General features: G+C 39.8%; 1 protein-coding gene across 2 annotated transcripts; it reads right to left on the bottom strand.

Moving 5' to 3' along the window:
* Positions 1-49,987: 49,987 nt before the first annotated feature.
* GRPR (gastrin releasing peptide receptor) lies at positions 49,988-79,228 on the bottom strand. Of its 2 annotated transcripts, none has more exons than XM_085550396.1 (3): positions 78,030-79,083; positions 61,126-61,477; positions 49,988-50,338 (listed from the first exon to the last, which is right to left on the bottom strand). In XM_085550396.1, exons 1-3 carry the CDS (start codon positions 78,446-78,448, stop codon positions 50,318-50,320), a joined length of 792 nt encoding a protein of 263 aa, XP_085406522.1. In that variant the 5' UTR covers positions 78,449-79,083; the 3' UTR covers positions 49,988-50,317. The 2 variants fall into 2 exon arrangements, with proteins under 2 accessions (XP_085406522.1, XP_015741931.1); XM_015886445.3 differs by lacking the exon at positions 49,988-50,338 and adding an exon at positions 56,900-57,955 and having other exon boundaries at positions 78,030-79,228.
* Between the last annotated feature and the right edge of the window lie 64,951 nt (positions 79,229-144,179).

The raw sequence follows: 144,179 nt of genomic DNA on the forward strand, positions 1-144,179 counted from the left end.
TAATTGATCTTTTTTCCACTTGTTCCATAATTTCCCAAATCATACTGGGATTGTGGTCTGGTATATAGTGAGAGAAACATGTCAATGTTAGAATCAGGCCTGATTTTTACCTATTTTCCGCAATATGATAGTTCTCTAAAGCTGCTACCAAGGCAGTGCCTCATCAGTAAATCCATGAAGGGATGAATTTGGAGATTGTAACTACAGAAGGAAGCCAGCATATTTGTTCTCTGAAGTGTTTCAAGGCATTCTCTGTCCATCTGATAAGCGACCAGGGTCCCTTGCTCATAAAAGTAAGATCGCTACCCTTCTCTCTACTCCTGTCTCTCCAGCTCTCTCAGTGGGATTTCTGGTGAACACTTTTGAAGTGATCCTGTAAACATCCCAGGGAGGAAGAGACAATCTGTCAATGCCATGTTTTTCATGGTATTATTGAAGAACCACTCTAAGTTCCTTCCTTTCCCATTTTCTGCTTGTGGTAGCAGATGATTGCTTTCAAAGTCAGGTGAATTTTGAGTCCCACCTCTCCCCTGAAAAGGGATCTTCCCAGGCTCCCTGGCTTGTTCCACATTTTCTTAGAGATGTAGCAGTCTTCCTCCAAATTTATTGGAAGCTGTGTTGTACTTTTAACAAAAAACTAAGAATTCTTACAAGACTTGATAGAGCTTTTATGGGAGGAAGAAAATCTTGCCAAGTGGAAAGTGGCTGTTTCACACGTTATTTTGCCAGATAGTTTTTTTTTTCCTCAAGGCTCTTCTCCAGCAGCTGAACTGTTTTCAGTCACTCAAAATAATTGCAAAATGAGCAGAAAAAAAAGCAAAGCTCCCACTTAGCAGTGATCTGTGATAAACTAAAAAGGAATATGTTGGAAAAAATGAAAATTGCTAGTTAGAGGTCATGGCTCAAATACTTCTTAGTGGGGAGCAGCTGGCATCCTTGTTTAGCTCAGCTGCATGTAAATGCTAATGCAGGCCTTTTTGTCTTCGCACACCCTGCAGTGTAGTCAATAATCCAAATCATTCCTCCACATGATTTGTTTTCACATCAGCCTTATACTCAAAAGCAGTATGTACCCCAGTCACAAAAGCTTCCCTGAGAAATAAAATCACTGGATTCAGGTACTTTAGACTCTGACAACCAAACTTACCATAGACTGCTACAGCCTTCTTTAAGCACTGGATGTCTATGCTAGGCTACTTGAGCTTTTGCGTTGGGGTACAAATATGCTGTGAGGTAATTATTGATGTTTGGTCCCACTAGTGAAAGTTTTTAGCTTCCTAGAGAAAGCATCTCTTGTGATTCAAACATTTGACTGACAGACAATAAAATATAAAATCTTTTGTTACTGGAAACACCAAATGAGCAGATTTAAAATTTTACTATTTCTTGAAAAAGGAGTAAAGAAGTTTATCTTCTGGACCAGAGCAGTTGTGTCAAAATGAAATGGATGAAGAATTAATCTTAGAAAAATATTATAAAGAGAATGGTGGTAAACAAAGAGGACTAAATGGTGCTCTTCATGGTATGCTTAAAGAATTCAGATGTGAAAGTCCAAAACTATTGTGTATTGTAATACACTATTGTGTATTCCCCTTTTAAACCAATCTTTTTACAACAAATTAGAAGGATTCAAATGAAATGTAATATCATTTAAAAAAAAAAAAAAAGAACAAATGAAAGCAATTGTTGAGGATCACAGCTTAGGATGTCTTCTTTACCAAGAAAACTGGAAGAAACCATAATACAAAAGAAAATTACTATGCTTCTAGTTAAGTATAATGGTTAAGTAAAATGAAATTGAGGAGAGTCAGTATTTTCCTAATTTCCATTGTTTTTCAGAGTGAAATTGTAAAGTTCTTCTTAGAAGCTTGGCTGGAGTCAGTCCGGAGGTGGTGTTACACTGGTTTCTGAGGAAGTTTTAATGTGTTCCCTCACTTTTCTGCACCAGAGACTATTGATTGTAAGAGAAAAGTTTATTTCCAGGATAGAAAGCCTGAAAAAGGCAAGAAGTGAAGTTGAAGAGTGCAAAGTCATTCTTTGAAAGGGAGAGATGACTGATAGAGTATGGAGAGATTAGTGTTGATAAATGATATGAAAAGAAGGGTGACAGGAAGGTGCCAGTGTTTATAGAAATTTAGAAAACAACAAAAAAGTAAGCCTCTTCTAAGAGAGTTGTAGATTATCTTCTGTTATAGAGAAAGTGGCAAATGAAACTCAGTATTGATAGTTTCAAAGTAGGATGTGCAAGGGAAAACTATCTGTATTTACACATTTATGAGCTCAAAATTAGCTATTATCATTCTGAACAGAGATTATTCCTGTTCATTCTCCGTAAAGAATTGTTCAGCCTTGGCAGTAGTGAAAAAAACACACAAAAATACCCCACATCAAATTGGATGTTAAGGGTGATTAGGAAGGGACTAGAGAACAGACCAGAAAACCTTATTATGCTGTGTATAAATCCATGTTGTGTACACATTTTGAATATTGCCTACAATTTTGGTTGTAATTCTCGTTACCTAGTGGAAAGAAAAGAAGATGCAGGGAATAGAAATGAGGATGATCAAAATCTCAATTCAGTTTTCATATGAAAAAATAAAACAGTACCGGACAGAAGAGATATATCTGAGACAGTAAACCATGAAATAATAGATACTACACAGAAGCAATGAAAGAGCAGTCTTTTATTATTTCTCATATGTGAGCTCTAAAAGGTACCCAATTAAATTATCAGGCCACCACTGTAACACAAACTAAAAAGAATATTTTTTTTTCACCAAATGTATAACTATGCAGTGTAAATAATGCCTGTTAGCCTATTTTTATAGCCTCATCAACACATTATCAGTAGTGTGCCCTGAGGTAGCTACAGATACTGCCAGCACTTTTTCACATATGTAACCTTGTGGATATACGTATTCTGACAGATATTGACAAATGATTGCTCCACTGATGCTGACTATTCTGTGTCTGGCTATCAGGACCTTGGCAGAGAATTTCTTGGTAAGTTCTCCCTGTAATACAGTAAAGAATTGGCCACTCAAGTCATTCATAGAGGAAAGGTGATTTTCACAGGAGAAGTTAGACAAAAATAATGTTGCAAAAAATGAATAGAAATAAGAACCCATATTCAAGTCCAGTGAAGTTGAGATAGAGCAATAAATCTAAACTGGCACTCGCTTTGCTTTTGTGAATTACTAGTTTTAATACAATAAAAGTTGCTCTGCTGCAAATTTTCCTGGTGTCTCCCCATTCACGTTTAACAGTCAGACAATATTGATTAGGTTCAGGGTCAAGTCTCAATAAGGATTTTAACAGTCTCTTACTTTCGAAACATTTCAGAAGGACTGGAGTGGTAAGTTGGGAAAGGCAGAAGTTTGAGATGGACAAATGTTTTGTGCTGTGGTTTCCTGAGCACAGGCTAAGGGACATGGAGGCTAGCCCTGGTAGTGGAAAGCAAACACATGGAACTTAAATCAGAACAGACTAACCACAGAAGAAATATGGCAGCCAAAGAAGATTTAATTATAATAAATAACACATTTGAGGTATGCCTGAGTGGAATATATTAAAAACAGCAGTGGCATTATTGTGTAGGTATTACTTTTGATGCTCAACATGTAAACATTAGTTGTGCTGGATGTCATTTAATTCTAATTAATTCTGCATCTTACATTCTATGGTACATCTGTTGCTAAGTATTCCCTGATGAGGATTTATGGGTACGTGTGCCATTCTGAGGTCTTTACTAGCAGTAAGACATTTCAGGCAATCAGAATACCTGATGCATGGGGCAATAGCTGCTGATAGATACTAATAGATAATTTATGTATGAAGTGAATGATTTTTCTACCAGTCCATAGTAGCCTCAAAACTACTCAAAAGTGCCTCAAAGTACCAGATAAGATTTTAGTCTGAAAGATGGTTATAATGTGTAGTAGCTAGAGAAATGGAGGTGCAGATCCTTCTGCTGATGGATCTGGAATGTGACAATAAACAAATAACTTCCATTATCTGTGCCCTTACCTCATAAGGACAAGAACCCTTGGAGTAGGATTTACCTCAGTTTTCTATATAACTCAGCGTGTTACAGCTAAGATCCCTTGTAGCAATAGAACAAAAAAAGCTCTACTGGGATTTGAGTCATCTGATCTATTCCTGGTGTTCATGATGGAATGGGATGACTCTAACATTAAAAGTGTTTGTTTGAGTCCAGTGATCATATGAACTCTTGAGGGTGGCTAATTCAGTGTCTGCACTGTAGATATTTCAGGCTGAGCAGATGAACCCCATTTCTACTCTTTGTACAGTGATATCCAATGACAGCAATTCTAGGTGTTTCTAACACAAATAATGGGGTGTCTTGAGAATTGAGGGTTTTTTTTGATTTTTTTTTTTTCCTCTCTGTTACTAAACATTAGTTTCTCATCTAAGAAATGTTTGGAAGAAATGTGCCAGATGTAAAAGGTTTCCTTGGGAATATTCCTTGTGTCCAAGATGACATTCCAGCTTAAAATAAAAGAGATTAATAAACACATAATCAGCTGACCAGTAGCCCAGGGGTCAACACACTTATCTGGGAGCTATATGTTTTTTACATTCAGGTCTCTGCTCTGCTTAACATTCTACAACATTCAGAGTATTTTGGCCATCACTCTACTGGATAAACTGCCATGTGTATGTATGCGAGTGCAGAAGTGTGTGCTTGTGTGTTTCATAGCATTCCAGTATGAAATGGGCATTTTGGAGTGAAAGCTTAGATGGACAGAAGGGAATTTCCAATTAATCTCTGTCTGTACTTCAGAAGGAGTGAGGCTTCAATGATCACGCAATCCAAAGTTAAGTACTAATTTCAGGATTTGACCTTACATACATGTGATTATTTCCTATACTTTTTCTACAGTAAGATAAAAAGTAATTAGATGTAGGCTGGTTTATGGGAATCAATAACTGACTTGAAAGGGTGAATACTCCAGAGAACAGTTTATACCTATTAACTCGAGTCTGCCTGAACCATCCTGTTCTTTCATCATTCCTGCTTAAATAAATGAAGATGAAGATCAAAGTAACAGCCTTTCCAGGTACATTTGCTAAAATGCAGCACTTGTGAAACATGCCATTAGACTATCTGGTCTTAGAAAAATGCTATTTAGAGGCAGTATGCAATAGTGCTTGTAAAATGCCACTTAATTGCATACAAGCAATTTTAATTACCATCATTCTGGGTTGAAAATTTGTGATATATATTTGGAAAGAATCCATTTTGCTGCTTGAAGTAGTAGCACATTCAGTTTTCTTCCCTGCCGTTCTCTCCACTTTTCATGCATCAGTACAGTCTTACCTGACATGTTTTACATAGGACAGTTGGGATGAGAGATTTACCTTACCACTCCTCCCCGCCCTCCCCCCCCCTTACTCCCCCCTCCCAGAGTGATTAGTGGAGAATAGGAAGAATACTACTTGATTGATTTCCTAAGGGAGTAGAATTTCTGATATTGCATTGTCTTTTGCCTATGTGTCCTGTCCCTTTTCCCCAGCAATCATGAAACTTGTCAAATCTAAAACAAAACCAAAACAATTTTGTTTTAAAATCCATATTTCAACCTTCTAATACCATTCTTCTATTGGAATTCAATACTTGACATCAGTTCTCCTACTCATTTTTTTCTCTTCCATTCTGTCTGAGATGTTAGGCCTTCTAGGCAATGTAACCTCTTGGAAAATAGCAAGTGGTTTCGAAGAGACAGAAAATGCTGAAGATAATTTATCTGCAAAGACATCACCAAGTAAAGCAAAGTATGGTGCCAACATCCTTGTATGCCAGAACTGTAGGCTGATGATTTGTTTTTGAAGCTCACCTGCTTTGCACAAATGATTCACTCATAGCCAGATGGCTGTAGATATAAATGATCACGGACTGTGTGCTGCTGCTTTTGCTTCTATTATATTCCACTCATCTTGTCTTCACTTGGCTAACCTGGCTGTGGGGTGAGCCATGAATGGGTCCCTCTCTATTCTCTTCTGATAGGATTTCTCTTATCTATCTATAATATAGAAAAACCATGTTTAAATTGACTTCTTGAACTACCTGATTTCCTAAGGAGAACTTGTTTAGCAAAGACGTGACGCTGCCCTTGAGCCTCCATTCCTCCAGACTGAACAATCCCAGTTCCCTCAGCCACTCCCCATAAGACTTGTGCTCCAGATACACTTTGCACCTGTCAGGTTTGAAGAGGCAGAGAAACCAATGAAGAAATATTTTTGTACTGGTCTCTGTCACTCAGACTTACCTTAGCAAACTTGGACATTGGAGCTTGTTTGTGTGAAATACAACTACTTTTCCATATCTGGGGGGAATCTTCTGACCATCCCCAGTGCTATGTCTAGTATCAAAGACTGTGATAATCTCCAGTTTAGAAGATCGATTTTCAGTAGTGAATCCCTTCAATGTTCTGAACAAATCTGGAGCAAAAATGATGTTTCCTACTTGCTACTGGCTTTCACTGGGCTTGTCAAGTCTCTAGACTTTTTCAAACATTTTTGTGTCATATTCATTTAAATATACACGTTGAATGAATTTTAAGTGCTTTCCTGAGATTTAACAACAAGAAAAGCTCAATTGGAAGCACAAGTAATTTGTGACATTGAGTGTTTGCATCAGTCATGGAACTCAGCCAGTGTTTGAAAATTTACAAAAATAATACAGGTAGGAATGCATTCACTGGACACTTTGTAATCATGCCACAGGCTGACATTTTGTTTCAGAAAACATTCATTAAATTATCTGGCATAGCAACAAAATGAGTAAAAATCGAATTATTTGTGGATTTAAACTAAAAATAAAATTCTCTGTTCCTGTTAAACATGTGATTTACTGCTAGTGACTCACTAACATCTAATTCAAAGAAGAATTTCTGTGAGACAGTGATAGAAATTGGTTGATATGACAGGAGTTAAATTAGCAGGAACTAAAATTAGAGGCATACATAGAGATTTAAGTTCAGATATACTGAAAACTTTGCAATCAGGACAGTGTATTTTTCAAACCAAATTATTATTTTATATTAATGTCAGTCTAAGCATTCCTCTTTGAAACTCAGCTCTTTATATGAATTGCTGCTTGGAAACCTGTTACCCTTCAGCATATGACAGGTTCTGGAACCAAATCCCCCTAGGCTAGCTGCACCTCAGTGTCAGATAAATGAATTTTATTTAAGTTAGCACTGTGGAAACCTTCTCTGACCCCTGCCTTTATCTACATGGAGTATATTGGATATTGTGTTGAGTGACATGGTTTAGTGGGAGCTATTGGTAATAGGTGAACGGTTGGACTGGATGATCTTTTAGGTCTTTTCCAAACTTGGTGATTCTATGATTCTGTACGTGTTCAAAGGAGGGCAACAAAGCTGGTGAGGGGTCTTGAGCACAGGCCATATGAGGAGAGGCTGAAGGAGCTGGGAATGTTCAGCCTGGAAAAGAGGAGGCTCGGGGGAGACCTTAGTGCTCTCTATGACTACCTGAAGGGAGGTTGTAGTGAGCTGGGGGTCGGCCTCTTCTCTCGTGTCATTAGTGATAGGACCAGAGGGAATGGTTTCAAGCTGCGGCAGGGGAGATTCAGGCTGGACATTAGGAAACATTACTTCTAGGAAAGGGTGGTGAGGCACTGGAACGGACTACCCAGGGAGGTGGTGGAGTCACTGACCCTGGGGGTGTTCAAGGAGCGACTGGATGTTGTGTTGAGGGATATGGTTTAGTGGGAGCTCTTTCATGTGAGTTTTTTGGGTAGTAAAATTCAGTTAATGTGTTTCTTTGTATGTTCATCAGTTAGGTGAGATAGGGCAATTAGGTCTACCCTGACTAAGCAGACAGAAATCATGAAGATTTCTTTGGTTCTTATGTGCTATGTTTATCAAGGAAATAAGAACATGATCTAATACACTCTTCATACTGGCTATCTTTTCGGTACCATATCTCTTTCTCATTAATGTTTTTCTGATTAAGTTAGCTCAGCGTACTTGCAGATCTTTCTGAAGCTGACAGACCAAACTTTCTAAAAAGAAATACCAGTAACTGTTTTCCAGGATTAATTATATTCATTTCTGTGTACATTCAAATCCAGGGGAGCTACTAAATAGCTTGGGCAAAACATCTGAGTGCTGTGATTGCACAATCATTAGATGCCTTCAGAACTTCACTCTGATGGAAGAAAACATTACTTTTACATCCAACTTACTGTTTTTGTCCAGATTTAGATAGGGGAAGCAATAGCACAAAGATTGTATATTAATGAATATAAGATCAGTTTGCAGCAGTAGGCTACCTTAGGTAAGTACCATTACTGCTTAATGGCTATGAAGCACATTAAGGATTTTCTTGTTGTTCATTTAAGTCAGTGCAAATGTTTCAGCTCAATAGCCTGTATGCAGTTGTCAGAGTAAACAGTTCCTCATTAAACATAAGCTCTGGTAGTCACACCAGAAGTTAATGGTGCTTCAAATATGAAATTAAAGATAACAGTAGGTTTCTCTCTATGATTTTAACATAATTATTCCTTTACTAGGGGAAATTTTTTACCAGTATAGCTATTTATCTCATATGGATTGTTTATAATTTAGGCCTGTATTTGAGACTGGGCAAAAAATGAAAACTTTTGTCTTACTAAATGAGCAAAAACTACAAAAGCTTCACTCTGTACTCTAACACTGGATGTGAAAGGGATGAAATAATCAAAAACTTCGTAGCAGATATGGTCTTTCTTATCAGCATGGTTAATATCCTCTGCAGATGAAAGGATAATCACAATCAGTTAATCTTAATATTGCATATATTAGGAATTATGTGAGCATGTGCAGTTAGGTGGAAATTTATAGGATACCTGCAGGCAGAGGTTTTTCCTTTCCTTCAGCAGTTTGTTGCTTTCTAGGAGAAACCTGAGGGGGTATAATAGACAGCCCTACAGTTAAACATAAAAATCAACCCAACAGGGTGGAACAAGTCCTATCCAGATGGATATTGTGCCTCCAGTGCTACAAAACAGTTGATGTAATTTAGAGAAAGTACACAAGCTTTGGCATTTTCAGGTGTCCATCACTGTGATACTTCCCTAGCATCCAAAAGTCTTGTACTGAGGATTTTAAAGTTGAAATGTGCTATGATGTTCACTGTGTTCAATTTACTTTCCCCCATGAAAATCTTATGGACTTCAAACAAATGCTCTTATCAGTCTCCCCCTCCTCAAGCAAAGAACTCCAGCATTTTAAACTCCTCTGTGTAAGACAGCTGTTTCACAGTCTTGATTTTTACAGTTGACCTCCACTCTTTTTCTAACTCCACTCCATTCTTCCTGAGTTATGAAGACCAGGACTATCCACACTTCTCAAGACATACTCTTGATTTTATACAGCATCCAAGTGAAGACCTTCATCTTATTCTCAGTTCTCCTAATGTTATTCAATATTTTTTGACCGTTGTGGCTGTCATTTTTTCACTCAGTGATGTTATGAGCTGTAAGGGATGATTCTAAGATATCCTTCCCGTTAAACTGAAGTTCATCATTGTGGAGATATGCTTGAGACTACTTTTGCATAGTGTAATTTCAAATCTGCCTTGAACCTAACTACCAACTCTTTGCTCTCAAGGTATTTCTGGAGTTGATTACCATTCCCTTGGGGACTTCAGTATGGATTCCCTTCTTCAGGTCATTAACAAAGATGTTTAATAAAGCTGGCCTCAGCGCTTGTCCCTAGTTTAGCCATTGCATAGATAAAAATTCTTGATACTTTTTTTTTTTTCCTAGAGATACTGTACTGTAAAAATATAAGAGTTATGCATAAAAGATACATTATGTAGCTTTTAAAAATAAATTTTAGTAGAAGTCTTCTTATTAGGCACCTGAGAAAGGGAAAAAATATGGCTTCATATTTTCTCCTCATTATTCTGTCTTGTGCTCTTTGTCTTGAGAGAGAGAGTACTTGGCCTTCTCTTCCATATCCCCTAGGACTGGTTCATTGGTTTCTTGTTTACTCAGTTCACTGAACTGAAGAACACTGAAGCCCAGGGCAGTGATTATGAAATACTGCAAAGTTAACACAAGAATTCTCCATTTAATTATAGCACTACTGAGGAAAATAATATATAAGTTCTTAGATCACCTCTAAGCACCGACTACTAGCTTTTTTATGTCTTAATGAATATGTTGCTTTTAGCACTGTCTGCCTTGTGGAACACACAAAAAAGCGAAAGTTGGTAGGCTGAAATAGTCAGGAAAGTCATCAACAAAATGCAAATATAGTAGTCAAAGATGTCCTCAACCTGAACAAAAATGATTTTAAATCTCAACATGAATGGAGATAAGGCAGAGCTGTAAATATAGACTTCTTAGCATACTGATGTGTTTAGCACTGGATTAATACAAAGATGGGGAAGCTGCAGTGTGCTGATAATTAGCAGACCTCTCTATTTTGATCTCCTCAGTAGACTTGCATGGATAACAGACTCCACCTAAAGGTTTTTATTGAAAGAATTTAGCTCATGTATTATTCATGTTATCAGGTGCCATGACTAATAAGGATCAACCATTTATTCTTTGGGGATCATTACAAGTCAAGGTTTTGTTATATTTCTTTTGTGACACAGGTTTTTCTGAGACTCCTGTCTTTTTATTTTATTTTTTTTTTAGCTCCTTGCCAGAAGGGTATAAAATAATACATAGAATGGGTGCTTCTTCCCTTTTATCCTCTACTTGATGATATCTGCCTCGAAATGGACACTTGCAGCTTAGCAGAATGCTCTGAGATTGAAAATAAATAAATAATCTTATTTTGATTTGCAAATATCAGAGGTTTTGCAGAAATACTGTTTTATTCACATCTATCATTTCAGATGAAAGCTGTGTATTTACGTCTTAGTCATTTTTCCCTCAGGAGTCTGCTAACATTCAAATCTGAAAATTCAAGATGATACTTAGAAATTCTCCTCAAATGCCCCAATGATGTAATTGACATATGGAACTGAGGATTTAACTCTAATATTCTCCCTTTACTTTTGACCTTATCTGCAAAGAAACAGAGCAGCCCATTTCTTTACGATACTCTCATCTTTTCTTCCTCCATCCTCTCTCTGCCACTGTCCTTCTGCTGTGTCCTTCCAGTCAATAAATGCACAAATGCATTAGTACAGAATTCTCTGACCAAGTGCTGTGGGGACAAGTATCCTTTTTCTTCACCTCTGTGGTTTGATTTTTTTCCATTCATATAATTTTCTTTTTTGGTGTATCTCTATTTTCTAAAAAATAGTGACATTGTCCAGTCTTGCTTTCCTTCAAGTTACACTTTTGTAGTGCTTTCTCTGCTTTGTTAATCACGCTTGCAATGATCACTGTATGGCTATCTATCATAGCACAGCGTTTTGCTGTCTTTTGACCTTTCAGGCACCACATGTAATACATAGTTGGCATTTATATTTCTCCTGATCTCCCCAAGCTTCACTCTGTCTCCTTCGGATAGCTTTTGGAGCTCCTGTTGTCCCCCATCTTGCTATATATTTGTGAAGTGCACAGTGCTGGCATTTCAGTTTTGTTAGTAGAAAAGGTCACTGGTTTTAATACTTAGATGTCTTCCTGATGAAGACAAATGAAGAGAAGAAAAAGAATATGCATTCACTTTTAAATTTCAATTAGAGAATCTTCAGAACTCAGAGTGTGGCACAGACAGTCAGGGAGTAGATGGGAAGGTTTGATGAGAAAAAGCTGGTGAAGAGTGTGTACCTATTTCTTATTCAGTAAAACTGAACCAAATCCAATATTGCTTTGTTAATCAGCCAGGAGACAAAACACTGAGAGTTCCACAGCTCAGTTCACCTAAGCTTATCTTTCTGTCTCAGAAGTAGAAGTGATTTTGTTTTACATCACCTTGTAAGTTTCAAGAATTCAGCATTCAGAGTGACAAATGTTGTTCAACTACACAAAAAGACATGGTTAATTACTGTTTTCATAGGGTTGTAGCTATGACTACCATGCTATTTTCATTAAAGAGTAACACTCAGACAGTACTAAAAGGAAAATTGCATTGCCTTGCTCACCAGCAGGAAAATCAGGTTTAGTCAGTGTGGGTAGGAGAGGACTGTCATCTTTACTATCAGTGGATGCCACATTGCTTGTGTGCTAGGGAAGTGATTTCTATATCAAGGGAAGTAACATGAAAATAGAGAACCCATGAGAAAGAAGGCTATAAACAAAATATTTCTACTTTAGGACCAAGCTACAATAGGTAAGTGGATCTTCTGAAGTGGTTTTCAGTCTTCCTTGATTTTCCTGCCCTTAAACTTTTAAATTTTATTTTAGATTGCTTCTACAACAACATCTGAGGAGGTAGACACATACTGCAGAAAATCTGCTGAAGTGTTAAGATGTTCTTCTCTAATGCATGGAGACATGGGGCAGAGAAACAAGAGTGGGTCCTTCATATCTCTCTGGACTTTTCTTACCAGCCCAGGATCTTAGAATCACAGAATGTCCTGGGTTGAAAAGGATCATAATGATCAAGTAATTTCAACCCCTGCCATATGCAGGGCCTCCAACCACTAGACCAGGCTGCCCAGAGCCACATCCAGCCTGGTCTTGAATTCCTCCAGGGACGGGGCAACCACAACCTCCCTGGGCAACTTGTTCCAGTGAATTGAGCATATAATGGCTTGGGTTGGAATGGTCCTCAAGGATCAAGTTCCATGCTCCAGCCACAGACAGCATTGCCAGCTGTTAGATGTTAGAAGTAGTAGACCAGGCTGCCCAGGGCCCCATCCAGCCTTGGACACCTCCAGGGATGGGACATCCACAACAGCCTGTTTCAGCACCTCACCAGCCTCTGGGTAAACAATTTCCCCAACATCTAATCAAAATCTTCTTCTCATGCAATTATAAACATAACAAATATCATTTTTAAATGAAGAAACTACTGTGTTTTTGTTGTTGATTTGTTTGTTCGTTGTTTTCCTTTTCTTGCTGTAACTACCTTGAAAACAATGGCATTTTTAGGGAGACTACATAATATCCAGAATGATGATTTGCAATTAGGTCCATTTTCTTTTACTTATCGACTAGATGTAAAGAGTTACTAGAAAATATAAAAAAAAAATTTAAGTTGTAACTGAACACACAATTTAAAGAAATGAAAGGCAATGGATGAGTCTGGTGGAAAAACCAGCACAGTCTGAATTCCCCTTTAGGGAACCTCAGACTCTTATTCTGTGTAGCTGGATTGAGAATATGATGCACTTTGCTACATGTCATGCTGGGGACTGCAACTAATAGTAGTTCCTTAGAGGGACGATCTGTAATTGAATCATATTTCTCACTAACGCACATCACTCTCAGGTTTTTACTTGTTTTGTTTGCTGTGCTAAGTATCTGCTAAGAAGCTGAAGATCTTCACTGCTGAGAATCAAAACAAATTTTTTAGGATATGAATGACAGCATTGTGCACAAGCACAGCAACTTCCCTTTCCATGTTGTCACTCGGTGCTTTGCATACATCTTGTCCCTTCCCCAGCATGTTATACGATGCATACTTTTTCATCTCCAAAGTATTTTCAATTCCCAGCTCACTCTTATCATCTTCCATTCTACTATGCTTCACTTTTATTCTATAAAATGGTGTTCAGTGGCACAGGCTGCCCACAGAGGTGGTGGAGTCACCATCCATGAAGGTGTTCAAGAAGCATTTAGATGTACTGAGGGACATGGTTTAGTGGGAAATATTGGTGGTAGGTAGACAGTTGGACTAGATGATCTTGGAGGTCTTTTCCAACTTTGGTGATCCTACAGTTCTCTGGTTCTATGGTATTGCTCTTTTCTTCCAATTTATCTTCGTTTGTAGACTTCCTTTCCATCTTCCCTGTTCTCCTTCTTCCTATTCTCATTTGTTTGAGCTGAATTCCTCTTTTCTCTTTGCCAGTTCCTCACTATCAGATATTTCCTCAAAGTGTCCTTCATGAGCAGCTTGATCCTTGGCCAGGTTTTAGACTTCTATTATCAAAGAAAGACCAATTTGCTTTTCTGATGAAAAGTAAACATAATATCACTATGCTCTTGAAAATCGTATTGAGGAACAGCAAATATTACATATCTCTGTCCATGTAAGTTTGGCATCTCAGACACATAGTGAAGACAATAGGAAAGAAACGAAAGATCAAACTTAAAATGTGTATGAAGATGAAAAAATGTTGATGTTCTACTTTGTGAAATCTAGCCATGAAATACTTAACCACTTTTCCTTGACCTGGTTTCATCCTCACTGCAACTGAGACTCTCATCTGTGTGCAGAGGAAGGGCAAGATGAGAAATACATTGGTATGGGATAAAAAGGTGCATCTCTAAATCTTTTGTGGGACCGTTGATAGTTCTCTGCTTTCTCCATAAGATTTCTGGACTCTTTATTCCTGAATTAGACACCTGGAGGGCAGGTGGATCATCATGCACAGGCTCTGGAGATAATCCCCTGCCCCTTTGTCTCTGATTCTTGCTGGTTTGCCCAGTGTTCTACCTTGTCTAGAGCAGTATGAGTAGTCTTCAGATGCAGGATGGGCTGGAGGAAGAAATGCAGATACATACTCCCCTAAATTCATCTCTTCTGATTTTATTTATTTGTTTATTTATTTTTTAAAGAATAGTGTGGGTGGAAGTATTGAGACTTGAGGTGCTCATTACAAATACCACAGAACTGCCTTGTATCTCATGGCCTTGGAGAAACTATGTCTTTATGTAGCCTTCAGATCCAAAGCAAAGAAGTAGCTTATTGCAGAGAAAGATGCCTATGGACTAAGCAAGAGCGTTCATTAAATCCTACCGCATATTTGATCTGATCACCATCAGTGTCACAGCAGCTCACCACTCTACTAATCAGTGTTTCCTACAGCAGCAGCAGCCTCCTCCTCCCTGCCCCCTCTGCCCACTTCCCACAGCCAACCCAGTTGTGACATGTATCAAACAGCATCATGCAGTCTCTCCCTGCGTAGGTGAGAACCAGGCTGCCAGCACTGCTTGGAGGACCTGGGGGCATTTCCTGTCCTGAGGAGTGGTGTTAGGTGAGAGATGGTACAGAAACAAATGCCAGGGAGAGTCAGAAGTGTTCAGGAAATTGTTCCAATTGCTCTTTGTCACAGATGATAAGAGGATCTGGGCTCTCAGCTTCAGAGGGGGAAGCAGAGAGAGCTAAAATGTTTCTAAAAGATGTTTTAAAAATCAGAGCTGTAGGATTTGATTGCATGTGGAACTGTATGGGGTAACTGGAGTGAAGAGTAGATTTAGTCATGACTGGCTCAGGTATCCCTTGTCACAAGGAGGATGAGTAAGAGAGAGAAAACCAGGACAGGGTTTTGTCCTTTTCATATTCTCTCTGTTAGGGAAGGGAAATGGAGGAGTGTTGTTAGCAGAATATTGATGAGTAGTTTGATTTTGTCTCCTGACGTGGGTAGTCATGCCAGATGCTTGTTTTAAACAGCAGCAGAGGATCTGAGGGTAACTGTCTGCCCAAAGCATCTCTGCCAGAAAGCACAGCCCTCCTCAGGAGTCACCTAAATCTCAGTGGGTGTTTAGGGAAGTGGGAAAGCTGATATGATGCAGGAAAGCAAAATTCAATCCATTTCTTACCTCCTAAACCATGTGCCTGCCAGGCTACAGCTGCTGTCTTTAGCTATATTCCCCCCAGCAATTCAGAGAGTCACTGCTCACTTCTGGAACGTGCACAGACTGCTGCCTCTCAGGAGAGATGTGCATCATCACCTCTTCTCCCAGGTAACTGTAGTAGGATGAGAGGTAACGGCCCCAAGTTGTGTCAGGGGAGGTTCAGTGTTGAGTATTAGGAAACATTACTTCTCCAAAAGAGTGGTAATACTGCCCAGAGAGGTGGTGAAATCACTGTCCCTGGAGGGTCACCAGCCATCACTTCTCCAACCCCCATTCAACCTCCATCAATGAGGACTGGCACTCCAATCACCTACCAGCCCCCCACCGCTACATAACGTTGCACAGACTGTCCCTGCTGGGGCACCTTGCTCTTCCTGAGGTTCCTGTACTTAAGGGAAATGCTCTCCCTTCTGGGAAATTCAGCCTTTAACCATTAGCTGGACCTCCACGGTAAAAGCCAGCCAGTGAGGACACCCAAGGGGGGGTTCAGGGGACCCAGTGGGGTAAAATGAGCCCAAAGGGGTGGCCCTGTTCAACCCATTATCGTTATCCTAGGGCATCCCTTACTCCCTGGGAAAGGGAAAAGGGAACCAGGCAAGAACCTCACTACTTTGAGCAAGATGGAAATAGTACAACAAAGCCATTAATGTCAGGTGAGAACCTCCCCATATGAACTTGGAGGATCAACTTTTTCTAGGAAGATTCAGGTATTTGAGGAATTTGGTAGGAGATGAGATGGACGTGGCATTTATTGCTTTGCCTTGAAAGTGTTTGGATGTCACTCGCATCTGATACATGGTGCATCCTTGGAACCCCCATCACTATTTCTTGTGCTGCTGTGAGCTTATGGGCCTTTTAATGCAAACTAAGGCTAAGTGCTTGTGTGGGTTTTAGTGCACCGGCTTGCCACATGAGTGAGGTCAGGTCTTCAAACAAAATTATTCAGAGTTAGCCATCATTAGATGTTGAATGATGACTTTGTTCAACAGTTTGCTTGAAGGTGAAATGGGCGCTTGATTATTACAGTGCTATACTCTGTTTTAACACTCGAAAACAAATACTGAGATCAGTATTACATTCCATTTAAGTTGCAGTTTTCTCTTTATTGATGGATTTATTTATATATATATATATATATATATATATTTTTTTTTTTGTATATGTCTGGGGAGCATTTGCTACAGCTTATTTTTAAGCTTGGTTCCCAAAGGAAATAACGTTTCCTTGGCCTCTGTGTGTTTATACATGTCTATGTGTCTATTTTACTCTGCTAACTTTTGTCTGGCTGGCAACTTCCAATTTACACCAGAAAACTGAGTTTCCTGAAAGCAAGCAGCTGGGTAAATGTGATGAACTGTAGCAGTGCCTTTATGGAGGATAGGCTATTGTTGACAGCCCCAAATCCAACCACGAGTATCAGATGGCAAAGGGGAATGGACTTCATCATTTCCATCGCTCACATTATTATTTGTTTTCCATACTAAAAGCTACAGAACAGGAAAGAGGTCTTTCTTATTAGCACCTCCACTATCCATCCCAATGGAGGATATTTCCAGGTAGCTGATAAGTCAATCAGTCAACCTGCGCTGGAGCAGTATCACAGAGAGCTGCTGTGAGCCACCATCTGACATTTTAGCTCAGTCCTTGGGCAGCACTTGGTCTTTTTGATATTGTCAGGTGGCATTTCAGACAGAAATACGGAGTAACATTTCTTCTGAAAGCAGTTATATAAAAATGACAGAATTTCACAATTTATGATATTGATGTGAGATCACTCCTGGTAAATTTTTTTTGCTTATGTGTAGGTGTCTGGAAACAAATGGCATGATAAGTTTAGTCCAGGTCCTGCCTGGGTTTTACTTCTGTTAAAAAATGACAAAGCACACTGCTCTACACAACATGATGTAAACACTTCTGAAACTGATTTCCTTCATCACTGACACAGCCATGGCTTCTTTCAGTTTAGGAAACCAGTGCCCACATGCAGGAGCCATCAGAGCTGGAATGAAAAGGGGAAGAACAGTGTAACTCCATGACAGGATGGCTTGGCACTGACTGGCTTTTGATGACTCCTTTCTCTCGTATATTTTTACTCTCTGTGTCTTCCCTCCAATTAGAAACCACATGTCTATCTCTACTGCCATCCTTTCACCAGCCCATTTTGGTTCTCATCTCAAGGTCCCCCTGTTTCATCTTCATTCTTCTCCCTTCTCTAATATGAGAAGGGTGTGAATGGTTAGACCTTTTCTTCAGAATCCTCTGCTCTTGCTACCTGAATACTTTGGAAAGCTGTTGCACTACAAGGGAAAACGCAGCTCTCATACCACATCTGTGCTCTTGGCTGCATGTCAGAGATACAGCTCCTCCTTTCTCAGAATGCCTGTATCTGATCAGGCATCTGCCTGGTCACTAGTAGAAAAGAGAAGGCCCTCTGTGGGAAAGGATGTTCCTTAGTACAGAGAAAATTCCTTCTCAGACTGTGGTTGTTGCTTTCTCCATGCTGATCCAGTATTCTACCATGCACATACGAAGTTACTTGTATTTCAGAGAAGTAGCTGAGCTATTGCTGTGGATTTCTGAGAACCTGATTAGAACACAATTTATATTAAAAGGCTTTTGCTCTCCTTTTGTTCTTTTACAAGTATGTGATCTTTCAGTTCATGTCTAACTGTATATTTTATGGCCTTATACAAATATGATTTATAAGTAAATGTCCTGATACCATTTGTTCCTATTCACATTATCTACATTTACTCTCTGTGACCTCAAGTACCTTCTCTTTCAAGTAGGAGGTTGGTTAGCTTCCTCCTCACTCCAACAGAAAAAATGCTTCAGGCAGTTACAGAGCTGTGTGGCCATAGTGGCAACTCAAAGACATACAGGAAGCTTTTCAATACATGTTTGAAGTTATGTGTTTTGTGCCTTCTATGGAAACCTTCTTGGAAAGGTTCAACTTATACTCTAAAACAAAATAGAACTTTGGATGTACACAGACACCCTCAAGCTGTATGCTAGCTGAGTCCAGGGGCTGCTGGCTATTGATGTGGCAGTGAGCCATCGAATTTGAGGCATTTTCCAGAACAGCTGAATCATATTCCTCCTGGGTTTGGCATCGCACACATGGCTTCCATGTTCCCCTGAATGAAGTTTAACCAACTTGTCTAAAGCTGACCTGCAATACTCTATACAAGCATCACTCGTAAGTTCTTCTGAGCAACTTAAAAATGGATGTACAAAGTGCAGATCAGTGCCTAACTTCCAGCTACACTTGTATGTGCTGACACCTCCAAAACTTTGCTCCAGGCTTAAGCTGTAAAAGGGACTGAAGATACAGTGAGCAGTACAAAAGAGTACTGTGAATAGTAAGAATGGGGATTTCATTTTTGGCCATTTCTTTTCCTTGGAATCTCTTGGATTATTAAGGAGGCTCTTCAGTTAAGATGAGTCCTCAGCTACTGCTGGTAATCATGATAGTAGTTAAGTTTCCTCCTACGCTGCAGATATTTCTTGATCTCAGAATATCCCCTTTGGAAACCATTTGCTTGACGTATATTTTCCTTCCCTTCCAGGATACTGTTGGCCTTCTGGGCTGCAAGAGCACACTGCTGGCTCATGACCAGCTTTTTGATCATTAGGAACCCCAAGACCATCTTGACAGGGCTGCTTTTGAGGAGTTCCTCTCCCAGTCTGTACTTATATCTAGGATTGCTCTCACCCAAGCACAACATGTTACACTTGACCTTACTGAGCCTCATTAGGTTCTCCTGGGCCCACTTTTCAAGCCTGTCAGGCTGATAAAACACTGATGTTCATAGGTGCTGCTAAGCAGTGTTGCACAGAGTTAAGGCCATTTGAAGCAAAAGGCCCAAGGAGCTGGGAGGGAACAGAATTAGGACAGCTGATTTAAACTTGCCAAAGGGACATTCCATATCATAGGGCATCATATGAATGGAGTTTTGAAGGGGATGGGAGCTCATCTTGCTCTCTTCCACTGCTCAGGGGTGCTAGCTGGGCATCAGTTGGGGGGCTGTGAGCAATTGCTTGTACATCACTTGCTATATACACTCATATATGTATACAGTGATAACCATTTTCCTTTTCCTTTCCTCTGTCTTAGTAAACAGTTTTATCTCAGCTTGTGGGTTCTACATTCTTTTTCTCAGTTCTCTCCCCCATCCCACTGGGAAGCAGTGGGGAGTGAATGAATGACTGTGGTGCTCAGCAACCTGCCAGGTTAAATCACAGCAATCATCCAATTCTTTCTGTATGGTCTCCCAAGCTTTTTATGAATGAATGATGGTCCCTGACATCTGTTACTGATGAACTTCATTGAAAAATATGCCATTGATGCATCAGATCAGTTGTGAAAATTCAAGGTAAGAGAAATCTCAGATTTTCCCAATACTAGACATAATTCTCTGTCACATAAGGATAATAACAAAAAAGTAAACAGGAACAAAGAGAAAAAAAAGGTCAATCTATGTGACTGATTAACTTAGAGTACTCGTATTTGTTTTCTCCTCTCCAACTTCAACAATAAATAGTGATGTGGGACAGCTTGTCACTATTACATGGAAGTACAGATGGACAAGATCCATCACATCATATAGAAGTCTTTTTTTTTTTTTTTTAAATCTCATTCATACTGAAAAGAGATATTGTGTGACACATGCCACCTTTGATAGCTAATGTTACATTTATCTGGTTTTCCTTTTGCTTCTTTGGCTTTAACTGTTTTCTAGAAGTCAAGATTTGCCCTGAAGCTGTGCAGGCTATCAAACCTGCAGTATTTGCTTTTGTTGCCCAAGTGATTAATCTGCTTTCCTATGTTTCTCTCTTTCTATTAAAATTTTGTATTCTCTCCACTGGTCTTTACCATATTACTTCTCAATTTGTAATTTTAGTAGAAAATAGATGATCTACTATTTTTGTTTGCCTCTCCTGTTTGAGTATTTTTGAGAGGAAATACTCAAGTTTACTCTGTTTCAGTTCATGAACTGTTTTTGTTGTTGTTGTTATTATTATTATTATTATTATTTTCCAGAACAGTTTTGGTAGCTTTCATTACCTTATTCCCTTTAGCTGTGTGATCATTTGGGTGCATTAATTTAAAAAATAAATAAATAAATAAAATCATTTGGAATTTAGAATCCTTAATTCCAGCATTTACTTTTGTTTATCCTTCAATGCAATTTAACTTGAATTATCTGAGTTCCTGGAATCCCAGAGTATCTTCTACAGTCACCAATAATTAAAATCAGCTGAAATAACACTGCCTGTGCCTGATGGCAGGACAGCCACAGGAGCTCTGCATTGAATGTGGTAGGCAAGCACAGAGGAGTTCTGCGAATCTGCTTGCAGATGTTGATGTGAAATGAAGGGTGAGATACTTAAAGAGACCATAAGAGGGGAGAAGAAGAATAAGCTAAGGACAGACCCTCATGAATAAAAGGAACCTGAAAGAGAAAGACTTACAGAGAAATCCCTGGTGAGTTCACAGTATGTTACTGTTGTAGAAGCAAGTGACAAGAAAAGTGAATTAACGAGAATAAATTGAGCAATCCTGAATGACTGATGATTCTCATTGGTTGGACTGAAAACTGGGAAAGAAACAGAGGCTACATACATTCTCTAGATTAAAAATAAAATACAATTCTGATACAACTCGGGCTTGTGAATATGATTATAGATTACAAGTCATATACTTCTTGTTCTCGAATTGAATCCCAAGGCACAGCATACCTGTTAGTGCATTACACATCCACAACTTCAAAACTGAGAAGTATGAATTATTGCTCAAATCTTGTACTGTTGCTGAACTGTTTCTTAAAAGAAAAAGTAATGTCCTGAGATTGTCTTAATGAACAGGTAAACATTCAGCGGCTGTTCTCTAAGCCTGGCTTTACTCAGTGTATGGACTTCTGCACCTGGTGATCAGGTACTAGAAATGCAGCACTTGATCAGTTGCTCAAGGCTAAGTTATTAGTATTATACTCTCTTGATACCTCCAACAAAATGACCGTGGATATTGAGCTGCCCTGGTCAGAAATCAGGTGGCAGAGAAACCCAAAGAGACTGTAACCATTCTGGCAGAAAGTCATTTATTTTAGATTGGTGACAAAACTACTACTTCTCTTTGTGCTTGATTATGGCAACATGGGCAGGTGTTCCTGCTCCATTGTAAGTTAGCTTGTATGCTGGGGAGCCTAAAGAAACACTTTGTTGTTGTTTGGTTGGTTTTCATACTGAAAAATGTGTCAAGAATCTAAGACTTGAATTTGTAATTCTGAATTTAGAGATATGTCCCTTTAGGCGGTTAGGTCCCTCGCTTTCATTTTTCTAATGACTTGCCTTAGCTCTGTACATTCATGTGGGTGTAGTGGCAAGTGCAGGGAAAAGAACTGCAGTATTGTTTACCAGGCTGGGGCACTGCCAGAGAGCTGTCCTTCCTTATGCAAGTACAACACAGCACAACTTGTCCAAGTGTTGACAGTTAAACTGTGTTTTCTGGAAGGGAGTATAAAGGCATCTACTCGGTAGTGCAATTTGCATCCTTAAGCTGATGGTTCATTTGGGGATATAAAACATTGTTAGGCAAAACAGTGTGTAATACATGCTAAGCATTATGACTCACTTGCAGAAGTTCCTTTTACTAGAGCACGACAGTTCTAAATCATGCCACTACTTATTGCCTTTATTTCATGAGATGTTTCTGAGATTTCCACTTCTGATACCTGTGCAGGACAAAGGCAAAAGACCCAAAAGAAAAGAACTGTTTCCTCAAGGCTGGCTTGACTTCCTCAAGTTAGTGAGCATTCTTTTGAAATATAAATAATGTCCTTTGTTGTTTTATCTAGAATTCAGCTGGTGGGGAGATTCTGATGTGAATACTTTGACATTTCTTTCCCTATGTAAATGATCTCAAAAAGTCATTGAATTTTTTAATGTTTTCCCTCTTCAATGTAGTCAAATCACAATCGAAACACACCTGATTTTCAACATGGCATTTGCTTGCCAGTAATCAGAGCTCAGATCTTTTCACAGAGAAAGGAGACATGGTTAAAAGTGTTGCTAATCTGAAAACAAAGAGGATAAGCACTGAAGTACCAGATCAGAACAGGCCCTCTCTTTTGCATGTCAAGCCCTGTATCCTTGCACAGCCCATACCCATGTTGGAAATAGCATGAAGAAGCAGTGGCAAAGTATTTCCTCTTCCCTTGGAAAGGAATTACTGAGGAAAAAAAAAACAAAACAAACTCGGCATGCAGTTCATCTCAAAGCAGCTGCAGAAAGCAAAGCATAATACAGCTGTTGTCAATAATTAATCTAGAAAGTTGATGCTCAGTGTAGCTGAGATGAGGGATGGCAAAGCTGTTCCGTAGACTGCCTCCCATTTTGCCTTGTCCTTTGGCCAGGCTGCTGTGTGCTCAGGCATGCTTCCTGTAGAGCAACAGGGAGTGGAAGCTGTGTATTTCTTGCAGCTTCCTCTGTTATCTATTAGGGTAGTTTTCCAGCTCCTTTGTTGTATAGGATCCAGAATAAAAACCTCAGGGCTCCACCTTTCACTTTTCCCACATGAATAAAAAGCAGTAGCTGATAAAGAAAAATTAAGTTACAGTTAGCTTTTCTTTTTCATGTTGTGATTTATCATTAAGTGTGGGCAACTTAGTGCTTTCACAAAAGTATTCCTAGATAACTCATATTTTAAGCCTTCTTAACATCTACTAAATGATTTAATAAACACATTTTTATCTCCTCTACAGAACAAGAACAAGTTGTCAACATTTTTCCCTAATGTCTTGGTTTAATAATTTTGTAATTTTGCTATCAGTATTCCACATCATAACATCATATAAAGCATGAATAATTTTACTGAATCTGCAACTTACAGAAGAAGACTACATCTCCCAGAGAACAACACAATAGGTCACGGGACCTGGACACTATATTAACTCGGTCGCAGTCTAGACTGACGGTCTTTCGAGTTCTGGTGTTCAGGGGAGCGTGTGGGAGCCTTCACCATTTCGCCTAGATTCACTGTGGACCTCTCAGTTACGGGACTCATTCTCTCTCCTATTTTGCTTGATTCATTAGCTCAATTTTCAATTATATTGTTTTATATTGTGTTATCCTGTATTTTGATATAGTATTTAGTAAATAAGTGTGCCTCCTTAGATCGTTGCCGCTGTTTTCTTTTCCTAATTAACTCTTTTTCCTTTCGGCCTAGGGCCCCTGTCACGGACGCAGGTGGATTTTCATTCAAACCATGACACCTTTCCAATGCCATTACAATGTTATCTACAATCCTCCAAGGACAGCTGCCTATAGGTAGTACTCCTTATTGACATAGTCTGTCTGCAGCAGGCACTTGTTAGTTCAACTAACAAGTTTCAATCCAGAGTCTTCTGTGAAGATTTGCTATGAAATCAAGTGTTGCAAGAAAGCATATCTTTTCGTAACTTTTTACATACTGTTTTCTTGTATTGTCCAAACAAGTAAACAAGCAAAACAACAAACAAAAAACAATAAACAACAACACAAAAAAACGAACAAACAAACAAAAAAACCCAACCTAACAAAAATTCTGTAATTCTTATACTTTGTATAACTTTGGCAGATTAAATCTGTAAATGGCTAATTGTTATTTCTTTCCTTGGCTTTTGCCTCCTGCATGGATCTATAGCAAGCTAACAAGATGAAGAGTGATATCTTCATCTCACGGTGATATCTCACACGGTGATAGAAGCAAGAAGCAAGACCATGAGCTGAAAAGCTGGAGTCTTCCCAGGAGCCCAGCATGAAATGGACTTCTCCAAGACTTTTTGGTTGACATTTATACTCCTTAAAAAGATCTTAAAACAGCAAAGACTTTAGATACCTCTGTTCAGGGGATTCTGTAAAATTCAGAAGGTCAAACGTCTTGAACTTAAGGGAAAGTAAAACTTTTTTAAGGAATACTTTACATTTGGGATAGACTAATGCACATGGAAAAGCTATACTGGCTGTTGTGACTTGTTCATCATGACCTTTAAGGTCTTTTCCAACCTGAGAAATTAAGGTCTTTTCCAACCTGAGAAATTCTATGATTCCATGATTCTATGATCCTCCTCCCTAGAACAACAGAGTCACTTTTATTTAGCCTTTGTTTTATTGCTTCTTTCTATTCTTTTCTGATGCAGTCAATTACCCTTTGACATTATGGTGCTTTAAAAGATGGATCCTGACATCATTTTGTAGTTTTAATTTTCTGTTTGCCATTTCTCTCTCTCTCTCTCTTTTTATTTTTTCCCCAACAGTGCTAAAACTTCATTAAATCAATAATAATTATCTCAACAGTTGTTACTTACTAGATGTATACTTCTTTTGCTTTATCAGATGACTTCTTCTATTATCAATTTTAAGTTCAGATTCAAAGTTATGTTCAGTGCATTGGCTTAGAACCATATGAAGTTTGCCAGGGGTGGAGAAAGATGGAAAGGAGGAAAGCTTTTGGCACAAATGATTCTTCAAAATTTCCCCTTGTGCTAATTAGAGAACATGATGGAGATGGAATGCCATGACTGAATGGTTTTGTTTAGCTCTAAAAACTCAATTAAAATAAATTTTAATTTCAAAAGGAGGGGTTCTGAATAAGTGGTAAATTTTTCACATAAGGATTGCTCAGTTGGGAATAAGCTAATAGAATAACTAGCTAACTAATAACAGCTATACTTCCAAGTTAAGTTAAATAAGATGCTAGAATACAGGATATAGGAATTTGAGCTATAAGGTACAACCTTCTGTGGAGCTCTATTCCCTGATATCAAAAGGTGATAGACTCAAAATAAGACATACATATACATAATCTGAAGGATCATGGATGCGGTTTTCCAGAAGCAAATTAAGAGAGATTTACTCTTGTTCAGCCTAATACTACAAAGTCTGAGCTAAGATTGTTGCCTATAAAAACTTTGTAGGAGGAAATATTAGGACAGGAAAAATAGTTTTGGGGCTAAATAATTAAGAAGGCAACAATGCCCCAAATGAGGTATTTGTACATTTTGGCTGGAATTAAGAATTTTACAAACTGTCATGGTGGCCTGACTGGATAGGTGCCCAGAAGGAGGTGTCTGAGAAAATGCATGTAAATAATTGGAAATAAGATTTAATGTTCACAAAGCAAAACAATTTCTAGAGCAGATACTGCAATCAGCCTCCCTGCTGCTTCTGTGTCAGGGTGCTTAAGACAGAGGAAGGGGTTTTGGAGGAGGGCAGAGGGGACAGTTGCCTGGCAGATTCCTGTGCCCAGAAGAAAGAATCGAACCCAGAGCTATGCTGTGTTTCAAGAAATGTTCAGATGTTTTACTAAGGGACGTGGCTTAGTGGGGAAATAAGTGGGGAGGTGGATGGTTGAACTGGATGAACTTGGAGGTCTTTTCCAACCTTGCTAATTCTGTGTCTCTATGACGCTATAACAGCTGAGGTGTTGCCTGAGTGGGCATGTCCTCTTATGGTAGCTCCTACACGCAGTGAAACAGCTAACATGGCCAAAAATAGTGGGGAGTTCTGGGATGACCTGAGCTATATTTCTTGCTATATTCAATACATATAAAAAACACATCAGTTTTTCCGGTCTTCAATCAGGTGTCATTTTCATAAAGTGAAATAATTCTTCAATACTGCACATGCTTTAAAGTGAAGTGAAAACTTAGTGTAAGTGATCCTTAATTTGATCTATCTCAAAATAAATAGCATTATAAATTGTTTATTTACCAGGTGTGGGATCTTGGTTCTTTCATTTTTAAGACACTCCACTTACTTGAAAAGCATTTCCTAAACACAGTTAGTTAATGAAAATGTGAGAATTAAATTTTAATGAAAAGCTTTGGTTAGAGTTGTGGTTTGGTCTGAGCAAGCAAATTAAGATATGCATTTCATATAAGTGGTAATTAATATCATTCATTTGGTCAATTTAATTACTTATATTGCTCAAAGAAGCTCAGCCCCTGCCCAAATCCCTCAGATACACTTGGGCAGGGGCTGACATAGAGCTAACGGTATCTTTAATACCTGGATGTGGTTTGATGTTATAGCTTGTAGGCTTCTGGTTTCTTTAGGCTCCATCTCCTTTTCAGTGCATTTGTTCACCCTTGTGACATCTGCCTGTCATAGCCTGTGACCAAAGGGACCCATACTTGCAGGAGCAGAACAAAGATCCAGTGGAGCTGCACTACTGTCAGGTTTCACCTTCAGCAGGGAACTGCACTGTTAGTGCAGTGGAACTGGTCAAAAGCCCTTCTTTTCCCTACTCCTGACAAACACACACTTGTGCTTTGTGTCTGCATCTCTACATCCTAGCTTTCTGTGTAGACAGGCAGTGCTTAGGTGGAAAGACGGATGGAGATGAAAAACTTCCTACAGGTAGAAAATCAATTTGTCTTGTTAGCTTTGTTGAGCTTGAAAACTGATGCCCTTTCCTCATCCTTGCCTCAGCACTTCTCCACATTTTGGCCATTAAGACTGTAGGTTTTGGGGGGCAGGGATCATTTCTTCTTGGCAGACGTGTCAAGACATCTCAGCAGAGAGGCACCAAATGGACAAATGAGATAGTTTGTTAGCAGAAAATAGGAAAGAACTTCTAGTTCCATAAAGGTTATAAGGCCAAAATACAGCCTAAATTGCAGTATGCTCCTTTATTCTTCAGGTTAGACATTGCATCACCCAGCCTATTATGAAATTTGTTCTGGAACAAAAGACCAGGCTTGCACATATTGTTAACCTAAAATCCAAGCTCTAGCTAGTTTTTGCTTATTCTAAACAGAATGTACCCAGTCTTACAGCTTCTCTGAAATCTTGTCTCATGCAAAAAAGCAAATTAGAGAGCTGTGCGATTGAGTGTGGGTGTAGTGAAGAAGATAGGGAAGAAAATGGATTTCTGTTTACTTCATATCCCCAAATGCTCCATTAATTGCTTTCATTCTGCCCTCCCTCTTTGCCCATGATGACAGCAAAATCAGCTCTTGTCGGTTGCTATAAATTGTTTCCCTGCCAAATGAACACACGGTTATAGATCCAGATCGTTTTAATGACAGAAACTCAGGGGCGCCTTGGGAAAATTTTCTTCTAAAATACAGAAGGAAGAATTGATAGGTGTCCTGCTTTTGGTATCAGAATGGTTATTCAGCTTTTCACTGGTCACATAAAGCCTGCCGGACATGCTAAGGCAGGGAAGGGAGGAGGAAGCATTTATGCACCTTGACATCCCTCCTCTCACAGAGGTGCCACTCCTCTGCTAATGCCTCTCATTAAATTATTGAGAAGCAAAACAAAACAAATTCTCTCATCCCTGAATTACATTAAAGGCAGAGGTCAGGCACAAACATAAATTGGCCAGCTATACGCTGTTTAATGTAACACTGCCTCAGCGTTTCTAAGTTTCTGATCAGTGAGATGGCACAATTATTCTCATTTACAGATGGAAACTGGAGGAAAGTGGTTTTTTAACAAAGCCTTTGATAGCACTGGTGGTAATTGAACATTCGGCTCTTCCCCAGAAATCCATTCAGTTCATCTGCAGCCCCACATACAACCTGACACTCCCTGCCTGCATGCTGACAGCCACACTCCTCCTGGGTGCTCCCTTCATCTACAGGTATGTTTTTCCCCCCCTTCTGCTGTAAGAGAAGTGCCTGCACTCAAGCACACTTTGCTCAGGGTTGTGCATGTTGCCTGCAGCAGGACAGCTTTCCAGCACTTGCTGTCTGCTAATAAGGAAAAAAAATTCCCTATTTCTTTGTGCTGGCGCAAAGAAGAAACTCTGTCAGTTCCTCAGTAGAGTTACTCAGAAGTGCATGTGGAAAAGCTGCAGCTTCCGTGAGTGATAAGGTATCTGTAATACGTAATATATTTATGATTTGACAGACACTGTACTGACAACTTCTAGTTCTATACAAGGGAGAAAGTTCTCTTTGCAGAAAACCTTATTTTTCCTGAATCCTATCCCAGTAGTTTCTTTAATGAAGCCCAGCATTTCTGTGTACTTATTGCCACTTGCTGATTGCAAACATCTTAGAATTACACAGGATGCATTTCCGTTTCTTTTGCCCTCATTCTCCCTCCATGAATGTCAATGTTCCTCACAAAAAGAATTTGTTTTGCTGTTAATTTGGAGTTTGTTCGATAGTTATTGAAGTAGAGGATTAATGGATCTGTCTAGAGGCAGGCAAACACAGCCAGCAAGCTTTCCCCTCAGCTCTTCTAATATATTGCAGCCCTTGGTATGGTATTTCATTCTTTGTTCTCTCTTCTCAGGAAGAAGCGCTTACCAGTTCTCACAGTCATCATGTCTATTACATGACCAAGAGTACCAGAGCATCTGCATCATTTCTACTCTGTAGAAATCTCTTTCTCTTCACTGACATACTATACTATATATCCATAATGTAAATACCTACTTCTGGTGAGATTAATTGCACAATTAATGTAATTTCCCAGTACTTAAAGAGAGTTTTTTCCCAGTACTTAAAGAGAGGATAGTGTCTCAAAAGGGAAAAAATGCTCAATGATTTTTAAGATGTGTCTTCTTTGTATATTTATAATAACTGCTCTGGCCATCAGGCTGGTTGATCCTGCTCCTGGGCTGTAAAAAAAAAAAAAGCTGGAAGTCAGAGTCCACTTTATTTATTTGTTATTATTGTTCTCTGGCACCCATTCAGCCACAAGAAGACTGTCCTGTTTTACATCCCATCCCTCTGATAAACCGCCTCCATTATGTATGAGATGTTAGCACAATGGCTGAGTGCCAGTTGGCACAACTTCCTATTGTATTGACGAGTGTATTCTCCACCCGTCACCAGCAGCTGAGTGTGATGATTTACATGTCCTTTACACCACAGATGAAACTGATGATAGATTTTTATGGCGGAAGGAAAGGAAAATGACAGATGCTCCAAGCCGCACCCTTTGTTGCCAAATAGGGGTGAGTTTTCTGGTGTGTGCGTCACTTATAGATGGAATCAGAGCTTCTCAGAGGATCTCAGCTGCTGTTCAGTCTGTTATTTAGAGGAGCTCTCAACTCATCAGGCACTGAGTATTAGAGAAATCAACTTCACTCACATGTGTAACAACTCCTCCTTTTTTTTTGTCCCAGTTCACCCATGTACCATTCTGACGTCAATGTTGTCTGTCCACCAAGTCTGGAGGAATTAAACAAATATGACGCCAGAGTGAATATGTGCTGTCTATTTCCATTTGAGAGACAAGAGTTTGCTTTAAGTTAGTAAAGTGCACGCTGGATTAAAAAAAAAAATAAAAAATGTTTCTACTGACACAGCTTGGAGGAAGTATTGCAGGCAACACAATTAAAAAGGCTTATGAATAGCATGCTATAGAGGAGGCAGCTCAAAGGTCTGTCTCTTGGGCTCCTGGGTCATAGTTGGGCCTCCTTTTACTGCTGAGATCTGACCAGGCAACCACCTAGCTTAGAAGTGATTTCTGCGTATGTTGTGTTGTGCTGTGGCTTGTTCAGCTCTGTCCAGGCTAACCCATATGAACAGTAAGAGTGAAAGTCTGTGTCTGGCTAAGAGCAATGGATGTGCTCGGGTACTTCCTTCCTTGCTGTGGAGAAAGAATTCTCCACCTTTCCTGTGGTTTGGGTAAAAGACTGGCATGGAGAAGGAGCTGGTATACTTCATGTCTACAAGTCTGCACCATTCTGGCTGTCTGGATAGTATGAATTGGAATTCAGGCTTAAAGATTCACCTTGCTGCTGGAGTTTCACTAGACAAAAACTGAAACAACATATGAATAACTCAATCCAGACTCTCTCACTGGAAAGAAACGTATTTCCAGGCTGGATTCATTCTTTTTCAGACAGAAGTGAATCACTCTGTAGAAATCTCTCTTTGACTTCATTGACTATACAGAGAACCCACGGTGACAATTTCAATGCAGATATCCATAATGTAAATACCTATTTCTGATGAGATTAATTGCACAGTTAGAGTCATTTCCCATTGCTTAAAGAGAGAATAGTGTCTTAAAAGGGAAAAATTTTCAGTGATTTTTAAGATGAGTCTTTCCTTCTTTGTATATTTATGATAACCTTATTAAGACACATTTGGTGAGATAAGCAGGGATATAAAGCTACAAGGAGATTTACTGAGATCACAGTTGAAGAGGACAGGGTAAAGAAAGACAAGGAACAGAAATCTATCTAAACACAAATTTGAACTTTTCAATATTTATGTGCTGTCATGTATTTCCAGAAAGGACAATGAAATTTATGGAGATTTTCAATATTTAAACCAAACCACAACAGCGAATGGGAAATAAGAAATTGAGGAATTGAAATGAGTTACAAATTAGCCAGCACTCATTCCTGCAGTGACCCTTTAGAAGGTTGTCGTTTGGAGCTGAACCATTCTCTGTGTCAGGCATGACAGCAAATATTTCCTCTGAGCTGATCATGAGCATGGTTTAGTCTAAACAGGAAAAGTGTTTTTCAGCATTGTTACTCTCCAGCAGGTTCTGGAGTATATTTTTAAAGATACAAAAGGCAGCAGTTGTTTAACTATGGTTAGTGTACAGGTGAGCAAGGATGAGACATTGCTCATTCACCCACAATCATTGTTTATGCTTCTTTAGAACAGAATAATTTTGTAATTTTGCTATCAGTATTCCACATCATAACATCATTTAAAGCATGAATAATTTTACCGAATGTGCAACTTACAGAAGAAGACTACATATCCCAGAGAACATCTTGGTCAGAGATAAGTCATGGGACCTGGACACTATATTATCTCACTCCCAGGCTGGACTGACGTCTTTTGAGTTCTGGCGTTCAGGAGAGCGTGTGGGAGCCTTCAACCATTTCGCCTAGAGTTACAGTAGGCCTCTCAGTTTTGGGACTCATTCTCTCTCCTGTTTTGCTTGATTGGTTAGCTTAACTTCAATTATATTGTATTATATTGTGTCATCCTGTATTTCGATATAGTTTTTAGTAAATAAGTGTGCCTCCTTAGATCGTTGCCGCTGTTTTCTCTTGTAATTAACTTTTTCCTTCCTTTTGGGCTAGTGGCCCTGTGGGGCCAGTGGCCCCCCTGTTACGGATGCAGGTAGATTTTCGGTTAACCCTTGACAAATAGAAAGAAGTGTCAGTGATATTACTTACTTCCTTAAGGAAACCCTTTGGCAGCAGCGACTTATTTTTCTGCCTGGAATTTTGTTTTGTGCAATCTGAGAGTAGGAAGTTTTTAATAAGTTGTCACCTATTCCTTTAATCTTCATTAAGCGCATGGGACTTCGCAAAATAGCCTTATTGTACACCATCAGAAATCACTCCAGCGGTTCTCTAAAAGGGCTTACAGCATTAGGTGAAGAGGAGATAGATAGTTCACTGCTTTCCCACTGGTGAGTCACTGCACCTAAGTAAATGAACAACCTGGGGATAGAACAGAAGGTGCACTGTTCTTTAGCTACAGCCAGAAGATAAAGCAAGTGGCAGCTACAAGAAAGCCATGTAACAATGGCTGTGGGATGGTGGTACCATTGAGGTCAGGCACAAGCACAGAAACACAATAGTGAGAAGATGGTAAATGTGTGGTGGTTTACAGGTGATGAGGAAACTGAAATTCATCAAAGTCACATTTTGAGGCTTTGATATTTTTAGAAATAGTGCATATACACCTTTTGAGGATTTGGGTATCAATCCTTGTCAGGCAATGATGGGGCAGCATCTTGCTGAAAAGAAGCAACATCATCATCATGGTGTTAATGGGAGTGATGGGAGATTGGAGAAAGGGGAAATAACTGGAGACAATAGTAATAAAGAAACTATTAGTGTCACATCTCAGAAACAGAGCGTTTTATCAGGTATTCCCAAAATAAAACAAAGCGAGGATATTGGCCAGTATCTTTGGAAATTATTACTCAGATGATTGGCAGAAATGCTTTTGAATACTTTATAGAAGCTGCGGTCTTCACCTGCACAGTGAATATTTATTTGCCTAGGATTTCTAACATGGCTGTTTCATACAGTGTTTGACATTTGCAAAACATTATTTCCATGTGGGGAAGTAGTAATTAATACTTGTAGACTTCTGTTTTGTTTTATTTTTGTTACAAGATGTCCGTGGCCTTTATTCGGTACTGGAAGGGTCTTTCCTAAGGAGCAGAAGTGAACACTAATTGCATGGTAGCAGAACCCATCATAGAAGCTGTACACTGCTCAGTCCTTCTTTAGCCATCTTGCTGTTTGGAGGTTGACCCAAATCCACCCTGTACTCATTCCTGTCACAAGAACCTTCACTTTTTGTTTGCTGATTCATCTTACTCGATACTGATCCTTTCCCAAACCCACATTTTCAACTATCTGTTTGTGAAGGAAACCTGCCATTTAAAGGATGGCTGGGTAATGTGTGCCTTACTCCATTCCTTTCTTGGACACTGGTTTCACCAAGGTTTCTTATTCTGGAGCTTCTTCTGGACCTTTCTGAAAGACAAAGCTGAAGACCTCCAGTTCTGTTTGCAGTGATGCAATAATAACATACAGCTTTTTCTCTGCCTTGTACTGTGTTCCCATCCGGACTGCAGTTCAGACAGCAGAACTAGCTGGCTCTCCATAATTTTATTAAACTTCAAACCAAATAATAATCTTTGATCATTTTCCATTTTACTGGCGTAGCTTATGAGCAATGAAAGAGCTTCATTAATTCTGATTTCTTGAATATTATACAAAGAGCACTATAGTATGATTCTCCTGCTTTCAGGCCAGCATTACCAAACTTGTGTTAAGAACTATGAATACCACAAGGCACATAATGCATTTTACATTGTCTCAGTGTCTCGAAGACCAAGACATACAGTAACCTTGCATGGCTAGTCATGGTGCAAGAGCTGGCCAGAGTTTCTGGTAGGAGTGTCCTTTCCTCAGAACTGGGAAAGATTATATTTGCCAGATGCAGCTGAAGACTAATAGATTCTCCAAGTCTCCAACTAAGGTTCAAGACTTCAGAAAATCTCGATACTTTCTAAATACAGATCTTGAGCAGGCTGGGTAGTGCTTAAGTGCTGGGAATAAATGAACACTCAATGTCCTGGAAGTGTTTAAGGAAGAAGGGATGTGATTTTCACAATCCTTTGTGTCCCCTGAAAGGAAGGGAAAGGTATTTACAGTTCAAATTCCAGAAACTGTTGTGAAATTTTATACAACTTACTCTAACGACTTCTAAACTGTCACTGATATGTTCAAGCTCTTTTTTTCCCTCATAGTTAAATGACTGTATGAGGATGACCCTGAGGAAAACAAAGCTGATTCCTGTTTTTCTGTGTTGAGTACTCCAGTGGGATTTTGAGAGAATTTATTAAACAAAAAAATACACTGAGCAAATTCGCAGGGTCAGTGGAGAGGAATTATAGTCTCATACTCTGCCTGTCTCTATCATCATTATTCCTAATAGCCTGTATTTACATTTCTAAGATACATTGTATCTTAAGGGGGAGGAATAGCTCTTCTTCAGAACTCAGTGCATTTGGATTCAGTGCTGTGCTTTCACTGGACATAGAATGCAAACCTGAAGGAAACTCATTCAGCAAATGTGATTGAGAATGCTCCTCAGTCCCAGATACTATAGGTAAGTTCTTCTGTGCCCCTTCTCTCCTCCCTTCCCTTCCCTTCCCTTCCCTTCCCTTCCCTTCCCTTCCCTTCCCTTCCCTTCCCTTCCCTTCCCTTCCCTTCCCTTCCCTTCCCTTCCCTTCCCTTCCCTTCCCTTCCCTTCCCTTCCCTTCCCTTCCCTTCCCTTCCCTTCCCTTCCCTTCCCTTCCCTTCCCTTCCCTTCCCTTCCCTTCCCTTCCCTTCCCTTTCTGCAGTGATGATCAGAACCACAACTCCTGTACCTTAAAAACATGTTTCTGTAGTGGCACATCTTCAATCAACTTAATTAATGCCATTGACTTCAAAGAAATTTTGTAGACTGCTCTTCCTAATGGTCTGGCTGCCAAGGTGAAAGAGATAGTACTGTGTTTGTTTCATTCTACACTGCGTCCACGTTTCCCACAAACTAAGGAAGTTAAAGCCTTACTTCCAATTGATTCCAGGTTAGATCAATCACAGCTAACAACACTCTGTGCTCCTATAATTAATTCAGTCACAAGCACGTAATTGTCTTGGCAGGATCCGTTCATTCAACTTAGAGCCTGAATTTTGGAAAGCTGAAGCCTTACACTGAAGGCAGAAAGCTCTGCAGTTCCTCATGGCTTGTAACACTGGATGATTAGTGCTGCTGGGATGCCAAGCACCTCTTCATTGTCACCAATGCCAAGAGCACTTACTCCGTCATCCACCTTCACAAATAGTTTGTGATAACTGTTGTGAAGATGAGAACACTGAAGCAATTAATAATCACATGTAAATTTAAAAAGCACAATCACATTTTTAACAATACAGTGATGAATCAATGTTAAGCTATTCTGGCCATTGCATAAATGTTTGCTGCTCCTATTTAGTGCCTTCCTTTCCCTTCATGTAGCATGAGAACATTATGTCTGTAGCCCTAATAAATAAAATGAAGTCTCAGTGTAAGAGAAGGTCTCAGCATGAGTTCTCTTCGGCTGGTTTATGAAATTTCATAGATCTTTGTTGTGCATGAATTCTACAAAACTTTTCTGCAAATCACATTTAAATTCAGAAGGCAAACAGTAGAGACGTGTAGCTTAGCACTTTCCAGACTGCAAACATTTACAAGAAAAAAAATACGATGAAAACTTCAGATAGTGCCTGAATTCATTTTATGCAGTGCATCATGCCTTTTCATTTGCATTATTTTCTCTCATAACTAATTTAGATTAGTTGTTATTGAAATATGAAAAGGTGAAACATGGGGATCTAGTTTTCATTTCAAGCAGAAGGCTGTACCATCTCAACTTTTTGAGTTGGAGATGGTAGAGCACTTGTATGTGAGCTTGGTCATGCTCACATCACAGCCTCACCTTAAAGAGCTCTTTGTAGGCAGACTGACAGTCAGGTGGCTGAGTGGCTCAGCATCAGAAGTAACCAGAGCTGTGCTCTTCTAGTGTCAGTGTTGCCCTGAAGCTTAAACATTCTTTTTTTCAGATACTATAGAGCACCCGAAAACACACTTTCAAGATACTACTTTCCAGTCTTCCCCTCATTTTAATTTCCCAGTTGGAAGCTCTGAGTCCACTGCCCTTCCCTCCAGGTTTCGGTTCTTATTTTCTCCTCAGAGGAGTTTTTGCCAAGGCATTCATCTAGTTTGCTTTGGTTTTCTTTATTTCTGAATGATCAGCACACCTAATAGGTACTCTGGTTTTCCAGTTGCATGTTTTGGGTTTGGTTTTTTTTTCAGAGGAATAACTATATTCTCTCTTTCCTACAACACAATGGACTTTCCTCAATGTGGGAATTCACTGAATAAGCCCAAACTCTTAATTTCCACAATCTTTAGTGCTCCTCAGCTTCCTTATCAACTTCTGTCACAGCTATGATCTACCAAGAGTGACTATATATCTGCTTGCTGATCACTTATGATTTTGTTGACTACTAGGGAAGATCCACAAGGAAAATAAATCAGCAATTTTCCTGCTGCCAGAAACTTGTAATCTGACAATGAGCTTATTATTCCTCTTTTCAAGCTGTGCTTTTTTTTCTTTCCTGTAATTCTATGTTTTTAATCAGAATGTCATGAGTTACTAAATCAAGTGCCATTATGTACTGTAAGTCTATTATATCAGTGCAGTTGTGTTTAGTCATTAAATCTGTCTTCTTATTGAAGAATGAAATCATATTTGCTTGACAAGATCTTTGTTATCCACAAAATTGTGCTAAGCAATACTAAGTACATTTCTATAATAATAATTATTTTTAATCAAATCCTAATATTAGTTTTTCTGGTATTTTGCAATTTATGTCTGTCTGGGATATGAAAATGATGCTACAGGGATGAGAAAATAGGAGGTTAACATTTTTTGTCCATCATTCAATAGTTTGTTCTGCACAGCGCTGTCCTATATGATTCCAGTCTTACCTATAAAAACTTTATGATTTTTTTTTTTTTAAATAGCTTAAAACTGATGCAAAAAATACTTCAACTAAAATAAACAAAGAGAGATGGAAGAATAAATTTCTCACCTTTTGTCTTCACTTGAAGTGCAATTAAACTGATAGGATTCTGGTTTTGCTCTACCTAAAAGTTGCAAAGAAAATTCCCTAATTGAATTATTAATAACATTTATTTTCATTTCTCTATTTAGAAACATTAATAGAGCAGAGTTTCAGGAAAGTGACTCTGCTTTCAGTCAAATATGTATGCTGAACTCTGTTCCATGCCCACCGCTTTCTGGTGCAGACCCTTTCCCGTTCCCTTGGGCCCTGTCGCTGTCACACAGAGCAGAGCTCAGCGCTGCCCCTCTGCTCCCTGTGGGGCTGCAGCTGCCATCAGGCCTCCCCTAATCTCCTCTGCTCTGTGCAGAGCAAACACAGGGGCCTCAGCCTCCCTTCATGCATCCTGCCCTTCAGACCCTTCATAGCCCTCCTTTGGATGCTCTAATAGCTTTACGTCCTTCTTACATTATCCTAGTTTGTAGATATATCTGTGATTATCCTGGCTCAATTATACCTCATACTTGGCCATGTTGAATCTCATTAGGATTACATGCACCCACTACTCTATATTGTCCACACCCCCTTGGATGGCATCAATGTAGGTATGTTTCTTGCCCACTAGTTCTGTTAGTGAGAAGATTTTTTAATCTGAATGATATAACTTTTCCGTTAGCTTCCCAAGGATATCTTATGAGCCTTCTTTTGTTGCTCAGGAAAGGCAGTTGGTTCAAGATTTGACCTTGTCCCACAGAAAGACATACAGACCCTGAGAGATCCTCTGGCATGCTTTGTAGATGCTAGTCTTCAGTGCTTCAGTGCGTGCATATGAAGGATATTTCCTGAGGTGGAGAAATTACAAAGCCTGCTTAGTAGTCCTGGAGTAGTCCCCACAAACTCATCTAATCAGTTTCTGAGTCAATCTAAACTTCAGGCAGTCATAAGATCCTGTGATGATTAATCCATGCATTAATTATTACATTAATTTTCTTTATAGTTTTAAACACACTGACAGCTTCATCAGTGGACCTTCAAATATTCTGTTCTAAGAAATAGTGAATGTGAGTTCCTATTCACTCCTACGTGTCACTCATGACTGTAGATGAACAAACTTTTCAGAGCTCTTTCTTTAAAGAATAAAAGCATTTTGAGCTCTTTCACTTTTCCTCATATAAAAATTATTTCATACTTTTGATTGCTCTTGCCTTTCTTTGTGTATTTTCTCCTGCTTTCCTCTTGGAGGATGAAAGAATCAGAACAACACTTAATACAGTTCAAACATGTGCTGGTGAAAGAGGACTGGCAAAGGATTATTATTCTACTTGTTCTCTGTTCCTTTCTTCAGATTTCCTAATGTTTACTTAACTTTTTGATGGACCCTGAGAATAGCATTGAGATCTTAATGGAATTGTCAACAGTAACTCAAAAGGTTGCCTTTTCTGAGTGCTGATAGCTCATTTAGAGCCCATCATGTTATGCATGGTTAAGAACAGTTTTGCCCACGTGTAATACTTTGCATTTATCAGCATCTCAGCCGCTATTGCTCAGTATTGTGAGCCATCTGCAGCACTTCACAGTTGAACTCTGTTTTATTGCCTTAAATAATAGCATATCATCAACAAATGTAATTACCTCATTTTTCCATGTGACTTATGAACATGTAGGATAACACGAGTTTTAGCATGGATCGTTTCAAAGAGTGCAAAGTACAAAGGATATAATTAACTTAATTATTTAAGTTATAAGAGGTAAATAAATTTCTCAGTTGGCAAGCAATACATGGTCTCTCTTCCTTTCCCTGTAATTTTTCAAGTAGTTTTGGATTTTTTATTTTGCGTTTAGTCATTCTCTGTGGACTCAGGTGGAAGAATATGAAGGAGGATATCACTAAACATTTTCTAAAGATTCTGTCTTTTACTTTAGTGACAGTTGCATAGCTGCTATTTTTGCATAATAATCTATTCTGCTCTGCATCAAGGCCAGATCTTGTTTACCACTCAGTGGGGAGCTTCTGGTCTTTCATGTCATGTCATCATTAGGCTTTAACATCATGTTCTTCATAGACAACTTTTTTTCTATTCATCCTATACTCTCCACTTCCAATTATCACAGAATGAGAAGTCTCTAAGTCATGCCTTCCCACAATGTGCTTCAAAACCGTGTTGCAAAATCATCTGCGCTTTTACACTGTGTCTTTTATTTGCTCCATTGGCTCAGCTATAGCCAAGATAAGAATTTCTCCATCCTGAGGATGAAAGTCAGCCCTTTCTTCTGAACATAGGAAAGGACTGCCTAATAAGGAACTTGTCAGAAAGACCCTGTTGATGGCCTCTTTGACAGCTAATTGGTAGTGGGTGGTTTTTCCTTTTCCCAAATCTCTTGCACTGTGTAGAGTACCTTTGTATTTAATCAAGGGATACTGCTATCGACAGTATTTCAGTTTTAACATTTACTGTGAAACTTACATACACAGTACATTCTTTTCATTAGCATTTGTGGCCAGTCCTTAGCAATTACAATTTTTCCCAGGCATTATGCCATGTCTGTATATGGCTTCAGCTGGAATATGAAGAAGTGACATGTTTCATCTGTCCTCTGAGACTGTGCCAGCACAGGGGGGAGAACACACTCAGTGGGAATTCTCAGCCGCAAGAGACTGTATTTCTCATTCTCCTTGGGATGGTTGGAAGAGGTTGATATTCATGGTTTCATTTCTTCTTTGCCATTGTTTTTTTGTATCTACAGATCAGGATTGACTGTAAGATTATTGCCTGCAGGATTCTCCCTATTCCATTAGATGGTGCAGGTAAATGTTGCGTACAACCAGGAATCGGAGTACAAGAATTACAGAATAGGATCATAGGATGGTTTGAGTTGGATGGAACCTTTAAAGAACATCTAGACTAGTTCCCCTGCAGTGAAGAAGCTCAGTTCTGCACTGTGATATCATCACTGCTCTCCAGACAGTATGGTGTTCGGGCACACACAGGGGCATCCAGGTCCCAACATGGCAGGATACTGCTTCTCCTAAGGATACAAAAAGAAAGGAGCGCACTGGAAACAGTGAGGGTCAGCATGTGGCATTCATAATATTCACACTACTGATTGAGGCTTGCCATGGGCACTTGTGCTATGTCGGTCCTGTGCTTCTCCTAACTCCTTCAGCTAAACTTTGGGAATTCACACTGTTTATTGTAATTAGTTACTCACCAAAATCTTCATATTTGGCACTTGTATCATCCAAGAGATGGAGGATGCTCCAGCTGAGCTAATTTGCGGTGTTTCCTCAGGATAAGAAATCTTCTGGTCAGAGCTTTCTTCCTTGAAAAGCTGAAGCCAACATGAGGATCCCAAAGGGATTCAGAAAGGATTGGTATTCCTTATACTTTGTTCAGTGAGACATGCTTTTTTTTCAACACACAGACATTCCACTCTCTTCCAGGGAGGGGCAGGATGGTGTAATAAAGCAGAGTGGATGAAGTGTGGATTAAACAGAAACCCTTCACCAAGTGAAGTTATCCAAAGAATAAATCACAAGGTTATATTTACTGCTGGAAATAGAACAGCAGTTCAAGAAGGAGTCTGGCAGGATTTATATTCACCCATGTCTGGCACCACTGCCTCGTGCCTGTGATAGAGAAGACACTCAGACTCTCTGAAGTTTGCCGTTTTCTAGACCTCTCAGTTGAGCCAGCTGAGTATCCTTAATTATGATAGTTAATGTGATGTATGATTATTGCATGAACAAACAAAATCCATTACATTTGGTTGCTCCAGATGTGTAGGACTGCCCATCAGTGTTACTATGACTGAAACCTGTGTGTCCTGTCCTGCAGTACGGGAGTTACAAAGTAGCTAAAATGATTTACCTGGTGATTTTGCCTAGTTAGAGAGAAGGGAGTAAATGCCACACAGGCAAAATGGAAGCCTCATTTACTAGTCTTAAACTGAGCCAAACCATTATCTGTAGCCAGCAAACTGCATTAGTAGGCTTTTACCCCTTGAAATATCACCACACCCAGTCTCTTCATCAGCACAGTTCCCTTCTGGTTCTCCAAAGTTTGCAGCTCAGTTTGTCAAACTGAATGCTCCTGAGCTTAGTGCAGCCAGGTTTCTTCTCAGCATTTCCCTTACTTGCAGACAATGGCATGCAAAGCTTTGCCTCCAGTCTCTAAGCACTTCTATGAATGAGGTGTGCACAGCAACCAAAGCATGTGTCAGACATTGCCAGCTGGGAAACTTCTGAACGAGGTAATACCGAATGATTCCTAAGCTGTCCAAAGGAAAGATGGTCAACAACATAAAAAAATGGATAGATAGATAAATAAATAAATACATAAATAAATAAAGGAGAAATGTTTTTTATTCTTTCTTCTGTCTTTTTGGAGAAAAAGAAATGTACCTCTCATGTCAAGAGAGCACGAGAGACCTTTTTTTACAGTGTCTATTCTCATTCAGCTGACACAGATAAAGGAAATGAATTAGTCTCTGCTTCATCATTTTTTACATCTCTGATTTATTTGGCTCAGAGAACATCTATAAACTGCCAGAGTTAACATACAAAGTGTTGCATAGTTCATATACTTTTCTAGTGCACACAAGACAGCCGAGTATCATTTATTTGTTTCAGTAAAGTACTTATAGACGGTACAGCTTGCATAAATGTCACCAAGATGGTATTGCAACTGTGAATGTAGAAGAAGAAAGAAGGAGCAAAACTCCCCGGCAGGCAGGAATCAGGAGCAGCAGGCACATGCTGACCACATCTGTATAAACAGTCATGACCATATGTTGGACTTCATGACATACTCTACTCCCTTTGACCACCCAGTCCTGAGGACTTTGGCCATATTCTCTAGGCTAGGTGCTGCAGCAGGGGAACTGCGCATCACTCTGGTAATGGAGACATCAGAACAAGTCCTTTCTTTCTTGTACTACTGTGACTCAGTGCAGTAGCAACTGCTTCAGGGAAGAAGTTATTTCCACTCCCTGCCCATTCATTGCTTTCTTCTGCCACTCCCTAAGCATCTTTTCTCCAAAGTCTTTTGACCTGGTGAATCAAAGTAATGGCATTTTTATGAAAGTCTGACTTAGCTTTGAGAACAACGCTCACTGCAAGTCACTGTGTGAGGTTGCAAAACCTTCTATTAGATCTTTCAAGGAATCAGAGTGAGAAACTGTGGGCCACTGAGAACATTTCTTGTTGTTTTGTTCTTTTGTTCTTTTTTTTATTTTATTTTATTTTATTTTATTTTATTTTATTTTATTTTATTTTATTTTATTTTATTTTATTTTATTTTATTAGCTGAAGAATTCCACCTTGCAGAGGAATTTAGAAATACACTGGAGTACCTGACAAACGTGAACTCTTCAGTGGGCATGGAAGATGGGTTTATGATTGGACAAAATGACCTTAGTGGTCTTTTCCAACCTTAATGGTTCTATGATTGTATGGCTCTTTGAATGGCATGAAGTTCAGCTAAGGTAAGTGTCAGATGCCTCACCCAGGATAGAACAATGCCAGACACAGGCACAGATGGGAGGTGGGTGTTTGGGGAGTAGCTCAGCCAGATGGGATCTGGAGATGCTAATGACAACTGCTCATCATCATCCATCACTGTGTCCTGGCACCCAAGGGGCAAACCACAATTTGGGGTGCATCAAACACAGCATAGCCAGCTGGTCAAAGGAGGTTCCTGCTATATTTAGTGCTGGCATGTCCTCACATCAAGTGTTGTGTGCATTTCTGGTAGCAGACTTTTTCTGGTAACTAATGACAGGACTTAAAGGAACAGCATGAAAATGTACTAGGGGAGGTTCAGACTGGACATAAGGGAAAATTTCTGTGAGGGGGATCAAACATTGGAACAGGCACTCTGTAGAGATGTGCCCCATGTCAGTCATCATTCAAAAGATGTTTAGGTATTTTGTTAACCCTGAAGTAAGTGGGTAGTTGGACCTGATGGTCTTTGTAGGTACCTTCCAACTGAATTATTCTATTCTATTCTATTCTATTCTATTCTATTCTATTCTATTCTATTCTATTCTATTCTATTCTATTCTATTCTATTCTATTTTGTTCATTTCTCCCTCTGAGGGAGCATCAAGGGAGTGTGTACAGCTACAGAAACTGATGTAATACGTTGCCAGCTGGCTGTTTTTAAGCTGGGAAGCATTTCTGAGAGAGAGATAATTCTGAGTGATGAATGATTCATAAGCTGTCCAAAGGGAAGCTGGCCAGAGTATAAAAAATGAAGTTTAATAATAATAATAATATAAGAATGCTTTTTATTCTTTATTCTGTTTTCTTTGGGGGGAAAGAAGTTGCACCTTCCAGGTCAAAACAACACTAGAGAACTTTTTACAGAGTCTGTTCTCATTCAGCTGACATAGATAAAGGACATGAATTAGGCTCTGCCTCATTGTCTTTGTCCATTTGTAGAGTCCTCTTATTCCATAAGTACGAACATCCACTAGGGGGACAAAAGTAATGTGCATTTGTGGTTTGGCAGCACATCACAAGACTGGGAAGTTTTGTCTACCCTTCCATCTGCTGCAGGTCACTTTAAATGACAGGGGATCTGGCAGACAAAAGCATAGCAGAACACATTTTCCTCTCACTTCTTTCCAGAACCATCTGAGATAGTATTATGACAAATAATCATGATTACAAGTTACAAATACCCAAAATATTTTTCTTACAGTTATACTGAGGATTCTGTTTGTTGCTGTTTCTCATGTCCTTGTTTCCTGAATATCAGACTAGACGATATCCTCCTATCCTGCTGATAATAATTAGTCACTATCAAAACACAGATTAAAGCGTGTATTTAATTATTTTTCTTATCTACCACACTGAAGTACTCATTCAGTAATTGAGAGGTTTGCATGATTGCTGTATAATCCAAAATATTAAATATCAAAATAGAAATATTAATAGACTTTCTGCTTAGAGAGATTCAAGAAAAGTTTCTGGAAAAACATGAAGGACAGAAGTGGAATATATTATCATGTTTCATTCATGGCACACGAGTGATGAACCATCCTGAAAGGCTTAGACATTTTGGAATGTGGTACCAGAGCAGCTGTCATATTTAAATATATTTCTTGTCTTGGGCTCTCAAAAAGCATCCTAAAAATGTTACCTTCAAAGTGTTGCTTAATTAATCTAATGGGAATTACAGGCATTGTGATCTACTTGAAGAGGTATAGTAAAGCATCTCTTAACAAGGTTCAAAGAAGATTGGATTATCATGAGAATTGAAACCTCCATGTCATAAGCAGTATGTCATGTTTTTATGCAGGGTACTATAAATCTTAAATACAAGCATCTCCCCATTGCAAAGTGTCCTTGAATCTCTCAATGTGACCAGTATTGTGTTTTCTCCTGACAAAAACTGCAGTGCAAGCAAGTTACTAAAAGTAAACCTAAAATACAAGTTCACAGAGGTCTGACAGAATAGAGCATATGAATACTGTGTCTCTGTGGCTGAGTATGAGAGCCCATAGGAAGAAGAGCAGAGTACCTTTTGCTTACAGCCAGGTCCCTTAGCCAAAGAGCCTGTACAAGAGTGAGTCATTTTGCCCATACCCTGATTGCTGCAGCATTTTTACTTCCCCATGGAAAGAATCTATGGCATTTCTGCAGAATTAAGTCTTGGATCTTCCTTTGGAAAGCATTAGGATGGGCTCCTACCAGCTAGGATCTATGTTTTCCATTGTCAGAAAGCAGGTATACCAACATTTGCTTTGGTAGACTTGAAGTGTTGTGTGATGAAAAAGATTACCACAGAGATATTTGGAAGTGTTCTTCAAATCCCAGCCTTGTGCAAACTACAATCATAGGACAAGATGTCAGAAAGGGAGAAGATAAAAGAACAGAACTGTGCTGAGATGATTTGCAGAGGTGCGCCCTATGTGTGAATACTGACTGTTTCCCAACTCCTTAACCACTTTTACACATATTCACTGAAGCACTGTTTAGTAGTTACCCCTGATGGGCAGCTAAAGTCCAGCACACCACTCTTGCCCTTTTCTTCCTCAAAGGAAAAGGATAGAAAAGGCTCAAGGACTGAGACAAAGACAAGGAGATCACTCACCAATTACTGTCTTAGGAAAAAAAACACAACACCTCAGTGTAAGAAGATTAATGAAATTTATTGCTTATTGGTAGCAGACTAGAGTAATGAGAAATAAAAGCAAACCAAAATCACCTTCCCCTCACCCATCCTCTTCTATCTCCTCCCTGCGAGTGGCACAGGAGAATGGAGCAGTGGTCACTCCATAACACTTTGTCTCTGCTGCTCCTCCATAGTCACTCTCAGTCCCTGCTCCATGTGGGACCCTTCCACAATATTGCCTTTCCTGAACTGATTTCTGTGGGCTTCCCATGTGCTGCACCTCTCCCAGCACTGCCTCAACATGGCTCCGTACTGCAGAGCCCACCCTTCAGGCACTGCCCCACACAGGTCCCCATGGGTGGCAGCTGGGCCCCTCTCTACAGGACAATGGGTAATGGGAACAAACTGCAGCACAGGATGTTCCCTCTGAATGCCAGGAGCACTTCTGTGCTGTGCAGATGGACTGAGCACTGGCACAGACTGCCCAGAGGATGTGGAGTTCCCTCTTTGCAGATCTTTGAAAACCACTTAGGTATAGTCCTGGGCACCCTTCTCTGGGTGTCCCTGTATGAGCTGATTTCTGGCCCCAGAGGTGCCTGCCAGCCTCAGCTATCCTGTGATCTTTTTCTTTCTGGTCTCTAAATCCACACCACTCTGACTAACCCTCTCTTCAGTCTTTCAGATTTTGTGGAGGAGTGCCCTGACAGGACACTGCAGAGCCAGATCTGGGAAGTAGAAGGTCCTGAGGGAGACAAATGCAAAAAGATCTGCTGATGTGGAATGATACATCTCTGCCCTTCAAAACTACCAGACAAGCATGACAGCAATTATCGATAGACAAGGACCACTTCAGACTTATCCATGAGAAGGCCCCATTTTAGAACTTTACATCTGAAGGTGCTAAAGGATTCAGTTCAAAACAGTGTCTAACGCCCTGTAATCTTACAGAGGAGTCTAATGGATCCACATGGTATCCTTGAAGCTGACAGAGAATCCCTCTCAAAAGGAAGTCAGAGGTGATGCTGCATTATGTGGTGCATCCAGCTCATAATCACTGCAGCACACAGGGAGATTAATTGTAGCTTAGATTGACTGACAAGATTGGCACATATTTAATCAAAGAGACTACTTTATGAAGAGCTGTCAAGGTTTCCTACAATTCATAATTTAGAAACATGATTACTAACATTAGCTTTTTTGTTTTCGTGCTATTATAAAGCCAAACCTCTGATATCTGCAGAAAAATATCATATAATAACTATGCTTCTGAAATCTCAGAAACAGTGTTTTCCTGATGTTTGCATTTTATCTGTCCTGTAAATTATGAAATTCATTGCAATGAGAAGCAAACTCTAAAAACAAAAGGTCTTATTTTTATCTTTAGTCATATGTCATTGCTTATCTTCGGAAATAATCTTTACACCCACCTTACCATTCTCCATATGCTGACAACAGCTGTATTCAGATGTAAATCTGGTCCTGTGCTCATAGAGGAAGTCAGCATAACAATTATGCACATCCAAACAATGTAATCAAAAGGATTTAAATGCCTGGTGCAAGTGAAATCTGTGTGATTATCTTTATTCAATGAACAGAGCTCAGCCACAGCAAGGTAAGGCACAGTGAGCTCAGTAAAGGTAATGGTAGTGGCTGCTCTGGTTTGAGAATCATCTTGAGGAGGAATATAATACATTTTGGCTCTGAAAAAGAGAGTAGAATCATAGAATTATAGAATCACTGAGGTTGGAGACAGCACCAAGTTCATCTAGTCCAACCACCAACCCATGCCTGTGGCCACTCTATTAGCATAAGGTAACTTTGGTTGGCTTTTTCACTGAAAGTAATGTTGGCTTTTGCAAACTTCTCTATAAAATTACCCATCAATGATTATTATTATTATTCATAGTTTCATAGTTTCGTGCAGGTTGGAAGGGACCTTAGAGATCATCGAGTCCAGCCCCCGGGATTCGAGCCTCTGTATAGCAGAGCGGCACTTCTACCACTTGAGCCACAGGGGGGACTCGAACTCCGGGCCCCAGTGTTGCAAGGCGGCGTCTTTAACCACTGCGCCACCAATATTATTATTATATTATTATATAATACTATTATTATTATTTTTAATAAATAGTTGTCTCCCTGTCCATTTCCTCAAGCACAGCCGGATGACTGGGTTTTCCCAAAAAAGCATCTCACACTACTTGGAAAGTCTCAACTTGTCCTTTTACAGGGTTTTCTCTGAAGCCTTATTTTCACATAACAACTAGAAGAAATCTGCTAAGAAATCTCCTGTGGGTGACCTTCCATCATCTCTGTGCCCTACACATAGATTGTTCACAGTAAGTCCTCATATCTTCCCTCCTCATCATTGCTGGTAGATAACTCAACAATTTTAATGCTTGAGATCTACTTATATGCATAAACTATTTATAAAGAAGCAAAACTCTGTTCCAGAAAAGCAAATAGGAGATAACATATTTAATTAATAGCATTACATTATAGGCTTTCATAACATTATTGAGAGTTGGTTTTGCTTCCCCCATCTACTGTGTGAGCAGCAAAGAAGCACAAGTTTGTGCAGGTGGACCTATAGTTTTATGAAGTTACCTCTGCATTCACTAATGCGGAGCTGGTAAAAGTATCAAGCATATTGGTTCAGGAGTCATTTTAAGATTACTCCACTGTTTCAGCCTTCAATTAGAAAGGCTTGTTAGTGGGATATATTAAATTACATAAGATTGAACAAATAGGAATTGTTCCTTTTCATAGGAAACACTTTATCTCCAACACTGGAAATATTTCAGTTCAAATTTCTCAATTGCTAACAAAGAGCAGACCAGCTGTGGCAAAGTTTCACTTCCTACACAAACTCGTTTTGGTTCTAAAAAACCATTATCTATTGGAAAGGCTTTGAAGAATGGCAACCCAGAAAGCCATCCTGGGATTGTGAGACAGCGGTCAAAACACACTGTTAGTAAATGTTTTTTTGTTTCTCTTAACACAATTTTGTATTTCCTTCTTCTCTGAAGGAGGATGTATTTGTTGTTGTAGTAATTCACAGACTGTAGATTTCCTTATGTGTGTGACTGTATAGTGAATTCATATCAGATCTGTTCCCTTCTTAGGTAATAACTGCACTCTCAAATTTCCTGGAATCTTTGCTAGAATTTTAACATATTTAGAAAGTTCCAACTAATAAATTGAAACTGATGATAAAGAGAATCTCATTCTACTAAATCAAAGGGCAATCTTTCACAACGCTTTCTGCTCCAGCAGAATTAGAAGGCAGCTGAGGCTGCACAATATTTTGCAAGACTATGCTTTACATTAAGAGATGATGATGAAAGCAGAAAATAACACTTTTAAATCACATTAATTCAACTAAATTGATTAAGCAGCCTTAAGGATCCTAAAATATCTCCCAGTAAAGATATCCTCAGTCACGTTTGAACAGCTCTGAATGAGTGTGCAGCTAATTGTCCTAATACAAATGCATAGGAAAAGAGGATTTGATAGCTCCATTGACTGATAAGGATCTCCTTAAACTTGCAGCAAAAAAACTTAATAAAACCCAATAATCTGAGGAGTTATGAGGAAGAGATTTGAAATATTTTTGTAATTAATATATTAATAAACCTCAATGTCCGTGGTAGGAAACATCTCAATCTACCAAAATATATTTTATCAGTGGAGCCTGAAAGACCTCCCATACAAATGGAAATACTATGAACTGGTACCCTAACATTAGCAATAGACAGTGTACATCAGAAAAACTGCTTAAGCTTTAAATAACCTTGTAAGAAGTAGGTCAAACACAAAATGAAATGTGAACACCAACATAAATCTGAATGACATAATGATAAGCAGAAGAAACTGAAATATGAAAGACTCAGACTAATAACATCTATTAATATGGCATTCCTTGGACAGGGAGAGGAGGTGATGGGCTCTGCTCCTGGGAACTGATGGGTGAGTGGGAATGGCATAGAGCTGACAGAGAAGGGTCAGATTGGGCATTGAAAAATGTTTCCTTAGGTGAGGTCAGGCACTTGAAGAGGCTTCCTAAAGAGGTAACTGATGTCCCGTGCCTGGTAGTGTTCATGGGGCATTTGGACAATGCTCTCAGTAACATGCTCTAACTTCTGGTTAGCCCTGAGTTGGACAGGAGTTGGATTTGATGATCTTTGAAGGTCCATTCCAATTCTATTCCGTTCCATTCCATTCCATTCCATTCCATTCCATTCCATTCCATTCCATTCCATTCCATTCCTCCTGCAGCACACCGACATATCTAACACTCACATCCAGCTAGATGTGCTCTTTGCTGCAAAGATGGAAAAGATGTTAAAGCCTTGGTGGAATAGACCCATGATCTTACATGCAATGAAGCTGAAAAAGAGGACTGTCTCCATCAAGCTGAGAGCTGCAGTTGATTCTTGGAGCACCAAAGCTGTTGTGTAACAGGTGTGCAAACTGATATGAAAGTACGATATGAAATATGACTCATTGTTTCTTCCCAATGAGCTAGATGCAAAGATCACTGATGTCAATGTAGGACAGGAGAGCTTCCATAACATAAATCTGTATTTCTCCGTTTATCAGTTAACCTAGGGCAGCTGAATTTCACAGCACACATTTATTATGAATATTCAGTAGTTGTAACGTAGTTGCTTGGAGACTTTTTTATTCACAGGCAGCACTTCCTGCAGTGTTTTTGAGTCCCTTGCTCCATCTGCATTCCTTGCATTGTACCTATGCCCCATTGCTGCTGCATGTCAGTGACAGCAGAAATAAAAGCCCTGGAGGTGTAGAAAACCTCAGCCAAATCCTTTGTGTCTGCAAAAAGGTCATCAGTGCAGTGTTGACTGAAGGAGCAAACTGCATTCAGGATGAGGACACCCAGCAGAAAATAAGAATCCTTGATTTTTTATGTGATACGTCTCTGCTTTTGTCTATTTGGTTATTGGAAGAGAAATGCCTCTAGTGCTTGACATTTCACACACACACACACACAAAAAAAAAAAAAAAAAAAAGTGAATAAATACACTTATTAAGCCTTAGATGTGTTCTAACTAGAAAGCAACAAAAGCCTTGTTTCATCTATCATGCTTTATTAGCGAGAAGTTTTGCGTAATCCAATATTTACCTTTTGATAGAATGTTCACTTTGCATTCATATCTCTATCTGGGTCACTCCTGCACATTTGAAAAAGCATGGAGAATGAAATAAGAAAAGATATAAAGAGGCAAACAGCAACAACGAACAACAAACAACACACAAAATTAATCAAATGAGAATACATGCTTTCACGTTTTGACTTTTTTTTCTTATGAATTCCCTTCTGAATGTTATTTCAAGTAGCAGAAACATTAACATTTGTGCAAAATCTCATTTGATAAGTAAAGTCTTCTTTCTCAATGTTTTTCATGGCAGATTATGTGGCATCTGGAAAAGGAAAAGAAAGTGTGTTTTGAGCAAAATAAATTACATCACCTCTGTACACTGTAATTCGAGACCTTTGTATTGTAGACAGATGGCTGAATGCACACAAATATTACTTTACAAAGCAATAAATAATATTTGGAGAAGATATTAAAAATACACTGTATAAAACATGCACAGTTTAGTAGCTCATAACTAAGCTTTTCCACACATGTATTTGGAAAAAATATGAAGTTTGTTGTATATTCATCTGCCTTCCGAGTGAACTCTGATCCAACTGGTCTGTAATATGAATCTGGTTCTCTCTGTTGCAGTTTTCATAGAAAGCAAATACTGTGTGGTCTCTTAAAGATATTTTAAAGTGCATTTCATGGTAACAGGTTGCCAGGCATCCGGAACTAATTCCTGACTTCTTCTAGACTGCCATCAAGTGGTCCTGAATGCACTTTGAAGAACATGCTGATTTTTCCTCCGGTAGGGAAGAGCTAAACTAGAATTGCTTTTCTGGAGCCCAGCCCTCACCTATTATCCATAAGGATCTGCTTTTAGGAAAACAGGTGGGTTCTCCTTTGGGACTGCAAACTGCTGAGTCAGGAAAATGTTTCACAGTTGTTTATTAGCTTTTTTTCAACCTAGACTGTTCCTCAGATTGTACATCACAGATTACCTCTTCTCTTAAGGGCAATACAACACTTACAGGAGAAACAAACCCAATTTTCTCAAAGATCATCATATTTCCTTTTGAACATCAGAAAATTACATTACTGTTACTGTTTTCCTCTTTCATCTTATTAGTGCAGTGTGTAATCATAGATCAAGGGCTATGATTAGCCATGCCTTTTCACCTTCAACCCATGCTTTAGACAGCAAAAGTGCAAGCACTGTGCATGAGATTGGTCTGAAACTTTTCTGAATTTGCTATTGTCTTCTCCTGAATGAGACTATGGGAATAAAGGTGTTCTCCTTCTTAGTTTTCCTCCTGTTTAGTCTGGTACAGAAATAACCACAGGGCACAGAGGAAGCAAATGACTACTCTACTAGATTTATGGTCTAACAAAGCTTAAGGTCATCCAAAAGATTACTTGACAATTAAGAGGCATATTCATAGCAGCTTTCCTCTATCATGCCAGCACGGAGCTACACAACCTCAGAGCTAATGAGCAAAGGGCTAAACCACCTTCTGGTGAGGTCTTCTATGCGCCCCACCAAGGTAACCAATGAGGAGGAAAAGTCATCTTCTCCTTGTAAAATTGTCTTAACAGCCTGTCTAACATGGCATCAGATGGTGGTGCCAGGGCTGCAGGCAGCATCTATTAAGAACAGAAGAATGTGGACTAGCATGTGACTTTCTGCTGACAGACATCATCCATTGGAAATCAGGTAGTTAGACTATGCTGGTCACCTAGAGTCGGTCTGGGTAGTAATGGTAAGAGATGGGGCACCAAGGCTGATGCAAAAAGAGTTGTCCAAAACAGGAGGGAGTGGCTTTTTCAGTTGGTGCCATAATTTTCAGGGCAAGTAAGAAAGAGGAATCTCACATGGGAGACTATGCTTAACTCTGTCATTAACATTTAGAGCCATTAGGTCGTTAGGCCATTCAGTAGGTCAGTAGGCCATTCCTTCTTCCTTTGAATATTTTCTTTTTTCTCTCTCTCTTTTTTTTTTCTCTTTTCTTCCCCCCCCCCCCCCCACCCCCCCCCCCCCCGAATGTTTTGAACCAATTGGACAAGGCCCTTATAATCCCTGCTCTCCACCCAATAGTTCAGACTGCTTTCATACCTACCGCCCACTGAAACACTGCAGAGGAATGGTAGTATGACATGGAGTAATGCTCTGATTATGGAGCTGGATGTCCTGGCACAAAGCCCAGGCTCATCTGTTTCAAAGCAACATATTGGAAGGACACAAGGGACTGAGTTTTCTTGAAAAAACACTGCATCACTTACTAAAAGATGTTTGGCATAAGACAGGAATTTTACCATGAAATGTAATTAATTTATACTAAGATGGATTAAACCATTTATTTCAAAAGAATTCTATGATCAGTTCCCTTTAAGTCATATCCACTTATGGTAAAATAGAAACAAGCAATTAGGAACCTTTAAAATGTGTTTTGGTTGTGATTTTAGGATAAAACTAGTGTAGCTTTCACTGGCAATCTTAGCATAAAGCAGGGTGCTGCTTAGTCTTTACTCTTAAAATACAGTGACAGATTATGAGGAAGTACAAAGAAACCAGATAAATATCATTAAGGCAGCCAGAAATAATGGATTTCCCATCTTTTACATCATTTGTGGCAAGACCTACACAAAAGCCCTACCTGGGTAGAGACTCATGGGTTAAACATAAATCCACATCCAGGTTCACTTATTTCAGGATACTGAGACATTCAAGGTGGTCTGCACTATAAAAATTTGGGTGTCCTCAAGAAACTGATACAGAGGAGGAATAAGTTATTGGAGCTCTGTAACCTTAACCCTTTTCAACAGCACTTGGGGTGCCTGAAGTATGACTTGGTGATGAGCCTCTCCTTTCAGTGATCCCATAGAGTGCTACACCTACCTCCCATATCCCTATGTATGTCCTGCCTACACTGCTTGCTTTCAACCCCTGCTTTCAGGCAAAATGAGCAGGTAGAACCCTGTCATTTTTCCTAGGAACAGGAACATCCTGGGAACTAGAAGGTCTTCCCAGAAGAGATGTGTGGGCACTCAACTGGTGCAGGACCATTGGGTTTCAGGGAACAGTCCAGCTTAATCTGTGCATGTAAGGTGTATGGACCTTGTGCAAAAAAAGATAGCAACATCTATAAAAATGCTGTCATTAAAAAAAAAGATATAAAATAAAATGGACAAAGTGCAGCACAAATATTTTGGTGCAAGTGCAGAAAGGTTTCAGGTTTAAATAAAGTAATGTAAATATTCTTTTGTCTCCTACCTTCTGCTGCCTTATTCCTCTTTGAAACTGTGATATGATGATAGGAGAGGTCTCTATTGATTTATTGAAGAATCACTGAATCACAGAATGGTTGGCCAGGATGGAGAGGGTAAGCTGCCCCCTTATCATCACGGTGCCTAGCACTCACAATAAGCCATACAGTTAACATTCAGGGGATTGCTTGCTGCTCAGATAAGCACCACTGTACTTCTTGCCTTTAAAGAAGGCTAGGAAACTAAAATATGAGCTAGAAAGTATATGATTTCTGTCTAACTGTGAATAAATGTCAGTCTTTGAATTTTGTAATGGAAACATTCATTCCATACGAGTCAAACTAATTGGGAGAATCAGAATCACATGCATGTTTTCTTGTTAGTTAGAGGCTCTTCAAACTGTGCTGAATAACCCTAAACTAAAGCCAGAACAGCTGGAAGCTGCAGTTTGCTCAGGGTCTTCATCTCTCATTACTTTCCATGAGAGCAAAGGGAATGTGGGGTTCTCAGAAAATCAAATTCCGAACAAATCCTCTATGATTTCTGTCCTGAAAAAGCTCTGACATGGCTCAAGATGTCCCTGTTAGATATTAGTTTCATATTTTACACTGATTCATCTGATGGCAGCTACATGTATTTAATGACCTGTAACACTTCTGACTCAAGATGAAAAACCCACATCCATACAGTAAATAGAAACACTCCTACCATGCTGCACACAGCAGCCTGACCAAGGGACTTGCAGTTACCCACCCACACACTGCAGCTGGTGTTTTGTGACATGGTTGCCATGTGTAGGATGGGACAGAGAAAACCAAGAAAACAATAGAATCACAGAATAGCTTGGGTTGGGGAGAACCTCAAAGCCCGCCTAGCCTTAACCCCTGCTGTGGGCAGGGCTGCCCCCTGCCAGCTCAGCTGACCATGGCCCCATCCAACCTGGACTTGAGCACCTCTGGGGATGGGGCACCACAGCTTCTCTGGGCAGCTGTGCCAGTGCATCACTGCCCTCAAAATGAAGAGTCATCAGGCTCAGGGGGAATTTATGGGGTGTCCCTCAACCTCCAAGGAACATGGCATTTAGTTAAGATTGTATTTCAGAGCCCTAAAATGCAGTGTTTCCCCAAAAGCGTGATCTCCGGTGGCTCTCCACAGACAGGGGCATTTCTGAGGAGAAGGAAGCATTTGAGTGTGCATTTCTGCAGTTGCCTGCCCCATGGCAGGGGCTTGATCTTGGGCTTTTGAAAATTTATCAAGCACAAGCAATGCTGCAGACAGCGCTCCAGGTTCAAAGAGTTGGCACCCCATGTGTGCCAGCAAATATTGAAATAACTCCAGATAAGGAGCTGGGTTTTTGCAGCAATGTAAAGTACATCGTGTTTTCAAAACCAAGGTAATGAGACAAGTAGCAAGAAGTAGAAAAACCAATTACAGCTACAACTGTTTCGGTTTCATGCAAGGATAGTTCAGAAAACTTTCCTCAGGTCTCTCTTCCCTGACCTCAAATGCTGTATGGAGTGTTTTTGTTATTGTAACAGAGGGATAACAAAGGAACAATCTCAACCTCAGATTCGCTCTTTCCATGATATTAAAAAATGAGTGAAAGTTTGTGAAATATTTTCAAAATACTTTTTTTTTCTTTTTTTTTTTCTTTTCTTTTCCTTTTTTTCTTTTTTTCTGTAAACCATGTTATTTCTTTTCCCAGAATCACTGAAGAGTCTTTAAGATACAAGACTGGGGGCGGAGGTGTGGTGGGATTTGAATAAAATGATGCATGAAAATTTACACTGTAATTTTCCTCTGTGAAATATGTTCCTGTAGTCGTAGGTATCTTAGCTTCTGATGGAAGGTATGTATTTTACAAGTAGCTCCCTCTAAGGTTTTGACTATGAGCTCTGGAAACAAAGCGAAGAAAAGGAATACCAAGGAAATGAAGCAATGGTGTATCTGTGCAGACACCTGCAGCTGTATTTTTGGAAAGCACTTTCCAGATTGGAGCCAAAACCCCTCTCTTTCATTTTCTCAGAGGAGTCACTAGCTCTGTTAGGAAGAAAAGATTGAAACCCACAACACCCATTTAATTCCATGGTGCTACATCTTCATAACACTGCTGTGCTCAACGCAGTGTAGTCACACTGAGTGCAGCCCTGAGGGAGCCACAGCCAGCACTCTCCCTCATGTTTTCAATTTTTTCACATCTGAGCCATGTTTTCTCCTTTCCCTTGTAAATATGAATTCAGAAGTTACTGAAGTGTCTCATAAAGCAAGAATAATCTGTTATTTGCTCCTGGTCAGAAGGGCATATGAAGCAGCACCATCAGTGTGGATGTGGTGAAGCATGGCATTCCTTTGATTAGATTCCTATACAGCTGAAGAAAATATTAGTGAAAAAAATCTAAGGCCAGATACATGCACTCTCTCCATTTGGAAATGTCATAAGCAGCCGGGATCTTAACCGAAATCTCTGAAATGGTCACAGATTGATCTGGCTGTCACAGATCACACTGGCCATCAGGAGCTTCACATGGAAGCTCAGGGAAAGCACCATCCTGCTGAAAATTGCAGTAAATGAGGATCTCGGGCAGCCCAGTGAAGTCAAAACTAAGGCAAGGAGGTGGGCTCAGGCTGGGGCTGACCACACTGCACTCATATGACTTTTTCTACATTCACATCTCAAGCCTAACGCAAAGTTTTTTTCCAGATTTCATTTTTCTTTTGCCATGGTAAGAAAAAATGGATCACTGTCAAAGAGGATGAGAGCCATTAAAAACTCAATATTTCACTATGGGGATTGCTTTATGGCCTCATTTGCAGCAGCTTGCTTTATCATGCATGCAGCTTCATTGCCTGTCCTATAGTCCACATGCTCTGAGAGCTATCGGCAGAACTCAGTGCTCTTGTTTCCAGGATGGCTGGTGCCTGGCACAGTATCTGCTGGAGGGTGTATGCTGCAGGAAGCCTGACTTGCCAAACTGCCAGCCAGCTCTGTCCCTCTGTCTCCACATACTTCTGCAAAGACAGAAGGAAAAAAATGACGGGTTGGAGATCAGTCCTTGCATTGCTAATGGCTTCTACTGCATAACCAAATGTTTCACAAAGCGCTACTGCATGATAAATAGCTGTGCTTCATTTTCTGTTTGTCCTTCGCTGGGCCCAGCTAAATTTTATGCAGTACATGATCATAAAATCACAGACTGGTTTGGGTTGGGAGGGAACTCAAAGCCCACCCAGCCCCAACCCCTGCCATGGGCAGGGCTGCCCCCCACCAGCTCAGGCTGCCCAGGGCCCATCCAACCTGGCCTTGAACACCTCCAGGGATGGGGCACCACAGCTTCTATGGGCAGCTGTGCCAGCACCTCAGTGAAAAATCTCCCTCTGACATTTAATTTCCATCTCCCCTCTTTTATTTTAAAATTATTCCCCTTTGCCCTATTACTAACTGTGTGTGTAAAAACTCAGTCTCCCTTCTGTTTATAAGTTCCCTTCAAGAAATGGAAGGCTGAAATTTCAGGTGATGAAACATGTTCACTATCTCACATCTTGAAGGCAGGAAGAGAGAAGTTCTGATGCCTGGAAAATGACATGCTCTCTCCTCTGTGATATGGCAAAAGCGCACACATTTGAAAACTGCAAACATATTCCAACTCACATTTATTCACATTACTGCTTTCACATTTACGTCGTGCAAGACAATGCTCATTTCAGATGGGGTTACCAACATACCCCAGTAAACTCTTGATATCTTTTACACCATTAATTAATACTGTATTCATAACATTAATAAATACTTGAAAAGTCTGTAAATGACCTACAATGGACTCCTTTGTAAAACCTGTTTACTTTAGTTAAAAAGATTTGTTTTGGTGTCAAAAAGTGTCCTGCTGATAACTGCTGGATGCAACCATTCTGATGAGTTTTTAGGACTGGTATGGTCTTCGTCACTGCTGTAAATATGTCTGAGTTTGGTGCTGAGCAGGAGATGAAGAACCGTCAGAGGCAAACTAAATTTGATCTTGAGACCCTCACTTCACTCCTGTTAAAAGCATCAGGTCTTGAAGCCACAAAGCCCATTTGAAGAACTCTTATGGGCAGGTGCTAATGACTTGCTGCTCCAGACATGCTGCGGCCCAGGGTGAGATGTGGGATGCTTCCAGCTCCCCTGAGTTCTCTGAGTGCATCAGAATTCCTTGCACACGTATGCGTGCATGCATGGAGATTTGCACTACTCACTATCCCCATAGAAATGAACTTAGTAGCTGCACTAGGCGTGCCATGCAGCTGTCCCCAGTTGTGTGTTTTAGACATAGCCTTCATGGCAGACATGGTTGCCATTGATGAGGCTAAAGGTGGCCAGGGAGTGGTTGGTGCTCTTGAGGGAGGTCATTCGTGTGGTGCTCCTGGCCATGCTCTGGGAGCGGATGAGGAGGCGAGCTCTGCAGCAGAATAGCTGGTTGTTGAACTGTTTCCGAAAACTCTTGCTGAGCAAGTAGAGTGCAAATGGGTTGACACAAGAGTTAGTGAATGCCAGGATCCGAGCACAGATGCTGGCAACAAAATGCAGCACTGACGTGTCTACCTCTGAGTAGTGGTAGGACCGGTATAAATAGATTATGTGAGTGGGAAGCCAGCAGAAGGCAAAGAGGCACACAAAGACCAGCACTGTCCTGGCCAGGCGTTTACGGGATTCAATCTGGAAAAAGAAAGAGAGATGCAGGTTAGCAGTCCCTAGTTTGGGCAAGTAGCTGTTTTCCCAGTGCTGCACCTTAGCAGTTAGCAGATGACCATTGCACCAGTTATTCACATACAATATATATATAATTTGATGTAAGCATTATATTAAAAAATATTATTAGTGTTATTAGTATTATTAATATTGTTATTAACAGAATAGGGGACTGGGATTTTTCACAGAGCACAGAGGCAGGACTTTCTCCCTTAGGGTCATGAGGTATATGTACACAAATGTGCTGCCAACAGCTCACAGACCTTGAAGACCAAGTGCAGTGTTCAGAGGCTGAAGGAGCTGGAGATGTCATCTGAGGACACTCTACACTTATAGAAACACTGAAGCAGCAGCAGTGTGGATCCTTCAGTTGGAAGAGCTGGGGCCAAAAGGAGCAAGTGGATGTATGTGGTAAGAAGTTGAATGATCACCTCTCTTAACATAACTGGACTTACTCAAGGAAAAGGTGCTTTCATGATTCTGCCAACATGCAGTGTAACCTTCACACAAACAAGTCACATTTTTGTTTTACCTACATGTGCAGGTTTGGATTCAACCCAAAGGTACTGCTCAGTGGAGGGGAGCTGAGGTAAACTGTACTTGATCTTTTGTCCCCCAGTGCTGCATGCTAAGATAACAATGCCACCAAAAAGCATATCTTTCTTCCTGACAAACTTGAGAGTCATAAGAAAGGTCACACTAAAGGAGAGGATGGACAGAGTTACCCACAAACACCTGCTGGGCTACACTGCTGACTGGCAGTGGACAGCCAGAAATGTGCAGGTACGACATCACCACATTTTCACATATCATAATGCTTTCCTGTCTGGTAATTCCTGAGCCTCTTTTCAGACACGTTCAGGGATTTGCTGTCACCTGCTCCTTGTACCTGAGCATAACTTGACTGGCCTGAAACTTCCCCCAACCCCATTCCCTCTGACCTTGTTCCTGCCCTGGCAAGGCAGTGGTGCCAGGCCAGGCTCCCAGCCACCCTCTGTCCTCACTCAGCTTCTGAGCTGCACAAGCAGATCAGAAACAGAAGCTGACAAAGGCCTGTCTTTGATCAGGACAGCTGCAAGCAGGGAGTAGGCAGGAGAGACCTGAAGTGCACATTTTGACTTTATTTTGTGCCCCTGTAATGGCACCAACTGAAAATTAGCCATTGTGCTTGGGAAGGACTGACATTTACCAGGTGATAATGTCTCCAGAGAGCGGGCTGAAAATTAAATCCTTTGCGAAGAGGCTCTGCACGGCTAAGCCATATATTCTTTTAAATGTATCCTTAATTTGATACAGGGCTATTGAGGCCACATCTGCACTATAAAGAAAGGAAGCAACACAATAAAGAAATCAATACCAGTTGTTTCAGATGGAGACCTATAGCTCCTGAGTGCACTGCAAGACAGGAATGATGGACTGGTGGTGCTAAACTGTAGCCTGGCCTTTTGCTTTCTGGGGACCTTTCCCCCAAAACTAAAGAGTGAAAGGGCTGTTTTTACTACTCACTTTATTGTCACTAATCAAAATGGTCGTTAAATCAGCAGAAAAAATGATCTCCAGGGAAGAAAGATTTATACACATTCAGAAGAGACAAAGAAAAAAGGGTTTCAAGGATCACACATCGTCTCATGGGCAGAAAACACATTTGTTTCACCTCAGCAGCAGAAGGCTACAGGAGATGAAATGCCTGTTTCATGTCATCCTGAGATGGAGATGTCAGCCTGATGCAATTACATGGACACTCATTCAGCTGAAGAATAGCTTATGTCAGTTTAGTTTTGGTTGAAGGACCCCTCAGTTGAAAGGAAGGGGATCTGTCAAGGCAAATAAGTTGTTCAGAAACAAGTTGCCCTGCTGTTGCTTTCTTGCTTAGACAAGCCCAAGGCTCAGATTCATTTCATGTTATGCAGTGATGTGAAGCATTCAGTTACTCATGCTGAATTTGGATTGAGCATAGGAGATGACTCTTATTCTCCCCAGAGGCTTACAAAAGGAGTAGGCAAGAGAGAGCAATCTCTAGTAGAAAGCCAGGACTTAAGTTGGCCAAATCCTAGCAAAGTCACCTCATTTTGTGTAGGATCTACACATTTTCAGCAACACATTTTCAACCAGAGCATGAGACTTCCAGTATTCCTTGACTGTGAGCTCTGCAATGGGATAGTTTGTGGAATTAAAATAATAAAACAAATACTTCTGAATGACAATAACAGAGGTAACCCTGATTTCAAGGGTACGAAGGGAAGGTTAAAAGTCTGCATCAGTTCAGAGCAAATGTGTCACATACGTAAGTCAGATCAGTCTTAAGGTGAAAATTGAGGATACCACCTGCTGGACCAGAAGACTGACCACTCTGGATCATTAGAGGGCATATAGTAAGTGGGATGGCTTTTCTGATCAACATCATCTCCTCTGGAGACCACAGAAAAAGAAACATTTTAAGGAAAAGAAATATAGCAAATGAAAGGTTTCAGGGAAAGAAATTGGACTTCTCCATTTCTCCTGAGATTTCAGCCTGGACTGCAGCACTGCAAAGATCACACCTTCTACAAGATGTGTAACTTCAGCATAACTGTAAGGACATCTCAGCATCCTATGGTTTTCTCTCTCCTGATGACCTTCCATCTGTCACCATTCTCCTGCCTCCACTCCCCAGTTCATCTCCAGTGTGTACTTTTTCCCCAGCATGGCACAACACCAGCAGATGACATCCCATTGCTGTGTCCCATTTCAGCCTCAAGGACTGAATTGGAAAGCCAGCATTTCCCTCTACATGAAGAGAGACTACTTCATGGAGCAAGTCTTTCTCCTAGATTCTTTGTGATACAGAAACTTTGAGAAGTTTTCCAGTGTGTTACCCCTCAACTTCAACTTCACAACACTACCACCAGCTTTATCCCTTCTCCTGCATCCTAGTCGATACCTTCCCAGACATTGGCATGAATCCTCTGCTGTGCCATGGTAACTGTCCTGCCAAAGTCTCTGAACTTAGGAAAATTAGATTATTGTTGTGACGTAGTTTATGACAATCTATTAAAATTAGCACAGCAGCTGCAGTTTGCTTTAGTAAATTTCCCTATGCAATTTCTCTTTATTGGTTCATGGGAATTGTGAATTTTTGAAGAAATTGAAGTCTCTACCTGTTTCCTTACGTGCACATTTCCTTCCACAGGGATATTGTAAGCACTCCGGATCAAGTTCTTAGCAATGAAATAATAATATACTGAAATGACAGACAGAGGAATGATGTAAAAGATCAGAAATGATGCCATCGAGTGGATTTTGGGATGCAGCCCATCCGAATGTGGGTAAGGAGCGCAGCTGATGAAGGTTTTATTAGTTCCTTTGTCATGGAAAGGGTGTAAATCTGAAAACACTGCTTCAGGGATGGCAAGCAGCATGGACGCAATCCAGATTATAGCAGCTCTCACACAAATTTTCATCAGTGCATGGGATGCTTGGATCTCCATTGGTCTTACTATAGCCTTATACCTAAAAAGAAAAACAAAAAACAAAAAAACAAAAAAACAACAAGAGAAATAAATTATTTGTTGATATCAACACCGATCATTTCTAAAACAAAGGCATTGCATTTTTGTTTATCCCTGGTGCTCAGGGATATGATTTAGCAGAGGGTTGTTAGAGTTAGGGTACTATGGTTAGGCTGTGGTTGGACTTGATGATCTTTGAGGCCTTTTCCAATCTGGGTAATTCTATGATTATCCTTAACAGACACCTTCCATTTAGAAAAATAACATAAAATAAAATTACTCAAGACTGAAAACAGTCATGATTTTATATTTTGTCATTTTCAAAAGATTTCTCATTTTTAACCAGTGCCACCTGTTCTGAGTCAACCGACTTTGATGTGCATTGGTTCTGAGTTCATTTAATTTGTCATTCACCCAACAAAGCACATTGCTGCATGGTATTGATAAGTATGCATCCAGGCAGAGGTAAGATGTGCCACCATAGACTTCTCTTGAAAAGCATTACAGCTGTTTACAACTCACTGAAAGATCCTGTTGAAGGAAATTGGACGGTTTACTGAGTTTGGAGATTTTGCAATGCATTTCATTTTGAGCTGAATATGGTGGCCTTCTGGAAGCAAAATCTGATGCTTTATCAAGCTACAAAGTGTGTAACAGAGGCACCAAGTATGATGTTCTCGTATGTATATGTGCACTCGTATGTATATGTGTCTATATCTGCATATGTGTATTTTACATCATACACATATGTTTACATAGGCATTTATATTTCTGTACAGAAAAACACACATAAAAACATACATACTGATATTTACATTTACATTGCGGATGGTGACACACTGGCACAGACTTTCCAGTGATCTGGATGATGTCCCTCTCCTGTCAGTATTCAAGGGGCATCTGTGCAACACCCTCATTAATATACTTTAACTTTCGGTTAGCCATGAAGTAATTAGGCAATGCACTCAATAATCTTTCCCTTTCCATTTCCCTTCCCGTTTCTCTTTCTCTTTTTCTTTTTCTTTCTCTTTCCCTTTCTCTTTCCCTTTCCCTTTCCCTTTCCCTTTCCCTTTCCCTTTCCCTTTCCCTTTCCCTTTCCCTTTCCCTTTCCCTTTCCCTTTCCCTTTCCCTTTCCCTTTCCCTTTCCCTTTCCCTTTTCCTTTCTCTTTCTCTTTCCCTCTCCCTCTCCCTCTCCCTCCCCCTTTCCCTCTCCCTTTCCCTCTTTGTCTCTCCCTCCCTCTCCTTTTCCATTTCCTTTTCCTTTCTCTCTGGACATCATCTCGTCACCTGCTGGTGTTTCTCCATACAGTTTCACAGCTGCCTCACATAGATGATTTTTCCTTTAATGGACTATACAGCTACAGTAGTCAAATAGTATTTTCCGGGCTTGCTTAGCACCTCTTTAACTTACGCACTGAAGCTGGATGGGGGTTAAGTGGTGTCATACTAAAAAGTGTAATCTTCCAGGCCAAGATCATAATCTCAGGTGAAGAAAACCATGGCACATACACAAATATGGTGTTGTAAATGTTGCAGTAATAGAATGGATGAGTCAGACATATTACTAAAAAAATGCAGTTAAACCAGATCAGTTTGCAGTTTGCTTCACTAGAAATTTGGCAGAAGCACAAGCTGAATGTCTCCAGTAAAGCCTAAAGAACATAAACGCAAAAGGAAAAAAATTACGATATATGCATAAATTTAGTTAATTCAAAGCTATTTCTGTAGGTGTTTATTATATGCTCACGAGCATGGCATGTTAGTGTAATTACTTCAGGGGTTCTCTTGTATATCGTATAGCCAGATGAGAGAATATTTTCCAGTATTAATTTCTAGTGGCATGAATGAATGGAAGTATACAGAGAAAGAGTCTGTTAAATTTATAGTAACATTAATAAATTGAAGAGAGACAGAAAATTGATCCATTTCAAGTTATTAGTACATTTTAATTGGATATGTCATTTCCAAACAACATAATTTTGAAAGAACATAATGAAAAATGGCTAGGAATGCTGGCACTGGTAATTAGGCATTTAGTATATTTTGTAAAGCCTGCTACGACAGATAAAAAAGAAGATGTGAGAGTCTTATTACTTGCAAAGGGCTCTCTGTAGAGGCAAATCATGAGGTCAAAAGCACAAAAAAATGAGACAGGAAAAACAAAGCAAGAAAAAACAGGTTTTGAAGGTATTGTTTGTCAGACGTAGGAACACAGGTGCATGTTTCCTTAGGAGCCTGAAGATAGAATTAAATTATCATGTTGACTGTCTCCATGACATTTTTTATGGTGGGCTAACTTATTCAGAAACCTTCAGTGATTGTGTTCATCTGAGTACTAATGCTTAATTGCTTGGTATTGATTTGGTGGGAGCCTTTCTTTCCAGCTGCCTTACAGACAGATCAATGGGCACACCCCCAGGTCAGTTCTGCCTTCCCACATCAGCTTTGGTTCTGGACAGTGACTGCAAAGGGTTGCTCTGTTTGAGGGCACAGGGTGGTTGTGTGTGGGTGATCAGACCCCTTGGGCTGGAGCCAGTGCTGTAAGATCTTTCTGTACTCATTGCTGTTACTCATTGTGGGTTCCTGAGCAAGGGGCTCAGAAAATCCTTTGTGAGTTTATTTTTTCCACACAGTTTAAATGACAGAGTCAACCCTGAGTTTTATAATCCAGTTGTAAATTTTTTTTTAAATACAACACGGTTGACTGGTTTTGAACAGCACCTAAACCTATTTATCAGACTCTGTCTTTTCTGCTGATATATCAAATGTTATTCTAAACCTTTCTACAGTTCTGTCCACTCCAATTTCTCTTTCTCAGTGAGATAGTCTTTCCTTGTCCCCTATCAGCTTCATACCAGTTGCATGCCCAAATTCTCAAACACTAAAATACCCCAAGCCCAAAGAAAGTCCCAAAGGCTATTACATTTCCTGCTAAACAGCCAGTCCAGTGCAATTGAGAACAGGGCTTTCTCCTGCTCTGCAGGCACTGCATCTCTCCCACAGGTAGTGGGGTTTTGTGCTGTCTGGACATGATGGTGGCCAAGTTCTCTGTCAGAGTACTGAGCACCATTTTACAGCTTTGCACAATCAGATCAGCTGGTATCAGTTTCTCAGGAACTTATAATCTCTGGAACACTTCCAGCTTTCTGAGATAGGCTGCCCTTTGATTTATGGGAAACAGCTAATGTGCCATTTACACTTCCAGCAAATGACTTTTCATAGAATCATAGACTCTTTAAGGTTGGAAAAGACCACTAAGATCATCTAGTGAAAGCACTAACCCATCACACCATGCCCACTAACCATACCCCTCAGGGCCACGCCTAAATATTTCTTGAACACCTAAAGGGGTGGTGATTCCACCATGTCCATGTGCAGCCTCTGCCACTGTATCACCACTCTCTGGGAGAATAAATGTTTCATAATAAGTAACCTGAACCTCTGCTGGCACAACCTGAGGCCATTCCTTCTCATCCCATTGCTGTTAACTGAAAGAAGAGGCCGACTCCCACCTCACCGCAGCCTCCTTACAGGCACTTTGTAGAGGGTGACGAGGTCTCTCCATTGATCTTCCCCTTCTTCAGACTGAACAATCCCAGTTCCCTCAGTCGCTCCCCATAAGACTTGTGTTCCAGACTCCTCACTCATTTTGTTTTCCTTATCTGGACATGCTTCAAGGCTTCCATGTCTTTCTTTTCTTTCTCAGGGCCCCAAACTGAACACAGTACTTGAGGTGCAGCCTCACCAATGCTGAGTACAGGGGCATGATTCACCTCCCTGCTACTGCCGGCTGCACTATTTGTGTTACAAGCCAATATGTCACTGGTTTTCTTGGCCACCTGGAAACTGCTGGCTTGCATTCAGCTGGCTGTCAACTAACACCCCCAGATCCTTTTCCTTTTTTAACTCCTTATAATATGCTAAGTCTTCTAAGAAAGGAGCAGACTGAGATTAAGGAGCTGAGGATTGACTGAAACTGAGTGAATCAGATCTCTTTCTCTGTGTCTGCATTAGACTATGGAGATACCATCCATCTTAACTACTACAGCTGCCCAATGGCAGGACATCAGCCTAGGTGCCCTCTATAGTCAGTGAAGAGGCAACTCTGGAGGTAATTTCTTCCCAGAAATAGCTACCTGAGAGGAACAGGGTGGTAAGTCCTCTGGAGTTGCCCTTGTTTCTTCTTTCCATAAGCAGAGAACAAGCATTAAGATAACTAGTTTCATCACTTATTTTTGATGTGTAAACCTAGGAGTAATTTTGAGGTACTTGACTTTCCCATAGTTAAAATACAGTATTTGAGTAATATAATCAAAATCTCAGTTTGTCTGTAGTAAATCTACTCATGGCTGTGTATTCATCACCTCTGTCTGCTCTCATGTTGAGTTTCTGAATTATATGATACTACCCTTTTTCAGCAAAGTCCTTCCCCTATACATTAAATTCCACTATGTATTAAATAATTCTTCACAGACATCAGAATCCAAACATATGACTCAAGACTTGCAACAAAGACGAAAACTTAAAAGGAAAAGTATGTCTTCTGAAGATTCAGTTGAATGAGAAGTGGTAGTTACAAATCTGTGTCGACTCAAATCTCTCCAGCTGTCAAAAAGCACAGGTGAAAATGACTGGGCTGCCGACCTCATAGAAAATAAAAAAGAGATGCTGGCCTTTACTACTGCTCAGTCTTTGAACTTATCTTTTCCCACTGTGCTTGCTAAGTAGCAGCCTGCCTGGCACAGGAGGTACCAATGACCTTCTGCTCAGGATGGTTGCAAGCATGTCCCTGTGTCTCACGGTCTCAGTTTCAGCCCACACTAAGAAATTACATGAGGCTCTCTGAGATGCATGAGATGCAGGCTATCATAGGATAGCCTGTATAGTTGGCCGACGTTTTAGCCAGTGAGCACCAATTTGTAAGACTTCAGCACACTGTTAGTGTTCCATGAGATGCTGTGAGAACTCACCCTGATGTGCAATCCTCTCAACTACTGGACAGCTCCAGTGCTGTCCTTCTTCTCCAGATCTGCCTTCAGGCCTCCAGAAGAAGCCTGGTCAGAGGGTTGCTTCAGTGCAGGGACCCAAGTTATGGAAAGGGCTTGTGCAAATCTATCACTCCTTACTGCAAAATGATATCTCCACCAGACAGGACTGGCAGAGGTTTGGATCAATAGTACATTGAAAGTGAAAGTTGGCCTGGTACAGCATACTTATTGCAAGAATTCAATGACATATAATGCATTAATTCTTAATCTAATCCCAACAATACAATTTTTTACTTCTGTGAATTTACTTGAACAACTAGAATTTAAAACTGTGTCAGTGCATGCCTCACCATACAATGCTGAAAAATACTTAATATGTGTCTCTCAGGATCTCTTCCGAGCTCCTTGAACATTTTTTTTTCTCATAGCTGAGATTACTGAACTGACAATAAACCGCCTCAGTGTGGCACTTGTACAAGGTTTTTCAGTGGTAAGTACCTTTCCCATTGAGGTTAATAAGTTGCAGAAACTGAAATACAGTGTCATTATCGTTGTATTGGTAATAATGTTACCGATGTTAACACCACGTAATGTACCCTGAAACTTTGACTATGCAAACATTGGTTAATACTGTACAGTTAGTCCCAAAGCCACAACTTCAAATTTAAACACAGAAATAGCTTTATCATGGAAAAGACAGGTAAGGTTTCAAAGAGATGTTAAGGTTTCCTTGATGCATCTTCTCTGCTGGCACACAGTGCTAGCCATCTCTGTGCTCCACAGCTGAGACAAGAAAATGCACACCAGATGAAGCATGAATGGCCTTTGCCCTCCAAGACATATTTCCTGGATATTCCCAAACATGCAGATCTGAAGACTACTTTTTCTCTCACACTGGTGGAGTAAGAATCTTATCCCCAAAATGTCATCTCCAGTGCAACCTTCACGTTCTTTTCTTTCCACCTTCAGCAATTAAGAAGAAGTTCTGCATCAGGGGGCGGTGGGCATGAACAGGCTTGCAGGAGAGTGGGCACAGCCCCAAATGACAAAGTTTAAGAAAAGTTTGGACACTTCTCTCAGAAATATGGTTTGAATATCCGAAGGTCGTGTGAAGCCATGAGTCGGACTTCATGATCCTTGTGGGTCTCTTCCAACTCACAATAATCTGTGATTCTATGATTCTATGAATTTACTTGCTGCCAGCTACAACAGCTACAAAAATTAAAGTAAGCCAAAAAAATAACAGGAGGAAAATGGGCTTCCTTTGGATTTTAAATTAAAGAACTCCTTATATCTCACTTTCTTTCAAATATGAAGTCATATTACATGCAGCAGGACCTTGTGGCTCTGCAATTACACTTGCAAGAAATACTTGAAGAGAAAATAATCCTACACATCCTCCTTAATAGGATACGGCACAGTGTCCCTCCCAAACAAGTTAGGAAGGGTACCTTAAAGTCAAGGAACTTTTTCTCTGAATAGCATCACCTATTACACTGTCCAAACTGTTTCTATGAAGAGCTCCTGGCTCCTATTTCCAAATTTTCATAATGGTTAAACACAGAAATGCACTGAAAATTGTTCCAAAGAACTTTCAATAGCCTGGCCTGCTTTTGCTTCATTGCCAGCCACACTACATAGACTGCAGAAGGCCGACAGAAAGATTAGTTGTATTTCAGACCCACTATCAGGTTTTTCTCTGAAGGTAGAAAGACACATACAAACTTTTGGATCTGTTTAAAATAAGCTCTATTTTGAGAAGCAGGGCAAATGTGAACCTAAAACTTCAATAAAAAGCAAGAATTAGTTGGAATGGACTGAAGCCTTACAAAAATAGTCATGTAAATTGCTCTGAAGTAAAAACACTGAGTTCTACTCAGCTCTACAAAGTGAGCTCCTGAAATTGCAATCAATTCCTATTGTAATGATGGGAGACAGAAGACCTGCCTCTTAGTCAGCACATCCCTGTATTTCTTCTGCTCCCACTTTTAAATGAAAGAGGGAGAAAACTCGTACAGTTCACAGTTCATTTATTCTTATTTTTAAGCTTACGATGTGCATCTCGATCTGGTCTTGGCCTACAAACAAACTGAATGAAAACCTTATTGAAAATCTGTAATTATGTTCTGCTAGTATTACATTATTGATTTGCTCACATAATATGCAGGACTGGCCCAATTACCATGCAAAAAAAGACTCAAGATAAAGAGGAAAAGTTGATACTATGCAAAGGCTGCACAAATGAAGCATGCGGAGCTTTGCTGAGAGAAAAGTTTGACTTTGAAAACCATGAAAAAGTCTTAATAGCAGAAGAAGTTTATGAGAAATGTTACATCCTAAACTTTCTTATTGTTTCCACTATGAATACTATGAATATTTATAGCTCTGAAGAGAAATACATGTAGAAATCCACAAAGTTTCCGGTCTGCCCAACCCATCAGCACACTCTGGCAATCTATTTCAGGTCTATCTGCTTTCTGTATACTTAGTAAATTTATCATTATTATGCATGACTGCTGGGTGAACACCTGTTATTAAAAACTTAAGTAAACTACATGCAGGCAAAAAGACATCTCTGATGGACTAGTCTTACATGCATTAGCAGGTACAGCCTGTTTCCTTTCTCTTCCCATTAACTACTGAAATTGAAAGAAATGCAAAGATCACTGAAGAAAATAGTGTGTCCCATTGGCAATGATATCCTTCTTAAGAAGACCCCTTTGCACCTAGGATATATTTTCTTGGCAGGTGATCCTTAGTCACGCCTCCAAATGAAATGTTGGTCCTAAGTCAAATATTTTAGTGGGATCAGCCTAGATGTGTGCAATTGTATGTCACAGAATCATAGAATCACAAGGTTGGAAAGGACTTACAAGATCATCTAGTCCAACTGTCCTCCCTTTACCATACCTACAGAAAACCACTAAACCATATCTCCTAGCTCCCTATCCAGACGCTTCTTGAACACTGACAGGGATGGCAACTCCAACACCTCCCTGGGCAGCCATTCCAGTGCCTGACCACTCTCTGAGAGAAGAAGTTCCTTCTTATGTCCAGTCTAAACCTCTTCTGATACAACTTGTGGCCATTTCCTCGGGTCCTGTTTGTTGCCTGGCAGAAGAGGCAAAGCCCCTCCTCATCACAGCCTCCCTTCAGGAAGCTGAAGATGTGCCATCTGAGATATGCCATCTGAGGGAAGGCTGAGTCAATCAGGTTTATTTCTCCCAGAAGCATAAAAGGTAACCTAAAGTATAGTCTCTTAAAAAAAAAAAAAAGTATATATATATACATACATATATATGTGTGTGTGTGTGTGTATATATGTATACATATATGTGTGGGGTAATTGCTGGATATCTCTTTTTCTGCTGCAGAATTTCATTGGAGTTTCTGAAAATAGCAGTTTCTCAGCTCCAAAAGTCCAGCTTCTGGTGTGCAATGAATCAGTACTGCACCTTGTTCTGACACAGAAACCAGAGCACATAAATGGCCTATACAAATTAGCAGTTCCTGACCCTATAGCAGCCATGATGTGCTTATCTTTGTCTTGTGAAAAAAAGAACATTAAAAAAAAAAAAAAAAAAAAGAAAAGAGAAGCAGGCTTCCTGCCTGTAAATGCTGTTGTCAGTACAACAGACTGGGAATGAAAAAGTAGGGTGGACAATAATGATGTACATCAGTAGCTGACCCCCAGCTTTCCTCATCACCCCCACCTTGCCCTGAGAAAACTGCTAAGGGCAAAAAACTGTTCTGAGTGAGAGAAAATAAGGAGTTTCACTAAAACCTCAAAGAAGTAATTAAAAAAAATCAATATAGAGCAGATGGGAAAAAAAGCAAAAGTAAATGACAGCAAATATTGCAGTTTAAAAATGTCGGTGTCTGATAAGGAAAGCTGGAGGAGCCAACAAAATATCAAAGGTCACTGTGTGACAGACAAATGCACATTTTTAAATATACCAGGAGCAACAAAAAAAAAAAAAAGTCATTAAATGGTGAAGATATGAGCACTGATGGAGACAGGGTGAGAGGAAATCACTAGGTATTTAAGGCCAAATGTGGAGGAGGTGTTGGAAGCATGTGGGCAGAGCTACAGTTGTAGTAGAAAACTCACCAACTGTATTAAAGAAGATGTGAGCCAACATCTGCCAGCATAAAACATTTTCACACCAGCAGGCCTGAATAATTTTCACTTAGGAGTATTAAAGGAAAGGGGAACGAATGGTACAAACATTTTTTATAAATCTTAAAAAGCTGGAGAAAGTTCTAATAATTGAAGCACTGGTTTACATTGCGCTCCCTCCTTCCCACATCCCTTTGCAATCTCTGCCACCCACCCATGGAACAAGGGTTAAAAATGGATGTACTGGTTGAAGATCGGGGAGCTGCAGCTGGCTGGGACCTAGAGCACCAGGGTCACCCTAATGGGTCATCAAATATGCCAGTGGGAAGGTAACAGTGAGTGGAACCATTTCTAGTCAGTGTTCTGAAAAAGTGCTCTAGCTGCAGTGCTATTTATTATGTTTATCAGGTGCCTTGAGCACTCTATAAAACCTCTGCTGGGAAAGTCTGCAGATGGCACAGCTGTTGACCAGACTGTAAAAGAAATATTTCAGAGTCATCGGGATAAACAGCCACAGTCTGACAGAAGCCATTTTAACTCCTACAAGTGCAAAACAGTGTATAAAACACTCAAGTCAGCAGATTATGGAAAGAAGGGGAAAAAAATTAAGAAAAACAACCAGAAAAAAAAAGAGAATCTTTCAAGGGAAGAGAATAACAAGACTTTAGAGTTATTCTTTTCCACCTGACAAAATGAAGCATCCCACACCACTCTCATGGCTTTCGTGCAACTTGTACATGATCTAGAGAGTACAAAGCAGTGAGCTGTGCTTATATGATGCTTATGTCCTTTCTGCAGCCTTGGCAATGACATTATGAACTTTTTGTGAACGTTTAGCCATTATGAGGTTAAATGGTCCACTACTGTCTTTGATTATTGTTATAAGTTAGGTTGTTCATAGTATCATGGAAGCGATAGTGCCTTTGGTACCTCTAGCACAATAGGACCATGCTGAATGGTCTGTCTGTGTTAATATACGCTTTTAAGAAGGATGTGGATGCACTATACCTGGAGGTGTTCAAGGCCAGGTTGGATGGGGCCTTGGGCAGCCTGAGCTGGTGGGGAGCAGCCCACCAGGGCTTTAAGTCCCTTCTAATCCAAACCATTCTATAATTCAATGATTCAGTGATTTAGTGTTCTATGGTTCTATAATTCTATGATTCTATGTCAAACACCAGGAAGCATTTTGAACAGTCTCTGAAAAGGAGATGGGGTTAAAGAACACAGCTTTAAATTAGTCTAGCTGAATGATGGCTCCCAAGGAGCCTTGATTACCACATGAAGGTATTTTCATGTGAAAAAATTAGGAGGAACAAGGGATATTTCCATCCTACTGAGAAAGGAACAATAGTGAGAGGTCAGACAAATTTATATTTGAAATATGACATTTCTAAGCAGTGACAATAACAATACTGGAGAGAAATGACAGGGAAAGGGTAACTTTTGTTTGAATAATCAGAAAGTTTTGCAGTGTCACTGAGATTATCTGTTTTAACTCAAATGCTATTATATGTGCAGAAGCCTCTGTGCTGGTTGGGGTGAGAAGAACCGATGAACTGGATGGCTGGAGCTATCAGTGCTGGCCAAGCACCTGCTTCTCTGGCCCTCCTGCATCCTTTGACCAGCCATGACTAAATCTCATGCTTCAGAGCTGTTTGGAAGCATGAAGAAATAGTTTTGGCTCTCAGGATGCCATGGTGCTGTTTTCTGTCCTGTCTTCCTACAGAGCTGCAAAGTCTATAGGCAGAGGGCAAGCAAGGACAGGATAGGCAGATATCTGGCAGTGCTTTTCACTTTGATGCTTGGCAGATTTCTGCATTCTGGTTAAATTGGTCCCTTGCCTGGGGTTTCCTGCAAGTGACTCCAGCTTTCTGCCTTTTTCTACAGCCACACAAATATGGTAGCGCTGACTGCCTCTTGGTGCCCCACTGCTGCGGGGCTCCAGGCATCACCTGCATTTCTGCCCAAGACACAGGTTGGTTTCAGGACACTTAAATTCCTTGTTTGAACTTATCAAATGATACAGAGGCAAAGCACAGAGCTGATTGCAGAGAGAAGCTTGGACAGGACCTCACGACCCCTGGCAACCCATATGGTGTGAGTAAACTAGGCACATGGGTGTGGAGCTGGTGAAAGGCAGTCTATGGGGGAGATGGGTTCTCTCTCAAGACACTCCTTAAAATAAAAAGAAAACAGGTTATTGCAGAGGCTGTCTGCAAGCAAAGCACCTGTAAGACATTTCACTTCACTACACAGGCCAGCTCTTTTTGGCCAGGCTATTGTCCAAGTCTGAACACCAAATACAAATGCCTGTGCTGATGGGAAAGCTGATGGCACACTCTCCACCACCAGTTACTCTCCTTGCTAACAGTGGGTACAGCTCCTCATATTGTGAGACCATGACAACTGATTGGGGATTTCAGATTTTACTGAAATGTAAACAATAGGTAATCCAAATTCTCTTTCATTTGATTGCTTAAACATTGACACTCTCCAACGTGTTATTACTGACTCTAGCCTTGGATTTGTGTGCCAGTTCACTGATACGAATGGGAGCTCTAATTCCTGGTTACAGAATTGCATATATTATGTTTTAGCCATCTGCTCTGGCTAATCAAGGTACCAAACAAGGAAAGTTTGTGCTGTTGATCTGTTTCTCTGGTACAGATGGATGCAGGAGCTTAGGAAATGAGAGCTAAAAACAAGTGTGTTGACAGTGTTTATATTGTATTGACACAGTGGCCAGCAACACAGGATCTAAAACTTTGTGCACTGGCTGAAAGGGATAGAATCACAGAATCCTTAGAGTTGGAAGGGACCTTTAAAGGCCATCAATTTCAACTCCTCTGCAATGAATAGGGACATACACAGCTAGGTTAGGTTGCCCAGCGTCTGATCCAGCCTTGCCTCAAAAGTCTCCAGGGATGGGCCACCCACCACATCTCTGGGCAACCTCTGCCAGTGCCTCACCACTCTCACTGTAAAAGAACCTTTCCTTATATCTAGCCTGTATCTACCTTCCTTAAGCTAGAAACCATTTCTCCTTGTATTACCACAGACCCTGATAAAGAGTCTATCCCCTTCTTCCCTGTAGCTCCCCTTTAGATACTGAAAAGCCACTATCAGGTCACCCCGAAGCATTCTCTTCTCCAGGTTGACAGCCCCAGCTCACTTAGCCTGTCCTCACAGGAGAGGTGTTCCATCCCTTGGATCATTTTTATGGCCCTCCTCCAGACACATTCCAACAGATCCATGTTCCTCTCCTGTACTGAGGACTCCACGGCTGAGTGACACGTGTCTCTGAGCACAATTTCTGCCATCAGCACAGGAAGAACAGTGGCAGAGCCACCATGGCAGCAGCATGGATCCAGTGGTGCCTCCCAGTGCTCCATTGAGAGGGAAGTCTTAGGGATGTCAGTCAAAGCCCCTCACGATTTCCTCTCTGGTTTGGAAGGACTAATCTTCCAGGTAAGATCATAACCATGAATCCAAAACATGCATTCTCCTTATTTGCACTCAGCACACCGAGGGTTGTCGTCGTCACTCAGAGAGTGAATTTCTCAGCCACTATTTTAAAACTATCCTGAGGCTGCACAATTAACTACAACATTGTACATTGCCTCAAAATAGAGTCAGGGAATCATTAGAATTGGAAAAGACCCCCAAAATCACAGTCCAACCATCAACCCATCACACCATGCCCACTAACCATGTCCCTCTGCACCACATCTACACAGTTCTTGAACATCTCCAGGTATGGTGACTCCACCACCTCCCTGCGTGGCCTACTCCACTGCTCTACCACTCTTTCTGAGTATAAATATTTCCTACTAATATTGAACCTGAACTTCCCCTGGTTCAACTTAGGGCCTTTATTTCTCATCCTATCAACAATGGGAAACCAGTTTGGCTTTCCATAGATTTATTTTAAGGTAGCACACCTTATCTCCCTTTTGTGGAGATATAAATGGAACACGTAGACACTACTCCTTCTCTGGACTTGTACACACTATTTAAAGAGGGAGCTGGAGACATCCGAAGGAGAAAAAGGATGAGTCCACAAGCAAAGTTTTTGTATGTTCAGAAACATCTTTCTAGAAATCCTGGATCTGTTTCTTTCCTTCCATTGCTGTTAGTTTTTTTGAGGGAAAGGGTTGTGCGGGTTTTTATTTCTGACATAAACAAACTGATGTATGAGTTCAGAGTGACATCAGGAGACTGCAGCTGTGACCCACTCCCAGGAACCCAGGGCAGTGAGAAGCACCGCTGCAACCCTGCATCCATCCCAGCACTGAGGGCAACATTTCAAAAGTCATTATCATTATTAATGTTCTCATTCTATGCCTTGGAGCTCCCCCAGTTCTGCAACTCCTGCTGCCTGCAGCTTGTCTCTGCAAGGTATGCCACCCAATGTCAGTTTGTGATGCCAACCCACATGTCTCCCCATGCTAAATGCTGCTCTCTTCTCTGACTGGCTGGCAGCAGCTTGGGGCAGCAGGTATTCCTAGTGTTCCAGCCCTAAAACCTGGATAATCTGAGGTGTTTAAAGTAAAGATTACACTTGAAAACCCCAATTATGCTTTACACATGCTGCCATGTGCTTGTAAAAACAGCATTACTCCAGGAATGCTTCACTGCACGAACACTGTGGCATTTCAATTTTTTTTTTACTATCTCTGAAACAGTGGGCAAGTATGATCAGCGCCTGACAGCTTGGGTAATTTAACTGCAAATGCCTAAACTCTGTCAGTCATGTGAGAAACAGTCAATTAAATAGAGACATCTCCCATGACAAGGGTAATTAAATGGGCCACTTTTCCTCCTACTGTGCAAAGATTTTCCTTGATTTCCTGCCACTTGCTGAGCCAGCTTTCCTGCCTGATGTGTCTGAACAGTGTCACATGCTGGACTCCCGATTCCTTCTTTTACTCCGATCTCACTACTGAACCTGTTGGGTTCTGTAGATGTTTCCCTGCACGGCTGAGCTGGCAGCACCACACTTGCAAGGCCACATCTTACAACTTACCTCAGACATGGTCTGCCATGGAACTGCTACAAGTCCCACTGTCAGCATCTATTTGCCCCAGTGCTGATGGTCCCTCCAGAGACCCAGGCAGGCATCATAATGCTGCTCACAGCCAACTCACATCTTGGAAGTTTTCCCTGTACATTTTATTTTCTTAATGATTCTGACATGATTAATATTGGGTCTCAGAGTTCAGGGTGAGAGTTTCCAGAAAATAAAAATAGAATAGTGATATGTGAGCTGACGGAACATAGACATTATTCTTTAAGAAAATTATCCCAGCACTGCTGTTAATATAACAAAACAAAGGCTTCAGTAAACACAGATAAGACCTATTTGTGGTTCAGTGCACAGCAGATAGGATTCATAGAAGTAATAAAGGTAGGATTTTTATTATCTCCCAAGTGGACAGCAAATGCATTCAAAGACAGTAAAATGGTAACTTGAAAATGAGAACACAAAGTCTTCTTTCACACATGATCATTTCCCTTACGGCCAAGTGGCATGAAAATGTGCTCTAACATTTTTGGTTTTGCCCCCAGTGCAGCATGAGAGTTAAAACTATTTAGATTAAGCTGAAGTTGAGAATTTAAAGTCGCCAAAACCCATACTTCCACAGCTGCTCTTTCTTGTGTTGCTGATTTGTTTCAGGTTAAAAAACAAAACAAAACACCATTGATGTGCTGCTCAGTAAAAGCATTTGCAGTATTTGCATTACACAGTGTATAATCAGACAGCAACAAATCTCTCTAATGTAATCTTCTTCATAACACATTTCTCTTTTGAGAATCCCTGGTTGTGTTTAAGAGCCGTTTGGATGTGGTGCTCAGGGATATGATTTAGTGTAGGGTTTTTAGAGTTAGGGTACTGGTTAGGCTGCGGTTGGACTTGATGATCTTCGAGGTCTTTTCCAACCTGGGTAATTCTATGATTCTATGATTCTTTTCCCTACACTTTTTAGAACAACTTAGAGGACTCCTTCAGAAAGACTCCTGGAGAAATACTTATTGTTTTCCTATGATTTTCTTCAGAGCAGGAGAGGTTCCAGCTGTCACAAAGTGTAGGTGATTCTTTACTTGAGAGTTTGTGCAGTTTTCCCACTTTGCCAACACTTTCACAGTAAGTGTCCTGAAGACTTCTATCTGACCATTACTGTGTTTATCATCTGCTACTGGGGCAGACAGTTATTTTTATGTTATCATGGAGCTGCTGTGGACAGAAAGCATATTAGCCGTTCTCTGTGTCTGAAACACAGTGATCTATTTCCACTGAAACCCCGTACATTACACTGAAATTACCCTAAAAACTGAGCAAAAGGTGCCTGCTATTTTAAAGTGGAAGGTTGAGAGGCACAGCGCAGCATACAATGCGTTGCTTAACACAAGGCTATTTCCACTTCTTTTTTACTCAGAAACTGCCCCCATGACATTTTGAGCAGAACAAAATCATAAGGATTTCTCTCAGCAGAAATATTATTACCTCTGTGAGATTTCCTAAGTTTAACGTAGTCACAATGTTTTCCACAATCTATTCTGAATTACCAATACTAGGAACAAGATGTCCTGGCCTCCCTGATGAGCACAGGAGTTCCTATAGAGCAGTCCTGTGAGTACATGTGTTCTGTTTGGAAAGGAAGGCTTAATGCTTTAAAACAATATTCAGATTCAAAGTCTTTTGAATTTAAATCTGAATGCTCTGAGACAATTTTACAGACCCTCACAGCAATCCAAGACAGAGATGGAGTATTAGAAGTGTATCATCTGCAGGAGTCAAACTTTTTCATATAATCTAAAGCAGAATAGTTATTGCATGTTATTTTCACCAAACCTTATTGGAAGACAAAGTTTCCAAACCAACAGCGCAGACCAATTACAATTGACCAAGCAGCAAAACATTTAATAGAGGAAAATGTACTGACTGCAGCAAACTGAGATGCCTGACTTCAGGCATCTTCACTCGAATAATCTGAACATATTTCATGAAACATTGCCTCATTTGGAATTAGATCTAAGGAAGCAAAACACTAGAAAAAATTTATTCTAACTATACTTCAAATTGCTGCTTCAGTGCCTTTGCACATCATTGAATATGGATCAGTTACCTTTCTGGTAGAACTATCTTTTAGTAGAGCTTCCTTCATGAATGACTTCATGAATCCCTCTGGGCCTGACCTACTCTCAGTGTTCTTTTAATTAAGTTGGTCTACATGCTAAACTGCACAAACATTTAGTGTAACCTAGAAAAAGTTACCTGCATTTACAAAACTCCTCAAGTTTTGTGCCAATAACCACCCAAAATTAAATGAAGTTGCTCTTTGTCCAACACCAGGTTAAAAGTGCCTCTTATGAGCAATTTGACATGAAAATATCCATCCGTAATTGTGCATTTTACAAAATCAAGGCTGCAGCAGCAAGCTTACCTGTCAGCTGAGAGAGCAGTGAGAGTGAAGACTGACACCCCTACAGAAGTCAGCTGTATGAAGGGAATGAGCTTACATCCGATCCTGCCAAACAGCCACTCATCAGCAAGGTACCTGCTGGCATCCACGGGCACACAGGTCACTAACAGCAGCAGGTCTCCCAGAGCCAGGCTGGAGATGAACAAATTGGGGACGTTTCTCATGGATTTCACAGTACAGAAGATCTTAATCAAAGTGATGTTACCAATAAGGCCTATTAAAATGATGATCCCGTAAATGGTGGGGATGGCGTAAAGGAAGGCTGGGTAGAACCACTCGTCACTGAGGACGGAGAGATTTGCACTCTGGTTGGCAGAGATGTTGTAGAGGATGAAGTTATCAGGTTCCAGGTCCAGCAGCAGACACTCTCCAGATGCCATTGCCCTACTTTCCTCTTTTCGGAAGACAACTTTCTTTGAAAATCCTCAAATAGTTGTTTCTTTTCTTTCCCTTAAACTTTGTCACTTCTTGGTTGCTTGAAACAGACGGAAGAGTTTAAAAGTCATATCACCTTGTGACACATATCAAAAATAAATAGAACAAAAAGCCCCCACACATTGCTCAACAGTACTGCTTCTGTACACTGAAAGGAGAACATTTTCTAGCAGCGTCTGAATCCCGGAACTTGCCTTTTGCTCATTGCCTTGACTTGCTGTTAACTGTTCCTCAGCTCTGTCAGGCCGGTTATCAAACCCAAAGACCAGTCAGTGGGAAGCATTTTCAACAAGAAGGTTAGCTAAATTCCCAGCTTTAGCTCTGCCAAGCAGAGCAGAGTCTGAAATAAGGGAATTAAAACCAGCAATAACTTTCAGTAGCGGCAGTCACGTTGCATTCCCCGACTCCTGCAGCTCTCAGCTCTTGTGCTCCACAGCCGGATTTAAAGTGAGGGAAAAGCACTTCTCCTCCGACGGCTCGGATCCTATAGGTAGGATTTTCCGGACGTCAATTCCCCCCCGGCTTCCCATGATGAGAGCGGGCTGGCTGACACGAGCGCACTCATTCCGAGGGAGCTGCCGGCAGCGTCGGGGAATGCCAGCCACCTACTGGACGATCCCATCACTGCCTGGTAGGAGTAACGCGAGGAAAGAAAACCCCGGTTAACTCTTTAGATGAAAAAAATAAACCGCAGACTCTGCTCTCTGACACCTCTTGAGATGAGGGTCACCGCCTCAAGCAAAGCTTCGTTTATTTCGTGCTGCGGATGATGTGATCAGAAAAGCAATTCCGCCCTCTTAAATGAGATCGCGCTTTATTCATTGTTCACACTCCGGTATTCACTGTTCCAGTGAAGGAGCGTAATGATAAGGAGCCAAATTCATCCCCCAGGGCAAATGAGCTGAATAAAGCCAATTAAGATAAAATCAGTAACACAGTTAAGATAAGCAAATGAATATTAGCACTGTGCACCTGCAGTTAGCCAAGGAAGCCAGAACTCCATACACTTTTAATTCATGTTTTTATTTGGAGACAACAATAACAAAGGACAAAGTTTACCATTAGGTGCAATCACTACTATTTACAGGGTACCCACCAAACCCACAACTGTAGCTAACACAGCAAGGAGAAACTTAGTACGTAACAGTCTGAAAATACTTTCTTAGAGCTTAATTAAGATATAACCAGCACTGATGCCTTACTGCTTTAGAACGAATAGGCAATTTATGGTTGTATACAAGGACTTTCAGGACTGCAGAGAAATACAGTTAATTTGTAAACCAGCCTGCAGAATTAAATGGAGCTGTAATTTACATTTCCCTGTGCGACTGCCCACTTTTGCAGGCAAAAGAATGTTTTACCCATGTAGAATGGCCTGGGAGTGAGGGGGGAGGTGATTTGAATCAGACATAAGACAATAAAAGTGCGACCAGCAGTTTGTTGAGAAAAGAAATATTCCAGAATATGATCTGGAAAATATCACTGTACTTGAGAGCCATGGCCCAGAATAGGATCATAGAAGTGAGACACTGGGAGCTGTTTTCCTGCCTCTTTCTTGTGACCCAGGTCAGTGTTTTCAGCTGCTTCACCGCTGTTCACTCTCAGTCAACAACAGACTTATGTGTACCCTTAAGTAGGTGGAAAACATATGTTTTCAAACTGAGTACCTGAGAGTGCTGAACTGAGAGCTTAAGGGAATAGAAGCCAGATTTCCTGCTATTCCTTTTCAGGCAAAAGTCTGATTTTAAAAATATACCACCATTAAAAAAAGACAAAACAGTGCTGCCTGATCCATGTGCACAGGTGGAAACACTTTGGTGGGCTGGGACCAGCTCAGTGCAGGCTGCCAGGTGGGACAGAGCTCAGACAGCATGGTGCTCAGTGCAGCATAACATATGCTGAAGGCACAGGGAGACGTCATGGGGCTACCAAAACAGCCTGGCCATATTTTGTGGCAGGACACCTCCCTCAGCTCCCCCAGTTTTATTGAGAGACTGATCAGAGGAGTTCCTCTTTGATTTCCAGGTTTTGTTATAAAGTTACACTGCTGGAACAGAGGGAGAAGCCACCCAGTGTAATCCTGATGGATCCCTATGTTTGGCAACTTCCCACCAATCCCTTCCTGCCCCAAAATGAATGATAGACTTTGGGATCTGTCAATCTGTTGCTGAGAGCCTAAACAGCTCCAGCTCTCACTGCTAGGCTTTAATCTTCCGGATGGACAATAAAAAGGTGCATTTGCCAAAAACCCTCTAACAGAGCCAATAAGACGCGATTCATCACAGTTTAAATGGTTCTACATTGAAATCTTTCATATTGTTACATAGTGGAGGGAACAAAGCCAAGAAAGGGAAAGCACTGCTAGAACCACTTGCTATCTTCCAGCAGGCTGTGGTGTGTTCATGCTTCTTTTCTTCTGAGGTGAGTGCATGCAGTTCAGCCTGTGCCCCAGGTGTCTCCACCAGTGATGAAAGATGTTCTTGTGACCTCTGAGGGGATTCACTTCTCCTTTGTAAAAGGATTTAGATCGTTTCATGGTGCTTTTCAAGTCTTAAGTTACATATTTCTAGTTCTTGCAATTGATAAACACAGGTTTCTGGTTTTAGGACATTTTTGGCTGTTGAGAATGAGAAATGGAAAAGACATGAAGAAAAGGAAAAAACTAAACGCCTAAAAAACCCAACAGATCCTGTGAAGCCTGGAATACAGTTTAAATTATAAAAACATTCATTGTTTATGTCAGACTTAGTAGACTCCTTTGAGTTATGTGCCTGCTACCAACATGTAGAACACAGGCATTATTTAGACTGTCAACAAGTGTTCCCATAAGTATCTGAGGATATTTCCCAGAGATGTTTTTGTCTCTTTGTAATTTGCATATGCATCTTTCATAATGAGATGTTTTGCTTGTTATAAATTATTTTGTCTTCCCTGAGCAAGCAAAACATGTAGCCATTTCTACAAGCATAGGCACCTCTGCTACAGAGTTCATTTCAAGCTCCCAAGTCTCTCTCCAAGGAAAGATAAGCACCATTAGCCATGTTTTGCCAGAGGTAACCTTCATGCATGAGAAGAAAAAGAGTGGTTTGCACAGAGTTACTTAACAAGATGCTGGCAGTGGTGAATAGAGTAACACAGATCTCCCCGCTCCTGCATTGCAATGCTTTTCTGCTGGACTACAAGAGATTCCACAGATACTTTGAATAGATGCTTTTTTCAGCTCTCAACTTCTACCCAGCCTCTGAATGAGAAAAGAGACAAATGCATTTCTCCTTAATTTTGCATAGTAGAGTAAATTTGTGAAAGAACTTAGTGAGTAAAATTTTCAAAAGAAGTTAAACTTACTTGAAAGGTAATGAATTTTAGGCTCCTACATTGCTCATAGACTCACCAACTAGAAATGAAGCCAGATTTCCAAACAAACACAATGTGCACTGAGGGAAATATACAAGGACTCGTTTTTCAAAGAGCTCAATGAGCTGCAGCTGCCACAGAGAGAGCCACAGGCAGATTTTCAAAGAGCTCAAACTCTCATTGCCCTGAGATCTTTGGAAAGGCACCGATCATTTATTCTTTGTATATAGAATATGTATTCTTCGTATTCCTCATAAATAAGATTTTCTGGGTGGAAATCTAGTGCAACAAGAGTTTTCTAAGTTGAAGCACAGAAGTCACCTGCTGTTTGGACCTTGGAGAAATGAAGATGTGGGACCCCTTCCAGACAGAAGAGAAACCTTGCAGGCATCGGGTACTGAGACTGATGGCAGCCCCTGTGAGGCCCCACATGGATGCTGCCATGGCCACCTGAAGACCCTGCAGCTGGCTGAGGCCAGCAGCACTGGGGATCATCCCACAAAAGGCATGTTCTTTCTCAAGAGTGTCACTTGCATTATCTTGCCACACATGACCGTCCTTGTGGTGGCTTCCTGTGCATCTCTTTGGAGGAGAAAGATAAACTCCCTTTCCAGTGACCGTGGATTGCTCCCTGCTGAGCTCTTGTCAGGTAGCATCTATTGATTTACCAAATACTCTCCTTCTGCAAATTATTCACCTATCAGAGGGAACAAGGTGACAGAAAGCATCCTTCTTATGCTCTGTTCAAGTATGGTCTTCATTTTTACTGCTGTCACCATTACCCATTCACATTATACTCTGTGTCTCAGTTCACCTCTCTGTTTCAGTCACTGAAGTTAGCAATAACTGTTCACAAAAGGGTAATTTCCTAGCTGAGTTCATTCCAGAGATCTGATTTACAGCAGAGCTTTACAGGCTGTTAATTGTATTAAAAAATTATTTCTTGAGCAATGATCCAGACTCATCTCTGCATAATCTGGAGGTCAGAGGGGCTGGAGATGAAACAAAATAGAACTCTTTTACAGAAGTCCCTTGAGTGGATACCATGAGATAGTTTATTGTATGTGCAAATATGGAAATGAAGCTGTGTCAGACTTGCTCTTTGGTCGAGCAGCCCTGCTGCAGATGAATATGCAAGCCACACGATGTGAAGCACTCCCACTGTGCCTTTGAAAACAGCTTACCCATCCTAAATTAAACAACTCCTTCAGCTTGTTATTGAACTTCATAAATCACGTACTCACTCCCAGCATCTCATCATGACATAAAGTCATCAAAAACTGAGGGGATGTGGGGATGTCTGAACTGGGTAGCACCTATGTGATCACAAAGAAGGACAGATCTGAAGGAGAAAGCTTTTAAATACTTAGTTATAGGAATCTCCTACCAGGCTTGAAGAGTAGAACAAGCAAAGTAAAATGACACCTGAAAATGCAGAAAGTGAGAGAGGGAGATTGTGTGGTGGAGCAGCAGAAGGAAGGAACCAGCCTGTGCTTTGTAAATGTGGGATGGAAAGGGACTTGAGAATGCCTGTGTGAGATGTTCTGATGGGCAGAGCGGCAGGAAAGGGTGCATGAAGAGTGTGGTATGAGCTACGAGAATAGAAAATGACCTTTGCAGCTACCCTATGCACATACTGAAAGAGCAAAACTGAATTTTTTAAAGAAGAAATGAGTTTGTGGATACAAATGGTTCAAAGGGCAAAAGAAGGCTATGAAGGGAAGAGCACCCTGAAGCCCCTCAGACATCTGAAGGAGGTCTTTATTTAACTATTGCAAGGCTGTAGAGGAATGCTAGAGGCCAAAACATCTGTGTTGAGGCCTTCAATTAAGAGCATCAGACCCTAGATGGATCACTTTGTAGGCATTTTTAGATACTGATTTAAGATCAACACCTCCCTCTGGCCCCTGGCATGCAGAACTGGTGTTCAGGACCCATCATCCCTGGTAGCTCCTACCCTGAGCTGAGTGGTGCTGATGGGCTCACCCCAGTTTCACCCCTTTCCTAGTGCCCTCCTGTGGGTACTTAAGGTTTGAAACTTTCACTTCCAGTGCTGATGCTGAAAAGCAGTTGCTGCAATAAATTACTGCTATTCTTCCCCTTTTTGTAATGAAAGATGTACTGAAGATGTAATTTATTATTTAAAAAAAAACTTAGTTGCCATAGGAGAGAACAATTCTCTTGCTAACAGAATGACAGAGAAAGTTGGTAATATTGTTATTAGTAATAATAAAAAGGGTACTTTGAGAGATAGGAAGAAGAGAAACACCACAGTGTAAACTACTTATTTTAAGGAAAAAAAAAAAAAAAAAAAGAAGTAAGATTTGTTGTCAGCAAGATGATTCAAAATTTTTTTCCAAAGCTAGCTTGCAAAAGTCACCAAGAAATACACTGAAGAAACACAGCAATGTGATATTATCATTTACCATCCTTATACTGTACCTGAGGGATGTTTTAGGAAGCAAATCGCACAGCACAGAGACATTCCATAACAATAACTCTGAGCAAATTGTTTTTCTTGACATGTAGTATCTGATTTGCTTTTTATTATCTTCTCTCTTATGTGAAGGAGAAGAGATCTCAGATAAAGTCAGTGATTTGCCTCTGAAGCTAAGCAGAGTCCGGCTGCATTTGTGACAAGTAGGACTGAGCACACTCTCTGTCAATGCTTTGCCCCATGTTGAGACCTGGGTGAATCCTGGTATCAGCCATGCACCTCTTGGCGCAGACCTGCACCCTGTGCTGTGACACAGCAGCTTCCCATGGGGAAGAGGAACAAACAAACAAACAAACAAAATCCAACAAATAGAAATAACAACAAAACCCAAACAATTGAAATCCTTGCAGAAATGCTGAGGGTAATTTTGTTTGAGTGTACAGCCACTAGAGGACATGGGCAAAGTGTGCTTGTTGCTCAGCAGCACAGGAACCCCTATCTGTACATGAGCAGGGATTGCATAGTGCAGGGCAAGCAGTGTCTGCAGAGCTCACTCAATATATCTTCTAAGTCTTCTGCATGTACATTGGCATGTCCCCTTGATAGAGGCAGTAGCACATGGAGGCAGCTCTCCATGCTTCACCTCTAGAAAGGTGATTGTTCCCCTGTACTCAGCACTGCTGAGGCTGCACCTCAAGTACTATGTTCATTGTGGGGCCCAGCACTGCAAGAAGGACATGGAGGCCCTGGAGCATGTCCAGAGAGGGGCGACAAGCCTGGTGAGGCGTCTGAAGCACAAATCTTATGGGGAGCAGCTGAGGGAACTGGGATTGTTCAGTCTGGAGAAGATGAGGGTCAGGGGAGACCTTATTGCTCTCTGCAGCTGCCTGAAAGAAGATTGGGTGTGGATTGGCATCTTCTCCCAGATAACAGCGATAGGATGAGGGGGAATAGCTTCAAGTTGTGCCAGGGGAGGTTCAGGCTGGATATTAGGAAAAATCTTCTCTGAAAGAGTGGTGAAACATTGAAACAGGCTGCCCAAGGAGGTGGTGGAGTCATTGCCCCTGGAGGTGTTTAAGAAATAAGTAGATTTGGCACTGAGGGACATGGTCAGTGGGCACAGTGTGATGGATTGGAGCTTTGACTAGATGGTCTTAGTGATCTTTCCCAACCTTAATGATTCCGTGATTCTGTGATTCTGTGATTCTGTGATTCTGTGATTCTGTGATTCTATTCTGCCATGGCATGACTCTTAGTTGAATGTATTTTCTTGTGGAGAAAAATGCCCTGGAGAGCAGGGCTGGATGACTCCCTCTCAATCAGGGCAGTAACTCTGATCTCTCATTTGACTCCGGGTATCAAGATACTACATAAGAGATTAATTAGACAATTCCCTTATGGGAAATCTATGTCCCTGCAGGAGACAGAAGCCTAGCGGGAGCAAAGAGCAGACACTGGAAGACAAAGAATACCTTTCACAAAATCATTGTCACGGTTTAAACAAAATCTACCTGTGTCTGTGACAGGGGGCTGTGGGCCCTGCAGGGGCCCTAGCCCGAAAGGAAAAGTTAATTAGGAAAAGAAAACAGTGGCAACGATCTAAGGAGGCACACTTATTTACTAAATACTATATCGGAATACAGAATAACACAATATAATACAATATAACTGAAAATTGAGCTAACAAATCAAGCAAAATAGGAGAGAGAAATGAGTCCCAAAACCGAGAGGCCTACTGTAAACTCTAGGCGACACGGTGAAGGCTCCCACACACTCCCCTGAACGCCAGAACTCGAAAGACGTCAGTCTAGCCTGCGGCAGAGATAATACAGTGTCCAGGTCCTGTGACCCATCTCTGACCGTGTTGTTCTCTGGGAGATGTAGTCTTCTTCTGTAAGTTGCAGATTCAGTAAAATTATTCATGCTTTATATGATGTTATGATGTGGAATACTGTTAGTAAAATTACAAAATTATTAAACCATGACATTCATGAATAGAGCCCTGCTAAAGGGTGGGCTATGAGAGTGTTTGGAAAGCATTCCACGCAAACACTTGAAAATAAGACCACTCTCTGGGACAGAGAAATGACTGTGACTTTGCCACCACACTCCTGGAAGGACACAGAAAAATGGGAAAATGAAGTGCCATTAAAGTGCTCTGCTGCACTGAACTGTGCTGATGGGTGCCTTGATTTGTAAGATACTTTTACAGCAGTGAGAAGAAGAAGCAGAAACTGGGCAGCACTCCCCCCGCTTGTCTCAATTTATTTGAACTCTGCATTTAATTTGGTGGGCTATGCTCCCTTATGCCCACCATCCATTGACACAATGTATCTTTTTTGCTTTATATATCAAGATAGCATCTATCTGACCTGGTCAGTCTCTATTGGTAGACTCCAGCAGAAAACTTGTTTTTTGACTTGAGTGGCCGAACAATAAATTACAAGAAACACGATGTAGTACTTCAGAGTGAATGACTTTGAGTAATCGTGCTCATACCTGATGAAATCCAACCAACATGTTTCCAGTAAGAAAAGCAACCTTGGAATCATGGTGATTAATTTTCTGAGAACATCATCTTGATGCACACAAACCTAAAGGTAAACAACAAGTAAGGAATGATGAAGGAATAAGTATGGAATGAGTCATTCATTTTAGTGTCTGGGCTTCCTGCCCTTTATATATCATAGCACTAATTGCATTAAAGAATGGCAACTGCTCTGCATGGCATGAAATGCTTTAATCTGCATTTGCCAGCAGTTTTCACAAGGTAGTGCTTGAGGCAGTAGAAAAACTGGGCGACGATGAAGCACTGTCTGGCAACCTTTATTTTTTAGTATTCCCTAAGGTAAATGTTCACATTATTTCATGCTGAGAAACTAGCTATATGCTCAGAAAACCCTGGGGATTATTGTCATATCTCCAGAAGCCATCTGTGGGCTGATCTCAAAAACACATAAATACTTTTGGCCAAGACCTTCAAGAACATTTAGGAACTGAAATCCCACTGGGACCTCATTGAGAGTTAAGTATACTTTGTGAATCTAGTCATCTACAGGTATCAGTTATAGATAAACAGAGCTGATGAAACCTGGATTAAATTTTAAATAACATTGTTTGGATGTTCATGACATTTAGAAACTAATCAACATTTGGACATATCCAAGGCTTACATTCTGTGATGGAAGCCAGTATTTCAGCTGTAAAGACAAGATATGAGACCTGTGCTCTGCCTATGCACTAAGCAATTTATCACTGTCAAGGATATCCCCAAATCATCATATTCCAACATAAGATGAAGGTTATGTTTTCTCAATATTTATTCTCAGGTTTGGATGAGAGAATTGGTATTTGATGTAGTCATCACATTGCTGACACTTAAAAGAGCTCCCACCTCTGCCCACCAGAGAAGCTTGCCTTGCCAGCTGGAGGTGCTGTTTGCTAAAGAAGTCAGAATATTACCAAAACAATTAAAATGTAATATCTGCTACCAACATTATTTGATATTCTAATAAGCCAGGCATAAAGGCAATGAAAGGGAACTGCAATTTGAGACAAATATGGATTCCTATGATAACAGATATGTTTTTAGTCTCATGTTCAGTACCCCTGAATGACATTCCAGTCCTTTTTAAAATCCAAATGAGAACAATGCAATCAAATTTCTGCAGATTCATTATTTGCATAAATGAAAAGTATTTCATTTCAATGTTTTTCAACAAATTCAAATTAATTGTTTTCAATTCAACCAAATAAATATTTTCATTTCCCATGATGTAAAATTACTGAGTGTAAACTTAATCTGGGGAGCAAACAAAAAAATCTTATGGCATCCTCCACTATGGAAAATACATCTAGATCCATAAAAGAAATTCCACTACAAATCACGATTATCTATAACAGAGGATTGGTGGGGAATGTAACTTAATATATATTTATAATTGCTTCTAAATCTGACATTTCTGATCAGTTCAGGAAAACCGATGATTCCAGTCTGAGCTAACCCAGAATTAAAACCTTGATTTAAAGTTTCCTGATAGAAGTGTGGTTTTGTTTTCAGCCAGACATTCTTATGAAAAATATGAGAGTTCCTGTTGCTTGCTGTGTATGTTGTGCTGTTCCCATCCCTGCTGTAGACTACACAGTCATCATTCTGCCCTTAAAGGGAAATAAAATTCAAACCGAAATAAATAGACATCAAGCCTTGAGGAAAAAGGAAAAAAAAAAAAAAAATTTAAAAAAAAGAAAAAAAAAAGAAAAAAAAAGTAAAGTAAGTAATGTAAAAGAAATGCGCAGGCTCTTGAATCACTTTGGAACAATTTATTTAAATGCATCCTGCAACAAACTGCTGTTTTATCAGTTTATGAACAGTTGAAGGTTGACAACTGTCCCGTGCAATACTGACTTAAACAAATGGATCAGACAGCAATACTGCCAAAGAAATTTGCAGCTAAATACCTGCTGGTTTCAGTGAATGATGACCACAAAGTAACAAGAAATAATAAGAGATTTTGAGATTCTGTGGAATTTAGATGCTTCAGGAAGCAGAGGGTTTAAAAACAAACAGAAACAAAAAGTTGGGAGTTACAACCAATTGAAATAACATTCAAAGCCTTCCACACCCTTACCAAACCAGCCTATCAATGTAACAAAGTGTTCAGCAGTCCCAGCATGGCAATGAGTGGCCAACAAGCCGGTGAATTAAGTGATCTTATCTTACCCATCAGCTCATTGTCTCCCTGTAGGGGTAGGACACGCTTCAGACTCTCACTGACACAGTCTGGGGACAATGCTTAAAGAATTCCTCTCTCCTCTCCAATAGCAGCACCTTCCTGCAGAGTGCACTTCCTCCAACATTTTGCTGAGAAGGAAGAGAAAGGTAAACAAGAAAATTATCGCCCAGCAGGGAGGAAATATGCGCTGTAGGGGGTCTGGGAATGGGTGGGAGCTATGTATCTCAAGATCTCTGCTGCAGCCCTCCCTGTGTGAAACTGCATCCTTACATCAGGCTCTGTAGTGTCAGCTTAAGAATGAGCTCTGTTACAGGAAGGCTAATCGGAAGCCCCATTATGGTCTCAAGATGTACCAGGGGAGATTCAGATTGGATGTTAGGAAAAATTTTGTCTCTGAAAGAGTGGAGAGGTGCTAGAATGGGCTGCCCAGGGTGGCTGTGGAATTACTGTCCCTAGTAATTCAAGGAATGTTTAGATGTGGTACTAAGGAACATGGTTAGTGGGGAAATACTGGTGGTATTTATATATACCCAAATACCGGTGGTATCCACCGGACAGTTGGATTGGATAATCTTGGAGGTCTTTTCCAGCCTTGGTGATTCCATGATTTCAAGATTCTGTACAAGGATGTGGTGCATTCAGAGGGGTACTTTGTATAAGCAACTTCTGCAAATATGTGGGCTGACAGATATTCAGAATGGTTTGGAAATATTTTTGAGATATAAGCTTTAATGACCTAATAACAGGGAAAAAAGAAGGGGAAAATCAATCATTTGCAGCAAGCAATTAGATTAGATACAGAGAAGGCAGATGAAAGGTGAAAGCTCTGAAATAGAATTACAAGGATTAGCTTTTGTCCCAAAAACAAATTGTGCATTAGAAGAGAAGATAAATGTGTAAGATTTGTCAGGTTTTCTATAATTTGGAGCATATGATGGCTTGCAATGAGGCAGAGAGCCAATTCTGATCTCATCCTGGTTTTCTGATGGCATAACTTTCCTGAACTCAGTGGCTTACTGTCCTGATTTACCATAAACATTTACAAAGTAATGCTCAGCAAATTGTATTCTGTGTTTGTAGCAACTGTAGAGGGAGGCAAGACTGAGGTGAAGAACTACGCATGCACTTGGAAAATCTGACCCTGAATCAGAAGAAATCTCAGTACACTTGGTGATTAAGAAAGGCACAGTTTGCAGCTTCCCCTCCATTTCTGGACAACCCATTCATAAACGTGTTTGTAAACATCACTGGGAAAACAGATTACAAAATATTTTAGGGAATGACCCAATGGGTATGATTTACAAAGAACATCAGTTCAGTAACATCATTCCACTAAAAATATAGTTCTTCTATGGCCACTGTTTCCATCTCTGGATGTTATCTGCATTAAAGTAAGAGATACAGGAGATCCTTGGAGTTTACAACCATAACAGAGGCTGCAGTGCTACACTGAGACTGCCAAATAGAAAGATGTTTCAGAAAGATCAATATACCTCCAGCTAAAATAAACTCAAAGTCATCTTAAAACAGTACCTGCATTCAGGTACATATTGACAAACCTCAACACTCTTTTCTAAGCTTTGGCAAGTCAGTGTTCTACCTTATTTATCTGAGGAAATGAATTAGAAGCTTACCAAGCAGACAGTAAAGCGGGTGGGAAATAAATGATTTGGAGTTATTTCCTCAGCATAGCATTGTGCTTCAGTAGAAATCATACTCTTTATAATCCCAAATAAGTGGCTTCTGATACAATAAAGCAACAAACATAACTACTGCCTTTTCTGTATTTCATGGAAGTAGTCCTATTATCTACCTGATCACGATGTTAGAAGAGACAGAAATGCAACAAGATGAATATATTACCCTTGAATTTCACTGAAACTTTAAATAAAACAAGGGACAAAAATGTCTTACAAATGCTTTGGGGATCTTTTACTGAAGTAACATGTGGAAACACTTAACAGGAATGGGAACTGTACTTGGAAGGGCATCATGCTCAAATCCCTTTCCTCTGACATGCACAAACAAGCTATTTACTCACTTTGTAGTGATTTTCATCCACCACATAGTCCACATATCAACATTCTTCTAGCTTCCCTGTGTTGCTGATTTGAATACAGTACTCTGTGCTAGCAAATGTAGAAGAGCTATTAATAACTGACAGTAAATTTGTGTTTATAGTCTCCACCTGAATTAAACCAATCTGATCATAATATGCTTGTGTCTGCTCAGTAGTTATATGTCACTTTTAAAAGAGCTTCACATTTCAGAGATCATAGGGCAGGAGCTACAACATTAATACTTACTCACACAACACTGGACTTCCAGGCATTAGGGAATATGCATTTTTTCACATAAATGTAAAATATAACACAAATCCCCAAAGAAAGTTATACTGATATTTGGCAGAATTTTCTGCTAATTGAATTCCCTCTCAAAATATTCCTGATCTTTTTGGTGAAAGCATGTGTAGATGTTGTACTGTTGTGTACATGTAAATCTTCTGAAATGTCACATGAGTGGTCTGAGCAATAAAGATACAAATTATGTACATACGGACTTAGCACTCCTATAATTCTCAGGTCTTGGTCCACTGATAGTCCATGCTGCATAAAACACAATCCCCCTGTGGAAAAAGGCAGTTTCCATGGACTGCCCTCAATAGTCACGCTGAGTAAGGCTTCACCAAGTTTACCTCTTTTAACCCAACAAGATCTTCCAATGCTATTTCTTTGGGTCTGATACCCTTAGATATTATCCAGTGTTCTTATGCCACCCCTTCCCAAAGCACAGCCTGCATGTTCCAATTTATTTCCACGTAATCTACAGCAGGTACAAAGAATACAACACTATTTTATAGAGTAAGTTCTTAGCTACAAAACACTGTCAACACCATTAGCTATGCATATTCAGAATCACAAAGTAGAATAGTCACTCAGAAAAACAACTGTTCTGCTTGGATATTTGACTCAGAGAAGAAAGCTACCAGAGGAACTTGAACTATCAACATCTGTACCACACCAGTGAAGCTGCCACACTGCAAATGCTTGTTAAAACTCGGGTAGTAACTGGGAACAAAAGCATCTTTCAATCACCTTCTGTAAGACTAAGTTATTAAGCTAATCCAGCCTGATCTTTTGGGCTTGCCAAAATATAGATATACTAATGTGAAAAAAAAAAAAAAAAAAGAAATAAAAAAAAATGCCATGTAAATAAAGAGTAGAAATAATTATATGATTTGCCTTCTAAGTCTAAAAGTTATTGAATTCCTTAGATGAAAAAATAAATAAATAAAAGCACAAGAAACTAGTATTAAGAAAATGTTTTGTTGCTGCTTAGTTGCAACTTAACTCACTTGAAATGGTCAATTTGCATTAGGCAGTGCAGAAAGAAACCAGTTAAATGTGATGCAGTTAAAGTGAGACCATGTCCACTGTGGTGTATAAAACAGCTTTCAGATAGATTCTACCTAACTCAACCACAAAGCTTCAGTGACATATGAGAACTCAGCAAGGACTTTGTTGGTCTTTTTCAAACTCATAGTAGTCAAAGAGAAGTTTTCCATTACCGTGCATAGGCTGAATGGTGAATGCTGTGTGTCAGTGACTAATCAAAGTATTTTTCCCGCTATGAAAACCCTGCCTAAATGGAACATTAAAGATGGTAAGTTCCTTGTATGCTGAAAGTTACCCTACATTTCCCATACGAGAAACTAATTTGATACTAAAGAACCAGAAAATCTAGACAATGTTCCTATGAAATGTCTGTGAGGTAGATGGTACATGTTTTGACAATGACCTCTGTGTGTATAAAGGCAATTTGAAGTGCTCTTTTTATCTAGGCTAACACAGCAGGAGCCTTAACTCACTGCCCAAGCTGTTCTTTCACTCAGAATGAATACCAACTGCGCTTGTTCAGTGTTTCATGAGGATAAACTAACTCACAGTGCAAAGCTATGAGAAAAAGCCTTCCATGCTGAGAAATCTCTTCTAAAATCTGTCTGTGAAGTTCAAGGACCGTTACTTACAAGAACAGGAAATTTGCTCTGAGTTTCAGAATGCAACTATAAATGTTTCCAAACCTTTATAATTTAATCTGAAAAGAGTGATTTCTTCAGTTCATAAAACTGCAGAATTCCTAAGCAGCCAAGTCTACCCAACTCAGGTCTGAGGAGCAATGCAGGTCCCAGCAGTATCTGCAGAACCCCTTTGTGCCAATGAACTAAGCAGTGATGCAGATATAACAATCCCAGAGAGATACTTTCTCCTTTGTTATGTCCTCACTTTCGAAAAATGTGGTTCTCTGTCCCAAAATGATTAACAATCATCTTCAAATTTTGGAAAGAAATAAGACTGATGAGAAACTGGATCTACAGAAATCAACATTAGAATGGACAATGACTTCAGCACAGGCAGGATTATTGTCTTCAGTGAAAAAGCATGTGCTAGTGGGGCATGGGCTCCCACTTCACTCCTAGGATCAGTGCCCACTGCAAGCACACATTACGGCAATGGAACATCCTTATGTTTCTCACCCCAGATTTTCATTTTCTTTGCATTCCTGAGCCTTGAACTCTCTGTTAACACCTTTGGCTCTGCACCTTCCCCTGGCATTACTCCAAACAGCCTATCAGTAATATTTTTCATCATCTTACCCTTCCTTGGTTCAATGGAGCCATTATTATTTGTATTGGAGTTGGCCTAAATGACTTTAATCAAGAGGAACTGGCATGCTGGCCAACTCTCTGCAGATACTTGTCAGAGATTAAGGACTGCCATCTTTTCTGTATTAGATGACAAGATTTTAAAAACTGCCCCTCTCCTTGCCTTCCTCAAGTTCATTTTTTTCATTAGAAATAGATGTGAAAGGATTTTGGACTTTTAGATTAATTCCACAGGCTGTAGTTCTGCAACAGGGGGACAGATGCAGAGTATGATTTATGGTCCTTTACCTAATTCATCTTTGGGGTTGCTTCCTTTTAAGCTCAGACATCATAGATATTATGGTATAAGGATATACATATCTGTTTGATTGTGCAATGAAAGTTGGGTATTTTTTTCCTTATAGATGCAGTTCTTATTAGATAAAGGAGAAAGGAGAAAGGTTTAATTATGGAATTTCTGTTGTTTAATTAGAATGTTAGAGAAATACCAGTCTCAGCCAGATAAGCAACTCCTTATCAATGTCATCATTCAGCAACTTCATGGCCATTACATCAAACACCTGTGAAGTACACAGAAACTCAGCTTTCTTTCACTGAAGACAGAAGTAGACAATTTCAATGGATTGAGACAGCTAAAGCTCACCTCACCCCCCTTCATGACAATCATCAATCTTTGGTGTGTTACCTTTGACACATATACTTGTTCAGAACAGCAGTTCACTTTGTCTCCAAGAAGTAAACACATATAAAACGTTACTATGCAGTGAAAAGAAAAAAGTTGTAAATAAAACTCTTGACCACTCTGGAAATGAAGATTTTTCTATTTAGAAAGAAAAAAGAAAAAAAAAAAAAGAAAAAGAAAAAGAAACAGCTGCAAGACATTGTCGTGATCCATGCTCTCTCAAGGCTCTTACACTGTCTTGCTGCATCATGCAGCTCTTTGCTGGGTTTTATTCTCAGAAACAACTCACCTCTGCATGTTTCAGTGACCCCACTTCTGCTCCTTCAGAGCTTCTTCTCTTGTTTATATGCCAAGTTCAATTGTATTCCCACCAGGTGTCTAGATCTGAATTATGTGAGACTGTATTTGTGTTGACATGTGAAATGACAATTATGCTTTTTAATAGCCACTTGTTTCTCCTTGGAATGGTGAACTCACTTGTGTCCGTTCCAACAATAGTTCTTGTTCATGAAGATTTATAACTGCATCAGGGATACTCTGAAACAGCCTATGTATCCCACAAGTGCATGGTGTTACTCTGTTAAGGATTAGATTGGAAACAGTAAGAACTTTCATGTTGGCATAATAACACTTGACACTTCTTTCTAATTTGGCTACTATTGCACCTGCGGCTGGGCTGCACCATCTTTACCCATGTTAGGTAAGATTCATGAGACTGTTCATGAGATAAGACACTGCTCCTCATAATTGATGGCACTGTAGTCTCTAATTATTTTAAATTACTTAAATAATGATCAGAAGGCAAATGTGGAGGTTGTAGTATCAGAGTTAGATTTTGTGTGAAAGCAAATCTTTTCTCTGTCTTCGAAAGCTAAAATATTTATGAAGGAAGCTCAAATTATGAATCACCCAGGTGGTTTTTGCATCAGATGTGTAATTTCTCTTTCCTTGCTTTTGCATAATGGTGTTTTCCACAGAACAATCTGTAAAATGAACAGCCTGGAATTTTTTGATGGAATCTTTCATTATTTTTGTTAATCAAATGCTTGTAATAAAAATCGCAGCAAGCTCTGTAGTATATTTTTCTTTTGGAACATGCAAACTAAGATTAGTCAACAATTAAGCTATCTGGTATTGATTTTTACACCAACAGTTTTACATCAACAGTTAACTCACAGTTAGCAGAAACTCTTGACACTGTATGAGGTAGAGTATTAAGCTTAGCGTTATTTTCAAAGACAAAACACTAGAACATATTACTCCATATTTTCAGGTAAGCCACAGTACATTACAGTTGAAAAAAAGAGTACCTAGCTCCATTTCTCAGTGACTGTCTTCAGAACATGGTCAAAATGGTTCCTTTTTAATGTAAAGGTTTATGTTTCCTCATTTAGATTGATGAGATTTGAGAGCGGTCAACACCTTGCAGGATGAAGCACAAAGTCTAACCTTTAAAGGCCTGAACTAATTAACATTCACAGACAAATCAAAAGATGACTGCCATTTTTGATCACAGGCATATAATCATGTGACCAATATCCTCCCAGCAGGAGTTAGAGCAGCACAGCACAACAGGCCTGGTCAGAATAGAGGTTGTCTCACACAGTGCAGGAGCCATGGAAACAGACACTTGCATGTTGCGAAGAGCTGATGCCTCCTTGTTTCTGAAGGTGTAAAACAGGAAAAGGACAAAGGATCCAGAACAGGGAACAATGACTGCACTGGATCTAGGATAGCATCTTTCCAGTCATTTTGCAAGAACAAAGCCTGGAAACAAAAATGTCTGCTCCAGCAGCAGAGATAGACTACAACTTCACCAATCAAAGAGACTTAACATCAAACACTCGTGGCCACATGCTCTGAGTTAGTTGGCAAGCATCAAGTAATGCAGATCATGGACAGCTGGAAACCTTCAGTGAGCTTTATCTCAAAGCTCTACCAGATCTTTTCTAGTTTTCCCTGCCATCAGTTTTGGGCAGCCATGTTTCACCTGAGTGCTAAACACTTCCTGACTTAATCTCCATTTCATTTGGTTGGGATCAGAAAGTTGTATTGGGTTCAGGGCTGCATGTTGCAGGAGAAGTCGTATAGCAGAATCCTTTGAAATTTCTGGTCCAACCACAATTACTCCTCTGATAAAAAACAGGTTTTCAAAGAAGCTGTTTTTTCACCCTGCTGTTTCTAAAGCTATAAACCATACTAAATGCCTCCACAGTATGTAAGTGGGCTCATTTGCAGAACTTTCTTCATCCAGTATAAACAAAGCAAATACACCCTTTGATAATTGCCCAAAATTGCCATTTCCAAAGGGGTACTTTTTTATCTGTGCCATCTTTTCTCTTGGGTTATACATTAAGAGATGTTTAGCAAGTGCTTTGTCCCAAATCTCCTTTTTGAAAAACAGCTATGTTTGACCTGATCTCTCTCTAGCACTCTTTCTAGTACGTATCCTTTCCATTGATTCATTCAAGCACTTGGCTATTTGTGCATTCCCTTCATATATTAGGTGACACTTTCCATTTGAGTTTCTTTCTCTCTTTGACACAGTGCATTTTAAAAGTACCTTCTTCCACCATGTGATGCGCAATTTTAAGCAGCTTCTTTTATGTTCATTCTTTGCTTTGCCAAAGCTTTGTTAGGTTTCTATTTCTAAAGGCATTCTTGACAGAAAAATCTTGGTACAAGAGCACGTCAGACTCTGCAGCACTGATGTTGCAGTATGTGCTGGCTTTGTATTACGTCAGAGATACCTGCGAAAACGAGGACTTGAATCTGAAGATATAACATAACTTTAATAAAATAAGGACAATGAAGGTAGGAATCCCCAAATATGAGCTTTGGAGAAAGGCAGGGAAGCTGAAAAAATACAAAGCTCAAATTTTCCTAAGCTGTTTAGTCAGCGACAGAAAGAAAACAGCAAGAGATGGATATTCTCAATGATGAGTTTCCTTTATCTAGAGAACAGTCTAATAATTACTGAGAATTAAGATTTGTGTGCCATTTTCATAGGTTTAAGACAAGCTCAGAGGTGCATGTCTGGTTTCCAGGATGACGGCTGAGTTGCTCAGAGTCTAAGCAAGTGCACAGTTAAAAGACTCCAGCATACTTGTGAATTAAAAAAATAATTTTAGTGCAGTTATTGTCACACAGATCTTCCTGCTGTAACTGTTTCAGATAGAAAATTCCATGATGATAATTTGCTTCTTAATATCATTTATTTTCTTAACAAAACACATGGAGTCAGTCATTCTGACGAAGCTCTCTTTCAGTTAGCAGCATTTGCCAGAATGGAATCCCCATAGAAACACCAGAAATTTGCTGCTGATTTCTTCTCTACAGTCATTACCTTTCTTTATCATTCTGTTAGTGTTTATGAACAACAATCACATATTTTTCTGCAGACACAATTTTTTGAGTCAATTTCACATGCAATACTGTAAATTCCTCAATATTTCTGAAGGAAAATTAATGAAGTGTGTGTATGTTCTTTCCCTTGGTCTACATCTATAGAGTATGTTTAATTGAAGTAGACTTTACTGCTCTAGGGAACACTCTTTATATTCTTGATAGGAAGATTGTCACTATACAGTTAATCTATTAATTTTAGCCTGTGATGAGCAAATCACACCAACTGCAGAATTTAGCAGAGTGAATCTTTGCTGCTAAAACTAACTCCTTTTTTCCCCCCCCAGGTTAAAGATGTAACATTTCCAATGGCTGGAGGACACAATTTTTTTGTCAATCAGTGATCCTGATTACAACTTTGGTACCTCTGCAAAATCAGGTCTCTGCTGAAGGAGCTTTATATATTTATGTATTTATATATACCTAGAGTACAACTGCCTGTTAAAATCTCAGCTGGCTTCTCAACCAATTGAACACCACCAACAAATCATGTTTCTTGCTGTTACCTCACCAGCCCCTTCACACTTCTATCATCTATTTTAGAGGTAATAAGCCTCTTGTTATTTTTCCACCTTCTGATTCTTTATCTTTAACCAGTGCACCAGACATCTCATATATGGACAGCACTGAGCAGTGAAACATAGCTCTACTACATCTCCAAATGAATACACCTGCATGCAAAAGGAGGGAAGGCAACAATGTGAACAGAAAACAAAACAAAACAAACAAATAAAAAAACACCCCAAAACCTCTCAAGTATATTTGAGATGATATCATGCCCAAGTAGGATAAGAACACAGAAAGTGCAGTGGTTCAGTAAAAACAATAATTCGATTTTTACCAAACATGGCCTGCTGCTATGGGAGATGAGGAACAACCATCAGCCAGGTGTTCTAGGACTATGCATGTGCAAAGCTGGAGGTGAAGGGCAGGATTTTGTCTCAAGCTTCTAGCAGCAATCAAGGAGCCTGGCTGAATGTGAACTTAAAATCTTCTGAGTCAAAATGTAACATTTATTTGCCTACATACAGCAAAGCTTGAGGTATTTACCGTTATTGACTCATTCCAAAGTGTGTGCCCTTGTCCAAGCTTTGCCTTTGTATTTAAGGGTTTTACACAACGTGTTTTCCCCAGTCATAAAGGAAGAGTAAGAAAAGAAAAATCTATTGATTTTAATGATTTCAGGATCCTCCAGTCACAAAGTAAGAAACTGTCTTCAGTGAGAAGAAACTGTCTTATGGCCACAAAAAATGCGTTATAACCAAAACCATAAAAAGCATCTATTTAAATGTCTCTGTTAAGTTTTTCATCTGAATGGATTCTTTTAACTGAATGCACTGGATGCAAATCATTATTTGAGTCCTCCGTTGCAACTGTTACTTGTTTTTTAGAGGAAAAAACCTTCTTTCTCTATGGACCTCCTCAAAGCACACTGACAGCCCTAGAAGATATTTCAACATTGCTTCCTCTGATTAACCAGTCAGTCATAGTGCACTACTACACTGGTAGTTGTTACAAACTGTTTCTGCTTACAAACTGTTTCTGCTGTTTGTGGGCTTCCTATGCATAAGATGGGAGAAATCTTGATCAATTTACTATATATATATGTATATGTATATATATATATATTGTTTTAACCAGTGTTCTGTCAGTGGGCTCTATCCATGTGGTGAATGTACTATGCAATGCTACAGGACATCAGACATGTTAATGGTCATCTTAAAAGTGGTGGTGATCACAACAAAGTGTCTCCTTGTAGAGAAAATATGGATGAGATTCTGGCTATACAAAACTCTCTGTGCTTTGAAGAGAAGGATCCGGGGAAACCTGATAGCAGTCTTTAATTAACTGAAGGGGAGCTATAAGAAAGAAGAGGACAGACTCTTCAGCAGGGTCTGCTGTGATAGGAAGCGGGGAAATGGTTTCAGACCTTAACTTGAGAAATTTGGATTGGATATAAGAAAAAAAGTTTGCAGAGAGTGTAGTGAAGCACTGGAACAAGTTGTGTAGATATATGGTGGGTGCCCCATCCCTGGAGACACTCAAGGTCAGGATGGAACGGGCTCTCAGCACCCTAATCTACCCGTTCATTTCAGGTAAGTTGGACCAGATGATCTTCAAGGGTCCCTCCCAAGTCAAAAGATTCTATGATTCTGTGATTCTATGTGTAAACCTGAAGCGCTCCAAATGCATTAGACTATAGAGGTATTTAATCTTGACTCGTTAGTGTGATTGATTTGTTAATGTTCTGAGGAATAAAAATATAGACTTAGTTTTCATTTCTTTTCATAACAGTACTTATCACTCAGAATAAATAGGCCAGCTTCCCGAGATTTGAGAAAAACATTAATTAATTCTTACCTAATTCAATGTATCACTGTGGAGCCAATATTGCATTTCAAACATTTAGAGTGTGCTAGTCATTATTCACCAGCCTCCAATGTTCAATCAAGGGTTCTAGGAGACAGAAAAATGGAGAAAAACATCTGTTGAAATATGTTCAGAGAAAACACTCACTACTACTCATAGAATTTAAATGTGTTTGTAGAAAATTGAATGATTTCACAAATGATTCTCAACAGGAGTAAATTTACTACTATTTTTATTTGTAATGATCCAGTCATCAAAAAATAAAGTAGGTGCTTGATGATAAACAGTTATGATTATTTACAAGTATAATTTTGACATTGATGCAAAGACAATTTCAGTAGAACAGCTTGACAATTTTGCATTTAAAGTAGAAGAAAGCAAATGAAGGCCAGGGTGTCTAGAATACAATTTAATGATTACATCATGTTTTGAAAATGGAGAGCTTACTCTAGAGGTTGGGGAGAAGGACCTTGTAGTCCAAAGATGCAGCTAAAAGCCAGAAGAGACATAGTTCATAGCATTATATCACCTCAAAATCACATGAAATTAATGACATCCTTCCCAGTAGCCCAACATTATTAAGTACTACTAACATGACATATGTATTAACTAAGTAAAATTTATTTTATTCCTTTTTTTTTTTTTTTTTCCCTTTTCTCATTCCTACACAGAGGACAGTAAAAATAAATTCTCAGCAGAAGCAAATAGTCTCTTGCTTGACATTCTAACTATGTTAATTTCTTTTCTTATGCACTTGTTTCCCAATCCTTTCTGTTAAATGTAAATGAAACCAAAAAAACCTGGGCAGCAAAAGGTGCAAATGCACAGTATTCTGATGAATATTGTGACAGTCTGAAAAAAAAGTTGAATGATATATGAAGACATTTATCTCCTCTTGCAAATCCTTCCAGTGCAGAGAAGGACTGACTGCATTTTTCCTTATGGAAACTGAAGTTACATTAAATTCGAACAGGGTAAATATAAAGATGGCTGATGGCTGTATGACATGTGAGAGCATAGAGTAGAATGAAATTCAAAATGCTTCAGTAAGGAGGAATATGATCTGTACAATTCCCCATCAAAACTGTTAGTTCCATGCTTCTTTTCTGTCTTTTTTCTTTTCTTCCTTTTGTTTCTGCCCCATCCCTGGAGACATTCAAGGCCAGGCTGGATGTGACTCTGGGCAGCCTGGTCTGGTGGTTGGTGACCTTGCCAGTGGCTGGGGGGTTGAAACTGGAGGATCACTGTGATCTTTTTCAGCCCATGACATTCTGTGATTGATTGATTGTTACTAAGAATGTGATGCTTTTAAATCTGCTGGAGGAATATGCAGATTCCAGGGCCACCCTTCCCTCTGAAGGGCATTGAAGAGGAACACTTGGACACGTTCACTGATGCTACAGCCACCACACTAAAGCCTGAGTTGATGCCCTCACCTGCTGTGCAGCAGCTGCACTGAAAAGCCAACTTTAGCTCCTTAGCCTATTACCATTTTTGTTTGGAGTTATTGGCCTTCGCTGGGGCAAGCTAAGGGTACAATGACTTAGTTGCATGTGATGGGAGGAGAAAGAAAGCTCTATCCAGAAAGTTTATAACATATTGGTTTTTTCTCACAAACCCGCTCACTGCTTAACAAATGGCAGGCTTCATTTGTCAGTATCTTGAATAATCATCCTTTGAAGCCACTTTATGAAGAGGCTCACTGTAAAGTTGTTTACGAATGCTAGCAAACGAGTTATCATTAGAGATAGTTACATGCTACTACGTTATCATGAAATGATAAAGGAGCATCAACAAGGATGACATGACTGGATGCAAAATTCATTAAGCACTAATGTGGAGTCCAGGAGAGCTTCTGGGTCATATACACATCCAGTTCACAAATCCCATTTTGAAAGAAATGTTAAGAGGCATTTTCTTGCTCACATACCAAGAACACACATGCTCAGTCTTATGCCAGGCTGTGTCTTAAAACTCGTAAAAATGTGTCAGTACTTATATGTATTTGAGATACATCCCTGCCTTCAATAATTTAAACACCATACGGCTCTGCATGGATATACCAAATCACCTCCAAGAGCAGACTAATTGCATTATATCTGTGATACTCCAGCAATAATTCTCCCTCTCTCAGCAGCATCTATTAGCCTGAGCACTGCATCAGGCTAACAGAGATGGAGTACCAATTAAGAGGAGGGGTCTCTGTATGCTCCACGGCCCAGCTTCCTCTTCCCATTACTGCTTATGGAAGTTTTAGCATTAAAGCAAGATTAAAGTTCAAGAGATATCATATGAAATAATACATACAATTTAAAAAAAAAATAATTTACCAGAGAATACCCTTTTTATTAAATCTTGTTTTTTAATTAATTCAGGTTTTTTGATGCAGTTCTCTGGAAGGATATAAAATCTAAGTAGGTTATTACAGTTTTAAAACCAGTTTCAGTCTGTAGTTCTAAAGCAGTGGTTCTTGGAACTTAGCCCAAGAGCTGCAGAAATGTAACTAAAAGAGAACTTAACATTTCTGAGCACGCGTGCTCTTTGTTTTTCAGTCTACATATGCAACTATTTTTGCATCTGAGCAGGGAAGTTAGTAATACTGAAAAAAAAATGATGATGTTTCAGAAGATCACATGACACCTTAAGCTCAGTTTTAAATTTATGATTCTTTTTGGAATTGTAAGATGTGGGCACTACAAATGTAAATCACTGTCACTTGAACACATCTCACTAGAAACATTCCTGAGTAGCTGACTCTGTTTCTGTCTCAAACAGGCTGAAAGAAGGCTACTTTTCTGGTTTCCTTTTTGTTAGGAGGTTTCTTACTCATTTACCACAATATAGCAGAGATTTAAATCAGTGAGAAGATACAGATTTTGCAGGATCATTCTAATCCTCCATGATATTTGAAAGTCTTCTCCTTATTTACTAAATTAGCCACAGTTTTACAAAAGTAGTTTACAAAAATATTAATAGAATTATTCTTGTTTATAATATGCTATAATCTCACATTTTCCATTGTATAAAATTGGGCCTGGGATGTATTTACACAGTAGCACTGCTAATTTGTTCATCCTGTTTGAAGACCTGCATGTGACCTTAGTGTATAATCAGGGAAAGCATGGCAGTATGTATTTCTATCACATCTTCAAAAATCTGTCTGATATTCTAAAAGAGGAGCCTTATTTTTTTATTTGAGTCTGTATAGGCTGCTTTTATGAGGAGCTGACATCAAGAAGAAGCTTAGAAGAGAAGGAGACTTTCTGGTCTTCCCCACTTGTACACACACTCCTTGGCCATGTTTATACATCAAACCAGTAGGGAACAGCCTATGTCCACAGAACTGGACATTTTGGAGGGTGCTCCAAAATGAAATGGCACCATCTAAACTGCAATCTGTTGTAGATGGCTTTGATTCATGCTATCTTCCAAATAGTTTCTGAGGTCATCACAGACTAGAACCATACCCAATACCCATCTAACAGTCTTCCAGAAGGGATATAAAGAGCTCAAAGTCTGGAAAACTTCTTGCTACTGCTTTAATCTTCAGGCAACACTACACAAATCTGGAAAAAGAAACCCCATTACCAGTCATGCTTTATCCCCGATGTGTGTTTATTGCAGTTAAGGCACTCTGCAACAGAGCCACAATTTTAAGTCTGAGGCTGTCCCTAAAAACATGCCGGAATGGGAACTGGTAAGAACAGTGTGATGTGGTTCTGGCTTTGGGGCTAGAGTGATTAGCTCTGAAACTGCTGTACCTCACAGCCATTTTCTCCAAGGAGCCTTTCCACTATTATTGCCATGTAAAGCGTTCCTAACACATTTAAAATGTACTTGGTATTCAGAGACCCTTTGGATTTAATCCAGATGTGCAAGAGTACACATTTATTTCTAATTCTTAAGCTTGGCACAAGTTTGGCTTCTTGAGACTGACTTCACAATTGTAAAATGCTTTTAATGTTGATGAGAGCCAGGCTGAGAGACTTTATTTTGTCATTAACTCCCTGGGCAGAGGCTGAGACCACAGTGTGTTTATTGTAAAGGAACAAAACTCTCATAGGTATTAAACTAAATAATTTCTTCAGGCTGAGCTCTATACAAAATATCATTTTTAATATTGTTTTAAGCAATAACTGTTTCCAGGATTATTACCTTAATGAAAGCATTTATCTTATTTTTCTTATTATTCACACTTTTCTGTTATAATTCAAAACCTCTGGTGGATTTGCAGGCACTAGCATGGCTACATATAGCCAATTTATGACTGTTTCTTTTGGGATTGATTTGTCAGTTTTATCCCCTTTCTTAAATTACAAAGAAACAATATAAATAAGCATAAAATAGCTATTATACCTACAATTTCAAAGATGACAGCTCATTATGGAAATGATGGCAAAAAGCAGAAACAGCAAAGACCTTCCTGTGCCCCAAAGCTGAGTTAACTTTGAGAGAGAAAATTGGATTGTGTGAGGGTAGAGATCCTCAGCACTTCGAATAATCTGTAAAAACATCCACTATATTTTCACACTGCTCTGCTCCATGTACCTGTATGACCAAGTAGAGATCTGACATGGAAGCAGAAGAGTTCAAATCCAAATTTAAGTAGCATATGGTAAATAAAAACATATCAAACCTACACACCAAAATATAGTCTAAGATTATCCGTCTAGATAGGGCGGTAGAGTAGTTTTAGTGCTCTAAAAGGCTGGACCATTTGGCACATCCACAGCTTGTCAGCCTATACCAAAACATGCAGGCACTTCACCATATGGAGTAAGAGTTGAAAATAAAACAAGCTGTGGTGTCTAGCAGCTGGTATGTCACAGATAAGTGAAAGCAACTGAACCAAAACTGTAACTATTGACATAAGAGATATCATAACTGTGTTAGGCCAGATGGAGAATGCAAAGTGGCATGATTCTACAGAAGTGAGTAATTTTGTACTGATTTATTCCACTTGATGTGCTGATCCTAAAAGCATTCCTGACCAAACAGGCAGGGGGTGGCTGCAAGTCATAGAAAATTAGAAGTAGCAGCAAGACATCTTGTGGCAGCAACTAGCTCCATCAGGAGTGACATAATAGCACAGTTTTCCTGGTGAATTAAAGCCTAGTGATTTCAGTCATGCATATACTCCACAGCACAAGAAGGCTGGAGTTAGCACTAAGCTAACTTCAGGGTGATAAAAATGGTACAGAGAGCTAGTATCAGAAACTTTCATTTCAGTGTATTTGGTTCAGTTCTAGGCACCTCAAGTCTATACATCCATGCATCATTAGATCTAACCTCAGTGATCCCCATGGCACCTGTTTGTTCTTTCTGCCCTGCAGCTCACTTCTATTCCTGGTTTCAGTACAGGCCAGAATGCTGGAGTTATTTATGTTAATAGTATGCATGCAAAAATTACACTTGGTCTGTGTCATTTTTAGCCAGGTTGATTTCACTTGTGTAATTGACACTGCAGACTCAGAAAAATGTGGGCCCCCTTAATTGAAAGAGGGCAGCAAATTACACCATAGCAGCAGAGCTTAATGGTCAGTGATGAGAATCTCTTCAGCCAGTCTTGAACCTCAGGAAAAAAGGGAAATATATTTAACATTCTGCATGATTTTGCAACTGAAGAGGAAAATTCTCACTTCTGCTTTCCCAGTGGCACCACTTTAACATCAGATAATTAACCTTGATATGTTCTTAATAGATTAGAAGAAAATTGAGGTTTTAATGAGTCTTCACAGACAATTCTTCCCACTTATAAAATTAAACATCTGCCTTTTCCAGTGTTTCCATACATCTTGTGTATATAGATTTAAGTACACCCTGAGATAGAAATAAACGCATATACACATATATATGTCATATATAAGCACAGATGTTCACACGCTGACATACATATAGAAAACTAGAAGCAGCCAGAGGTACTTCTCATATGTATAGAATGATCTTTTCAGTCCCACCATCTGCTTGATATTCTCAGGTTGGGTTGTTGTTTTTTCTTTTCCTTTCAAGCAGACTGAAAAGAACTTGTTCTTCTATTGGGCGGTTATTAGCAGTGCAAGTTCATTCCATATATTTTTCTTCCGGATGTTTTGGAATATCTACTCAGAATCAGAAATTAAATGCCAACATAATTAATATTTTGAAAATTTTGATCAAATTTACTGGCGTTTAGAGAAGATGTCAAATGACTTAGTACTGTGAAGTAGCAAAGTATCAGATTGCCCAACCCTCTCCCAGTTTATTTGGATTTCTATCTGCTTCCCTCTCACCAAAGAAGCATTACATATATTTAAGGTGCATATATAGAATTGCACAAGATTTCTGTAGTCTCAGCATCCTTGCTGCACTAATTAAGGTTCTATTCAGTGAATTTAATTAGTACACTATATATATATATATATATATAGTAAATTAAAACAAACAAAAAAAAGCAACTAAGAAATACAGGAAGAACGGATGATGTAAACAGTTTGCTTTTTTGTTGTTGTTACAGAGCAGTACATGCTGTCAGTAAAAATTCTCATAACTTGGAATGGAACATGCTGCACAGGGCTGTGGGTATGGCCCCCAGTGATGGAGTTCAAGGAGCGTCTGGACAGCGCTCTCAGACAAAGGTCTCCAGAGCAAAGCCAGGAGTTGGACTCAATGATCCTTGTGGGTCTCTTCCAACTTGGGATATGATTCTGTGGTTCTGTGATTCTGTTACGTAATTTATATCTAACACGAGTTGTAGATAAGTACTCATTTTAAAAGCCCATTGGGATATTAAGATATTTTAATGAGAGAAACTCATTATTCAGGATACTTCCAGGCCAGCTGGATCTGCTGAATCAAGACGAATTTAAACCAACTTACATGCCAACTGTGTTTTTTTAAAGAATATCTGTGGCCACTGTGAGCTGCAGATAGGGACTTACCAGATAAAGGAAAGTATATGCGCAAATGTAAATGACTCAATTTGATAATGGTGACTTTATCTCAGACTCATAGCTAGTGTGCATTATGCTGTTATGGTTCAAAGGTAATGTGTTCAGTTTATACAAGCAATGTTATTACAAAGATACAAGGAGTTACGTTGTGAAATGATAAATTCTAAATAAAATGCCCATATATTTTCACCATATCAGAATAGGCAGCGCGAACAGCTTCCAAGGGAGATAACTCTGTTTTATTACTAGGCATCTGTACCACTGATGACAACATTCAATAGTATTTCAGATAAGTAGCAGAATATATTTGGCTGTAAGCTGGCAATTAAAGAGTGTGCTGCCTTTAGGTGTTTATTGTGAAAGGTGATTGTTCCTTTTCCTCCTTTGATATGTACTACACCACACGCTGTCTGCAGGAGATGAGATATATTACGATTTAAAACCATTCGTGAGATACTGATCAAGAAAAGAGGTTATATTCTAAGTAAATAACAGTGGTTTCAATATATTCTGGGAGCAGAGAAAGTTGGTGTTGAGGCTGTAATTATTTCATTCATAAGAGGACCCGAAGTCACAAATGTATGAATTTTGTCCTTTAAACAGAACAACTGGCCTCTCTTTAAATTGCTTGCAAGTGGAAAAATAGGAAAGCAAAAAAAGCAATCACAACAATGTTTGAGAAGACAAAAAAGAATATAAAAATGGGGAGTCTGGTATTACGGAAGAATTAAAGGAGAAGGAGCTCTATGTCTGAGAAATGGGCTATCTCGTTCTGCATACTAATGGACTGATAGGTATGAATTATGAACAAGTTACATTCAATAATAATGCTAGATAGGAGAAGTAGATCTGATAAAGATAATGGCCAACAAGTTTGTAAGGGAAGGTTCTTCAGGCAGTTTACGCTTAGCATATATCCTCAAACACAAAGAAAAATACCCTCTACAAGTGTATTTTATCAAATGTGGTTGTAGATATTACTTATCTGACTCTTCTATGAATTAATAAATTCTTGTTCTCAGCATTGTCTTGTGACAGTGCATTTCTTGTGCTGTGCACTCTGAGTATTTTCCTTCAGCCTTTTCATTTCATTTAATGTTACCTTGTTCCTGCCTTCTGAGAAAGGGCAAATGAGAGTCTTTTGAGTTACCTTCTCTAGGTCATTCATTATAACAGGCAGATATGGTACAGATTCCTGTTATTAAGTTTGTTCACATTTTCCTGTTATGAGATCCTGTTTTCAGCTGCTTCTAACTTTGTCAGACATGAATGCCTCGGGCTGAAAATGTCAGAGCTACATGACTGCCTTGAGCTGATTTATTTATTTATTTATTTATTCTGAGGATTTCAGGCTAAGCAGATCAGCCACTTCTGAGAATGAAAGAAACAACCCGTTAGCCCATCATCTCATTTTCAGACAGAGACAAAGCCTGAGCCAAGGGGCTCACGGACTTGAGACCTGTAGGCTTTCCATCAGAAATGTTCTCACAGTCACTGTGGGGAAATCTGTGTGGATCTGGCTGCATCCTCAGACTGTGGATTTTCTTCTCTTTCCATCTTCAGTAAAGACCTGGGGACTTAATAGGTTTCTCTCATTTGAATGTTATCCCTGATGCCTTCTCTGGGCCATCAGATATCCAGGTATCTAGTCTACTTTACAGATGAAGTGTACATACCTTGACAGTACCAGGCCAGCCTAGAAAGAGACAGTGGTGAGAAATGTCAGCATGGAAACACTAGGGCAGGGAATAAGAGAAGGGAGGAGAAAGACAGGTCAGGGAGAAGTTGGAATTAACTGGATAAGAAGACTGAGTAAAAGTCCATGGGAGGCAGCAGGCTGAATCAAGGCACAGAATTAAACTTCTTTAGAGGTGGAGGATCAGCATCAGTCCTTGCCTCTGGTGCCAGGCTCCTCTGTAAGACCAAGCAAGGGAGCTGGCGAGACTTTCATGGCCTGTGGCTTGTTTTTTGTGACACGATTTGAGACCCTGGGATCTGATCTATCAAAACACTGATTACTCAGAGCTGCTGCTTGAGTGAAAATGTGTTACGTAATGCTCTGAGAAAAGAAAATTATGGTACAATACGTTTCTAATTGGGTATTCAAAATTAATGAATATTTTTTTACTCTTAACAGCTGTGCTTCAGCTACCTCTTTGGAAAATGAAGCCCTGCTCATTTGGTGGAAGTGTAGCAGAACTACAAATCCTTAACATATTCAGAAGCAATGGGCATCATGGGATGAAATGACTAATTTTGCCTCCAGTGTGCAGTTTCAGCAACCTGCAGGAGGTAAAACATGAAGCCAAAACAGTGAGAAAGAACAGCAAAACACAATAACAAAGAAGTGCTGCTAAAACTGTACTAAAAAGCTAAGGTGTGCAGCGAAAAATCGTCATTACCAGTGGTAGGTATGTCCACACTGGGATTATTATTGAATATGGAGTCAGAAGAATGCATTACTAAGCACAGTTTATGATAGTTAACTCAGCTTCCCAAAGCAGTACAGTCACAGCATCATAACATTCAGGAAGGGCTGTAAAGCTGCACAGAGAAGCTGAGGAAGTACTGGAAGAGTGCTCTGAATTCTGGCTGTGGTGACCCAGGCTCACAAGGGTCAATGCATTTGCACTAGAGACAGCGTTGAACAGACCTAGAGCAGACTGAAAACACTCCAGGAACTAGATGCAGCTTGTGTCTCCTGAACTTTGAGCATTTGGCACTGTACCCCTAAGGTTTTTGCTTCATCACAATTTAAGTAACTTCCTACAGCTCCAGTGTGGTGTTTCTCCACCCCTTCTCCTAAATGTAGAGGCTCAGTCTCCACAGTTTCTCCTTGCTGGAAACCTCTGAATGGTGATTTTCATGCCTCAGTCTTGAATGACCCCAGTTTCTGATCTACCTTTTGAAAGATAAGAAGTATTGCTCATTTATAGCCTAGATAAGTTGACTGCTGCATGGATGTTCACAGGGCTGCTTTATTCTTCAGTCACTTTTCTTCTCAGAAATACACCCATGTTGAAGCTATTGAAGCATTCAAAAACTTTGTTCAGATATATGAATTTTCACTTCTTTTTCTTCTGACAAGAGACAAAGACAAAAAGCTGAATATTTCTTTGACATGGACAAATTGAGGCAGGGGGTGGAGGGTGTGTGTGTTAATGTAAGTGTGCCAGTTAATCTCCATTAAAAACCTGGAGTGAAAAATAACTTTTTTATTTTTATTTTTGGAAAGCTTTGACTGTGGTGTTCCAGTCAGGAAAGTTCTCATAAAAAGCAAACCAGGAAGCTATCATCCATAAACACATTTCAAAAGAGTGTCTCAGTTCTATAAACAGTTCCTTTGCTAACATAGTAACAAAGTGCATCACAAGTTCATTCAGCCGAGAGAGGTAATGAAATTTCAATTGCACAAATGAACTGGATCTGTTCACGTTTCAGAACACACACGTAGATGTAAGGCAGACAAAACAGAGATAGTGCCAGCACTGCTCTCATTCCGAGGAGCCCCAGTTTCCATGGAACTTTGTGAAATCAAGTTAACTTTTTCCAAAATGAGTAATTTCTGAGATGGACAAGGTACTAGCTGTTGTTTTTAAATACAAGATGAAAAGTCTATCTTGGCAGCAAAGTCTGCCATGCCTCTGGATTTCTCCAGCCACAGTGGCATATTTACCTCAAAGACATACTCAAGGCCAAGACATTTGAGGTCTCAACAACTTCCCCCATTACTGGGTCTGGATGACTTGCACACACTGAACGTGATAAGGCATGCAGGTATGCAAGTTGCCATCAAAATTTGTTTCTCACCTAAAACGCCATTAGTGACTGCCTTTCTGCACCCAATATTGAGCAGCAGCTGGTCCAGGACATGGTTCACAATTGCTCCAGAAAGAATGGGGTGGATTGTTTTCTCCAGCTGAATGGATGAAAATATAGACTGCCTTTAGGTAGTAAAGGACAAAATGTCTGACCTACTTTAGATATCTATTTAGATGACCTATTTCAGGATGAGGTTACTAGAAATGCCCACTGCTCTCCATTGGTTGCACAGGTAGTATAGACACCCAGCTCAAATATGATGCCTGATGGAAGGCATCATATTTCCTTTCTCTAACAGGCACAGTGACAAGAAATGCACATACTAACCTACATTATACACAGGGAGTCATTGTATTCCTTGCTGCACCCATCAGTTCAGAGCCAGAAGCAGAAGAGACTCCCCACAACTTGCTGGACAGGTATATTATTTTGAGCCGAGCCAGACTCAGTAAATACAAAGAAGTTATTTGTGGTCTCTAAGCAAGGATCGTGAGAATAGAAAACAAAATCTGCCTACATGGGGTTTTAGAGTAATTTCATTTGAAAGGGACCTTTGTCCTCACCTATGCTTCCATCTGCATTGCTGTGTCTAAATATAACGTCACATTTTATAACTGGCCATACAGTAGTGTCTGCAGCATTCAGCATTATATTATGTGATTTTCAGTCACAAAAGACATTGTTTCTTAGTTTGGTGAAAATCTCAGATGTGGAGTTGCTAACTGCAAGCTATATAGTTACTCTAGTGGAGAAAATCGGGAAGTAAATGTATAATACTTGTATTCATTGGTTCATCATGAAAAAAATGATATATTAAAAATGCTGTTATTCTTGAAAGACGTATAAAAGGCTATTTATGTCAGTGGTGTGTGTGATATAATTCTGAATAAAACTGCTCTAGCAATCGTTTGAAAACCAAATATTTTCTGCACCATTTAAGACATTGTGTCCTGTTCTGGGCTCCCCAGTTCAAGAAGGATGGGGAACTTCAAGGGAGTTTTCATCAGAGGGTTGCAGAGATGATGAAGGGCCTGAAGCATCTCCTGTATGAGGAAAGGCTGATTGATCTGAAACTGTTCAGCCTGGAGAAGAGAAGGCTGAGAGGGAATTTTATCAATGCTAATCTTTTAAAGGGTGGATAGATTTTGAGAGGATGGGGCCAGACTCTTTTCAGTGGTGTCTAGCGACAAGGGCAAGGGGCAAAGAATGTGAACTGGAACACAGAAATTCTACACAATCATGAAGAAAACTTTTACTTTAAGGGTGACAGATCAATGGAAGCCACCCAGAGATGTGTGGATCTCCTTCTCTGGGTATATCCAAAATCCACCTGAATTCCTTCCTGTGCTATCTACTGCAGGGAACCTCCTTTAGCAAGGGGTTGAACTAGATGATCTTCAGAAGTCCTATACTTTCCAACTCCTATAGTTTTTTATTAGTAAAAGCAAAAAAGAAGCATTAGATTTAATAGAAACCTTTCACAGTATTAAATCAGAGGTGACAAATGACAATAAGCAGCAATTCTCATGACTATCAATATGAAAAGTTGTGAAGAGCTATTATAAATGAATCAACATTCTCTTGAAGTGGATGAGGCAATAAACATCCTTAAAATCTAGTAGGTGTTGAAGAGTTTGGAGTTCCTACACCTAGAGATGTACTAATTTTCAATGAAATGCTTCCAGTCCACAGAGAAATTGAGGTAGTGGAATACTGGAAAAGCTAAGGTGTCATGAAGAAGTGATATGACCTTTTAACCTGTCCGATATCAATAGCAACAGGACTGTGACTTCTGAGCATCTTATCTGTGCTTATCTGACCACATAGAACTGATTGCAGAATAAGTGCAGAATAGGAAACATCTGTATAAGCTTTTAGCAAAAAAGAAGATATTTAGAATAAAGCAATGCCAACATGGACAGCAAAAAGCTGGGAAGTGCTAAAATTTTAAAAGAGTTTATGTCAAGAAGATGATGGAGTTAGCAAAAGTTTACAGCTCTCCAGCCTGTAAAAAAAATAATACAGATTAGGGACAAACCAAAACGCACTTTGCAAATTATGGCAAGGAGCATGAGGAACCAAGTAGCATTAGAGTAATTTCTAACACAAGTGACAAACAAAGGTTTTACAGGATGGAAAAAGACTGAAGTAAGCCTGGTAGATTGGGATTGAATCAAATCAACAGATTGTTCAAATGATCAGAATATGAATTTTGGGACTTTCAAGAGATATAAGTTGTGACTATAGCATGTGCAGGTAAGTCCATCTTATAGCTCCAGTCAGGCAGCTTTGGCAGACTACGGGATCATAATGCAGCTATGCTGAGAACTTTTCTCTGTACTTGATTCCAAAAGGAGTATAGTATGTACTCAAGATTCATCCCTCCTTATAATCATGATGTGGCTAAGGTATTTGCTCAGAAAAAAACATCTGTGCAATTAGCTAAGAAAAAAAAAAAAAGTAATATTTTTTTTTCGTCTCACACAAAACTTCTCAGTGTTGGGTTCTGTAAAAATGCAGCAAAAAAACCTGATCCTTAAATTAGGAACTGTAAACAGAGGATAGTGAAAATAACTTATGTATTTGGATATTAGAGGCTAATGATAAAGTTTGATACATTATTTAAAAGATGATCATGTTAAAGAATAGGAAAAAGAAATGCAAACTCTGAGTCATGATGGCAGTCAGCTTAAGCAAATCACATCTTTCACATCTTTCAGGTGGCTGTGCAAACAGTCAGAGCTCTGATGCTTCAAGACCAGTGAATGCTGGTACTGGATGAATGCATCCTTTCCTTTTCCTGATGGTACCTTTCTTATTTACATGAATTTAGAATGAGACATTCAAAGAACTGCCTGCTCTGTCCAGAACTGCAGTAGTACTGTGTCAGTACATGATGTTGACATTGTATAATGTAGAAATATTAAAAATGTTAATCTGCGATAATTATTTAATGTTCTCTCAGCTGGTACCTTTGCCATTTCTAAAATGAAACAGTGAAACAAGGCAGATAGCAAGCAGAAACATTTTGACTTTAATGTTACTACAGACAAAGCCTAGGCTTGCCTTTACTTAAATGTGCAGACTTAAGCAAGGGAATAAAGGGCTAATAATAGTAATATCATATCATCATATCATATCATATATCATATCATATCATAATAAAAGGTTAAAGATTATGAATTTAGGTATGTATTATATATACATACGGACACACACACCTGCACACATTGTCGTATAATCACTTGAATATCGGTAAGGCTGAAATGGAAATTTGTGGTATAAGACTGACAGACAATGAAGGCAGGTGCACCTTGGGAATTTTTTTCAGTATGAGCTGAAGGACTGATGTTACATCCTTGGAATGCTGATTAAATGCAGTTTTGAAATAAAAAATCATGGCAACTAGTGAATATAACTAAAGAGAAGTGCAATGCACCAGTAAGTGAAAGACACCTGAGGTATCATGAGAGATATAACAAAATGTGTTAAAGGAAATGGCTGAAAGTGATAACTAACACAAATAGTGGTGCTTATGTTCAGAAGAAATATCTCCTCTGACTCAGGAAGGTGGTCAGCCAGAACTTGCGCAGGCTCAGCTGAAGTTGCCACGGTTTAAAATATTTGCTTAGATAAAAAATGCATAACTATATCATTTAACATTTATCTTTGCTTTGTACGTTGACTTTATTACTTATAATAAAATGTCATGTTTTATAAATCTCAGAGTCTGTTTGCAGTTCTGCTTTTTACCTTTTATTCTCTCCCAAGCCTTTGAACAGATTGAAGTAGGGCCATCAGAGAGGGAAAGGTGGGCCTTTTCTAGTCCAGCAACCTTAACTGGTAGCTAATTCATTAAACAAAGCAGGCAGCAAATTCACAGCTGTATATGTAGCACAGAAATATTAGGTATTAATTAGTGAATTTCCAGATGTTGCCTCAATATTTTCCTTTTCAATTTGTGAGTACTTGTCTCAGTGGAGGACATCTATTTTACAAGTGCAGAGCAGGTCCTTCGTTGCCTGTTATGTTGTGATGTGCATCAAAGGTTTCCACATGCAGAAAGTATGGTGTTAATCATGAGTAGAGGCTCAGTGAGAGCAGTGAGAATGCTTTCTGTGCAGGAGATCATCCTGCTTCCCAGGGAGCTGAATCACCATCAAGTTGCAGTCCGGGACTCCTAAGATCACCTTGATTAGTTATAATGGCAAAGATCAGAGAATCATACAATGGTCTGGGTTGAAAAGTACCTCAAAGATCATGTAGTTTCAACCCTCCCTGCTTTGGGCAGGGTTGCCAACCTCTGTACCAGGCTGTCCAGAGCCACATCCAGCCTGGCCTTAAATGCCTGCAGGGATGGGGCATCCACAGCCTCCTTGGGCAACCTGTTCCAGTGTGACACCTCCCTCTGTGTGAAAAACTTCCTCCTCATATCTAACCTAAATCTTCTTTGTCTTAGTTTAAAACCATTCCCCCTTGTCCTATCACTATCAACACATGTAAACCACTCCTGTTACCTCTCCTGTTTATACGCTCCCTTCAAGTACTGGAAGGCTACGATGATGTCTACCCAGAACCTTCTTTTTTCCAAGCTAAACAAATGCAGTTCCCTCAACTTTTCTTCATAAATGAACTCATCTCTCAGCATCCTGACAGTGGGGAGATTTCTTAGAGCAGCAAATCAGGTCATCCTGCTCTGAAGCATGCTCCACTACTCTGGTGAGGAGCTGCACAGTCCCTTAAATGTAATGGAGAGCTCTGTCAGGTTTAGATTGAGGTTGCTAATATGAGGTTCTTCCCTAGGTGAGGAAGGCCACTGTTGAGAGATTAATCACCACAGAGTTCTGTTCTCTCTCATGATGATAACATTAATTCAAATCTGAGCTACTCTGCCTCATATTAGCAGGACAAATTGTAAACAAACATCCCAAGTTATGACAGAGAGTTAAATAAACATCCTCTCATTTCTGACTGCAACTGGAAGGATGTTTCACAGAGGGATTGGAGTTGTTAAGTGAGAATTTACAATGGTGCTTCTGGTGAGCCTCTTGGCTTTCCTTATTCTTAAAGATGGACCCAACTGAGTCTTTCCAAGTCCTACAGACATGACTTAGTGGCCATCCTCTAGCATCAGGGGTATTTTTGGAATATTTGAAATTCTAGTTGGGAATAAACAACTTTAAAGTATGAAATTATTTTTGTTCTATTTCAGTATTTGTTCTATTTCAGTATTCTAATTCAGTTGTATTGTTTCAGCTTAAGGTCACTGTTAACTCCCACAGGGAGTGAAAAATAGTAGGTATTATTTCCTCTGTACTACTTCACTGGGTGACTGAAGCTTTTCTATGTCAGCAAGAAGCACAGAACAGTTCAGCACAGAACAGTTCATGCCCCGTCCTTGGAGGTGTTCAAGACCAGGTTGGACGGGGCCCTGGGCAACCTGATCTAGTAAATGTGTATGCTTGGTGGCCCTGCTAGGCAGGGGGGTTGGAACTACATGATCCTTGAGGTCCCTTCCAACCCGGGTAATTCTGTGATTCTGTGTGATTCCAGCTCCACAGGCTAAAACATCTGGGCAAGTTCTCAAAAAGCCACTAGTTCTTGAAGCATATTAAATATGCTTCCTGGGTGATGACCTTTGATTTAGTTTTATCTGAAAGAAATGAAAACCAAAGATAAAGCAGGGATAATCTTAAGATTTGTTTCAAAAGTGCACTCCTGATCTGAATGAACAACACTAATGTAGAGGTACCCTGAAACAAGATATTAAAAGAAATAGAATCATAGAATCATCAAGGTTGGAAAAGGCCTCCAAGATCATCTAAGATCTAAGATTTAAGATCAAACCCATCACCCCGTGCCCATTAACCACGTTCCTCAGTGCCACATCTACACATTCCTTGAACACATCCAGGGGCGGTGATTCCACCATCTCCCTGTGCAGCCTGTGCCATTTCCTCACCACTCTTTATGAGAAGAAATCTTTCCTAATATCCAATCTGAACCTTCCCTGGGGCAACTTACACCTGGGAACCTGTTGCTGTTACTTGGGAAATGATAATGTCCCTCATTATTATCCTTTCAGCCCTTCCCAGGTCTCCCTGTCCCCAATGTTCTTTCTAATGCTAAGGATGAATGAGTGCCTTGATACCTTATTAAACACCTCAGCTTCTGAAATACTCTATTAAACTATGGTAAAATATATACAATATTGTTTCTATAACGCAATTTAGTGAAAAGGCTTGTAGGATTTTAGCATTTGGCATAAACAGTAAATGGTCTGTATTGTCCTATCCCTGTCCATTGATAGCATTTTAAGAAGTGAAACAGCCCAGTTTCCAGTTGGGCTGGACATGAGTTGCTCCTGTGCTCTTCTCCAACCTTTTCCAATTCCTTAGCAATGTCTCTGAACCACTGGCAGCCACATCACATGCTGTTCTGGTTCACCATCATTGCATCAGTACAAAAAATGCAGTACAAAACTGATATACTCTGCCCAGGTGCACTCCTTGACCCAGATCCTACTGCACTTTCCTGATGTGTCTCTAAGAGATCTGACATTTCTGAAGTAATTTGAAGGCAATACAGACACTTTCCTGTTGCTTTGAAAATTTCTATTTCTATCATGTCCTAACAGTTTTTTGCTTCTCTATGAGAACAAACTTTAACTCAAGCAGAGTTTTAACTCTCTGTCACTGATGTTACAAATACTGCTCTTCATCTGGTATTGTTTTGGCTGTTTTACAAAATTTCCAGAACATGTGACTGCAAAACGCCTTTAAAACTGTTGGGTCCATGTGTGTCCAGATGCAGACCCCACTCATCACTGCTGCGGCAGCCAGTTACACATCCCTGATCTACGACCCTTTTGGATTACCCTCTGTCTTTACTCTCAGCTCCCCTAGGATTACAAATACTTAACTACGGAACAAGTTAGCTCATGACACTGCAATATTTAGTGCTCTTTGTCAACCCTCCTCTTTTGATGTGAGACAATGACAGGCAATAAGGATCCAAAAGAATGAGGGTGGGGCTAAAGAGCAAGAGAACAAGAATGGCTCTCTTTCAAAAGGAGGGAAGAGAGTCTACAGGCAAGGTGAGAAGAAAAGGACATGAAGAAGGTGGGGGCAAAAACGTCTAAGGAGAGACTGTTGTGTATTATGACAGAAAGGTCAGAATTTTGTGAGTGAAATCAGAGAATAAAAGATGTCAACAGCTATGACAAATGAGTGTTTAATAGGAGTCTCTGCAGCAGGTGCTGTTCTGCTGCCCACCATGTTTCATTGACCTGTTCTGAGGAGTCTCATGCACAACCCCTGCCTCCTATGCACTGGCTTACGTGTTTATCGTGATCATAGCAATCTCTGCACTTTACTATGAAGCAGTTTTGGTTCTTCACATGATTTCACAATAGATCTGAATTCTTATTAAATTCTTCTTTCATATTTCATGTGAATTATTACAAAGCTTATATTTCATATAAAATGAAAGTTCCGTACTTGTATCCATCAGAATTTGTGTTTAATTTCCAGATTGTGTTTATTCAATTACTGTGCTTTTCTTTTCTTGAAACATCTTAATTTGTTTTTACAAATCAGCGTTTTCAGCATTAACAATGTGACAGATAACATGAAATATTGTTTTAGAAGTGATTAACACACTGCAACTTCTTATGAAAACTGGGTGACAAATAACACTATGTGTAAGTGAAAGATGATCTGACAGAGCTCAGAATGATGATGATCATTGCCATAGCCCGCTTACACATCCTTCTTTGAATACAGCTTCAGATCAGACTATTTTGCTTTTCACGTTGAAAGCAGAGATCCATTGAGATGATATATATTCTTCCTCCGTGAAAAAGCATTTGTGATTATGATGCATCCCTCAGGAAACTGTTCCTGCAACACCAAGTCTATTCTCTCCTCCAGCAAGACTTATTTGAAAGTTAAATAGTGCTAAAGAGAAATCATGAAACAGTCTGGGAACTGTAATAGAGTTCTTGTTTGTGCCTTTTAAAAATATATGTATTCAGGCTTGTGGAAACAATATAATTCAAAGTAATCTTTCCATGATGACTACAGGCGAATGACTTGTGAAAAAAAATTGATTCAATAGTTTCAGACAATTAAGTTCCAGCTGGGTTCATTTCAAAGCTCGTGAGGGGTATTTACTAAGTGGAAGATAGATTTGGTGCGGCATCTGCAAAACAGGAGTGTGTGTGTAAGGTGATAATTCTGCAACGTGGCACCATTAGCATCAACCTCAGCAGCTACTGCAGGTATGTGTCATGTGTTAGAGATAGCTTAATAAACCAGAGCTCAGCTTCCTTTCTGGAGGACAGGGCACTAAGCAGCATAGGGCAACCTGCACAACTTTGAGCCTGGTGGCTGTAAAGATCTGGCTCCTCTGGCTCTCAAGATGCCTTGGATGAAGGGGGTTCCTTTGGGGACAACAGGGATGTGCAAGGTTTCACCAAGCTGTTCTCCATGACAGGCAGAAACACAGAGGCAAGCTTGCTGCTTTGCCATCTTTTCATCCCTTTCCTACTCCCCCTGTTGAGGGCTCTGATCACCAACGGAAAGTCAAAACAAACTAAACATGATAAAATGTTTGTGTCAAGCAGATTTTAAAATTCATTTCTATGTGAGCTTGTCAACAGTTCAGTGGTCACCACTGCTGCTGTGTTCATTTGTTTGCATGGTTTTCCTGTGCAAGGGCTTGCTGTGTCCTCAGAGGTAGGGGAACTTTTGCTATTCTTCACCTGAATGGTCCCATATTGCCTCTGCAGTACAGCCAGCTGGGAAGTGGCATTCAATCCAGTCCTCTTTCTGGCATTTCTGGTAGGCTTCTAAAATGCTTAGACTTATGGTAGGAATGAGTGACCTGTGGGCATTATTATCCTACAGAATATATTAGTCTGACCTGAGCGGAGGGTTGTCATGAGGCTGGGAAAGCCCAGCTCTGCATCATTACCAACTGGCTTGCCTCATTTCCGGAAGACAACTCTGTACCCAGCCCACATTTAAAAGTCAGGCTCCTCTCAATGAATCTCATGACATGGGAAAAGCAATAGCCATTGCATATAATGTGCAAAATAAATAATCAGAACCATCCTCAGTCTCCTTGCTACTGCCCACCTGGGTCACAAGCTGGCATTGGCAATGAATTTATGTGGAACTCTTCGAAGTCTTGACCTACTGATCTATGGGCTGTTAAGTGGATGAGAAAAAAACCTCAGTCACCTGTTGAGACTGGACAGCTAGAGGAACTTGCCTCCTTGTGCAGGCCAGAGTTTAGGCTGTCAGATGCTTTTCTGTGTATATTGCAGAAAAAAACACTTTACCATAGTTTTCTCTATGCTGAATGTATGGGAAGAGGTGATAGGCTTGTAATGTGGTCACCAAGACCCATTCAAATATGTCCTTTAAGCCCAGCATGCAGAGGCAGAGTGTCTTATTTGTTTGTTTGTTTGAGAAATCAGACACTTTGCTAGGAAGTAAGGAAGAAAATGCAGAAACTAGGCATTGTTGTAGAGAGGTCACAGGAGGAGGAGGATGCTTTGACACTCGATCAGGTGGTCTCTTTGCCACACTCACTGTGGAGAGCTCTATCAGTCCTGCTACTGTGAGAAACAGTGTGTTCTTGGAAGAGAAAAGTGAAAAGACAAAAAGCCATGGTTAAAAGATTTCTATTTTGTACCTGCATCCCCAGACTGGGTTTTTATTTGAGAATGTTACTCATAACTGCTGCACTTGGGAAACCTGCTGCGTGGAAAAGGTCTAATTAACACTGAATCACCTGTCCCCTGCTCGCTACCATCTTGCCTGTGCAGAGTGGGTGACAATAAACAGTTCAGTGTAGGTGTCTATCTTTTATTAGCTAACTTGAGGTTACTGAAAGAAAGAGGAATAGGGGGGCTGAGAAAGAGTGCCCCAGCTGAGAATTAAGCTGAAAACAACCATTGAATATGTGGTTGGAAAATGATAGTACACTATAGTCAAGAGAGCAAACACCAGCTCATTCCAGTAATGGAAAGGAACAAACACACTCTCACAGCTCCCTCTCAGCTGAGTCACTGCTATCATTGTTGAGTGTTAAATGAACCATTCCTCTCGTTATCCACTTTGTTGTTGTTGTTTGGGATGTGGTTTTGCCTGTTTTTTAACTTGTGTAATGGAATGCTGATAAGCACAAGCTGGTCTGGCCACAGAAATGAAATCCCCAGTCTCAAAACTCTTATGGGAGCCATATCACAGATGTGTCTGGGGAAGCACAAGTGTATGGACTGAAGATTTGCAAGCAAAGAGTATCTGTTTAGAAACAGCCTGGATATGCTGAAGGTACTCACAGGAAAAGCAAGGCCAACACTACATTTAATACTTTCTCTAGAACAGTGGAGACATCCTGGGGCAGATTTCCTGACTGTGGCCCCCTACAGTGCATATTGGTTCAATTTTCCAAGTGGTCTTGTTCCACATAAACAAGATTGCTGCCTCTGCTCGAGGCAGACATCAGCAGAGCTCTGGTGCCTAATAGGAGCATGAGAGTCTGAACCAATGATTGGTCCGAGCTCCAGCCCACATGTGGGATCGGCCCTTTGGGAACAGGCCTTCAGACTGATGATAGAACAGATGTCAGGGTATCAGTACTAATGTCTGAATTCACAGATTCACACATATTGCCCTGAGCTACTTGTTAATGTGAACACTGGCAAATATGTCACATTCTACCCTAAGAAAGAACTGCCAGGTAATGGCAGTTATTTCAGCTGACACAACCCTTGCATCTGCTGTTTTGAGAAACAGGATCAGACAAATAAATAGGAAGAGTTTGAGTCACAATAACAAAAAACCATACACTGATTAAATTGATTCAAGGCACAGCTGCATGGTGTGCTAAAATAATGGTATGAACCTTGGGACTGCTTTTAAGAACTGGTAATATTTTCTTAACTGAACAAGATTCAGTAAAGCACTCACCACACTCTTCCTGCAGAAGTGGCTTTACCTTCAATTTATCTGAAAGAAACAACTCAGTTCAAGTGAACTTGAGAGTGCTGAGCAGACATAGTAATAACAGTCATGAAGGATCCCCATAACAGGTACTTTTAAAATATAAGCTTTCATAGAATGGTTTGAATTGGAAAGAACCTCAAAGCCCACCCAGCCCCAACCCATGCCATGGGCAGGGTTGCCCCCCACCAGCTTAGGCTGCCCAGGGCCCCATCCAACCTGGCCTTGAGCACCTCCAAGGATGGGGTACCACAGATTCTCTGGGCAGCTGTGCCAGTGCATCACTGAGGAAAGAAATCCCTCCTAATGTCTAAACTAATTATCCCTTTAACTTGTTTTCTAGTAAAATAGAGAATAACTCTTCAATCTTGTTGATACAGTTCTTACCTTCTGATCATTTCAAAGTCTAAATAATAGAAAATTTTCTCATTAGCTGAACACTCTCACTGCAAATTTGCGGAGCAGTTTAAACTGTAGTAGCACATACAGTCTCAGATAACTTGCTCAAGCCCAAATCATACAAAGTTGACTTTAACAAGAGCTGAATCTGGTGTTAATGGAGTAGCATAGTCATTGTTATTCAAAACAACTAGGCTTAATATTTGCTGTTAAATTAATTTATTAACAAAATTGTTAATTTTTTTATGAAACACTATGTTTCTATCAGAAAATTACATGAAAGCTCAGATATATTTCTTATGTTTTGAAACTAAGCTTTTGAATGAACTGCCGTTGCAAGTAATTCAACTGCCAAAAGTTTTGCTCTCTGCCTTAAAACGGCATATTATCTGAATTTTTGTAATGATACTGTGTCAAAATGCATTTTCATTTTGACAGCTGAGCAGTATGACTTAATGCAATTCAAAAGTCAATCCATGCATTCCCCATCACACTGAATTGCTCTTCCCAGATTGATCTGCCAAAGTTTAGAGATGGACAGCAAAGGTGATTTAAGTGTGGATCAGTTTTTATACAGGGAACAATACAATTAGTTAGGGATCTTTTTCCATAGACAAAAGAGTTGACTGACGTGCACACAACTTTTTTTAATGAAGTCATGAATAATGCTTACACAATGACCAGGTAGTCATGACATGCTGTTCCCTATTGTAAAAGGAAAGAGGTATCAAATAAAATCAGTGAGATGTAGAACAATCAAGAGAGAATCCTTCTTCTTCACATACTGCCTAATTATACTGCTAAGCTCATTGCCTCGTGTTGTGAATGCTGAAGTTGAAATGGGCTGAAAACACAGTGAGACAAACCAATGGAAGAAAAATGCATTAAGGGCTTAAGTACAGAGGCATTGCCTGTGGTTTAGGGGTGTCTGAAGCACAGAAATCTGGGGTCTGAATAATGCATCAGAGAAGTACAGATTCAGGTGTACTCCAGTGCAGAAACATGAGTACTGTTTATCTACTAAGATCACTGGGTGACACAGTAGATAAGATGACAGCCCCTAGGGCTTTCAGATATGCACATGGCTTATATCCTTTGTGTATTAAAACATCTATCAAACTCTTACTTTTAATAAATGCTTAGATGCAAGCTTCCAGGTATGTGACAGTATATTTCCATCAGAAGTCACACAGCTTACCTGTAGTCAAAGATTAAAGCCAGTGTGACTCTAGGTGGTACATCTTGTATCTGGTGTGAAATGATAGCCCCCTAGAGTAAGGTATATACAGGGTCTTAACACGGTTTTAATCACAGCATATTACAATTTTCCATGCACGACTATCCAGGATATTTCATTAGAGGGAGTGATCTCTGAAAAGAACACTTAATGCTGTTCATCTTTAGGAGGTCCAGCACCAAAGTAAACTCTCTAAAAGGATGGCTCTGACCTGAAGGAAGACACTCTTTTACTATCTAGAAAGTGCAATAAAGAAGGCTTCTTCCTTCAGTCTTGTGAACAACAAGTAATGCCTCACTAGTCTGAATTGTTCACTGTTTTCTGTTAATACTTTGATTTCCTAAGGAAATTCAATTTTCCAGCTACGTACTTTGCTGGTCTAGTCATCACTGTCTGTCCCCATTCCCCCTCCAGTTAACTTCTGAGCTTGTTCAACAGGAATGAAATTTAGTAGAGTGAAAATCTCAAGGACACAAAGAGCTTCTTGAAAACCAGCAACTGGGTACAGGAAATTTCAAATTAGCCTCCTCATTGGCAGCATATGGTCTGGTATTATTCTGACTGGCAGCAGCTGACACCAAGTGACCCTAAGCCAGTCCCAGTGTCACTGCCTCCTCTTTGGTGTGAGCATCCCAAAGAGAATGGGCAGGGGGGTGGTGGGGAGATGAGGAGTATCCTCTTTGCAAAGGGAATGAAAGCATGGTGACCCTGCTTCACGAAGAAGATGGTCAAGCATTAGAATGGGCTGCCCAGGGCACTGCTGGAATTCCCATTACATATAAGAAATGTGTGGACATGATACTCAGGGACATGGTTTACTGACAAGGTGGGTTGATGGTTGGAAGGGCTTTTCCAACATAAGTGATTCTATAAATCTATCAGTCTTCCTTGATTCTAGGACATTGCTGCTTACCTGAAACCTCTGTTTTTGTTTCCCTGTGGAGCTTTTGTATTGTCTCTGAGCACTAACTTTACTGAGTTGCTACTGACATAAGCTGTGCTGCTGTAAAGACAGTCCTGTTGAAATTTGGGATGCTAGACTAAACCGCTGCTCAAGAGGGAAGTGAGCTGCTCTGAGAAAGCTCACAAAGCAGAAGCCCATAGTTCTGCTCAGGGAGCAGAAAAATCTCACAAACTTGATGACATCTCTGTATTTAACAAAGGGTGAGGGGACCTGAGCTGCAGCACAGGTACCACATTTGCTAAGGGGAAATCCAAGTTGCCAGTGATCAGACATAGCTCTAGCCATATCAGGTAACTTCCTTCTTATTTTCCCTCTGGCTTTCACAGACGAGAAATTTAATTTCCTCTTGTAGTACATCTTATAGTCCCCCCTCAGCAAAAGGGAATAGAAGGGAGTTATTCCTTTGCCTCATCTTTGAGCAGATAATGGTGACAAATGAGGAACAGCAGAAACCATAGGAAAGAGCTCGCTATTTGCAGAGTCCTGAATGTTAACAAGTTGTTTGCAACAACAAAATACAGAAGTTTTTGCTCAATCTCATTTTCTGTGCCCCAGTTTATTACAAATGTCATTTAATAAGGAATGATTTTCACTGTGAATTTTATTTCCTCTGAAAAAAGTTAAGAATCATTAGCAGGGAAAAATGATTCAGTCTTTTGAGAGATCTAGTTATGCTGCAGAGCTCAGCTGCCAAATTACTATAAAAGTCCCTGGGAGGCTCTCTTGATGCAGTGTGGAGAAATAACATATAACAGTCAATACGCTTACAATGTAATTTAAAATGAAGCCTTGGGAATATTTATGTAAAGACACAGCAAATTCCTGTTTGTATTTCTGTCTGAACACTAGATGTTCTTAACCATCAAACTGAGTGGAACATGATCTGCTATACTCTTTAGAAGCTTCCCAATAAAATGTGTTATCCTCTGGTGTTATATAAATGTTTTGAATAAACATTTGTAATAGTGTTCAGCAAGTGCTACTTAAATCAGAATCTGCAGGTTAATTGCTAGAAATGCCTTGTAGATCTGCCTCTGTTTTTTATTTCCCAGTTCAGTAAACGTTATTCTGAAATCAGAGGACATGCACAAAGGCAAATCCGGCTATGGCAGCTCTTGACATAGGTAATGAAATTAAAATGATTGTACTTCACTGAACAAGAAGTTTGTGCATGAAATCATGCTAAGATTGTAGGGGAAATATTTGGTTTGATTTTAACTTACTCTTTTTACCAAAGGAAACATTTTGGTCTGAGATGTCTTTTTAGTTGATGTGCTGCCAAAATTATTTATATTTACTGTTCATGGAATCATAGAAACATTAAGGTTGGAAAAGACCTCTAAGGTCATCTAGTCCAACCACCAACCCATCACACCATGCCCATTAACCACATCCCTCAGTGCCACATCCACACAGTTCTTGAACACCTCCAGGGATGGTGACTCCATCACCTCCCTGGGCAGCCTGTTCCAATGCCACACCACTCTTTTGGAGAAGATTTTTTTCCTAATATTCAACTGGTACCTCCCCTGTCACAACTTGGGACCATCCCCTTTTGATCATTTCATCAAGCTATTACAGAGCTATTACACGACACCAGGATCAGAATTTTATAATGTCTCTGTATTATAAGCCCATGCTTCAAGTATGTTTGAGCTATAGCTGGATGGTAAGAAGAAACTTAGAGTGGAATTAGTTTCCTCTGACTTGTGATATCTACAAGACAAAAAATGTTCACAGGAGAAGCAGACAGTCAAAACTGCCTTCACAGTCAACTGGACAAAATGCACATTTCCATCATACAGTTCACACTGCTATTTTCACTGTCCAGCTTGCAATGACCAAAACTGTTCCCTGAGCATGCTTCTGTCCCTGCATTGCTTGTCCAGGGAATAGAAGGTGACTGGCTCAGTTTGCTTGTCAGCACTGTCAAGATTTGCTCAGACAAGTCCCATGATAATCATCAACTGGCAGAAAATCCATTGTGATTACAGGGACACTATTCCAGTGATTAAGCATTTACTTTATCTTGAAATTTTCTAGCTTATTTCAGCCTCGGGTTTGCATTATGTTTCTTTCCACTAGATAAAGGTGAAAATGTACTGTCAGACATATCTTGCCTCTTCTGTCACTAAATAATAGCTGGTCTTTTAAATCAGAAGCCAGCATAACTTTCATTATCTATGAGAAATGTCTGCTGAAATTTGTACTTGAACGGCTCTGCCAAAACTTTGTATGAGGTAGGATATACAATGAGGACCATCTAGTTAGGCAGCAATAAATAATTAAGACTCCCAGGTGTGGCCACTGGTAGAATAACTTACTTATATTTCAGTGCAGACACTAGAGAGAGACTTCCGTACCCTAGTGCATGCAACAAATGTGTTTGAACACAGTTATGTAAGTGAAAGGGCACAAATCTTAAATGTCAACCAATGTCTCCTGGTTAGGTGGTGATTGTGCCAGGCAATGGTCATGGCAGAAAGGGTTCAGGAGATTTTTGAGCTATAGAAAAGTGAAGGAGAGCTTAATCCTTCCCTTTCCCCTTCCCTCAGAAATTATACTGGGGAAATACCTGAGTTGTATTCCAGAGATGGTTTCCTCTGGGACCTGCTGGTGAGGATGCAGCTCTGGAAGCAATTGGGCCTACACCTCCATGAGAACACACCAGTCACATTAGAACAACAGTTTTCCTTCTCTATTCCGTCATCCTGGGTTTTGAAAGGGAGGTCGTGCTTGTACTTATCTAACAGTAGGGATTGGAACTACATGATCCTTGAGGTCCCATCCAACCCGGGTAATTCTGTGATTCTGTGATTCTGTGTGTGATTCTGCCTAATCAATGGATGAAATGCAGTAAGAGGACATTTAAGTGAATGTATTGAAAAAAACCAAGCTGTTGTTTGGCAGCCAGACACCAAACCTTCACTATCACTTTTTACTGCAGAGATGCCATAGTTAACACCCACTATGTCTGTGTTGCTGTATGACTTCAAGGTGCAAACTTGCAGTAGTTTAAAATGTTATGAAATGTGCTACTTTTGCTCATTTTGCTTGTAATAAGTAAGATTTGCTTTCAAAAAACAAGAACAAAAACAAAAAAAAACCAAACAAACAAAAAAACCCAACACTTCTTAAACAGTCAAGTAAAATTAGAGAAAGCCCCATTCAGAATTAATTTCAGACTAATCATTGTTCACGAGATTTTACAAATACCTTTTGTTAATGTGTTTTCCTGTCCTAATAAATTCTGCTTGCATAACTAATCTGGCAATCTACTTTGAAATCTAAATGCCATTGAGGCAAAAAGAATGGGCTTCTTTTTGGCAGAACATGAAGGATAACTAAAATATGCCCATGAATATTAAACATCTTCTCTTCTTTGAAGACTTCTTTTCACTGAGCAACCAGTTTTCCTAATGAAATAGCTTTCCAGTACTGTATTCGGGTGCCTTTCAGATTAAACCAGTTTAGTACCCACATGAAGCACCTTGATTTTTGAAAATGTCACCGAGGAATAAAATCTACATCTGAGAAGAAGAAATTAATGAATATGGAACTAGAAAATGAAGTTATTTCAATCAACTGCTGAAAATCATTTTCTGACATATCTCTTTTGAAGACAAGTTGAGGGAGCTGGGCTTGTTCAGTCGAGGAGAAAAGTCTCTGGGGAGGCTTCATTATGACCTTCAATTATTTAATGGTAGATTATAAACAGGAGAAAAATTAACTTATTTACATGGGTATGTGGTGATAGAACAGGGGCGAATGGTTTTAAACTAAAGGGGGAGAGATTTAGATTAGATGTTGGGGAATTATTTTCACTGAGAGTGTTGTGAAGTGCTGGAACAGGCTGTCCGGAGAAGCTGTGAATATCTCATTCCTGGAGGTGTTCAGGTTCATGTGGCTTGGGGCCCTGATCTAGTGGCTGGTAATCCTGCCCGTGGCAGGAGAGTTGGAATTTGGTGATCCCTGAGGTTCCTTCCATCCTAATCTGTTTCATGATTCTATGATTCTGTGGTCCTATGACCCTATGTCTTCTGGTCAAGCTCTACTTTTGGCCTGAAAATCTGGTAGTTTATATGTTATGAGTTGTCACAGCCAAAGGAACCATAACAGTACTGACAGATCACAAGAAAAAAGTAGGCTGAGTGGATGGCTACTATAGAAATGTATATCCACTCACCAACAGGTTGCATTAGCAGAGCCAAGTTTTGTTAGACTTTGTGCCAACAAAAAAATACAAGAATACTACAAGGCTGAAAACGCTGATATCAAAGGAAGCCTCCACTACAGCAGCTCCAGGCCAAGGTTGGAAAAATCCAAACATGGCCCTCTAGTATAGCTTCTACATTTATCACCAACAGGCAGACTGATGTGTCCAAAGAGCATAAGAGGCGCTGTAATGTGATTTTATAGACTAGAAACAGAAAAGTGGCAGACAAGATCTGATGCAGGTAACCAGGGATAAAAATACTGCATTGTTTGTGAGCTTGCAGCATGGCTTCATAGGGATGGGGAGTGGAATAGGCCCCTAGGGTTATTTTCCACAGGGCAGACACCTCTGGGTGTCCCCTCCTCTCTCTGTGTGCTAGAAGGCAACCCAGTTGCAACAACTACATTTCAGACATACAAGTTGAAAATAGAGACGAATCCTCTTCTGAGTGACTTAAAATCCAAGAGCACACAGAAAGCCCAGGGCTGAATAGGAGCAAGCCAGAAAACAGAGAGCCAGTCCAGTGGTTTTGTACATAGACAACAGGATTCTCACATAAAAAGAACCTGGTCTATTGAGAGAACTCATTGTACAACAAATCCACGTGAGACAGCTATGAAGTGTGTTATCAGGAGTGAAATGCTAGAGATGAACAAAAAGGCTTCTTTGAAGAGTAGAACAAAGTGATGTCTATCTTGTCTGCGGCTGTCACTTCCCTTGACAGCCATGGCCGGGCTGCTCTGTCCTGTTAGGAATGAGTCAATCCATTTTTTTCATCCTTATCTCTAAGTATCTGAAGCAGTGTAAGAAAAGGGAGACAAGAAATCCAGATCTGATTAGCAGAAATTTCATTTGATGAGTCCCTTCCTGGGTGAATAAAGAATTCAGCCCATTAAAAGATACTAATCAAAAAGGCAGTATAAAACCGGACAAAAAGAGAAAGAGCAAGGAGTAAAAGGTTTATATGTTTGTTTGTTGTTTTTTAAAAGAAGAAAACACACAACACAACACGGCACAGTAAAACATTCCAATAAAGCATCCAAGCTTTTCCCTGTAAACAGGTGAAACTGAATTTAATTTTGTTTATTATAGTATGGAGAAAAACCTTTTTCTTCCTTCAAAGCTGTGAGTTCTCACTTTCTAGATAGGAATCACTCCATTTCACCAAGGAGAAATGGATTGCTGTCATCTTAATTGTAAGAGTTTTTTTCAGTAACTGTAAATAACAAGACTTGTAGAAAAGTGTGACACACTCAGAGTTTCTACATTCACCATGATAAAAGCCCATTTTTTCCCTCAAAAGATTTTGAAGCTGCATCCCACAGAAGGTGAAAGAAGATTAGGACTTTTTAAGAGTTTTTTTAAAATTTGCTGTACCTGGATCCAAACCACCTGTGTCCAAGTCACACAAACTGAGCCTGCTCTTACCTTTTGAGGTGTACTTCCTCCAGCCATGCACCCAGGCTCTGGGGACAGACAAGAACATCTCTGCCACAGCACCAAGATGCTTGTGAGCTTTGGGAGAGGGTGGTAAACTAATAGTAAACTTGGGAAGGGCAGGGTTGGGTCCTGGCCTGCTCCCTGCAGGTACAGCCTTGTCAGGCTCTGGTCTCTTTATCACCCCTGACCACACTCTGGTAAACCTAGGGAAGCAACTGTGGCTTCAGAAGGTACAGCTATGGTATTTTTGACCCAGCAACTACTTTATTCTATTCCTATGACCAGTCTGGTTGGAGCTCTGAGCACCTTGATTTAACTGTAGGTGCCCCTGTTCATTGCAGGGGAGTTGAATGAGATGGCCTTTAATGGTGCCTTCCATCTCTAACCATTCTATGTTTCTGCGATTTTATTCATTTACTAATCGTGGTAACATTCCTTCTTTTCTGATGATATTTTTCTCATGTCAGACAAGAAACATTCCTACTGCTCTGGAAGAAAATACATGGAAAAAAAAAAATTAATTTCCAAGGTTCAGAATCATCCATAGAGATTTCATTGTTTTTAATTTCTTATTTGCCTTAAGTAGATGCAAAATTACTTAAGATGCCAGAAGTGCACCATGCAAACAGCTGCTTCGCATAGTCTGTGGAGACTTCATTAAACAGTAATGAAAATAGGCAAACAAGGAAATACACGTCAAAATTTTTGGAAACAAGAAAAGTACTTAAAGGGATGGCTGCTAGCAAAACACAAGTGCTCAACTTGATATTTGAGTTAATTTCTTAGAGGAGCTCTTGAGAAAGAACTGACATAACTTCTGGGTATTATTTTCAGAAAATAATTACTCATATTAAAGATGACAATGCATTTGGACAACAATTTCACTAACCATAAAAGTGAATTCTGAAGAGGAAAGGCAAAAGGGAAAGCAATGAAAGGCAAGGAAAAGACTTTGTCACACTGAAACAAGGAAATCATCTTTGTCCCTGAGGAACTGAAAGGGAAGTAGAATCACCAAAGCTATATGGAGACAGCTGCTGTTCTCTTGTACGTATGTCTTTTTTGCTTGTTGGAGACTGTTATCCAGTAGGCATAATTAAAACTGTCTTCATGACCTTTCTCTGAGATGAAATATATTTTCATATGGACTCACAGCTCCCTCACTCAAGCTGGCTCTGTTTTTCTGAAATCATCTACGTTACTCAGGGAGAAAAATTTTAAATAGGCAGGTTTTTTATCAGATTTTCTCTACCTAAAAATCCATGGCTTGATTCAAGGAAGAGGAAATAGTCTAGGCCACCTTTAATCTTCGGAAAATTATTTTACTCATCCCTACTAAAAAATCAGATTAAAAAATAATAAATTAGAAAAGGAGAGTTTTCTCTCTTCTTTATCTGATGAAAAGCCTTAGACTGTGCTGAAAGTCAATGGTAACTTAGCATCCATAGCTACTAGTTGCAGTTTGGTTAAATCTGGGCTTGGTAGGAGAGAGAAGGTAAATACATAGAAAGAGTAGAGGCAGACGATAAAAAAAAAAGTCAGTACAATTATTTTTTCTTCCTTAATACAAAGCAGAAAGTATCCATAGAATGCAGACAGTGTAAACTTGCTTCTCTACAACAACTTCTGTGTTCTGGAACATGTGTGAGTACATGTGATGTGAACTGTGTCTCAAATATGTCCAAAGAATCTCATATTGTACAGGATCTGAATCAGAATTTTGCTCCCAGTGAAGTCCTAACACGGAAATTTTATTATTGTAGTTATGTAAATATATTCCATAACAAGCAGGCTTCTTAGCTTCTTGGCCAGTCATTTATTGCATGAGCAGTTGAATGCTGACTTTATTTGCAGCAGAAAATGAATTTTCCTTTCCTGTCTTGGTCTGCCATACTTCTCACTGTCAAGGTGGAGGGACAATAAATTCTACAGAAAATGTGTATTTATCATTGGCAAAAAATATACAGTGATCATTTTTTCCTCATCATTAGGTTCTCTCTCACTTGGAGAAACATATTTTTCTATAGCACTCAGCTGGAAACAGCTACATAAGGACATTTTCCTTGTTATAGTACAGCAATTCTCAGAGCATTTAAATCACCAAGCCTGTGCTTGGAAGCTTTATTCCAGTGTTAACTCCAGCCTCTACAGTAAAAATTTTCACTGCACTCTTGGGAACAGGAGGAAATGGTTGAATTTAGCCTAACTGTGTCTATAAATGCAGTGCCTAACTTTATTAAATAGTGATACTTAGTAGGCTAACGTACTGAACAGCCGTGGACAATAAGCTATAGCTAAGTCCACATTTCACACCAGTGAAATGTACAGGGAAAGGGAGAATGAAAACCCTTTAGAAACTCAGTGAAGGAGCAGTGAGGCAAATAGAGGAGTGGTAAAAATGCTGCTGCCAAGGGCATTCACATGGTGCTAAACCATGAAACAGTTGCTGCAAATGCAGCTTAAAAATGCTGATGTCACACAGGGTTTTGCCAAAATCCAACTACAGGATTCAAATTTGCATCAGCAAGTCTATGCACTCACAGCCATGGACGAGACTGTCCAGACTGAGAATGTATGTTAGATTGGAAAACCTTTTCATGCCTCTTTTTATGCCTTCATGAAACCGAAGTATAAGCAGAGGTGTAAAATTCAGTAAGATTTTGCTATAGACTCCATACTCTGTACTTCTCCCATCCATGACAGGTACAAAGTGTTATTCTCATTGGCCTCTTCCCAATAACAGTTTTTGCTGATTTAAAACTAATTAGCATTTATTAGAAAAGTGGGTATCACTAACCTCTTGCCATTCTTGGCTTGAGTCCTCTCTGGCTTAAAAGAAAGTAAGCACTGATTTTTCTCTTCTTGTCTCCTATTTTAACATAGAGGAAATTGTGCACAAAATGTGCCAGACCTTCCTCACTTCAGGAAATCTCAGTGAGCAGGACCCAAGAATTTGCAGCTCCAAATGCTGCTAAATGCCCAGGTAGGGTGACTCCACAAGGAGAGGAATCAAGAATCACCTTGTACTTAGCAGTTTCTATAGCAGCTCTTTGCTAAAAGGGTGAGACCCTTGAAGGAGTACAGCACTCGTCAAGGACTGCTGGAAAGGCCTAGATATCATAAGAAGATCCAACCGTAAGTAGAACTCAGGATATGCACACTGAAGAGTATTTAAGCTGCAATATAAATATAAATAAACAGTATAAATATTATATTGTTCTCTTCAGCTGCATCCATATGAAATCATGCAGAAGTGCCCTGATACATTCTAGTTCATAATTTCTGTTATTGTAGAAATAAGCTGTGTTGTGCCCAAACGAAAGAGAAAGCTTTAATGAGACGACCAGTGAATGGCTCAGGGCACGTCACTTGCTTTTAAGTGGAAAAGAGTAACACCTAGGTCAAAGCCTTGCTCCTTCTGAGGTTGGATGTATGAGGCCTGTGACCTGTGAAAGGACTGTCTCTGCTTAATGACTGACATTCTTATAAAGCCTGGTGCCTTAGGAATGCAGGAGCCAACAAGAAAAGCACATACTGTTCCGAACTGAAACCAAATAGTTTTCTTTGCTACTGAAGCTTTACCCTCTGCATTTGTTCACCTTGTTTATCTTAAGCACCATCTGGCAGTTCAGCATGATACCTTTGTATCCAGAAATACAAAATAGTGCCAAAGAACAACCATTTAAGTCTGCCTTTTATACCTCATTTTATTTATGTTACATGCTTGTTTCAAAGCCTTTCTTTATGTTATTGATTAAAACATTAGGCTATCTAATTATTATTGGCAACACAAATCACTCTTTTATATCAAACTTACATCAATAGTTATTATTATGTTACTGATGGCTATATTATTATTATTACAATTTAACCTTGTATTCTATTTAATTTAAAACAATTTGAACAAAGAAATGTTTCTTTGTTTTCCTTTCTAATTGACAAATAAGGTTAGTATTCACCTCTGGGTAGTGGAACTGCCTTTATATATCCATAATATCCAAAGTTCATCCTCCTCACTTAAAGTAAACTTCCAGAACTATATGTCTGCAGGGAGTTATTCATATTACACTGTAGATACACTACAACTTTGAGATTATACTGAGAAGTTTAGTCAGTGCTCACTGTTTAACCTGTACCAATATCAAGTTCTACTGATAAAAATATGTTCTCATTCATCTATCTCCTTTTCTTCTATATAGTATTTAACATTAAAATGCACCCCAAAAATCTGTACAGCTTGCTAAGACTGAAATCATAGAATCATAGAATCACCAAGGTTGGAAAAGACATAAAAGATCATCCAGTCCGACCGTTCACCTATTACCAAGAGCTTCCACTTAATCTGAAGGATTTGGAGATGAACTTCTCCTCTTTGGCAATGACTGCCAGAGTGCTTAGTGAGATGCAGCAGTTTTACTCCTCTTGGATAAATGGCTATAACAGTATATGGTCACTGGCTCAGAATGGACAGCTGAGCAGCTGTCATAGTAACTGTGCCAAGGATAAGCATGCTGGGGATGTGCCATCTTGTCCTTGGTCCTCCAAGGCTGACCAGCCAGAATAATGGGGAAAAGCACAACCCCTTTAGTGCGATGCGGATGGTGAGTGAGCCTTGCATCAAGCATCCAGGAGCATCTCTGCAACATAGCACTTCTTAATGGATCCCTCTATTCCCAGTTTATCTTAGATCTGTATTTCCAGCTAAACAATAAAAATGGCCTCCCCTTCTCCACAAGGCACTGAAAGAGCCATTGTTTAGGTTTAAGTGCCTGTAGTGTCACACTGCCAAAACTTAAATACTGCCTAGTTCCCCCAGGGAAACCTAGGGTGGGACACGTGCTTGTTAGAATAATGGAGTCATCTTTATGTACCACAGAAGACACCAACACCATCACTAACATGAATGATTTGATGCCTTCACAGATCATTTTTTCAAACTGTATTCACCAGAATGTGGTAATAAAACTACTTCAAAATGTGTTAGAATGACTCCAAGTGAAAGTGTTGTGGTCTGATATGGTTATGAAAGCACTTGGAAGCTAATTTGCTCTTAGGCCCATCAGCAGCAGTTGGGTTTAAACATAATGGTCATTTATCTTCATTTTTTATAGCTTTGGTAGTTCAACTTAGATGCTGATGTGTGCCTACAGTCTTCACTGGGCAAGATAAAAAGGCCTTGTCAGATGTGAAGCATCACATTCTTTCAGAACTCAATTATTTATTTTTTTTATCTGTGAGTTACCTATGGAATTTTCTCTTAAAATCATAAGGAAATGTCATGTACAATTCAGACCACAATAATTGCAGCAGGCAAAAGGAAAGTGAAAAGTAAGAATCCAAGAAATTGCCCTTCTGTAGATAGGTAGAGAGCTCTCTTGGTGATGTTTTAAACAGCTTAAAATTGATGTATTTGAGGCTTTGTAAGTGCCAGTCTGGACTGTCTGGACTCCCAAACATCACCACATCCAAGGGGACATAGATTTGCTCAAAAGTACATGATGGAACTCACCAGCCTGTAGCTGTGTTGATCTCAAGCATCCTATTAATAAATCACTTCATGAATAAATCACTGCAAGTACAGTACAGGGAAGATCTCTCAAGCTAACAGGAGAATGAACAAACTGATCTAGCTTTTCCAGCCCTGAATTTATGGAAGACAAAATGACGTAATCTTTTGACGTACTGATAATAAAATTAAGTTTCCCTTACAGTTTTCTCCTTGAGACACAGGCAAGACATTTGCACACAGGAGAAGGGTTCTCATTAAATTTAATAGAGCTATTTTCAAAGTTTTACTTTGAAAGCATTAAGGGTTTGTTGAAAGCAACAACAGTAAAAATACTGGATAGTAATGTGACTGTGTCGAGTGAGAATTTGATTAAGTGCTTTTTGCTATATCAGATTCACTCAGAGTGGGCTAAAGCGATCTGGGAACACAAACAACATTTCATTTCTTTGGAGCTAAATAAAGTCCAAGATAAACACTTCTGATGAAGATGTTTCTAGAACCATCACTTTTTTATAAGCACATACTAATGAATCCTCCAAACTCCTGTAGGAATACTTACATTTATTTGAATTATTTTATAGGTAGCTGCACTGAAATACTGGCAGACAAGGCTGACATTAGGACTTCACCCTTCTTTTGCCATCTAAACAAAAGTCTGGAGTCAGTTATGTTTTCATTGAGTATTTAAATAGATCTAAAATCATTTCACATTGGTTATATAGCAAATAGTATATGCAAAATTCACAAACCTTTTAAGAGAATGGGTGGAAATGTTGGAATTTGTACTGAGATACTTCTGGGTTTTATTTCCTATTTTAAGTTTCTAGCATAGAAACAGAATCAACTGCAGAGCTTGATCACTTGCATTCCAAACAGCTACAGGAATATGCAATGAGCCTGAAACAGGTTTAGAAGAGAATGATATGCATAATGTTAGTTGCTAATTTATGCATGTTTGATCAGAATTAATATATATATTAATTACTTTTTATTCAGCCAATTCTAGATGGTGTGCATTAAGAGAAGGTCTACAGAGAACTAAAAACTAGCATATTATTCTTCAAGACACATCTGCAGAAAAAAGAGCTGTATTGTTTAAGCCCCCGAACTCTGACTATAGGGCTCTGTTGTATCATCTGGTAGACATGATCCCATTTCTACCAAACAATGGAATTTAATTACAAACACTTATGAGTGAGTCATAAGCAATGAGGTACTCACAGATGGTAAGTCCTTTAACAGCTTTCCCTGAAAATTAAAAGCAGATAGTAAGGTACCCCAGGGAAGACTGCAGGCTCTGCAGTTTCCTAGGGTACATGAGCCTTTCTAAGATAACAAAGGATTTTCTAAGGTGTTAAACAATAAAACAAATTGATCCAGTTCTATGTAAATAAAAGTAGGTTATAGCCTCAGATGTTACACACCACATTGACAGTGTTTTCAAAAAGACTGCTCGTTTAATTATATCACGTTTAGTAAAAACAGTGAAAAACATGTTATTAAAGATGTTACCCACTAATGAAATTTATGGATTATATTGCTTTTTATTCACTATTTCAATATAAATAAGCAGAAAATCTCTTCTGAGATAGGCTTGAAAAAATTCTGTTCCAGTATAAAGCAGAGGCATTCATTCTTCTTCAATTGGAGTTCAGTGACAGAATCTTGCAATGGTTTTATTCTATTGCTAAAGGATACTTCAGAATCTTCATTTTAAAATAGTACTCCATCTGATAGTAAAGGATCTTTTCTGGTATAAGCATGGGAAAGAAAATAAACAATTTTTAAATCAAAACACTTAGCTTCAGTTCTAGTACCCCACAAAAGCCTTTGCAAATAAAAACCCATGAAATGTGACACAAATAAAAATGTGCCCTTCAGTCCATGGCTCAGCAATGATATCATGAACTCTACAAAATCACAGAAAAGGAGAATAGAAAAGTAATATAATTTGAATTAAGAACACGCAATAGAATTAATGAACAACAGTTCTAAAACAATCAAACAGAAGTATTTTTCGCCAAATCACAAATCATTAATGGGGATAATTTAACAGTAGATGCAATTCTCAGATCCAAAGGACTACAATAAATGAAGTGGATCAGCAGTAGTTTGGTAGTAAGATACAGCTGGAATCAATGCTCAGGAGGACCATGAACTGCTGTGAAGTTAGGAGGCTGAATGGGGAACTGTTTCCCCTTTCTTAAAGGCCAGCTGCATATATATACATTGTAGCGCGTTATACAAAGGACGCTGGTAGAATTGGCTGCTGGTTTGACACAAGATGACATGAGGTTTTCCTTTTCAGTTTGATCATTGTGATATCATTCAGTTGGGGCAGAAACACAAAGGACAATGAGAAACATTCAATGGCCTCCTGCTTTATGAAATTATCTGAAGTCTGACTGCAAGAGTGGTCGCTCTACAATTTATCTGGGAAGAAAATATTTCAAAGGAACTCACTGCCAACCTATTTCCAGTAATGGCAATATCCTAGAAAGAATTAAATTATTGTATGTGTGTAAGGGTTACCACATAGACTGTTTGGCTGATCTTTCCTGTGTGCTTGGTTTTTGTATGTTTGTTTTTTGTTTTTTTGGTTTTTTTTTTTCTTGTACCCACACGGAGTAGAAAGAAGTGGGAGTGCCTGTGGTGATTGACTGAAAAGTTCTCATGAAAATATTAGGTCTGATAACAGTAATCTCCTTTAGAAGTATGATGGTAATTATTTTAGCGCAGTGAAATGCACAATGAAAAGAGGAAACTGACAAGGCAAATTACAGTATTTTAAGTGTAAATGAAGCTCTAGACCAGTAGATGTGTAATTAGCCAATCAAAAACTATCACAAGTGAATTTTTGTATTCATTGTTTCTCTCCACTTGCAGTGGCTTAAATATGCCTTGAACCTTAAAAGGAGGAGAATGACACTTGCTAATCTACTTTTCCTATTGGAAGGCTCTATGGGTACCTCTATCTGTAGCATATTTATCCCCCCTCTTTTAACATAACCGCATTTCCCTTTTGCTTTCATAGAATCATAGAGTGATTTGAGTTGGAAAGGACACTTAAAGGCCATCTAATTCAACTCTTCTTCACTGACACCTACAGCTACATCAGGGTGCTCAGTCTTGTCTGACCTCACCTTGAGCATCTCAGAGGAGTATCTACCACCTCTCTGGTCAACCTGTGTGAGTACCTTACTACTTTTACCATAAAAACAACAAAAGTAAACCCAACCTTTACTTAAATCAAATATAAGCCATTTTCCATTGTCCTATCATAGCAAATCCTACTGAAGAGTCTGTCCACTCCTTTCTTATAGCCACCACTCTCCTGCAAGGTGGCTACCCCTTGAGGTGATGGAGTGCAGAGCAATCTCCAGACCCAAGATAAACCTTTCCAGAAGGCTTTGTTCCAGTCCTGAGCACTTACACCTTAGCAACTGCACTAGTTGAGTTTAGTTTTTTCTGACCCTCTGTTCTAGAAGAAAGACATGGGCCAAGGTTTCTTGTTAGAACCCTGAAAGAACTCATATATCTACTCCAGAAGCTGGTGAACAAAAACTGCAAAAAATCAGGCTTCATAGGAGGTCAGGTTTGAAAGATGTTTGAAATGTGGGTGTCTGTAAAGACTTGTGTAAGTGATATTCAGTGAATCCATTTAAATCCCAAACATTTTCTTTTCTAACCTTAGCTCCACTATCTTGGATGTGAGATCACACAAGAAGCACGATCATTCATTCATGTGTCTTCACATTCTTTCAATTTTCCATTCCTTTTCAATTTTCACGTATAACAGAATCATAGAATGGCTTGGGTTGGAAGGGACCTCAAGGATCATCATGTTCCAACACCCCTGCCATAAGCAGGATTGCCAGCTGTTAGATCAAGTACTAGATTAGGTTGCCCAGGGTCCCTTTCAACCTGGCCTTAAACACCTCCAGGGATGGGGCACCCACAACCTCTCTGGGGAACCTGTTCCAGCACCTCACCACTCTCTCAGCAGTCTAAAGCTCCCTTGGCTGGTATTCCCTAGATGGGCTACGTTTTTGAAAAACCTATCATGAAATACACAAAAAATCATGCACTCATGAAGTGTCATGACTTCAGATGAGGCATTTCTGAAACATTATCTCATTTAGTAGCACTGGGTACCAGACAGAATCCTCATTTAGTCTGTGGTTTTAATATGGTTTGGGAATTTCTAATTCTGCGCTGATAGCACTCAGTGTTCACAAGCACCACATCTGTGCTATCAAAATAGAATGGAAATTAAATTGTAAATGACCACTTGCAACACATAAAGGCAAATACTGAGTCTCCATTCTTATCCTGTGAGCTTTAGCTAGGTGCTTGGTTCAGGTGGCCAAACAATACTGCAGCACATAAACTGAGGGGTTAATTCAGTCTTTTGGGCATCCTGGTCTGGTGGTTGGTGACCCTTCACATAGCAGAAGGGTTGAAACCAGATGATCATTGTGGTCCTTTTCAACCCAGGCCCTTCTGTGATTTAACAGAAGTTCTGGCCTATGAAACCCTTTTTGAGATTAGGTGGTTCATGATTGTGAGGAAGGGTAGAAGATTTTCTTGATTGTCCAACATGTTGTGTTTTTTAAAAACATACTAAAAAGTGATAAATGAGCTTGAAATGCTGTGAAATGTATTCAAATGTGCTTCTATCCTCAAAAAGCATGACTCTGGAGGCAAATAAGTAGAAGTTATTAAGAAAATTTCACCACAAGTTTTTAATAGTTCTGTGGGTATTTAAAATCTAAAGTAAAGTTATCTTAATGTACTTGTTTATTCCTACTTGCAAAATTTAATGAGAAACCACAGGACAGCTCAATTCCCTGCAAATGCATAAAATAAAACCAGACAATAAAATGCAGAAGACAAACTACCCATTTCCAAGACTTCACTCAAAGTAAATCCAAAATACTTTTTTTCTGTGAGTCCTAAGCATATTACTTCTCCTTTTCTCATTACTTCCTTTTTCCTGGATAAATATCAGATCAGAAAGGGATGATCCAAGAACAGAGGCTCAACAGCTACTCAGACAGACCTGAGGCCTGCATTCTTCAGGTACCCCTCTGCTGCTGATCATGTTTCAGTTAGGCAATGATCTTCTCCCTGGTTGTTTTGATGTAACTAAGGTACACACAGTATCCGCCGTTCATTTGTTCAGCAGCATCCTCATTCATACACAAACGAAACAGACCTGAGGCCTGCATTCTTCAGGTACCCCTCTGCTGCTGATCATGTTTCAGTTAGGCAATGATCTTCTCCCTGCTCTTAGATCATAAACATCATAATCAATGTTATTTTAGATCAGATCATAAAATCACAAACCCCAACAGGTCTAGTTTTCGCTCTGTTGCCAAGAGAGGTAGTAGATGCACCTGGAGACACTCAAGGTCAGGCTGGACAGGGCTCTGAGCACCTGATGTAGCTGTAGGTGTCTCTGTTCATTGCAGGGGAGTTGGACTAGATGGTCTTTAAGGGTCCCTTCCAACTCAGACCATTCTATGATTTTATGAACAGGTTTGTCATTCCTTTGTAAGTGATATCTGAGCAAGGTACTCAGGAAGTCACTTGGCAAATGTAGTCAGTAATTTCACTGCAGTCCATAGGAACATAAGGTTGTAAGCCTCATTTTATTTATGCTGACATCATAAACATGTCCTACCCCTGTTACGTGGAAGCATTTCTGTTACAAGCTGGTTTGAAATAAAGAGTGAAAATGCATCAGTCTATATAAACTCATGGCAAAATCTCCACCATTCTCCTTCAGTTGTTGAGACAAAACAGCAAGCAGAAAGGCTGGTAAACTGTTTGTTATTTCTCATTTAAACCATATTGATGAAAGCAAGGTGTCAAGAGCTATTTATATTGTTGAAACATAAGAGGATCAGCCTCATATACTTTTCTTATGTAAGTACAATTATGAAAAAAATCTCCGTCCGAAAAGATTTTACAGTCAGGGTAAGACATTACAGACATCAAACACAGAGGGAAGTACTGGATAGTGGTTATCCTAAAATGGAAACATCCGAATCCAGTGATTGGCTTTAATTACCTACATATCTTCTCACAGACGCATGATAAAATCTCAGAAGGTTGTTTTGATGTAACTAAGGTACACACAGTATCCGCCGTTCATTTGTTCAGCAGCATCCTCATTCATACACAAACGAAACAGTCTGTTTGAAAGGATCCTTGTTTCATTGCTTTGTAGTTCCTCCAGTTGGTAATGTTTTCCTTGACTTGTGACACTGAAAAGTACAAACACTTCTGAGCCACCCTTTCAGCCCTTTTCACACCAAGCTTTCCATCTTAGTAATTAGTGCCTCTGAGATATCTTCATTTTTCTAGCTTAATATTTTAGATAATCACTTCATTATTCTTTTCAAAGTTGTAGTGCTTCTATTAATTAATAATAAATGACACACAAATGGAGAAAGCATAATTAAAGTGCTACATATAATACGAGATCTAAAAGTCTGATATTTACTTCTCTGAGATTATCTCTCAGTCATAGTGTTTTCACTCATTTCTAGTAAGCTGTGCATTGTAATGGCAGAAATGTTTTTAAAAGCATCAGATGTAAGACTGAGTCAAAATGTCATAAGGGTCAGTAAACTTGTTCATAGGAAAACTACTTAAATTCAAGAGCAAGTATCCTGGATAGTGGGCATGATCACAGGTTTCTAGCCAGTCAAGAAAGAATTGGACATGTTGAGGGGATAATGACTCAGGAATTTGTTTCCAGTAAACTCAATTTGCAATAGATATAAGACTTGCACTCATCTTGAATAAAGCTGGATAAAGCATTAAAAGTGAGAGCAAAGGAAGCACACATGTATCACTGCAACCAGGCTGCCAGAAAAGTAGCTTAATTTTAATATCTCTAAGCCAGCAAAAGGGTGACTACAGCATCAAAGGTATTCACTAAAGCAATGCTGAGGCAGAATTTTGATAAGAACCACAAGAAAGAAAAAAAATAAAATAAAAATCAGAGAACTTGAAATAAAACTAAAGATAAATTTATGCATAGACACCACAGAATACGATTTTCCTCTCTGAATGTATTTATTGAATATGATCTTCATTTCTTCAGCTACTATTTTGAGATTCTTTTTCAATAAGCATCTGAATAGCTTTAGCCTCTGAAAGTGAAAAATATGAAGCTTCAACTGTCAAGCTTTATAACCTTGTGCATTGAATACAAACCTTTCTCACCAAAAGAGTGAGGTAAAACACAGAACACCTTAATTATTCACTGACTTGATACACTGAAGTGCCATTAACATTCAGGACTCTATCTTAAATTAATTACAACACAGGAAGACTTGGCTCAGAGGTCATTTAGAAAAACATCTGGGCAGGAACATGAAGAAGGAGGCTGGCAGGACATTCTGAAGAGGAAGACGAATGCTTGTTGGCTCTGGGATCCAAAAGCACCCTCAAAGAACCTTGATTAAGGAGACTTAAGATACCTATGTGTTTTTATAGGGTGTATTTTATTGGAATGCTTGTAAATAAGCTTTCTGACACAAGATCGGCACTTTGGGACTAATTTTCAGCATCCTTTTATTTGTAAAAATCCCTTCTTCTAAGCTCTTTATGTTGTGTTTGACTTTCAGCTGTGCATATGAAAGCTGTGTATCTATCTTGGTGCCTTAGGCGGGTCTCTCTCAAGACAGTTTGATGGGGAAGTGTGGTTGGTAGAACTGGATGACAACTAGGTTACACTTGCTACAAAAGCTGACTCTTTTCTCCCCAGGCAAAACAGGGCAAGATACTGAACCTCCAGGTTCTTGCCCTGAGGCACCTGTGAATGGGTGGCCATGTCCAATACCTCCTCCTGTGTAAAGTCCTCCCAGACACAGGGAAAAGTTCGCAATGCACAGCATCACTCCTGCAGCAGGTAACACACAGGCCTTTTCACTTTCTCCATATACTGACCTTTTCTTGCTGGGAACCTCTCACCCTCAGGAAAGTCACAGGTATTCTTCTTCCTCCCCTTGGTGCTGTTAAATTTGGTTGCCCAAGAAGTGGTAGGTGCCCTGTCCCTGGAGACATCCAAGGTCAGGCTAGATATGCTCTGCACACTCAGATCTACATGTAGATGTTCGTTGCAGGGGAGCTGGACTAGATGGCCTTCAAGAGTCCCTTCCAACTCAAACCATTCTTTGTTTCTATGATTATAAATAGATGACACTAAAGCAGGACAGATTCACACCAGTATTCAAACCTAAAAGGCCTCCCATGTGCAGTCCCTCCAACAAAGAAGAATGGTATATTTAGCTTATTTTCACTTCTACTGCAGGCTGTATGCACCTAAAACCAAGTAGGAGCATGCCTACGCCATTTAGAAGTGTGCATGGGCACTCCTGGGGGCATATCATCCCATGTGCATTAGGGATGTGGGTATATGGCCACTAAGTTTATCATTAACTGGAACCCCACAGGAAGCATGCCTGCACTGGTGGCAGACCATG

This window comes from Coturnix japonica, chromosome 1 (assembly GCF_054131305.1).
Source record: "Coturnix japonica strain WE chromosome 1, WE-NBRP24, whole genome shotgun sequence".
In the NCBI taxonomy this organism is placed as follows: domain Eukaryota; kingdom Metazoa; phylum Chordata; class Aves; order Galliformes; family Phasianidae; genus Coturnix; species Coturnix japonica.

Coding starts and splice junctions, on each gene's coding strand:
- GRPR (XM_015886445.3), bottom strand. CDS start 78,448: ATGGCATCTGGAGAGTGTCTGCTGCTGGACCTGGAACCTGATAACTTC. Junction 61,478..78,029: donor ACTGCTCTCTCAGCTGACAG/GTAAGCTTGCTG, acceptor TTTTCTTTTTAG/GTATAAGGCTATAGTAAGAC. Junction 57,956..61,125: donor ATGTGCACGTAAGGAAACAG/GTAGAGACTTCA, acceptor TTCTTTTTCCAG/ATTGAATCCCGTAAACGCCT.